The 114,093-nt window shown below is 35.3% G+C and overlaps 8 protein-coding genes and 2 long non-coding RNA genes across 10 annotated transcripts; 7 read left to right on the forward strand and 3 right to left on the reverse strand.

Moving 5' to 3' along the window:
- Nucleotides 1-7,293: 7,293 nt before the first annotated feature.
- Nucleotides 7,294-8,113, reverse strand: LOC123922459 (uncharacterized mitochondrial protein AtMg00810-like). The gene is made up of 2 exons (XM_045975175.1): nucleotides 7,840-8,113; nucleotides 7,294-7,742 (listed from the first exon to the last, which is right to left on the reverse strand). The coding sequence occupies exons 1-2, from the start codon at nucleotides 8,111-8,113 to the stop codon at nucleotides 7,294-7,296; spliced, it is 723 nt and encodes a 240-aa protein (XP_045831131.1).
- A 2,557-nt stretch (nucleotides 8,114-10,670) lies between these two features.
- Nucleotides 10,671-11,160, forward strand: LOC123924398. Its single transcript, XR_006814681.1, has 2 exons — nucleotides 10,671-10,868; nucleotides 10,978-11,160. It is a non-coding gene; the product is annotated as an uncharacterized LOC123924398 (long non-coding RNA).
- A 9,211-nt stretch (nucleotides 11,161-20,371) lies between these two features.
- On the reverse strand, nucleotides 20,372-29,165 carry LOC123922460 (ubiquitin-activating enzyme E1 1-like). Its single transcript, XM_045975176.1, has 8 exons — nucleotides 29,148-29,165; nucleotides 27,992-28,161; nucleotides 27,367-27,764; nucleotides 26,009-26,226; nucleotides 23,740-24,534; nucleotides 21,993-22,861; nucleotides 21,450-21,882; nucleotides 20,372-21,214 (listed from the first exon to the last, which is right to left on the reverse strand). Exons 1-8 carry the CDS (start codon nucleotides 29,163-29,165, stop codon nucleotides 20,618-20,620), a joined length of 3,498 nt encoding a protein of 1,165 aa, XP_045831132.1. The 3' UTR covers nucleotides 20,372-20,617.
- A 20-nt stretch (nucleotides 29,166-29,185) lies between these two features.
- On the forward strand, nucleotides 29,186-42,544 carry LOC123922461. The gene is made up of 7 exons (XM_045975178.1): nucleotides 29,186-29,344; nucleotides 29,443-29,554; nucleotides 29,626-29,709; nucleotides 29,810-29,905; nucleotides 41,780-41,813; nucleotides 41,859-41,946; nucleotides 42,347-42,544. Exons 1-7 carry the CDS (start codon nucleotides 29,186-29,188, stop codon nucleotides 42,542-42,544), a joined length of 771 nt encoding a protein of 256 aa, XP_045831134.1.
- A 958-nt stretch (nucleotides 42,545-43,502) lies between these two features.
- LOC123922462 lies at nucleotides 43,503-44,291 on the forward strand. Its single transcript, XM_045975179.1, has 3 exons — nucleotides 43,503-43,673; nucleotides 43,787-44,054; nucleotides 44,167-44,291. The coding sequence occupies exons 1-3, from the start codon at nucleotides 43,503-43,505 to the stop codon at nucleotides 44,289-44,291; spliced, it is 564 nt and encodes a 187-aa protein (XP_045831135.1).
- A 103-nt stretch (nucleotides 44,292-44,394) lies between these two features.
- On the forward strand, nucleotides 44,395-45,249 carry LOC123921310. Its single transcript, XR_006814016.1, has 4 exons — nucleotides 44,395-44,473; nucleotides 44,578-44,664; nucleotides 44,753-45,037; nucleotides 45,153-45,249. It is a non-coding gene; the product is annotated as an uncharacterized LOC123921310 (long non-coding RNA).
- Nucleotides 45,250-54,560: 9,311 nt separating this feature from the next.
- LOC123922463 (ATP-dependent DNA helicase PIF1-like) lies at nucleotides 54,561-54,989 on the forward strand. Its single transcript, XM_045975180.1, has one exon. It carries the CDS (start codon nucleotides 54,561-54,563, stop codon nucleotides 54,987-54,989), a length of 429 nt encoding a protein of 142 aa, XP_045831136.1.
- A 2,858-nt stretch (nucleotides 54,990-57,847) lies between these two features.
- LOC123921309 (probable serine/threonine-protein kinase roco5) lies at nucleotides 57,848-61,581 on the reverse strand. The gene is made up of 3 exons (XM_045973800.1): nucleotides 60,967-61,581; nucleotides 59,622-60,708; nucleotides 57,848-58,499 (listed from the first exon to the last, which is right to left on the reverse strand). Exons 1-3 carry the CDS (start codon nucleotides 61,383-61,385, stop codon nucleotides 58,209-58,211), a joined length of 1,797 nt encoding a protein of 598 aa, XP_045829756.1. The 5' UTR covers nucleotides 61,386-61,581; the 3' UTR covers nucleotides 57,848-58,208.
- Nucleotides 61,582-75,295: 13,714 nt separating this feature from the next.
- Nucleotides 75,296-76,455, forward strand: LOC123922464 (uncharacterized mitochondrial protein AtMg00810-like). Its single transcript, XM_045975181.1, has 2 exons — nucleotides 75,296-75,530; nucleotides 75,590-76,455. Exons 1-2 carry the CDS (start codon nucleotides 75,296-75,298, stop codon nucleotides 76,453-76,455), a joined length of 1,101 nt encoding a protein of 366 aa, XP_045831137.1.
- A 26,555-nt stretch (nucleotides 76,456-103,010) lies between these two features.
- Nucleotides 103,011-104,652, forward strand: LOC123881394 (protein LIGHT-DEPENDENT SHORT HYPOCOTYLS 5-like). The gene has a single exon (XM_045930077.1). The coding sequence runs from the start codon at nucleotides 103,392-103,394 to the stop codon at nucleotides 104,040-104,042; it is 651 nt and encodes a 216-aa protein (XP_045786033.1). The 5' UTR covers nucleotides 103,011-103,391; the 3' UTR covers nucleotides 104,043-104,652.
- Nucleotides 104,653-114,093: the final 9,441 nt, after the last annotated feature.

The raw sequence follows: 114,093 nt of genomic DNA on the forward strand, positions 1-114,093 counted from the left end.
GTCACAGGTTCAAAATTAAAAATTATTTTGGTAATATGGTTAAAATTTGAGTTTGACTCAAATATTTCATTCATGAAATCGGTTAAATGTGATTTTATTTTTCACATGTGTTTATAAATTGTCATGTTAATTTGTTTCAAAATCTTGATTCCATTCATGTTATAAGAGTTATGCGTGGATGACTAGTCAGAGAGAAAACATGTTGTTTTTGAAACAAATATTTTGGTTTCTGCTCAAAAAAATATTTTGGTTTCTATTTTATTATTGCTAAATAAAGTGTTTTGATTATTTGATAATCATATAAATAAATTTCCTTATATAGGGATACGATTTTATTTGGCAATCAATGTTATTAAATAAATGATTTGATTAGTATCTTCTGGTTTTAATTCAGAATAATACGTCCACTTTTATATGACTTTAACGATAAGAATAAAGATAGAGTTATTATTATTTTATGCCGTGTTAATTAATTAAATTTCAGTTAATTATTTATAAGGTATATAGTTATGGCCTTAGCGTATTTGACGTTTATTGGTTTAAATACGACCTGCGTGTCGTGGTTTATTTAAAATACGGCCTGCGTGTCGTGACAATTTATTTATATTATTTTATTTAAATAATTTGTAAATTGTTCGTGATGACGAGAGACAATGCAAAACAAGGACGCTGGTAGAGAGGCTTGAGAAGTTTGCTCGAGGGTCAAAGAATTGTAATAAAGTAGTTTATTTAATTCTTTCGTTTTAGGAGGCCATAACTATACTACCTAGTCTATTTTATTTTATGTATGTGATGCATGAGATATATGTTTTAATTATATTTGCCATGTATGTTTTATATAATTATTAAACGCATATTTACATGAATGTCATGTAAAGTGAAACGCGTGTATAAGATACACATGTCGGTGAGATCAAATTTAATTAAAAATCCTTCAAGTACTCATAAAGACTAATATTGAAGATGTAGGTCTTGCCAACGCAAGGTGCATTTTCTATACTAGTAAGATGTGTCTATATTAAGTTTTATGCTTTCCAAAGAATAGCACCCTTCAAGATCAATATCGATTAATGTAGGTTTTGCCAACGTAAAGTGCATTGTCAATATTGATAAGTTGCGGTGAGATAACAAGTTTATCCGATTGCTATTTATTGGGTTTAACTTAACTAAAGAAAAATATAATATGATTATATGACTTTAGAAGCAAATGTTGGGTTATTCCATATGATGGATTAAAATAAGTGTTATTCACCCAACGGAAAGGATATGAGAGTTGTATGAGATACAATTGGAAACAGTTTCCTACCTAAATAACTACGTTTTGTGTAATCAGTCCAACGCTGACTTAAAACAAAGTGAAATATGGATCTCATTCCCACTAGAAAATTTTCAACGGGATTTTCCGAATCAAATGTCGAGGGTCATTTGTTTTGAGTAAAATAGTGGGAGCATATTTAATTAAAGACCTAGTTAAATATGTTTTAATCATGATACAAATATTCTTATTTTCGTAATTAGATATATTCGGCATATAATTTATATTTTACTGTAAAAGGTCCTTATGAAGGACATAAAGTTCAGAAAAGAGTTTCTGAATTGGTACATATATATTGAGAATTGTTCTCAAATACGAGAAAAAACTACTAATGATTTTGAAAGAGTTAAAGTTGAAGAAAGAAGTAAGACTTCTTCATTGACCTTATTATAGAAAGTTAAATTATCCACTTTTTATCTTAGGTATATGATACCGGTTGTTAATTTCATATTTGTTGAAATATGAAGTTGTTTTAAAGAAGTGATAATTTGACTATAGATAAAATCAACCTACGATTAGAATGAAATAGTTTCATTGATCGTAGAAGTTGAGTTTGACACGGAACCAAATAATTATTATTAAGTTTGACTTTATGGTAGTTTGGGATTGTACGGTTTATAAGATAATCATAAAAGTACCTAGTTTGACTTTATGGTAGTTTGGGATTGTACGGTTTATAAGATAATCATAATTCCAACTTGGATTAATGTGTATTTGTGGAGGGATCCTAAAGAAACTTAGAAATACTAATTCTACAACACTCTCTAGGACAAAAGTTGTTTTGTTACTAGAATTAAAATATTCCTTTAGAAGGAATGTGTCTCTAGAAGAGATAGTGGGAGTGATGTAGAACTTGAGTAAATTCGAGTACCATAAAACACATGTTTTTAAGAATGGAACATGAATCGGTTCAACAAGAGTTGTTGTTGGATCACCAGTTCGAGTAGCACAAGACCTATATAAGTCGGATATGTCATATCACACAGTTGAGAGTCACGGTTTTACCATGACTCGACAAGGTGGTATATGATGCTCATGGAAGATGCGAATGTGACTTATAAAGAGTCCATGTACACAAAACATATATGGATATTGTTTTGTCATCCAATTGAGTAAGACTCATAGGATAAATATGAGTCTTGTTGTAAAGACTCACATGGATGGTATTGTGAATACATTTAAGGTGTGATTGAATGTGAAAGGTTTCACACAAATCATGATGCAATTATGATGAAACCTTTATTTCAATCATAGTGCTTAAATTCATTTGATTCCACTTGCAATTATTGTATGTTTTACTACGAGTTCTGGCAGATGGATAACGAGGTTGCATTCCTTAATTGGAATGACCTTACATATGTATTTGACATGTGGATAGGGTTTCGTTAATCTAAAGGATGCTAGAAAAGTATATAAATTACAAAATTCATTTATGAATTTGTTCAAATTTCTCAAAGTTGAATTATCAGTTTTATTGATCAAGTTTTATGAAAACTAGGATTAATAAAGGAACTCTTGTGCACACAAGAAAGTCAGTGGGAGTATTTAAATTAATCTGGTATTGTATGTGGATGACATACTGATCATCAAGATAATTTTCATACACTACACATGTAAGACATGATTAGGTAATTGTTTCTTGATGAAATACTTAGGCGAGACTTCCTAAAAGTTAGGAATCAAGATCTATAGAGATAGATTGTTGACATATCTCAACCTTAGCCTATGTACAAATTTGATGAAGTGTACAGACACCTCATGTGCTTAATTTCATTGAAATTATTGCATACGTCACATGATGTATTTTGTCTCAAAGACAATATCCAACCTCATTAGATGAGAAAGGGATGCATGAGGAGTATCCAAATACTTTCGCAATTGGATTTATCATGTACATCATGATATGTACTAGACCAGATGTACTATATGCTATTAGCATAAACAACATGTACCAAATTATTTCTAGTGATTGTCATTAGATCACCATCAAGAATATCCACGGATATCTTAAAAGGATTAAGGATGGCTTCTTGATTGGATCTGGAAAGGATCATTGTAAATGAGTTACAATGATACTGATTTTCCAAATCGAAGAACAGTATACCCAGATTGTAGCCTGGAATAAACTTTATGCTCGGATGTCAACTCTGTAAGCTTACAGGCTTCAGAAGATTGATATATCTATTACAAAGGTCAAATATATGATTTGAATCGTTTGTCTCATAAGATGAGGAAGAAAATTGTTTTCCTTACGTTGCAGATTCCCTTGACCTCATTAAAGATGGTAATGGTTTAATCTTGCAAGCAACGGAAAACCAGATCTCACCAACGATTAAAATACAAGTTTTGACACTTTATTTCCTTTTGATAGAAGATCAAAAGTGTGAATTGGAAGATGTATCGGGTACCAACATAGGAAAGAGTTCCTTATCCACTAATAGAAAATCTTGCATAGAAGATGCTTGATGATGACGCTAGTCCAATAGATGTTGAGTTAATATCTGATTGGCTTTAGTGCTAGTGGGAGATTGTTGGAGTAAGCCCTAAAAGCCAATCTATTTTGATAGAATCGTCTTTTGTATGATGACTTTGATTTATATATTTAATATATATATATAATAAGGCATTTCTTTATTATGTTTATTTGAAACTAATAAAGTCCCTAAAATAGCTAGTCTAATTAATGGAACATTAAGTGTGACTTAATAGTGAGACTCCATTAAACATAATGACACTATTCTTAAAGTATCCATAGTCAAGTTTTACTGTGATGTGGGATAACAGTAAAACATAGAGACTATTATGTGAGTAGACCGATGACTTCATCTCACGAGTCATGGATATGAGATATCAAGTCTTCACATAGATATAAATATTAGGAGTAATATTTATATTGGATTGACCCGTCATGAGAATGCTACATTGTATGTTATGAAAAGTGTCATAAGTTATTCTCATAGTGATAATGGTGTATACCACCCTTCGACCTGAAACCACTATGGACCCTAGATGTGGAGTAGAATACTTAGTTGCCGTTCAAACATTGTCCGTAACAGGATGACTATAAAGTCGGTTGATGGGTACTCTACAAATCATGCTGAGGGACATGAGTGACCTAGATGGAATTTGCCCCTCTTACATAACAGGAGCAATATCTGTAGGCCTCTTGATAGAATATAACTGATAAAATGCGTGGCCACGCCGAACTAAGTCAATATGAGATATTGAGCTTATTCGTTGTTTAGTATATTCTGGGATCAAGAAATAAAATATTGAACCATACAAGGGTGACACGATCTATGCCTTGTGGTCAATATAGAAATAAGGGCAAAGGGGTAATTATACATAAGATCGTTATCATAGAAAGGTTTCGTCAGATCACATGACATTCTCGTCACTTGGGTAGCAGTGATGTGTTGCTAGATACCGCTCACTGTTTATAATATTAAATATGTGATTTAATATTATTGCCAACGTTACGAGAACCTATAGGGTCACACACAAAGAACAGATAGATGAGAGAAATAAATAAGTAAGACTTATTTATAAAATAATAAGTAGGACTTATTAGTAATTAAATAATTAAGTATGACTTATTATTTAATTTATGAAAATAGAGAAATACGGTCCACCGTAAGGTACGGTGCAAGTGCTTGGTTTGATGACCACACAAGTGGTTCTATAAATAGAACCCTTGTGATGAAGTTTTGTAAGCTTAACCTAATTCACAAAGTGAAACCTAGCCGCCGCTCTCTAAACCTTATTCTCTCTGAATCTCTGGTGGAATTGGCTAGCACCGGTCATCGGAGAAGGTCTGTTCGTGTGGACTGAGTAGATGCATCGCTACTTTGCTTTGCTCGTGATCAGAAACAGTTTCTACTTCAAAGGTTCTGCACTTCAAGAGGTAAACACATAAACTTGTGGTTTTGTGTTCTTTGATTTGTGATTAATGGTTTAATCAAGATCCGTTCATCGGGATTGTTCCGCTAAGAGGATTAAATTTTTGAAAAACCCCTCTTAAATCCCTTCAGTTCTTACCTTTGAGTCTCCTTCAAACTCTTGTTGTAGAATAGTCCATGCTTCCTTTGATGTTTTTGCTCTCATAATCCTTGGGAAAATGGATAGAGAGACTCCTCTTTGAATCATCCCGAGAACTCCAGCATCTGTGATCTTCTTCTTCTTCAATTCTTCAAGTCGGGTGCTTGATTCTTCATCCTTTTCATTTGCTTTAGGTGCTGGTACTTCATATCCGTTTTGGACGAACTCCAAAACATCCAAAGAGGTGAATAGAGTCTCCATTTTAACAGCCCAAAAATCATAATTCTCTCCTTCAAACAAAGGAACTTTAACATTGCTATAAACTGCGGAAGGGTTGGTTGTGGAAGCCATATTTTTTGTTGTTTTTGCTGCAGCTGCAAGGATCTGCAGCTCTGATACCACTCTATTGGTGGTATTCTAGAGGTGGTATATATTATAAACTATATTGTTGCATAATTTAGAGTAGGATAGTATTTTTGGGGCTGAATATTCATGTATTTTCCTTATATAAAATGCATCTCATACACATGAATATATATAGCATGAGTAGTGATGGTTACAACTATCAAAGAGTCACCACTACTAGGTGCTTAATCATTGATTAAACACTCCACTAAGCACTAAGTGCTTCCACTAATAACAATGACAATTCACTCATGTAACTCTTCACTTACATTAGATAATTTCCACTACTTTATCATATTCCACTAACATAAAATCAAATCAGCACATTAACTAACAATCACACAAGGAAGCTTGAAATAAATTCCTATGACAACTCTTGACCTTTTACTACTCAAAGTATAAATAGTAGCTAGTCCTGATAGCTCCGGAAGTTTGTGAGAGACTCTCTCTCGACAAAATAAACACCAATATCCTTAAATCTAAAATCCTTGTTGAGTATGCCTTGAAATATCTGAAGTCTGAAAAATATGTTAATGTGACTTCTGCCTGCTGCGCTAGGTGCATGTTTGTTTGTTTTTGTTTGTTCATCAGTGCCTCATGCGCTAGGCGCATGGAGCGCACAAGAGCTTATTTTGTGGAAAAATTAGTTTTCTGAAGTATATCCGACTTGAATTTTGTTTTATTTTAAAGCAGATTTATTTCTACTTTAAAGGCATATATTTTTCTATAAATAGGGTTGTCTATTTTCATATAAAATTAAGAGAGTGAAAAAAAGATGCACAGACAAGGATTAGGGTTTACCACCATACAAATGCTAGAGTTTTACCGAGGAAAAAAGGTTTTTCTCTTGGTACAGCTCTAGGGGTGAGCGAACTATCTTTGTGGTACGCCTTGAGTAGACTATATCAAATTTAGTAATCTGGTCAAATACGTAAAGGTTAGCTCAAAACGATATTGTAAACTAAAATCATAGTCCTTGAGATTCTCCATTCACCTGCTCTACGTAATCTTTCTTACTTTGTGTTAGGACGATGCTTCATGGTCCATGGTGAGAGGCACAACAATATGTTGGTGTAAAGGAGGTCCCTCATATTATTCATTCACACAATGTGCCTTACATAGGCTTGGAGTACAATACAAGAATATTGGGTCTAGCAAGTACACAACACAAGGGCCCAATATACAACACTATCTAACATACCCTCCCTTAAAGTTGAATGTCACACAAGACTTCAACTAAACAAACAAAACATAGAACATAAAAGACTGCAAGCTAAGCTATCCTGCAACATATGCAGCAGATGCTAAAAGAGGCAAACACAATCTCACTATAAGCCATCCAGAAGAAGATCAAAGCAGCTTGAGCATTGATCAATTGAGTAAGTTGGAATCACATATCCCTAACCCCTCCCTTAATTTACAGAAAGTATCAACCTTGAGAGCTTTTGTCATGATATCTTCTATTTGTTTACTGGTTCTGCAATGCTTGAGCTCTATCACACCATCATTATTCAAATCTCTGAGAAAATGATATCTCACATCAATATGTTTTGACCTTCCGTGGATAACTGGATTTTTTGATAGCTTGATTGAGGAGCTATTATCACAATAGATTTTGTACAAGTAACCTGCTCTTGCCTTAGCTGCTTCAACACATTTCTTAACCATATGCCTTGACAAGCACTAGATGCAGCTGCTATGAACTCTGCTTCAGTGGTTGATAAGGTGACAATTGGTTGTTTCTTTGAGGACCAAGATATGGCACTAGTACCTATGCTAAAGACATAGCCAGATGTACTTTTCCTGTCATCATAATCTCCAGCATAGTCAGAGTCAGTCCAACCTACTAGAGTTACATTCTCTCCATCAGTGCTTTTATACAAAATTCCATAGATCATTGTTCCTTTTAGGTATCTCATAATTCTCTTCACTGCAATGACATGCATTTCAGTTGGTTTATCCATGTATCTTGCAGCAAGACACACTGAATATGTCAGATCTGGTCTAGTTTCCAACAAATACATCAGGCACCCAATCATTTGTTTATAGCTAGTAGCATCCGCAGGCTTTCACAAGCTTACACTCTAACACAATTGGAGTGCAGACTGTGTTGCAATCCTGCATTCCAAATCTAGTGAGAATTTCGGATGCATATTTTTGTTGATTTATGAATATTCCTTGTTGAGTTTGATTCACTTCTACTCCAAGGAAGTATTTCATCTTGCCTAAATCAGTCATAGCAAATTTCTTTTTCATTGAACTTTTGAATTCTCCCATCATCTGCTTATCATTTCCTGTATAGATGAGATCATCTACATACAAGCTTACGATCAGAATTTTTCCTTTTTTCACCATATAGAATGTTTTTCTTGTAGTGAATGGACATATTTCCAATTCTATAAAAGAAACCTCATGTTGATTGGTGATGATTGGTTGATGATTGGCGATGATCGTGGACAACTTACAACAATGTGTTGTGACCATGCCTTATGTGTTAAGGTTTTAGATTAAAAAAATAACTTAGGTTTAATAGTTAAGAGTTCTTCTATATTTATGGTAGTTTATGAAGTTTACCTCTCTTCCTGTCAAGTATGGGTGTCCTAGCTAGGAAGCCGCTCAATAACCCAGTCAATGCCACATTCGTATTCTAGATTGGTTTTTCTGAGTTCATAGTGGTGTGGCTAAGATAGTAATTATTTGGCCTAGTTGATAGTTAACATAGCCAAGATCGTGGTCGAGATAATAACCACTAGGCCGAGTTTATAATGGAACGAACCGAGCATGATGAGTTTGATTCGAGATGGATATATTTATAATATTCCACAATCTCCTAAGCATGAGGCCTATAAGGGGGAAATGCTTAAGAAGTAAAAAAAAAATATATTAGTGAAGCTACACAGCCCCCCAAGCCCGATTCAATGTCACATCTGAGGTCTATATTGGTTTTGTCGTTTTCATAGGGGAGTTGTAAAGATCTTAGTCGAGATAGTAGCCATTTGACCGAGTTGATAGCATATGTGGCCGAGATTGTGCCGAGATAATAGCCACATGGCCAAATTGATAGTAAACATGGTCAAGATGAAATGATCTTAAAGTTCGCGTTATTATATTGATTGTAAGGTGAGATAGTTTCGAGAGATGATATTTCGAAGCTGACCTTATTTCAGACATAGTGATGTTTTGAAGTTGTAGCAATAATATTTCGAATATTGTGCATGTCATCATACTCACTTAGAGGATATTTGTTTTTACGGGTCTTGAGTTATTAGTTCAACACTCAGGGAACAACTTTCTCACTTAGGTTTAATTGTAAGAGTTCATCTTTATAAAGGTTTATGAATTTAACCTCTCCCTATCGTGCATGAGTCAACTATCTAGAAAACCGCTCCACATCACAATCAATGCCACATCCGACGTATGGATTGGTTTTTCCGAGTTCATAGGGGAGTGGTCAAGATCATAGCCGAAGATAGTAGCTATTTGGTCAAGTTGATAGTAGATGTAGCCGAGATCATGGCCAATTTGATTGTAAACATGGTCGAGATAGATATATCTATGACAATCTAGTTTTGTTGAACATCCATGAAAAAGAGGAAAGAGAAGAAAGAAAATGTATGTTTTATGATAAAATGATATATATATGGAAAAATTGAATTCACCTTTCCAGAAAAAGCCATGAATACATGAAAAGTTAAATTTAAAATCTTTAATGTGGAGAGTTATTAGATCGTGATGTACATTAGTTAAGTTGTTTGCATGTATTTTACAGGATTGAAAAATCAAGCTAAGGATATTTAGAACAACTTTGCATCTGATATGATCTTCAATCTCAAGTTCATTATATGATGATTTTTCAATAAATTTGGAAGATTTTTTCCGTTGATCATAAACTTATGATTCTTGAGTTTTTCATGTTGGAACCTTTTATCAATCTGAAGTTCAATCTCATGTTCATTCTGAACTTTTTCGCTAAGAATTTCTGTATGATGATCATTCTTATCTTGGTAGAACTGGTGAATTTGATCTTCAATGATTGATCAGACTTTATTTCATGCAATTGAGACATTGAATTGTTTCGATAAAAAATTTGAGTATGAAGTTTGATCTCATCTATCACTGGAGATCAATCACGACGCATAATTGAGATTAGTCTAATGATAATGTGAGAGGCTTTCTCATCTTCAATTTGATGTGGTTTAAGTATATTTTGAACTTGAAACAACCTCTAATATTTGATTTTAATAAAATCTTAAGCCATTGTGAAGTATATTGATGGTCTAGCATAGGTCTAGCCGACACTAGTACTAGTGTCAGTGTCGGGGGGGGGGGGTGTCGACGGTAAACTTTGAAGCTAAAATGTTTTTTAACTTGTGCATTTTGAATATCCTAAGATCACTCAATTAGATTTGTTAGGAAACAAAGCACATCAAAATAAAAAATGTTGTAAGTTTTATTAAGTTTGTTATCATTAAAACATCAACTTCAGTCAAAAAAAAAAAAAAAAAAAAAACCACCAATTTTAGAAGAGATTTTCTGATTTTCCTCAGCAATTTTAAATATCAAATTATTTTGTAATTCAATACGAATTATATAATTTATGTGAATGCTAATGTAGAATAAATTATGCAATTACAAAATTAAATATGCATTCTTTTTTATCAAACGATTTAATTAACAACAAAAATTGATCGTACAATATGTTCTATTTATGCACAAAATACTCACATGAAAGGTTAAAAGTTTAATAAAAAGATTAGTTAAAAATAATTAATTCATATGATTAGCAAGTTTATTATGTGATCTACTGGGTTCGCTAAAGGGACATACACAATCTATTGTTATATTTAAGAGATATTTAATAATGATTATAATTTTGCAATGAGATATTACAACTTCCTAAGTGCTAAAAACTATTTAATTATTTTTAGGAGAGCAAGAACTTTATACACTATAAAATAGATCAAACCATATTTTATTTTTAACATGCAAAAGAGAAAAAATAATATGGCTGAAATTCTCAAGGTTGTTTATGATAATATAGTTCTATGTTTTTTATCATTTATATTCACAACAGAGGCCACTTTTATGATCGCAGGCCATATTTTTAATTGTATGCCATTTTTTCATCTTTTTCAAATTTCTTTATTTGCTTTCTGGTTCGTAGAAAATATTTTATCATGTTTTAGTAACATTATTTTCTTATCTTTTTTTCATTACAGTACCTGCGTGTGTAACAGATGCCGATTGTCCAACATCTGAAGACGTGTATTTTGAAATTAAATGCATTGATCAAATGTGTACATGGATTGGAAAAGTTTTTGAGTAAATTACACTACCCTTCCTTTTTATGTTAAAATATACACTCCCCTCCTCTTTTATACAAAACATCTTGGAGAAAATTACATTCTACTCCCTTGATAGAAGCTTGAATTTCATTCTCCCCCCTTATATTAAAAGCTACATTTTTATACCTTAATAAACACTTCATTTTAATATAATCAAACTTGTAATACATATACTCCCTATCCTGAAATAGCAATAAATAATTGTTCCAATGGAACCTTCTCTTTTATAGACGATTGGCCTTTAAATATATAATCAGGCCATTCATTTAGTTCTAATATTTTTTTTTTAGATCCCATATTATAAGGAAAAAAATCATTTTTTTTTATCCCAAATTATAAGCAAAAGTAACTTACTTTTATCATTTTTAATAGTTACTTTTACTATTATTATGAAATTTAATGCACATTGCATTTAATTGACTCGATCATTTTCAAGATCACTCTCTTCTTTTCCATATAATCAATACACAATAAAAAAATTTTTTACATCTTCCTATAAAGCTTATTTCAAGGAAGTATTTTTCCGGTTATGCTTCAAATTATCATATTATATTTTTCTTAATAAATGTGAGTTTTTTTTTTCGCTTATAATATGCGAGGAAGGGAGTATTTTTCATATTTTTGATTCACATCATTAACATGTAATTTTAAACGTTGTCATAAAATATAAAACTATACACAATATAATTAAATATTTGAATAAATTACTAAAGCCAATTTTAAAGAAATACTTTAAATTGAATTTTATATTCGAAAATCATACAATTAACAATAAAAATTAAAAAATGATGATTAATTTCTTAAATGATGACTCAAAATTATTTTTACATAAAATAGTGATTTAAAGTTAATTTTCATCGCTAAAATATTTATTTTGCTAAAATGTACTAAAGTTTATATTTTAATATAAAAAGGGAGAAGAGTGTAATTCAAAATTCTGCCAAAAGAGGAGAGGGTAATTTATTCATCAGTTTTTTATTATCTCCATATGAGACCCAATATAGTTCAAAAACGCTCTACATGGAAGAATGGGTTATTTTGCTAGAAAATTAAAAGTGTAATATATCTTATCATAAAATATTCCATGAGCTGTTGTTTAATTGTTGTATTGGCCCCCAATAATTTATTTTTTTCCTTAACTTAGTGAAACCTTGATTTTTTATTTATTTTGAAAGGACTATCAAATTCACAATGCAAGTTCTATTTTTGAAAGAAATTAATGCAAGATATTTTATGAACGACATTGTAGGTTGTAGGTTTGATCCTAAATTCCATTGTAAACAAAAGAAAACATTACATTTTCACGAAATCAATTATAATCATTGTCAGCTTCCTCATCGCATTTTACAGGATTGTAAAATCAAGCTAGTTAACCTCTCTTCTTGTCGTGTAGGGTCCTAGCTAGGAAGTCGCTTAATAACACAATCAATTCAACATTCGTATTCTAGACTGATTTTTCCGAATTCATAGTGGTGAGGCCGAGATAGTAGCCATTTGACCAATTTTGATTGCAAACATGGCTGAGATAATAACCACTAGGTCGAGTTGATAGTAAACGTGGTTGAGTTGTGGGTTGTAATAGAGTTTATAACGAATGAACCAAGTATGATGAGTTCAATTTGAGGTAGATATGTGGGGCCGTGTCTGTGTGTGTGTGTGTGGGGGGGGGGGGGGATGCCTAAGAAGTAAAAAAAAAAAAAGTATTAACGCGGCTCCACAGTTTCTCAAGCATGAGGTGCTTGTAAGGGCAATATATATTTATGAAGTAAAAAGTATTTGAGGGTCCACAACCCCCAAAGTTGAAGACAGTTAGAGACTAAAGTGAATTTGTCGAGCTCATTAAGAAATACCATTGCAAAATTTAACCACAATGAAGTCTTATATTCATAATTGATTGGTCGTGATGATCGAAAGCATCAATAGACTAAAGTGTTCATCTCTTGCGAATAATTTTGAGCTTAAGTTAACCACAAGTAAAACTTCTTTTACTAATACCGAGTTCTCTTTTAAAATAAAATATCACTACAAGAAAACCTTGATATATTAGCGGAATTTAGTGGCGGAACAGGTCTGCCAGTAAATTTAGTGGCGGAAAAATCCGTCAGTAAATGCGTCAGAATATATAAGCAATGCTGTAAATGATTATGTTTCCGATATGAAATGATTTTAAAGTTTATGTTATTATATTCATTGTAAGGTGAGATAGTTTTGAGAGATGATATTTTGAAGCTGACCTTATTTAGGAGATAGTAATGTTTCGAAGTTGTAGAAATAATAGGCAAAATTACACTAAAGATCCTTTATCTTATTTTTTTGTAACACTTTGGTCCTTTATCTTTTTTTTGTAACAATTTGGTCCTTTATCTTCTTTTTTTTGTAACACTTTGGTCTTTGTCTTATTTATTTATAAAAAATAAAGGACCACAATGTTACAAAAAGAAAAAGATAAAGGACAAAACTGTTACAAAAAAGGGACTAAAGTGTTATAAATAAAAAAAATAAAGGACTAAAGTGTTACAAATATAAGATAAAGGACCAAAGTGTTACAAAAAAAAAATAAATGACCAAAGTGTTACAAAAAAATAAGATAAATGACCTGTAGTGTAATTTTGCCGAAATAATATGTTGAATATTGTGCATGTCACCATCCTCACATAGAGGGTATTTGTTTTTATGGGTCTCTGGGTTATTAGTTCAACACCGAGACAACAACTTTCTCACTTAGGTTTAACTGTTAAGAGTTTATCTATCTATTTTATAAAAGTTTATGAAATTAACCTCTATCCGTATCGTGTAGGGGTCAACTAGATAGAAAACATTTCCACAATACAATCAATGCCACATCCGAGGTATGGATTGGTTTTTCCGAGTTCATAGGGGTGTGGTCACATCATTAACAAGTATAATAATTGAGGCATCAAAATGTTCAATTTTAAAGAAGAGAGACTATTTTCATGAACATGATAAAATAAGAGATTAAAAATGCAATTAAGTAGCTGTTTCTTAAGCTTAAACAAACGGACCTAGATTGGGTGCAGTCAGCACCCCTAACTACATGCATTCAGTTGAATCAAGATCATTCGATCAAAATCGAATAGTTTAGATTTAACATCAGAATTTTAAATGTTTTAAAAAATCAATACTGCATTTAAATTTGAGCATCTGCTTTTAATCAAACGGCTCTGATGAATTGACTGTACCTTGAATACATGAGAACTGACTGCTTGCAATTCATTTCCTAAACAAACACACTTGTAGAACAATAGTCCAATTGTAAAGAAATATACAAATATGAGTTTTTTGCAAGGTTGCCTCATACCCTTTGTGTGAGAATTTCTTTTGATCCCCTCTATGTTTCTTGCACACCCTGTTAATTTTCATTTTTACCCTTTTGTAACTTGAGTAACAAATGTTATAAAAATAAGAAATTCTCTAGTTAAGTAAGGGACTTAGTTCTTTATTAAAATAGCGCACATGTAAAATCTTGAAATTTTCAGGATTTTACACTCTTATCTACTTAAGTAGAGAATTGCGTTTGTCAAAAAAAAAAAAAAAAGTAGAGAACTGCATTAACTACTTGACTAGCTAACGCCTCATATGGACAAATCAAGTATCCCAAAATTTATTAGATAGCCTCAGACCATGGTATAAGGCATACCATGAGAGGAAATGAAGAAACATACAAAAAAGAGCTCCGGGCAAAAAACAATCAACCACCTGCACACTAAACAACACTAGAGTCTTGTATGTGTGACTTGCCTCCTTATCTAATTCTTCTATACATAAACTCTTCTATACATAAACGATATTTTTAATAACTACTCCATACAATTGTTGTCCAATGTGTGAATTTGTGAAATTATTATCTTTATGGGTATGTCCTTGTTCTGTATTAAATAAAAACATGTGATGAGCTTTATATGTATATCAGTCGTTAGTTAGTCTAGTAGCTAACACATTTATCTACTTAAATAAAGAACAATGAGAGTGTGTGTGTGAGTGTGTCCCTAGCATAACTCTTATAGTAATTTCAATATTTTACACTCTGCTACTTAAATAGAGAACTGAGTCAGCTACTTAAGTAAAGAACTGCATGAGGTGTTAAATTCTCATTTTTATAATGTCCCCTACTTAAGTAGCGGAAGAGTAAAAACAAAAATTACCGGGACATGCACGAAAACTGAGGAGGCAAAAAGAAATTATCCCTTTGTGCAGGGGCGGAGCCAGGATTTAATCATAGGGGGGACCGAGTTTAAAAGGAAGAATTTTTTTTTTGTCTAGTTAAAAGGTATAATTTAGTATATAAAAAAAGTAAATTTTTAAATGCACTACTTCTTCATTATCTCTCTCTTTTCCTCTTAAAAAATGAGGGAATGATTTTTTCTCTAACCAATTTTCAACCTAACAAAAACACAATTTTTTTTTCGTGAGCTTAGCTCAGTTGGTAGGGACATCGTATATATTATGCAGGAGTCAGGTTTCAAACCTCAGACACTCCATTTATTTACCTTAAAAGTGAAATTTCTAATCACTAGACTGCTAGCGAAAAACACAATTTTTCAAATAAATTTAGATAAGACAAATGCAAGCACTTAAGAAACAAGTCTCAACCTAACAATTAACAAATACTAACACAATCTTATGAAAAAATAAAGTTAATCAGGTGCTAATTCTTAAAATAAAAGATGTAGCTCAAAGTGGGATAAAAAAATAAAGTAACAACTTACCAAGACAACAATACAATAAAGAGTATATATATTAAATTTAAATCTACTACTTGGAAAGAAATTGGAGATGAATGGAATTGGAGAAGAAGACAAAATAAGTGGTCCAAAACTTCTTTAGGGTTTTGCAATTTGGAGATCGGGAGGAGAACAATTAAGTTTTACTTCTCAACTTATTCTATTTTATTCTATTATTATTTCTTGTGTACTTTACAATGTTAATAAAAGACTAATAAGAAGTAAGGTCCAATAGCTAGATATGTATAATACTATTAGTACTAGTAAAAAAATTATGAAAAGGCTAAGGGGGACTACAGCCACCCCTTGTCCCCCATGTACCTCCGCCTCTGCCTTTGTGTATGTTAGATTTGAGAATTAAAGATTGAACGATCGGTTGTGCGTGTGTTTGGTTCTGCAGTTGTGAGAATTGAGTTTGATAGAATTGATTTTGAAAGAATTGATTTTGATTAAAAGTGAGTTGAAATAAATTGATTTCTGTTTGGATGCTTTTAGGTGTAATTGATTCTTATCAATTTTATATTGTTTGGATAATTTAGATTAAAATTGCTTTTGGATGTATAATTACCAAAATGAATTTTAAATTGCATTCAAAACTATATTTAATTTTTTTTTTTTTTTGTCAAGTAGCTTAGTGGCTAGAAATTCATATTTGAGTTCATTTTTATTTTAGATAAGTATGTGGCATAAATGCATTTTTTTATTCTCTTATTTTTTAAAAAAAATGAAATTTTGTATAAAGTTTAGTAAAAAAACATTACTGAGTAAAGTGCATATATATATATAGCATAATTTTTTAATACAAATATTTAAATAAAAAAATGTAATTTACAACAATAAATATTCAACGCATAAAGGGGTGTGGTTATGGTGCATAAACCCAAACTTATGCACCATGCATAAACTTGCTTCCTACACCCAGCATATTTGCTTCCTACACCCAAAGTCAGCCCAAGCCCAAAATTAGGCAATCCATTACTCGCGCGCCCCCCATATACTACCTCATTACTTGCGCGACCCCCTTTTGCTTAGTGCACCCCCCAGTTTTGTTTTCCTTTTTCTCCTAGATTTCTTGTGAGCCCCCCAAATTTTTTTTCCTCCCCTAGATTTCTAGCGCGCCCCCAATTTTTTTCCCTCCTCCAAACTTCTAGCGCACCCCCCCAAATTTCTAGCGCGCCTCCCGTTTCCAATTAAATAATAACTTTTGTTCCTTTGAAGTATATATTATGAAAATCCATTTTTAATTAATTTTCGTCATACACCCCCTCGAAGCCCAACATAATAACGAATGGTTCATGTATATATAAAGCATACTTGTCAAACATACAATTTAATTTTAAGTTTTATCAATCATAATCACAATATAAATAAAATCTCATACATTAATTTTATATATATATATATATATATCGATTTTTCTTTACAATAAAAAAATGATCGAATCCAATATCTCATGCATACTATCCAAATTTTTTTCAACTAAACTAACCCTAATTGCTTTATATGATTTTTTGCTTTATGTAGCATGGTTTTGTAAAATGGTTATGTGATGTTTTACTTAATAACAATGGTTTCAGTGTATAACATCTTGGCACTAATGCCCATATGAAACCATTTAACTAAAATAATGGTTTCAGTGTATAACGCTATGAAACCATTTAACTAGACTAATGGTTTCAGTGTATAACATCTTGAAACCAAAAAACAAGACTAATGATTTCAGTGTATAACGCTATGAAATCATTTAACTAGAGTAATGGTTTCAGTGTATAATAGTATGAAACCATTTAACTAGACAAATGGTTTCAGTGTATAACATCTTGAAACCAATTAAAAGGACTAATGGTTTCAGTGTATAACATCTTGGCACTAATGCTCATATAAAACTGTTTAACTATAATAATAGTTTCAGTATCAAACCATTTAACTAGACAAATGGTTTCAGTGTATAACATCTTGAAACCATTTTTGCTGTGAAATGGTTTCAAAGAGTTGTTCTCCAAAAACATATTTAACCCTTAATAAAAATTGTGAAATAAATTTAAATTTTTAAGACGATATAAAACCGGAGAGAGTGAGGTATCCCCAACCGTTCCAAATAATTCAAAATACCCTAAATAAAATTTTGGGAAAATTTTATTAATATCTGATATTTATAAAAGCATATTTACCTAATTTAATTAACTAAAAATAGTTCCAGGTTTCAGAAAAATACCTAACTGGTCCCAAAATTCCCAGAAAATTATTTACTATTTTTCTGTAAAAACAATAAAAATATGGAGTCTCCTTGGCACCGCACGCGCCCCCACGCGCCGCCAGTGAGAGTGGGCGTGGAGGCGCGTCACTGTTCATCATCTTCCTCACCTATTTTATGCAGAAACGGGTGCGACGACCCGGTTCGTCGACCCGATTCATTCTCTCTCAATAATCAACGAAACTCGACGTTCTTTATACCGTTTTGATCGTCGTTCGATTTTATGAATGTTTCCGGTATTAGTTTTCAAAATCGGTGATCGAATCGCATATAAAATGTGGCCGAAATTGAGCAAGCAAAAATAGAAAATTCTTCAGTTATGATTATTACACGTGTAAAATCATCTGATGGCTGTGAATGACTTATGCACCATACATAAGAAAAGACTTATGCATATTAACTATTGCCCACATAAAATATTTCTTTTGGTACATAAAGTTATACAAGTATAAGTATTTAAATAGGTTCAGCACGGAAATCAATTATTATAGAATTAATTAATTGAAAATTTTGTTAAAGTAGTGATATAAAAAACCACAATAAAATGCTAGATGCAATTCTATTCAACGCAAAGCTACCCAATGTAGCTTCAATTTGAATCGCTTCTGGCACTGTAAATCACGTTCAATAATAATCTACCGAACATATTATTTGAGGTTAAAATTGCTTTTGCCATCGTAGACTCACGTTTGGTGCACTCCAATGTGCAACCAAACGAGCACTGTATCATGTTTCCTTCCCGCTTAGATGAAATAGTATGTGTTTGGTTTTGCGGTGAAAATAATTGATTCTGACAGAATTGAGTTTGACAGAATTGATTTTAGTTAAAAGTGAGTTGAATAGAATTGATTTATGTTTGGATACATTCTCTAAAAGTGATTTTTAACATTTGATGTTGTTTGGGTAATTTTAATTAAAATCGCTTTTAAATGTGTAAATTACCAAAAGGGTCTTAACATAATAATGTAATATTATTATAAAAAATCACAACACTTCAAACGTTATTAATTTAAAACGTTATTAATTTAAATTTATATTTTTTGGTGGGTTAATTTAAATTTGTTACTGATTTCAATTTTGTTCTTATTTTAATTTTTTCATAATGTTTCCTATAAAACGTTATTAATTTTTAATTATTAGACTATATGTTATTAATTTAACAAATAAAATAAAATTCATAGAATTATAGAAGCATGGTTCCACTGATTAAAAAAATATAGACGCAAATTTTTTATCAAGTTAAAATGAAAGACACGGTTACAAGTGTAAGACTAAGAAATAAAACAAAGGCACGTATAACAAGGGTATAATTGACATACAAGGATTTTATGCAAAATAAATTTTCAACAAAATAGCAGAATTGATTTTGTTTACCGCAGAAGCTACAAATACCAGCTTCATCCAGAATCAATTTTGGGCACTAGAATCAAGTTGCTTTTTATGAAGCCAAACATAATTATTATGATAGAATTGCTTTTCTTAGCCATAAACGTGCGTTTTGGTGCACTCACCGTGCAACCAAACAGGCACATAGCCTTGGAAAAGGTGAAATAGTGGGGACCTTGTGGAGACAGATTTCCTGCTATTTTCACACTGTTTTATATAACAATCGTCCGAACAAAATCATGTGGTTGGGATCATTTTCAAAGATTTCACAACTACATTGATCAGAACCGACCAATCTACATTTCATGGTTGTGATTTCAAACTGTGTTAAAACTTTGTGGAAACATACTACAGCAAATCACTATTCGGACCTTGTGGAGTGAAGTGGAGAGTCTTGGTTGGTTGTGGAGTGGATCATATGGAGTTTGAAGGGATAGAAAATCTTCAAAACAAAATGACTAAGAGATTTACCAAATTAAACACATGACATCTGAAGTGGAACTAGAAAATCATTAAGAAATCATAGGGTTCACTATTACTAAGAGATTTATTATTGAAGGATTTAAATCTTCTAAAGTGATGTACCTAACACTCATGGTCCACTATGATGTCCCTATTATATCTACCTTTGATTTATTAATTGATGGTCGACATTATTCACCGGATCTATTATTAACAAGAGATTTAAATTTTCGTCAAAAATTAAGAGATTTAAATTGACACTAATTGCCGACCTGGTCCACCGCTAGACCAAGTCCATACTATGGGTTCCTAAAAGTAAGAAAAGATTCAATGAAACTAAGAATGCAATCAAGAGCAATTCAATTAAGCATGTTTCCTACTACCATAAAGTAGGAGACCATAAATACAACTAGAAACGATGAGATGTAGAAGATGACATAACATTGATTCACCATCTCAAGAAACAAGGATCAACTTACCAAATTAGTCAAGAAGCAAACAAATGATACAACATAAATGAAAGTTGCTTTGCAATTCATATATGAACTCTGGGATGGTCAACTGTGTCGCCTTGCCTAAAGGCACTAGGAATATGGAAACATTAAAGTCAAAGACTCTGTCTTTCTAACTAAAAGATAAAGTTTAAGACAACCAATTTCATGAAAACAACTCAGCGGAAATAAATGGATACTTGAGGGATATCAATGTCATTATCATCGTCATCCTCACAAGCCACAACAACGTCTATGTGACGACGGTATGAAGGGATTTCCATCTTGGCTACATCCCTTGCTAAATCCACAACTTTTTTGTCCATCCGATCTTTGTGCCTAGGAAACATGCTATTATAAAGCAGACAACTTCCACAAGAAATACTATAAGCATTCAAACCTTTTTCCCTCAGCCAATCAAGAAGCTCCCTGAGAGTAGGATTGTCTTTTATAATCCATCTGTCCCAAACTGTCCAACTCAAATCTTGGTGCTTGATGACCTTTGCTGGAACTGGCTCAGCTATGGAAAAGAGAGGCAATGCTAAGTTGGCAAATGTGTTTCGGTAGTCCTCTAGTTTGTGCCCTCCATCCAAGGCTTTGTATAACTCCAGACAGACGAGACCAGTGGCCATAGCAGTTGAGGTAGCAATTGCTGGAATGATTCGCCCTGCAATAAACTTGGCCTTCAGCTTATCAACTTCAGGAATGCTATAATTCCGTGCCCTCATGTTGGCAAGCCCAGCTATCACATCCATATGGTAGTTTGTATCATCATCCTGCAATATTTATTTACATAGAAAAACAATTTTTCAGTTCTGATGAAAATAATAAATAAACTGCCAGCAAAAAAGTTGATGTATTGTGAACCCAGAACCTGTTCTAATTTCTAAGCATGTACAAACTTCTGAAATTCCCAATTGAAACCACCAAATACAATTAAGAAAACAGAAACGACTCTACTGAGCATAGCAACATGGTCAAAATTCTTTAGAACAAAAGAGAAAAAGATACCTTCTCAAACTGGATTGGTTTCATCCTGAACCCTGGTTGCAGATTTGCCCGGGATCTCTCTAACTTGACAATTAGATCATCAATAACAACGGCATCATCCATGGAAGCAGTAGAGAGACTGGTGGCCTTCTCATCTGTCACTATTTTCGCATCCTTCTTGGGCTGAAAGTCAGGTACTATCATTCTATCAACAACTTCAGCTAACTTGTTAGGGTTTTTCACCCAGTCAGGGGTAGGGATACCAAATGTTTCTGCTCGTAGTATAGAGGCTGCCATCAGAAACTGGAGATGACTCGGATCAGACGAGGAGAACTGCAGTGGACGAGGAAATCGTTTCGGTGCAGACCAAAAAGGAGCTCCAGTACTAGTTGCAGCATCTTCAGGAAAAGTATAAGCTAACTGCTTCACTCGGTTAGCAAAATAATCTTCAAACCTGTGAATAAAAAACCATGCTTGAGTGTATAACATACAGAAAAAACTAATATGCACCGATATGACATAACATAAATTAAGCATAAAGCATATATTATCAAACAAACATACTTAAGCCTAGCCCAAGTAATACAATCTTCCAAAGTCTCACACTTCTCCTTGTCCAAGCATTCAAGTACACGTTCCAAGTTATCCCTTGCCTGAGCATCACCAGCATTCCTCATTCCATTAGTATATTCAGTTGGGTTAGATAAATATGCATTTACTTCAGCTGGAGTTTTCTCAAGCAAACCCTCAAATTCTGATCGTGCCCATGTCAAGCAATGGTCAATGTTGTGTGGAAATGAGTGCACAGTACACATTGGAGCTTGTTTCTCAGGTGGATCTCTTGAGGCACCATAGTTTTCTGTTAAGTGGGGAATGACCATCTGGGTATTGCATTTAGCTCCAAGTGTTCCAGATTCAAGAAGGGGTTTCTGGAAATACAAGCATCTTTGATCAACATATAGTCTTGCATTCACATTGTCTAGTGCATTAATCACAACACTCAAGTTTTCCCAAAAGGTATCGTGAAACACATTTTCAGTTTCAGTGCCAACACGATTTTGTAGAGCTTCAATATTCAGTCGAGGGTTTATAGATGCAGCGGCTGAAGCAGCAACAGTAGACTTAGCCTGGCCAATATTCCAATCACGAAAGAGGAACTGCCTACTTAAGTTACTCTTCTCTATGACATCATCATCAGTAACTGTCAGCTTCCCCTGACCTCCACAAGAGACTCCCATTAGAGCAAGATTTTTCAAAAATTCACATCCCAGTGCACCAGATCCAACAACAAACACTTGAGCATCTTCAAATTTCTTCTGTAACTTTTGCCCAAAAACTGAAATCTGTGCATCATAACGACTATTTATTGGTTTTAAATCATTAGGATGCAGTGGTTCTGTAGGAAGTGACTCCACGGAGTCGAAGTAGAAAAACTGCAGAGGTCGGAAGAAAAACAGAAGTTAAAATCACAACCAAAAAATAGTAGGACAAGAAATGTATTGTATTATAATCTCCGGTGAGGGGGGCAAAACTCAATAAGGCAAGGAATAAAAAATTAAAACATGATAGTCTCCAATAGACTCAGTATTCTTATAAGCTAAGGAAAACTATATTAATCCCAGTATATCCCGGGACAGTTAGGAAAGACATAGCACCCCCACCCCTTTGTTTTCAAGATAATAGTAGAATATCTAGAATTGAAACCACTGTGTCAATGCACATTTGGTCAAATCTTGGTAAGCATAAACATTCCTATACCAAAACATGAACATTTTGAGATCATGAACACTAATGGCATTGCCTGAAGATATGATTTCCTTTTAGATAGAGATTATTGTACACACCATAGAGAGAGGGAAGAACATTCAATACTTTTTTTTGACAAGAACATTCAATACTTGAAGGCTTGGGAGAACCACAGATATTATAAAAATGATCCATAATCCAAACCACCAAATCATAGTGAACACTGAGGACCAAATTTCATTTATTACAAATATCAGGTTCAACGAATTGCCTTGCTCAAAGGATGGGAAGGTGTTTTTCCTATGATCCAAGAGCAGATAAAGGTTGTCTTTGTTTAAAATATAATTATGCCCAAGAATCATTTCTACAAATGACCAGGGAAAATGTATCGTTCTACTTCTAAGAATATCAACCAAAGCAGCAAACTGAACTTACAAAACTCAAACGGCTGACAAACTCAGGAGCACTATTATGGTAAAGTACTTTCATATGGGCTCACTACATTTGCACCAAACACAATATTTAAAAAATGAGGATATACGGATTAACAAGAAATATTAATTACCTGAAAAAGTGGATGAAATTTCCCAGAGCATGCCTTCACAACCTCTTGTCCTACAATTCCACCAAACATGGCAGCCATAGGGTTCAATACTGCCCTGGCACCAAAGGCAAATTGCTGTAGAAGTTTTGGATTCACATCTTCCAACCTTCCATCACCTAAGTTTCCATTAATATTATTGGCAATAGAAATAAATTTTTGTGCATCATCCTCAGAGCCAGCGACAGGAAAGTGACCTATCTCGGAAATGAACTTGTCCAGAGCCTGGAATGCTAAATGCAGTAGAGGTGGACGGTCAAACTTTGAAAAATCGCTTAGAAGAAATTCACCTGGATCACTGAGTGCTTCCCTTAGTGGTTTGAAGTTCAAAACCTTTGGTTGTTTGACCTGTGTGACAATACCACCTTTTTCATAGGCACCATAGTTTGTGGTGTCTTCTTCAAGAGTGAATGAATATGCCCTAGCATTTTTAATCTTTCTTGGTTTTCCGTCATTCAACTCTTTCATACCATGAACCTCCGAGAATACAACAAGATCTCCATCCTGAAACTCAAGTCTCTCATCATCAACACAAGATACAAGAGCAGGGTTGTCATTACTGACGGATGCAATTATTCCAGTATGGGGTTCCTCTCCATCAACATCAAAAACAGTAAACTCAGGCCCAAAATCACAAAACACAGCACCAAAAAGGCCTCTAACTTCGGTCTTAATAAAAGCAATAGGAGGCTGATGACTGTGGCAGTAATCATTGAACTCAACAGCTTTCTCAAGACTGATTTCGGTAAAAACAACGGCCTACAAAACAGTGGAATAAACAGATGTAAATTTATCCAAATAACTCAGAAACAAACGGATGCATTATACAAGTCCAAAAAAGGATATGATTTACTGTAACAGTCAAGTAAATTCAAACTTGCTCCTCTCACATGACTGGATTAATTGATCTACTATAGAGTGGTGTTATTTCTCTTTACATTTCCACAAATAATATATAAAATACATTGAGCATCAGAGTTATTTTTTGGTGATAAACAGCATGAAACATAACATGTAATATCACAACTTCCATAAACCTTAGATGTTACATACATCTACTTTATTTTGTTTTATATTTAAGAAATAAAACATCTTATTAACTTATTTACAAGAAATGTTATCTACATTATATAGCAACAATTGGCTTAAAACATTAACATGAAATTAAGTAATTAACCATTAAATTATAGAGCCAAAAGACCAAAGAACTAAAATATTGCTCTTTCACTATTGCCAAATTATGACACATACAGTTGTGAGAAGATGCTCAAGTACTAGATTACGGTAGTCCAAGCACAAAGCTAATAAAATAAAATTTACTCCTAATTGCTAATATTATTTCCTAATCACAGCATTCCTAGAAAAAGGAATTAATATTTCCATGATTATTAATAATAGAAGTGAAGATTTTTACTCATTAAAAAATAGGCCCTCATCTTATTATAACTCTTCCCTAATTAGCAACTAACATAGGTATCCCATGAGTTGGTATTTACTGCACTATTGAAGTATTAATCTTACCTATACTTTCCATTATATTGTAAACATTAGAATAGACCCTAGCAACCAAAATACTAGCTACAGTAAGTGTTAATCACATATTACACTTCTTATGTAGCCTGTAGTGTTATTTCCTTTCAAAATTTCAATTCAAATGAATTTCCTTCATTTAATGATTTCTTAAACACACATATTGCAATCTCCTAGCCTCATTCTACATAACTAATACCAAATCTTGCAGTGTTCTAGTTTTGTAGTCAAGAGAACTTTCCCTAGTTAAGATATTATTAGCAAGAGCAAATAAATCACAAATGTAAACTAAATAGAAGTATGTTAGCAATATAGCATGTAAAACATGAAACAAGCACAGCATTAGCAGTAATTGCTTCCATAATACTCTATCATTTTTGTAATGGCATTCTACTATTCGATTTCAATCATTATCAATAACCAGGTTTTGTAGTTGATCTGCATCCATAAAACAAGTAGCATGATAAACTATTTTCTTTTTGATATAATAGCATAAGTAAACTGTGAAACAGACAATATTGGAAGGAAAATAACACCGTTAAATTACAAGTTTTTCATTTCACTGTTATGGCAGGAATAAAGAAAATTATTTCCTACAATTCCATATATAATCACTTGATATATATTCAAGATATACATATAGATGCATTAGGAAAAAAATACTAGGACTACAAAAATAAGTATAGAGCGAAAGTAAAAATACCTGAAAGTTAGAAAGTTGTTCTTTTGTCAGCTTTGTTGTCAAGCTTAGTACAAGCACTGCGTTATTGAGTTCCTGTAACTTACTGACAGAAGCCGCTGCCCTGTTTTTACCAATATCATTTTCTGAAAACACAAAATTGCTGGACAAATCCCATAACTCGACATTCCCTTCATCGTGCAAGGTTACAGATTTTACACCAGCCAGAATAAGATTCTTCGCTGCATGCAGTAAATTTCAATCCAAGTTATTACAAAGCTGACATATTTGAATTTTTATTGTGGAACCATTAATAAATAAAATCACAAGACAAATAAAATGGATAAAATTTCAAACGGAAACCTCTCTTAATTAAACAAACAAACAAACAACAACCAAGCCTTATCCCACTAAGTGTAGTCAGCTACATGGATCAAACGGTCCCATAATGATCTATCATATTAATTAGTTTAAATTGAATGTCGCATAAGTGAGGACCTTCGGCAAGGTTACACTTATTATGTAAACAGAAATGACTCTTTGAACTAGGTCAATAAGCATGCATACATCATACATGTGCATACAGAAACTTAACATCCTAAGTTTAACACTGAATATGAGCAACTGGCAAGGGTTTTATAGTGAAATTTGTTTTAGCAGAAAGAAGACATTAGGACCAAGCACCAAGCTGCCAAACCTACAAACACCAATAAACAATTTTTATATGTGAAGAGAGAACTGAAAGCTCCATAAAGGGCCAGGAACCATTGCAAGCATTTCCCATCCTTGACCACAAAATCAAAATCACTTTAGGATTTCGACATATGCATGATCCATAAACCATACAACTTTCATAAAACACAATGATATCGGGCGTATTTGGTGAATGGTCTTCCATAAACCTTACAATCTTATTTCCGTTCCTCAATATATGTCTTCACAATAATCTAATAGATTTTACAGAGTTTATCCCTCACTTCCGCTTCAATTGTAGAAAAAACTTATGCATAATCTCATCAATAAATTCAAGTTGTCTATCCAAACACCCCGTAAACACTAGTTCAACAATCTATTATAAGGAGTTCAACTATCCTAGGGAGTGTCTCAATGAAAGGCTCATGGGAATATGTATATCATAAATTACTGCTATACGCATACCATGAATAAATACATATGTGACAAGATAAACTCAAATAAGCTTCCAACTTCAAAGAAACAATAAACTGCTCTTCCAAATACCCTCTAATCACACTACTCTCGGATATCACATAAATAACAAGTCTCGAAAAGCAATTAAAAATGAATCATACATACATCCATCCACGCAATAAAAATCAATGATTAAGTTAGTTAAAAAGATTGAGAGTTTAAGACACAATTACCAATCTCAGCACCAAGTCCCCGCATCCCCGAAACAAGAACACTAGAAGCAAAAAGCCTCCTCATAGTTTCACGTCCATACACAGCAAGCTGACGGCTGTGTAGATCCTCATCAATTTCCTGCGGGTTAGAATTTCCAAAAGCCATACTCGACGCTGCAATCAAATTCCCTGAGCTATTACTGTTACAATTATTATTTCCGCCGCTACTGAAGCTTAAGTCACTCTCGTTCACTGTTGATTCACCCGAGCAAGCAGCGATACAACCGATCCGAACCTTCTTAGCAGAACACGCGCTGTTGCTAGTGTTGTTGTTGCTGCTGTTGTTGTTAATCTCTTCTTCTACAACAACTTCTCCTTCACTAGCTCTCTTTCTAGGAAGCATATAGTGCAATAAACTGCTGAACACACGACGACAAATTCGAACCATTGAGATTATCAACACAACAAAACAAAACAGAAAAGATAAGCAATAAAACAAAGTAATCAAGTTAGAATCGAGATCGAAATTATAAAATTGAAAAACCCTAATTAGCATGTGATTTGAGTGATGAAAAATGAAGTGATGAAATTGATGAGTTAGGAAGATGAATCTAGAGAAGAAGTGGAATTGAAGGAAGGAACGTACCGATCGGAACACCGGAGAAGGAAGAAAAGAATGGAATCTGATCGGAAGATGAGAATCGGAGATGAAATGAGAGAGAAAGTTTGGTATTCTTTTTGGTTCGGTTTGGAATTGTGAAGAGTAGTGATAGAGGGTTTGGTTTGGTTTGATTTGGTAATAAAAGAACATAGGGACTTGGGGAAGGGTATTTATGGATTTGCAGAAAAAATGTGTTCAAATTGGAATTTTTTTTTTTTTTTTTGGTTACATTCAAATTGGAATTCTACTTTTGCTTTTCGAACAAGATTTCACACGAACTTAAAAATAAAAGAAGAATAAGTGAATAACAGACAATTACATGTTAATTGTAATAATCGATCTTGATCATTGGTTAAAGATTTAAATGGCTAAAGTTTAATGAATTAAAAAATTAATTTTAAATGATTTCGACCATTGATTTAATTTAAGGGTCTATTTTGTAAAATTAGGTTATAAGTTAGCTTATAGTTGATAGCTGAAAAGCTAGTTGATTTTAAATTAAAGAAAGTATTTGTTAAAATTAGTTTTTCAAATGACTGATAAATATAAAATGACATAAAAGTATATGTATATTTTATTTTATTTTTAAAAAATATATTTATAGTTATACACATTTTTAACTACAATTTAATTTAAATATTTAATTTATTTAAAATTAAAGTTTGAAAATTATAAATGTGATATATGAATTTATATGAGATTTGCTTAACTAAAGGTGTTTAACTTTATTATCAAATTGTTATATTTTTAATGGAAAATTATATCATTTTATTTAACATGGTAAATATGTAAAAGAAAAATAATCTATAAATCTTGACAACAAGAGTCCTTCAAAAGCCACCGTAGGTTCGAAATTTGAAGAATCGTGTTTTTACCATCAATTAATCGGTTATTTTCCTTTAATCATCGGTTAAAATTTCGGCTGTGTGTTGATTTTCTGAGGCGAAACCCTAATCTGAACGAGGCGTTATTCAGGGAAAGTTTATCCAGTGAAGGTAGGTTTTTTGTTTCATTGTTCAGGTATTATCCAGTTTTTCCCTCCAAGGTTTTCGATTCCATTTTTTGAAATTCAAATCGTGATATTATTTTAATAGTATATAGTGGTTATAAATAGGTTTTTTTGCATCAATTGAAAATCAACAAATCTAAACATATTCATAATTTTGTGAGAGTCTTCAAATGGCGAAAGTTTGCAAGACATTCGATAGTGTTGTCGATTTAGTTCCTGGCAAAGATTCAATTCGTATCAAGGTTCGCGTTCTTCGTTTGTGGAAGGTGTCTGCTTTCCTCAATCCATCTGAAACCAGTTCAATTGAGATGGTGTTGGTTGATGAAAAGGTTTTGTTTTTATTTTTGTTTTTTCTTCGATATATTCCATTAATGATGCCTTAATAATTGTTATGTTGATTCTTACATTTGGTTTTCCTTTTTTACAGGGCGGGAAGATACATGCTTCCATTAAGAAGCAGTTCTTATACATGTTCCAGTCTAAGATTGAGGAAGGAGAGGTTTATAAGATGTCTTATTTTTCAGTTAATCCTCAAATTGGTTATTACTGAACCACTCTTCATCCATACAAGCTTTTTTTCCAAATTAAAATTGATGTTTCCTTGTTAAAGATTCGGATATTGGTGAATATGCTCTAAGTCTCATATCATTGGCTGAAGTTCGTAGTCATGTCATTGACTATGAGTTTTTGGTTGGTTAGTGTTCTTAATTACCATAATATTCTATTGTTCTATTGGTTTATTTTTGTATGATTTTTGGCTTTTTGTTTTGACTGGTCTGTGTTTGTATGAACAGATGTCATTGGTTTGTTGACTGGAATTTATGCTGAGAGGGAATATGTGAGGGATGGAAAGATAACTAAGATGGTTGTATTGGAGCTCACTGATGAAGGTGTGAAAACACAAGAAGGGGGGGGGGGTTGAATTGTGTTTTAGCAAAGTTAAAACTTTTTCAAGTTCTTAACTCAACTACGTTAGCAGCGGATAAATAACACAAATAATAACACAAGAGAGAGAGAAAGATCACACAAGCAATTTATACTGGTTTCTCTCACAAAACGAGAGTAGTCCAGTCCCCTTGCACTTCCAAGGGATTTCACTATAATCACACAAGATTACACCTGCTCAAGCACACAAGCAAGAGACTTCTCAACAATGCTCAAGCACACAAGCTTAAGACTTCACACTTAAGCACACAAGCTTAAGTTTTCTCAAGTAATAGAAAAGGTATATGAAAATATATAAATGCTCTTAACAGAACCTAATGAGTGCCAATACAAAGTGTACAGAGTATTAGACTAAAGTGCAAAAACACTTAACAGAGGTTCAGAGCTTGTATATCACAGAGTTCAGAGTTTTGTTCAGTGCAAGTTCAATCCTTGATAATTCTATATATGTTGTAGCTGATTCTTCTAGTATATATACTACTAGAAAAGAGTCGTTGCAAAAGGAGCCGTTGGAGTAGAAAACTTTTGTCTTCAAGCAGCCTGTCTTGATGCAGTTTGGTTGTATCCAAAACTAAGAAAGAGTTTCAGGTACTTTGACTACTGCAGAGAAGACTTTCCTTATTCAGCTAACAAGTCTGAAGACCCACGTTCTCAAAAGAGTACAGACAAACTGAGGGTATCTGAACTGATCAGGCTTGAAAGGTCCTTTTCTTCATTGGTAGAAGAGTTGACTTGAAGAGAGAATCTTCACAGATTTCAAGAAGCTCTTCAGAGTTTGATGAAGTTTGTAGTCAGACAAGAAGTTCTGAAGTCTTCATCCTCTGAATGTTGTAACTTCTGAAGTCGAACATCTTCTGAGCGCGTGAACTTCTGAACATACATCTTCTGAAGGTTTATTCAGAGCATTATATCTGCACACTTAAAATAGATTTTTAGTCCTTCCAATTGTTTATTAATACTTTGTTATCATCAAAACCTTAAGAGGTTTAGGGGCTAACTTTTAAATCAATTTTGTTTCAACAATCTCCCCCTTTTTGATGATGACAAACATCAATATTAATTGACAATTGTTGTTAAATTAACTTATCATGTTTCTCTTAGGTTTATGAGGTTTGCAAGCTCCCCCTAAGATTGATATTCCTTAAAGCCAAAGCTTTAGGTTATATCCATGATATTTTAATTTAGTATAAGATTAAGATAATTTGAAATAAAACAAGTTTCATATCTTTCTTCAGAGTGAGAGGTTTGCAAGCTCTCCCCCTAAGTCTCATAAGGCTAAGTTAAAATTGCACTCTTAACTTATCCTTACTTATGAAATTTATTTTAGTTTCAACTAACTTAGTCTCCGCATTAAAATACGTAAAACAACTTAAAAGTAACAACTTTTAACTTAACGTATAAAAGCGAGATAAAAGTGTGGTTTCAGTTTTCGAACTTATCACTTATCAATTAATGCGTAACTACTCCCCCTTTTGTCATTATCAAAAAGTAAAAAAAATTTATATAACCAAGACAGTCAAAAAAGAAGAGTGGTTGTTACAAAGGTGAATTAATTTCAAAAACAGAAAAAACAACGCGCTTAAAGGGTTATAAAAGGTGAACGAGTTAACATGCCTGCTTCACGGAAAAACAAGAATAAACAGGTAAAACAAGAAAGATTAGGAATAATGAGAAGGTTTAGTACACGCATTGCAGAGTTTAGGAGAAAGAAAGAAAACGAAGAACGCGAAAAAGATGAGAAAGATAAAGAAGACAACAAGAAACCACAAGAAGCTGAGATAATAATCATCTCATCAGATTCTGAAGCTGAAGAGAATGAAGATGATGATGACTATGTTGAGTTCTTGGCTGGCTATGTTCCAGAAGAAGAACAAGAAGAAGAAGAAGAAGAGCAAAACCCAGATCCCATAGAAATTTCATCAGATGATGCTGAGGAGAAATCGGAGATTTCTTCTGAGTATTATTCATCTGATTAGGATTAGGTTGTCTTTTTCTTTTTCTTTTTACCAATGTACACAACATGGTTAGATCATTAATAAAAAATTTCGTTTTAAAAACATCTTGTGTTCTTATGTTCTTATTTATCAAAGAAAATTAGCACAAGCAAAACAAACAAAAAAAAAATATAACAAAAATATAACAAACCACATAATCAAGAAAAACAAACATAGCTTAAAAGAAAATTGTTCAGAGGATAATAAGAAAACAAAAAAAAAACTTAAAACAAGTGCATAGAATCCTAGGATTTCTTAAGGAAAGCTAAGAGTTGGTCAAATTTGTCATTCAGCGATCCCACATTGGAAACTAAACCATCCACCTTGGTTTCCAATGTTTGGTGAGCAGCTCTTTGCCTTTCCAAACCTTCCTGCTGTTCCCTCAGGGCTTCTTGAAAGATCTGCAACTGATTAACCACCACAGGAGCTTGATCTTGAATCAAAGGCGCTTGTTCTTCAACCAAAGGTGCCTTGCCTTTATCAGAGGGTTCACCTTCCTCTGGATAGTCAATCATCAGCACATCTTCTTGATTCTGAAAAGCAAGCACATCATCCTCTGAAATGTCCTCTGGTTGCAACTCATTTGCCAACTGGGCAACTCTTGCAGCAGCTTCTTCTAACCTTTCAGACTCAGACCTCTGAGCTTCAAGACTCTGAAACAGCTTGGAGTCTATCCAGATGACTTTGAAAGCGTTCAGACGTTGTTCAGCAGCAGCAAGTGCATCCAGCTTAGCACGTTCAGACTCAGCATGATTGAAAGTTGTAATCCTCTTCAACTCAGCCCTAGCCAGACTTTTCCTCATGAAGCTTATCACATCCAAGTCTCTTCTTCCAACCACAACCTTAATTTCCTCAGCAGCACCATCCAAAGCATTGCAAATTCTTGCCTTAATGCTTGAAACTTCCAAATCCACATCAGAAGGACAAACTAGAAACCTGTCCTTTAGCAAAGATAATCTAACCAAGTCTTTATGCAATTGAGTGGATAGATTATTGAATGGGTTAGATGATGAAGGTGAAGGATTGGGAATGGTAGAGAGGTTGGTTGATTCATTAGCAGGATTGTCAATAATGACAACTTCTGCCTCTGAAGGCTTGGGGGCACAAGTATGAATACGCTCAGGAGAAGCATATTCAGCACTTGGTTGAGGTTCAGGAATTGTTTCAGGAATTGATTCAGATGATGAGATGTCAGAGGTTGATTTAGGATAAATGTGTTCAGGGGATGGTTCAGGAGATTTATGTTCAGCTGTTGGTTCAGGAGATTTATGTGGAGAGGGTTGTTTTGTGGGAGAGGTTGGTTCAGTGACAGGAATATGTGATTTTGGTTCAGATGATGAAATGGTAGGTGTTTCTTTTTGTGATTGAGTTTGAGGTGAATTCGGTTTGGGAGGTGATGAAGGTTTCTGGGTGAAGGTTTGATTGTTAAGAGGGTCTGGACTAAGATGTTTTTCTAATTCTGATAGGGGGTTATCAGAGTTTGGAGTTTCAGAGGCTGGTAAAACAGTTCTGAGAGGTTTGGTGTAACCTATTCCAATCTCTTTTGCATTAAAGACATACTTAGTAGACTTACCTTTATCTCTGGAAATAGGAGCAGGTCTTCTCTTCAATCTTGAAGCCAGAGTTTCTTCATCAGATTCAGTCTCATCTTCTGACTCAGACTCTTCAGATGAGCTGGATACTTCAACAAAAACAGGCTCTTTCAAAGCTTCTTCAGTAGCCTTGGTAGCAGACTCTTCATGCTTTCTCTTCGTTCTTAGCTCAGCCATGGATTGTTCAACCTTAACTTTCTTTTGAGCCAAAAGATCTGGCTTGGGTAGATCCTCTTGAGTTCCAGCCTTTCTCTTTTGCTTCCTAGAAGGATTATACAAATTTGCAGGAGCAGGAGGAACCATACTCCTATCAACAATGAATCCTTCTTTTCTGAGCATTTCCAAATAGTCTTGAATTACATGCTCAGCATCAGCTTCAGATATAACTGGGTAGCCTTCTATGTACAGACGATCTTCAAGCCTAACAGAGAATTCTTGAGGAGGAGCAACAGGCTTAGATGCAATCAACCGCATCTTGGACAGAAAACTAGCATTCAGAATCTCAGGATAGAACTTCTTCTGAACCAGTTCAGGATGAAACTTCTTAAGGTTATGAACCACATGACCCTGATACAGAAGATCTGATAATAGCCTGGGATAGACTATGGTGGTTTGCCTCTTAGACTTACTTGCAAAGATTGCTTCACAGATCCTTTCAAAGAAGTAATCTCCAAGGTTGACTCTCTTCCTTGTCAGAAGGAAATAAAGCAGATGACGATGCGTCCAGGAGATTGTATCAGTCCCTCCAACTCTTGGACTGATAGCAGCAAGGATTATCTTGAACATCACTCTGCACTCGTCAGTCAATCCTTTGACTTTCCCTTTCAGCTTGAAGTCAGTGCAAATGAGATGCAGAAGATCTTCTCTGAATCTGGTATCCTTTTCAAAAGCATCTAACTCTATCCCAGAGTTAGGTAGACCAAGGAGAGCATTGAAATGAATTGGTGAGAAAGCCATATTCATCCCACAGATGTTAGACCTTATCTGAACACCTGTAAATTCCAATAAGCCCATCTCCTTCCTAGTTTTACCCTTCAGACTAGGATCCCTCTCAATAGCAGCAAGCTCTTCCTTCTTAGCTTCATGCTTGTCAAAAACCCTTGCTTTCATCCAGAATTTCTTAAGCAAGTCTGGGTAGATAGGACCGTTAAGCATGTCGAAGTACTTATCCCATCCTTGTGATGTAAAGTACTGCTTAACTCCAAAGCCGTTAGCAGACAAACTATCAAAGTCCACAATCTTCTCAGACAGAAAGCAGAGTTCAGATTCAGGAAACTCCATTTCGTTCCCAACGATCTGAAGATTCTTGAACATGAATGGTGGAATCTTTGATGAAGAAGATGACGAAGGTCCGGCCATTGTTGGAGATTAGGGTAGGGTTTGGAAAACTAACGAGAGAGAAAGAAAGTGTGTTGGAGGTTTAGAGAGAATATGAAAGTGTAGGTTGTGAAAGTGAATAGTGTGCAAGTGTTTTGTGTAAGTTTATTTAAATAAGACAGTTAACACAAAAATGGCAAATTTGGGAAGTTACGCAAATTGACAGAAAGTTGAATATCAAAAATCATCATTAACCACCCACTACCTGACACACGTAGACCACGTGCAGAAATTTACTCGGTAACTGCTATTTTAATGGACAACTGTTCAGCAGTGAATACTAAACGTTTCCCACTTAAATAGTTCAGAGCCACTGAGATATTTAAAATTCTCTATCAGAGTTAGGTACTTCAGAGCTTGTGTTTCAGATGATCTGAATCATAAGTTCTGATATACATAACCTCTTACACTTTAAAAGCCAAATAAAATTTTCATTCAGAGATTGAAAACATGTTCAGATGTTTCTTTATAAAATCAAATCTTTCAACAGGTAAGGCTTTAGTAAATATGTCAGCCCATTGATTTTCAGTATCAACAAACTTAATATCTATAATGCCTCTCTGAACATAATCTCTGATAAAATGGTGTTTAATTTCAATATGTTTAGCTCTAGAGTGTAGGATAGGATTTTTAGATAAATGAATGGCTGCAGTATTGTCACAATATAAAGGAATATTGTTACTGCTTACCTGATAATCTTCTAACTGAAATTTTAACCAGAGTAGTTGTGTACAACACTTAGCTGCTGAAATGTATTCTGCTTCTGTTGTAGACAAAGCTATAGTAGTTTGTCTCTTACTAGCCCAAGAGATAAGGTTTTCACCAACAAATTGACAATTGCCACTTGTGGATTTTCTTTCAATTTTATCTCCAGCATAGTCAGCATCACAGAATCCATTTAGCACATAATCATTGGATTTCTTATAGAGAAGTCCAAGATTAGTTGTTCCTTTCAGATACCTAAAGATTCTCTTTACAGCTGTAAGATGAGATTCTCTAGGATCTGACTGGAATCTTGCACATAAGCATACACTGAATAAAATATCTGGTCTAGAGGCTGTCAGATAGAGTAAGGAACCAATCATACCTCTGTAGACCTTTTGATCTACTTTTCCTTCATCATCTGACTTGCTCATGTTGGTAGTTGAATGCATAGGAGTGTTCATTATCTTGCAGTCATCTAGATTGAATTTCTTCAGAAGTTCCTTGGTGTACTTTGATTGATGAACATAAGTTCCTTCCTTCTTCTGATTGATTTGAATTCCAAGAAAGAATTTCAATTCTCCCATCATGCTCATTTCAAATTCATCCTGCATTATCTTAGAAAAATTCTTGCACAAGGAAGCATTAGTTGAACCAAAGATAATATCATCAACATAAATTTGAATGATTAAAATGTCTTCTTTGGTTGTTTTCCTAAAGAGTGTGCAGTCAACCTTTCCTTTTTCAAAACCCTTTTCAAGAAGGAAATTACTGAGTCTATCATACCAAGCTCTTGGAGCTTGTTTCAGACCATACAGTGATTTCTTCAATTTAAAAACATGTTCTGGGTTTGAGACATCTTCAAAACCTGGAGGTTGCTTAACATACACTTCTTCAGAAATAAAACCATTTAAGAAGGCACTTTTAACATCCATCTGATACATGGTTATTCCATGATTAACAGCATAAGATAGAAGTAACCTGATTGCTTCAAGTCTAGCAACTGGTGCAAAGGTTTCAGTATAGTCAATCCCCTCTTGTTGACTATAACCTTGTGCAACCAATCTAGCCTTGTTTCTTACCACTTCACCTTGTTCATTCAGCTTGTTTCTGAATACCCATTTTGTTCCAATAATGTTCTTGTGTGAAGGTTTAGGCACTAGAGTCCATACATCATTCCTTTGAAGGTTCCATCATTGAGATAAGACCAACTAATGATTCCTCATTTCTCAGTTGAGATCTTGTCTTCCTTGGACTATCCTTGTTGCCTAATATCAGCTCCTCTGGATGTGATGATTTGTATTTGAAGGTATTTCTTGGGGGCTCATCATCTTCAGACTCATCAACATCAGGTTCAGCAGTTGCTTCAGTTCTTTGTTGTTCAGAGTCTGTAGGAACTGTTGTGTTCAGAGGTTCTTCAGATAATGGATGTTCTGAGTAGTTTGGAATATCTGAATATTGATCCTCTGATACCTGAAATCTAGACAAACCTTCCACAAGCTCTGACACTTGGTCAGGCTCTTTGTCATCAAATTTGACATGCATACTTTCTTCCACAGTGTATGTTTCAGAAATATACAGTCTGTATGCTTTTGAGTGTTCAGAATATCCTATAAAGATACCCTTATAACCTCTAGCATCAAATTTCTTTAGATGGACTTTGTTGTTTAAGATGTAACAAGTACATCCAAACTGATGAAAATAAGAAATATCAGGCTTTCTTCCTTTGAACAATTCATAAGCAGTTTTGTTCAGCTTAGATCTGATATAGATTCTATTCTGAACATAACATGCTGTGTTTACAGCTTCTGCCCATAAAAACTTTGCTACATTTGTTTCATGCATCATCAACAATTACTAATCCATACTTCTTTCCATTGATAGAGGCAGTGTGAACTGGCCCAAAAAGATCAATGTGAAGAAGTTCCAATGGTCTTGAGGTAGAGACAATGTTCTTAGGTTTAAAAGATGATTTTGTAATTTTTCCTTTTTGACAAGAACCACAAAGTGTGTTTGAGTGATATTTGATTTTAGGTAAACCTCTGACAAGGTCAAGCTTGCTAAGCTTGGAGATTAACCTCCAGTTAGCATGGCCTAACCTCTTATGCCAGATCCATTTTTCCTCACTCAAGGTCAAAAGACACATCACTTTTTGTTCATTCAAATCAGAAAGATTAATTTTATAAACATTGTTCTTTCTCAGACCTTTGAATATAATGGAGTTATCAGATTGTTTAGATACAGTACATGATTCCTTATTAAAGACAACTACATAACCATTGTCGCAAAATTGACTTATGCTCAATAGGTTATGTTTGAGTCCATCTACTAACCAAACATCATTAATAGATAGGGAAGAATTACCTACTGTACCTGTACCTATTATCTTTCCTTTTTGATTGCCTCCAAAGCCAACAGATCCTCCTTCTTTCATAGTCAGCTTAGAAAATAGTTGTTTGTCACCAGTCATATGCCTTGAACATCCACTATCCAGATACCATGAGTGTTTCATGATATTTCTTTGAGTGGCAGGCTGTATGAGAAACAACTTTAATCATTGCGATAGAACTCTTCATCGAGGTTAATGATAAAGTCATCCCAATATTCTTCCTCTTCATTTATCAAGTTCTGATTGTTAACTTGAGAACTTGTCAGCCATTGGTCTAGGACATAAGCCCTTCTTCCTTTGCATAGGACTTGTTTCCACACTCTAGGTAGGACATATCCTTTCCTAGTTGGTAAATCTGAATGATACATTATTTCAGCTTTTGGTACCCATCTTCTGGGTCCACGCTTGTTAGTCCATACATGCTTATTATGTTGTCTAGTGTTAGAAAAAGATCTTGGTTTGGAATAATGACCTTTTTGAAACCTTTTCTTTTGAAATCTGTTATTATTCCAGGATTTGGATTGTTTATGATTCCAGGGTTTGTATTTATCACCAATCCCATGTTCTGATTGATTATATCTACTGACTCTAGAATCATAAATAATCTGAGTCATGTACTTCATCTGAGATTTAGAATTTTTTCTTTTAAAAACTTCTGATCTTTTAGATTGACTAGCTTCAGGTACTGAAGTTCCTTTGGATCCAGAATTTAAAGTCTCAGATGTTGAAGCTTTCAGAACTTCTGAACTGATGTTCTCAGGTTCTGAACAACTTCTATCTTCTGAACTTCTTTGTCCAGATCCTGAGGAACTGGGTTCCTCTGAGCTGTCAGCTTCTAAATCACTCAGATCATCTTTGTCATTTTCAACACTACCAGGATTCTTTCCCTCTTCACTTTGTGGAACAACATAATAAACCCAAGATTTTCCAACCTTTTTGGCAGAGGTCTTCAGCTTTGAATATGTTCTACCATATTCATAGCCAAGTCCCTCTCCTCTATGTCTCATGACATTATAAACAAGATTAGCAGCTTTGCTCTTACCAAGGTTAAGATGCACAAACTGTTGAAGAGCTATTTCCTGCTCATCAATAGGTTTGTGACAAACAGCACAACCCTTTTCAAAGTCATTTACTCTATTCAGAGTTTCTTGATATAGACCTTGAAAATGTTCTGCTTGTTCAGTCAGAGTGTTGAGCTTTTCTTGTAAAACTTTTTGTTTACTTAACACTCTGAGATGTTTCTCAATGACCTTGTTAAGTGCAGTTATAAGTTGAGATTTAGAGCAGTCAGAAAATACCTCATCAGTTACTTCTGAATCTGATTCTGATTCATCGTCTGAGTCTGCATCTGAGTCAGTTGAAGCCATCAGGGCTAGATTTGCCTCTTCTTCTTCCTCAACTTCTTCCTCAGATGATAGCTCTTCAAAGGTAGCCATCAGACTCTTTCTCAATTTACTCTTGAATTGTTGCTTCTTTGAGCTGTATCTTTTGCTTTTGTCTTTAGCAGACATTTCTGGACAATCAGCAATAAAGTGTCCTGGCTTCTTACAGTTGAAGCAGTTCTTCTGATCATCCTTTTTGCTGACAAAATTTCTGGAGCTGTTACCTCTGAAATTTCTTTTGTTAAATCTGTTCCATTGCTGAAACTTGGTGAATAAAGCAAACTCATCCTCATTCATCTCATCCTCTTGACCATCAGCAGAAGATTCTTCTTCAATATCAAGAAGCTGAGTCTTAAGAGCCTTAGAAGTAGTCCTAGTTGACTGTAAAGCCACTGACTTGGACTTCTTCTTAGTTTCTGAGTCAGCATCCAGAACCATCTCATGGCTTCTGAGATTGCTTATCAGAGCTTCAAGACTCAGAGTCTTGAGATTTTGAGCTTCCTCTATTGCAGTGACCTTGGGTCTCCAAGCAATAGGAAGACTTCTCAGAATCTTCTGAACATGGTCATAGGTGGAATAACTTCTCTTAAGAGCTTTAAGACCAGATACAAGGATTTGAAACCTTGTATGTTTTCATCTTGTTGCATAGTGAATAGTTCATATTGCCTTATCAAAAGACTAGCTTTAGCCTCTTGAACCTTTTCATTACCATCATAGGTAGCACACATAGAATCAAAGATAGATTTAGCAGTAGACTTGTTCTCTATTCTGACATAATCCTCATGTCTAATAGCACCAACAACAATGTCCTTTACTCTATGATGCTTAGTGTAGGTTTTTAAGTTAGCTGGTGTGAGTAACTTTCTATGCTCAATGGACAACCTTCCATGTTCATTTAAGTTTTCAAAAGTTACTCCCAACTCAACCAAATTCCACAACTCATGATCAATAGCAGTAATATTGCTATACAGTCTCTCTTTCCACCACTCAAATAATGAAGCATCACCATTGAATATAGGGGCTTTTCTGTTGCCACTATGTTCATGTGATTCATTACTTAAGTAGTCAAAACCAAAAGCATTTCTAGGACCACCACCAGCACCACTGGCCTCACCGGCTTCACCGGTTGTTCTAGTACTACTATCATCTCCTCCAGACATAGTGTTCTCACAAGATCTTTACTGTCTCACTGTTAAGTGAAAGTAACAGACCAGGTGCTCTGATACCAATTGAAGGTGTGAAAACACAAGAAGGGGGGGGTTGAATTGTGTTTTAGCAAAGTTAAAACTTTTTCAAGTTCTTAACTCAACTACGTTAGCAGCGGATAAATAACACAAATAATAACACAAGAGAGAGAGAAAGATCACACAAGCAATTTATATTGGTTCCTCTCACAAAACGAGAGTAGTCCAGTCCCCTTGCACTTCCAAGGGATTTCACTATAATCACACAAGATTACACCTGCTCAAGCACACAAGCAAGAGACTTCTCAACAATGCTCAAGCACACAAGCTTAAGACTTCACACTTAAGCACACAAGCTTAAGTTTTCTCAAGTAATAGAAAAGGTATATGAAAATATATAAATGCTCTTAACAGAACCTAATGAGTGCCAATACAAAGAGTACAGAGTATTAGACTAAAGTGCAAAAACACTTAACAGAGGTTCAGAGCTTGTATATCACAGAGTTCAGAGTTTTGTTCAGTGCAAGTTCAATCCTTGATAATTCTATATATGTTGTAGCTGATTCTTCTAGTATATATACTACTAGAAAAGAGTCGTTGCAAAAGGAGCCGTTGGAGTAGAAAACTTTTGTCTTCAAGCAGCCTGTCTTGATGCAGTTTGGTTGTATCCAAAACTAAGAAAGAGTTTCAGGTACTTTGACTACTGCAGAGAAGACTTTCCTTATTCAGCTAACAAGTCTGAAGACCCACGTTCTCAAAAGAGTACAGACAAACTGAGGGTATCTGAACTGATCAGGCTTGAAAGGTCCTTTTCTTCATTGGTAGAAGAGTTGACTTGAAGAGAGAATCTTCACAGATTTCAAGAAGCTCTTCAGAGTTTGATGAAGTTTGTAGTCAGACAAGAAGTTCTGAAGTCTTCATCCTCTGAATGTTGTAACTTCTGAAGTCGAACATCTTCTGAGCGCGTGAACTTCTGAACATACATCTTCTGAAGGTTTATTCAGAGCATTATATCTGCACACTTAAAATAGATTTTTAGTCCTTCCAATTGTTTATTAATACTTTGTTATCATCAAAACCTTAAGAGGTTTAGGGGCTAACTTTTAAATCAATTTTGTTCCAACAACTGATTCGACGTATAATTCTCTTATCTTTCTCCTTTTTTCTGTGATGTTGTCCTGTGTTTGTTTTGTTTCCAGAAAATGTAGTTAGATTTGATTGCTTAGTTTTGAAGTAATTATTTTGATTTCTATTTTTGACATTTAATTTTGATGCTAGGGGTAAGTGTGAGTGTGCTTTGTTTGGTGACTATGCTGATGATATCACTAAGAAATTGGGTAAGGGTCCTGGTGGAATACCTGTTGTGGTGATACAATTTGCAAAAGTTAAGATATTCAGAGATATTGTCATCCTACCTTCTTACCATGTTTTGTATTTTGGTTGTGTTACCTGAAGAATAAATAATTTTTTTTTATTTTTGTAAGACCAAGCTTCAATTCATAATGTCATCAACACTACCAGAATTTTGGTTGATCATGAAATCCCTGAAGTTGAGGTATTCATGAATAGGTTTGCTAAAATGTTTGTTTTATTTTCTTTTATGGGGGTTGTTTGTTTTTTTTCCCTGTTTTAGATGTGTGGCAGTGTTAATTGTTGATTTGAACTTGCAGCATTGCTTTGCATGGTATTGACATGGACACCACTATTCCAATGATTGGGGGACGTGCCAAACCTACAATGGAGACACCACTGAGAAATCTTTGCAGATTGTTCGCACTGCAGCGGAGGATTGTGTTAAAACTATTGAAGAAATTGAAATCAAAGACATTGTTCCTGATCAATGGTTCCTTAAACCCAAGAATGTTGTTAACTATAGGAAGCGCAAGAACAATGTTTCGTATGGTCATTCTGGAAATATGAAACGCAAGAAGCATTCCAAGAATGGAAAAGTTAAATTTATCTAGATTGTAATGGGTTTATATCCTTATTTAAGATTTATAATTTCTGCTGTAATTGTGTTACCACCTGTCTTTGTGATGTGGTTTGATATTAAGAGCCACCGTATTGTTGAATTAAATGGCCATTGCACTGATGTATGGTGTTCTTGTGTGATGGAATTGTATCTGATATTAGTGGTTTGACATTCCTTGTGCCTTCTATATGTATTATTGTCTTTTGCCTTTGATTTTAAAAATAAAAGTTATTCAGTCTATTTTGTGATCACAAGATCTATTGGTTATTAAGTGTCTTTTATTTTTCTATTTGCCACCACAATGTTATTATTAAATTCACATTTTAGAAAAATTTATACATTCATTTCATAATTATAATCTTTTTTTGTTTTTACATTATCACTTTTTTATTTTTGTGTACCGATATTTTTACTTATCATATTTGGTTCATGCAAATTTTTTCTGTGTCAAATTTGTTAAGCGACAAAAGGAGTAACTAAAAAACCATTGTAGGTTTGAAAAACTAGTGGATTGCCTTTTAACCGGAGGAACAAAACATTTTCTTATTATAATGACCGGATGGAGTAGTTACAAATTTTTAAATGATCTGTATCAACAATTTACACTCGACGTGTTGAAACTTGCAATGTGCGAAAACTCTCAGTGCACGCAAATTAAACTACTTTAATATTTTTATTATTATTTGTATTACATATGTAGTAATTATTTTCCAAAGATCTCTCTAATCAAGTTCAGAAATATCTAAACATGAATTGCTTAATTTATTAAGTTTTTCCCTTTTCTTTTTGAAGTGTCGGGAAGCATTATTTGATTATTTTGTGTATATAAGTAGAAGCAAGGAGAAATATATTGCAGTATCCAAAAGCTTCCTCTTTTAAAGTTTTTGTACACTGTTTCTCTTCCTCCTCCAAAAAGGGCCAAGTGACTTTGCCTTATCCATTCTGCAGCGATGACTACGGCTCCAGATGAGACTGTCAAGAAATACCATGAACTGATCCACATTAAGCATGGAATAGATAAAGTTGAGTATCAACTAAGGGTTTTGAAAAAGTGGAATGTTCTTGATGTTAGTAAGCATGGTCGGATTCACTCAGTCGATATGATTTTAATTGACAAAAATGTAAGTATTGTTGTGGATTAATGTATCTCAACGTTTTATTTGTTTATGAATATTGATTTTTGCAAAAGTACAGTTGTTATTAGTGTCTGAAATCGTTTATATTTTGACTTTAGGGTCATAAAATCCAAGCTTCCATTCCTGGTCTTCTTCGTTGTATGTTCGATGAACTCATAGTGGAAGGATATGTGTATGTGATGTCCAATTTCTTTGTCCAATACAACGAGGGTAAGACAATGGCCAGTTACCACAAAAATTTGTTTGTGTTTAATGTTAACATTGAAGTGAAACTGTCATGGAGCTCTAAGGTTCCAAGATTCGGAACCTCTCTAATTGGATCTGAGAATGTTCTTGACCTGTCTGAGAGATTCAAATACTTAGTTGGTAAGATTTATGCTTAGTTTATTATTGTTTTAATTGATTGAGTGTCATTATTGTACGTAATAGTTATATATCATGTAAAACGATTTAACTGTTATGTGTATAATATTTTCAGATGTTATCGGTGTTGTTACCTACATTCGACATGATAAGAACTACTTTGATGACGGTAGCGCCTCAAAGACCGTTGCTTTTAAACTCACAGATCACAGGCTTGTAGTTTTAAGAATTCCATATTAAGATAAGTTGTAGCTTAATGGCGTAGGTTAGTGACAATTTTTAATATGTTTGTTGAATGTAGAAACTCTTATGGCTGTGAGCTATCTGGAGATTTTGTTGATGTCTTTCCTAATATGATAAAAAAATACCTGCTGGGTTACCTATGGTTGTTATCCAGTTTGCTAAAGTCACTAAATCACAAGGTTAGTTTTGTAAAATAAATATTTGTATATTATTGTTTGATACGAAATTTTGTTGAACCTAACCAGTCAAAATCTTATTAATATTTAATCTCATATGTTTTTAGGTAGAAATATTGTGCAAAGTGTTGAAGGAATCAGCAAACTCTTTGTGAACCCGGATTTTCCCAAGGCATTGTGCAGTTTAAATCTGGGTATTGGTTTCCTATTGTTCATTTAAAGCTTTCCTAAGTTATAGAATCTTATATATAGTTTATGTTGTTAACTTTTTTGTCTGTGCAGTCTGGTTCTCGCTCTTGATCGTGTCTGAACCCTGCTTGGCATATGCCTAACCGACAAGTCATTAGAATTCAATTTGAAAAACAACTATGAAGTCAAGACTATCACACAGCTTAGGGAGGATAGTACCAAAGTTGGTTCCTATGTCGTTAATGCTAGGATGGTTGATATGGTGGAGCTTAGCCCATGGTGGTATGCTGTTTGTGGTTGCGATGTTATTGTTGAGAAATATCTTGGTGCATTCTTTTGTGACAAGTGCAATGCTACTGACTTTATTCCGGTTCCAAAGTAAATTCGAAATAAATATTTACATTGATGTAGTTTCATTTGGTATTTTAATTTACTATTAGTTCAATTTATAAACTTTTTATCGATGAAACGTTGTTATATTGTTTTCCATTAGGTATCGCGTCAAGATGGTGATTGAGGATGAAACTGGTGCAGCTTTCCCCGAGGCATATGACCATGTGATGCTTCCTATTGTTGTTGTTGATAAGAAAGATCATATGTGGGTAACATCAGGTTTTGTTGTTATGTAATTCATATTTGCATTGTGACATTATATTTGAATTACAAATTATATGCAGGAATTTGCTAGGACTTACTTCCCCCGTTCCTTTGATGATGTCATGGGAAAGAGTATTATGCTGATTGTTGAAAAAACAAGTCCAAATTTGAACTATCTTGAAGTTGTGTTTGAACTTCACTGTGTTAGTGATGATCATGTTCTTCGTTTCTATGTTGATCAAGGTGTTTGCCTTACTCCTTCCAAGGTAATAAGATTTTTTAAGGATGAAAGTCAGTTAGTGCTGGTTGAATTTGATATATGAGAGGTTGTTTACTAATTAATTGTTATTTTGTAGCCTGTTCCAAGATTGTGTTGGTGTAAGCCCTAGAGGCCAATTATTTATAATTGCATGATACTTGTATTGGATAATTTACTTATTAAATAAAGGCTTTTCTTTATTATGTTTATGTGTTAAATAATAATAGAGTCCCTAGAATAGTAAGTTCATTGAATGGAACGTTAAGTGTGACTTAATCGTGAGAATCCATTACACATGAGAACACTATTCTTAAAACATCCGTAGTCGAGCTTTAATGTGAATTGGGATAACATCAAAACGTAGAGACTATTATGTTGATAGACTGATGATCACATCTCACGGATCATCGATAAAGAGTTATCAAGTCTTCACATAGATATAAATATTAAGAGTAATATTTATATCGGATTGACCCACCATGAGAATATTACATAGTATGTTATGAAATGTCATAAGATATTCTCATAGTGATAAGTGGTGTATTCCACCCTTCGACCTGAAACCACTATGTTCCCTAGGTGTAGGAGTGTAGTACTTTGTCGCCAATCAAAGTTATCCGTAACAGGATGACTATAAGGTTGGTTGATGGGTATTCCACGAATCATGCTGAGGGACATGAGTGACCTAGATGGAATTTACCCCTCCTACATAACGGGAGATATGTCTATGGGCCCAATATTGAACTTAACAAGGGTGACGTACTATGCCTTGTGTTCAATATAGACATAAGGGTAAAAGGGTAATTATACACACGAGTTTTATCACGGAAAGGTTTGTCAGATCACGTGACATTCTTGTGACTTGGGTAGCAGTGATGTGTTGCTAGATACCGCTCACTGTTTATAATATTGAGATTAATATTATTGCCAACGTCATAGGAACCTACAGGGTCACACACATAAGGACAGTTAATGACGGGAGAAATAAGTATGACTTATTAGTGGGGTGCGATTAGTTACAGTAGGTTATTGGGCTTATGAAGTCCAATAACCACTTTGGCCTGAAGACAACATAATAAGCTCTATAAATAGAGCCTTATGTAATTCAGTCATGTGTTACATACATAATCTGAATTTTAGAGTAACCTTAAAATTCTCTAAAACCCTAACCGCACTAAATCTCCCTCTACCGTCGTCTTGAAGCTAGCACTAAGAGGTGAACGGAAACTGTTCGTGTGGACCGGCTAGAGGTACTGCGATCGTGCGGTTCTTGTGATCAATTCAGAATCGAGGAATTGTTCTTCAAAGGTAATAATCGAAACCCTGATCATGTCCATTCGCAAGGATCCACCGAAGGAAAATCTTAAATTTCCGCTGCGTTTTTTACTCTGTTTTAAATGCAATTTTCCTTCAGTGGTATCAGAGCCACTTGTGAAACCATGAATCGGTTTGTTGTTTATTACTGTTTTATTAATATGGTTTTGAATCGGTATTAATAATAACAACAAGGATTAATAAAATTTGATTGATCGGTTTTAAAATATATATGTGATATATATTTCTGATACGGCGCATCGGTGTATGTGATACATTGATCGTGTCATTCATTCGAATGTTTAAGTGATTGGCGTTTAATTTGGATGATTGTGAGCGTGAGCTTCGGAACCGTTTATGGTGAAGCATCATATATCCAATCGTTCATCTAGAACTAGCAGTCCTGAAACGTTTTGATGAATGGCGGTTGTATTAGGGTTTATAACAATACAAGTGTTGTGTTGTTATATATAAACAGAACATATTGTTCATTGAAAGTTTTAAGTGATTGTCGTGAGCATGGATGATTGTGAGCGTGAGCTTCGGAACCGATAACTGGTGAAGCATCATATATCCAATCGTTTATGGTGAACAAAATCCTGAAACGTTTTGATGAATAATTACTGTATTAATTTTGTAAAAGCAGAGTACGGCTAGGGTTTATATCTGAAGCATCAAGTGTTGGTGCGATTAGGATTCAATGATGAAGTGTTCATCAAAATTTAGCTTCCGGGGCTCCGCCCCGGAGGCCCCGCAAGGGGCGCTGCCCCTTTGAACCCCGTCCGCTGAACGGTCAGCGGAACCACCGTCCGCTGACCGGGCAGCGGAACCCCCGGCTAACTCTGCGTAAGGTGATCAATCATGGTGTTTTATCAATTGGACTAATGTAATAATAATAAATTGTGTGTTTATTGTTATTAAAGTTGCATGATGAATGGTTATGGCCTTAGTTCTTCTTCTCGTTTTATTTGGGATTTAAATACGGCCTGCGTGTCGTGCCTTTCTTATATTTTCTTGATGTAATTTCTTTTCTCATCTCACTCCCTCGTATGAACACGAGTTTCTTGTAGTGATGTAATATAAGATTAGCAAATAGGACAGGAAGGACAGCAATGAAGATCTATCTTGGAGAAGTATAGGTTTTTGTTAGATATAGCATAGGTTCTCTCATTGGCTTGAGGGAACAATCACGCTAGGGGCCATAACCATATCATTTTATTATATTATGTATGTTGATGCATGTTATGTATGGAGTGACGTCATTGTATGTAAGCCGTGGTAAGGTGAGATCAAATTAATTATAAAAGCCCTCAAAGGAATTAATATTAAGTTTTATTGCTTTCCAACGAATAGCGCCCTTCAAGATCAATATCGACAAATGTAGGTTTTGCCAACGCGAAGTGCATTGTCAATATTGATAAGTTGCGGTGAGGTAATTTATTTATCCGATCGCTATTTAATGGGTCTAATTTAACTAAAGAGAATATAATAAGATTATATAACTTTAGAAGCAAGTATTGGGTTATTCCATGTGATGGAATAGAATAAGTGTTATTCGCCCAATAGAAAGGATATGAGAGTTGTATGAGATACAATTGGAAAGGAGTTTCCTACCTAAATAACTAAGTTTTGTGTAATCAGCCCAACGCTGACTTAAAACGAAGTGAAATATGGATCTCATTCTCACTAGAAAATCTTCCAACGGGATTTTCCGAATCAAATGTCGAGGGTCATTTGTTTTGAGTAAAATAGTGGGAGCACATGTTTAATTAAAGGCCTAATTAAATGTGTATTAAAATTGTTCAAATACTTATATTTTCACTTTTACAATTGTAGATCACCATGTCAAACACCAATACTTCGAACAACATTTTGCGAAGCATTCTTGACAAAGAGAAATTGTCTGGGACAAATTTTCTTGATTGGCATCGTAACTTGAGGATAGTCCTCATGCACGAGAAAAAGCTGTATGCTATTGAGGAACCCCAACCTAACCCTGAGGATGAACCTGCGGCTAATGCCCCTAAGGCTCAAAGGGATGCTTATCAGAAGCGTCTTGATGATGCCATGGATGCAAAGTGCCTAATGCTGGCTACCATGACCTCTGAGCTTCAGAAGCAACATGAGGACATGAATGCGTTCGATATGATCGAACACTTGAAGACGCTCTATCAAGAGCAAGCCAGGATTGAAAGGTTTGAGGTTTCCAAAGCCCTGTTTTCAGCTAAGCTATCTGAGGGATCTCTAGTAAGTCCACATGTGCTCAAGATGATTGGGTACGTGGGGAACTTAGAAAAATTGGGATTTCCACTTGGAAATGAGCTTGCAACTGATCTGATCCTGCAATCGTTGCCGGAGAGTTTTAATCAGTTTGTTCTGAACTTCACCATGTCGGACATGGAAAAGACTTTGCCACAACTGCTGGGCATGTTGAGGCAGGCTGAGCAGAACATGAAAACAAAAGGGAAATCCAACCATGTTCTTATGATTGGCAATGGAAACAAAGGGAAGGGCAACAAAGGGAAGGGAGGTAAAGGGAAGGGCAAGGAAGTTGCCAAACCCAAACCTACCCCTAAAGCTTTGAAGCCCACTGGGGGAGTTGCAAAGGAGGGTAGGTGCTTCCACTGTAACAAGACTGGACATTGGAAGAGGAACTGCCCAAAATACCTGGAAGATAAAAAGAATGGAGTAGAGAGCTCCAATTCAGCAGGTATCTTTGTTATTGAAATTAATTTATCTACTTCTTCTACATGGGTATTAGATACCGGATGTGGTTCTCACATTTGTACTAATGTGCAGGGGCTGCAAAGGAGTAGAGGATTGGCTAAAGGTGAAGTCGACCTACGAGTGGGAAATGGAGCAAGAGTTGCCGCATTAGCTGTAGGAGTTTTTAATTTAACTTTACCTTCTGGTTTAATAATACAGTTAGAGAACTGTTTTTATGTACCTGCCATTAGCAGGAATATTATTTCTGTTTCTTGTTTGGATAAACTTGGCTTTTCATTTATAATAAAGAACAATTGTTGCTCCATTTATTTAAATGATATCTTTTATGCCACAGCTCAAATGAGTAATGGATTATATATTCTTGATCTTGAAATGCCAATTTATAACATTGATACGAAAAGGATTAAACCTAATGAGTTAAATCCTACATACCTTTGGCACTGTCGTTTAGGCCATATAAATGAGAAACGCATTTCCAAGCTCCATAAAGATGGGCTCTTGGATTCATTTGATTATGAATCTTTTGAAACATGCAGATCTTGCTTATTGGGAAAAATGACAAAGACCCCATTCACTAGTAAAGGTGAAAGGGCAAATGATCTCTTGGCTCTCATACATACTGATGTATGTGGACCATTGAACACACATGCTAGAGGAGGTTTTCAGTACTTCATCACATTCACTGATGACTACAGCAGATATGGGTATGTATACCTAATGAAGCATAAGTCGGAATCCTTTGAAAAGTTCAAAGAATTTAAAAATGAAGTACAAAACCAACTAGGAAAGAAAATCAAAATCCTTCGATCAGATCGAGGAGGTGAGTATTTAAGCCTAGAATTTGATGACTATCTAAAAGAGTGTGGGATCTTATCCCAACTCACTCCTCCTGGAACACCGCAATGGAATGGTGTGTCTGAGAGAAGGAACCGAACCTTGTTGGACATGGTGCGGTCTATGATGAGTCACGCTGATCTTCCAAACTCCTTTTGGGGACATGCTCTATTAACAGCAGCTTATACACTTAACCGTGTTCCTTCTAAAACGGTTGAAAAGACACCATATGAGATATGGAGTGGCAAGAAACCACATATGTCTTACTTAAAGATTTGGGGTTGCGAAGTTTATGTAAAACGTCAAATTTCTACTAAACTTGAACCTAAATCTGACAAGTGCTTCTTTGTGGGATATCCAAAAGAGACAAAAGGATATCACTTCTACAATCCTTCTGAGGGCAAAGTGTTTGTCGCTCGAACAGGAGTATTCCTAGAAAAAGATTTTATTTCCAAAGGAATCAGTGGGAGGAAAGTAGATCTTGAAGAAATTCACGATCCACAAAGTAGTGACACACCAATGGAGGAACAAGAGCAGGATGCACAAGATGTTGTGACAGAGAACCATGCTCATGTAACACAAGAACCACGTAGGTCCAACAGGATACGTCAAGAACCTGAAAGATATGGATATCTCATATCGGAACAAGGTGATGTATTACTCATGGATCAAGATGAGCCTGTGACTTACCAAGAGGCCATTACTGGCCCTGAATCTGAGAAGTGGCTTGAAGCCATGAAATCTGAAATGGATTCCATGTACACAAATCAAGTTTGGAACTTGGTGGAAGCTCCTGATGGGATTAAACCCATAGGATGCAAGTGGGTCTTCAAGAAGAAGACTGACATGGATGGAAAGGTACAGACCTACAAAGCGCGATTGGTTGCTAAAGGTTTCAAACAAATTCATGGGGTAGACTATGATGAAACTTTTTCACCAGTTGCGATGATCAAATCCATTCGGATCTTACTTGCCATCGCTGCATACTATGATTATGAAATCTGGCAGATGGATGTAAAAACTGCCTTCCTCAATGGGAGTCTCCTTGAGGATGTGTATATGACACAACCTGAAGGCTTTTGCATTCCAGGAGAAGCCAAAATGATATGCAAATTACAGCGATCAATCTACGGATTGAAGCAAGCTTCCAGAAGTTGGAATCTTCGTTTTGATGAAACTGTAAAACAGTACGGATTCATTCAAAATGAAGATGAGCCTTGTGTTTACAAGAAGGTTAGTGGGAGCATAGTCGCATTCCTAGTATTATATGTAGATGACATATTACTGATAGGAAACGACATCCCTACCTTGCAACAAATTAAAACTTGGTTAGGGAATTGCTTTTCTATGAAAGATCTGGGTGAAGCAGCCTATATATTAGGAATAAGAATCTATAGAGATAGATCACAAAAACTGCTTGGCCTAAGCCAGAGTACATACATAGATAAAGTGCTAAGACGCTTTAATATGCATGATTCCAAGAAAGGATTCATTCCTATGCAACATGGCCTATGTCTTTCAAAGACACAGTCTCCTTCATCTAAGGAAGAAAGGGACCGCATGAGTAAGATCCCTTATGCATCGGCTATAGGATCCATCATGTATGCCATGATATGTACTCGACCAGATGTTTCATATGCCTTAAGCGCAACAAGCCGTTATCAGTCTGATCCTGGTGAGGCTCATTGGGTGGCTGTCAAGAACATCCTTAAATACTTAAGGAGGACTAAAGACTCATTCCTAATATATGGAGGCCAAGAAGAGCTAAATGTAATTGGTTACACTGATGCTAGCTTCCAAACAGATAGGGATGACTTTAGGTCGCAATCAGGCTATGTGTTTTGCATAAATGGTGGCGCTGTGAGCTGGAAGAGTTCAAAGCAAGATACAGTTGCTGATTCTACAACCGAAGCTGAGTACATCGCTGCATCAAATGCAGCAAAGGAAGCTGTTTGGATAAAGAAGTTCATTACTGAACTTGGCATATTCCCTAGCATTGTGGATCCCATTGAATTATTTTGTGACAACAATGGTGCAATCGCACAAGCTAAGGAGCCTAGATCTCACCAAAAGTCCAAACACATACTCAGGCGCTATCATCTTATTCGAGAGATAATTGATAGAGGAGATGTGAAAATATGCAGAGTACCAACACTTGACAATGCTGCTGATCCACTTACAAAGCCTCTTGCTCAGCCGAAGCATGAGGGCCACACTAGGGGCATAGGTATTAGGAGTATGCCTGATTGGCTCTAGTGCTAGTGGGAGATTGTTGGTGTAAGCCCTAGAGGCCAATTATTTATAATTGCATGATACTTGTATTGGATAATTTACTTATTAAATAAAGGCTTTTCTTTATTATGTTTATGTGTTAAATAATAATAGAGTCCCTAGAATAGTAAGTTCATTGAATGGAACGTTAAGTGTGACTTAATCGTGAGAATCCATTACACATGAGAACACTATTCTTAAAACATCCGTAGTCGAGCTTTAATGTGAATTGGGATAACATCAAAACGTAGAGACTATTATGTTGATAGACTGATGATCACATCTCACGGATCATCGATAAAGAGTTATCAAGTCTTCACATAGATATAAATATTAAGAGTAATATTTATATCGGATTGACCCACCATGAGAATATTACATAGTATGTTATGAAATGTCATAAGATATTCTCATAGTGATAAGTGGTGTATTCCACCCTTCGACCTGAAACCACTATGTTCCCTAGGTGTAGGAGTGTAGTACTTTGTCGCCAATCAAAGTTATCCGTAACAGGATGACTATAAGGTTGGTTGATGGGTATTCCACGAATCATGCTGAGGGACATGAGTGACCTAGATGGAATTTACCCCTCCTACATAACGGGAGATATGTCTATGGGCCCAATATTGAACTTAACAAGGGTGACGTACTATGCCTTGTGTTCAATATAGACATAAGGGTAAAAGGGTAATTATACACACGAGTTTTATCACGGAAAGGTTTGTCAGATCACGTGACATTCTTGTGACTTGGGTAGCAGTGATGTGTTGCTAGATACCGCTCACTGTTTATAATATTGAGATTAATATTATTGCCAACGTCATAGGAACCTACAGGGTCACACACATAAGGACAGTTAATGACGGGAGAAATAAGTATGACTTATTAGTGGGGTGCGATTAGTTACAGTAGGTTATTGGGCTTATGAAGTCCAATAACCACTTTGGCCTGAAGACAACATAATAAGCTCTATAAATAGAGCCTTATGTAATTCAGTCATGTGTTACATACATAATCTGAATTTTAGAGTAACCTTAAAATTCTCTAAAACCCTAACCGCACTAAATCTCCCTCTACCGTCGTCTTGAAGCTAGCACTAAGAGGTGAACGGAAACTGTTCGTGTGGACCGGCTAGAGGTACTGCGATCGTGCGGTTCTTGTGATCAATTCAGAATCGAGGAATTGTTCTTCAAAGGTAATAATCGAAACCCTGATCATGTCCATTCGCAAGGATCCACCGAAGGAAAATCTTAAATTTCCGCTGCGTTTTTTACTCTGTTTTAAATGCAATTTTCCTTCAGATTGGATGATGATAAGTTCGACCCGATGAATACTTTGGTTTACAAATCTCCTGTCACCACTACTGATAAGCTGTTGGATGAATATTTGGGTGCGATTTATCGAAGGTCTCAACCATATAATGATGCAGAGAGTTTGTCTGATGCAGCATCCAGATTGGTTCGTCCCAGGCTTTTTAAACCATATTAGATTATAGATTAGTACTACCTAAGTGTATAATATATGTATTATAATTATGTTTTTGTAAGCTATGCTTTTGATAACCCACATAGTGTTTTTATATCCCATCCATGAAGTTTAGTGGTTTGTTGCTGGATTAGTACTCCCTACCTGGGTATGTAAAAATTGAGTGTGGTGTGAAGATATTCACATTTTATTGTGTAATAGTAAGATGTGAAAATGTTCACATCAGAGAAATTGACCGTTTTTATGTATGTTGCTTAAGACTGGTTGTTCTATCGTGTAATGTTAAGCATGATCATGTTTTATTTTGCTTATGTCGTTGTTGTGTAAGATGTATAATTAGAATGTTGTTGAGTTACTTGTGACCTTCCGTTGTTGATGCAATCGTTGTTAAACACTTAAAATAACGTTGTAATCATGCTTTTGAGGAATGTCAATGTCTCTTCCGGTCTTTGCAATGGTACACTTCTAATAGTTACATACATGGGAAAGAAAGTTATTGGTGCTCAAGTTGTGACGGGAACTAATATCGGTGACATTGTCTTTTTGCCAAGAATGAGTCTATTACCGTCTGATGCTAATGTTTCGATCAATTTTCGGCGGCGTCAATTTCCTGTTTGTGTGTGCTTTGGCATGACAATTAACAAAAGTCAGGGTCATACTTTGTCCCATGTTGGTTTATATCTTCCGAGACAAGTTTTTACGCATGGTCAATTATATGTTGCAGTTTCCCGTGTTAAAATTAGAGCTGGTTTGAAAATTCTAATCACTAATGACAATGATGTGGGAAAAACAAACACGGTTAATGTTGTTTATCTAGAAGTCTTTCAAAGAATTTATATTTGACTTTTTGTATGTACTTTTGATTGTTTTACCATTGCTTTAAGTGTTGTAACTTTTTTAAACTATATTATATTTGAAGTTTATGATTTAAATTCAATATAATTTTGTTTTTACATATAACACAATATACTTTGTGCGCAAAAAAAAATTAAATCCTGCATCGCACGGGTAAAAAACACTAGTAAATATGCAATAGAAAAGGATTCCGTTGAAAAAAATTCAACAAGGGCAAGTGGTTACTGTATGTTTCTATAGTAACTTTGTGATGAATGGTGGTAAATCTATCATTTATTTATAGAAAATGATAAACAGTGTTTCAGGCCTTGTTAAACATATTAATAAGGAAATATGTCAATTTAATACCCTAAAAGTGTAAAAAAATTGTCATTCCAATATTAATTTTATTTTTATTTCCTTTTTAGTATGTTTAACAAGTATTTTGGGCATTGTTTAACATGACCATTTATGTGTTTATTTTTGACAATATACCATAGGTAAGATGTTTTCACGTACGGTTGTTTATATAATAATTAAACTTTGTCGAGAACACTCGTTGAATACATATTATGTTCTTCCTTTGTAACAAAAATTTATCGGTATGTATGAATTAAGGGTAAAATATCTGACTATTTGTATAAGTGGTTAAATTAATCTCTTACCATGTGGACGGATTCTTTGTTGATGACGAACCTATAATCTAATTTAATAATAGAGTGCACCACTTTGATAGTTGGATTAAAAGTATCGTTGGATTAAAAGTGTATATGTTCCGGATTATGCCAAAGGCTCATCCGCAAACTCGACAGGGTTATCCGATCCATAAAGTAATGATATACAAACCATACAATGGACACACTTTGATCACCGCTCAGGAGGGACACGTGGACTGTCTGGCATTGTCATCCTATCATCAAACAACATCTGTCACAACTCACAATCATAGGGGGCAGAAGAATATTCTAGGTCTTTACAACCTTAATTTGTTTTCTTATATAAAGTCTGTCAAAGGCTACTCCATGTATGAAATATCTAACCCTGAATACCTCCCACTTTATGGAGCTTACTAACATGATCGTCAGATTGTGTGCGAGTATCACCCTTCCTTCACAACGGGGGTCAACCACCAAATATATCACTAATCAAAGTCCTATCACAGTGACTGAAGGAAGTCCTTTTCCCTAATTGTGGCCATATTTTGGGGTAATTAACGAATATGAACTATGTTTGGGATTGTATTGCGAAAGTTATTCCAATAAAATATAAAAACAATATCAGCAATATGATATCTGATGCACTCAAAAATGCTGAATGCACAAGTTCAACTACTTTTACAAAACATAGTAAGTTACTCCAAGATAATCCCTTAGACATAGGAATAAAAATCCCATGACAATATTATCAAAACAAGCTAAAAAGGAAATTTCCTTGTTATGTTCATATGGAACTAATGCTTCTATGTACTTTTGGATTATTTATTTTTTACCTTATCATGATACAAGATACCATGGCCATTGTTACCAATATTGAATTGTGGAGAATTCACTTTTTCTAAGTCTCAAACAGCCAAACCAAGATGGAGGAGCCATGACGCTTTACAGTTTTAGGACCTTTCACCTTTTTTATCTGAATTTCACCCTTTTTAGATGCCCACTAATGAAAATTTATATTTCACTTTTTTTGTTTTGAAATGCATAGTGTTGTTGAATTCAGATATGATTGGTTTGATACTCCAATACATTTTGATTTCCCTTATATTTTGCAGAGATGCTTAGATTTATTTATTTATTTATCTTAATCATTCAGTTCTCAAGGCAAAAAAAATTGGAGTTTGATGTGGATAAATAAAGTCTAATCAATAATTATTCCGATCAAAATTGGAACTAATCACTTGAGACCAAAACCACTTGATTGTGGATTTGGATCCCCTCTTCAGCCTTATCTCATTTCAGCCTTCTCTCATTTTCCTAATCCAACAGATAAGGACAGGATGAACAACATGAGAGAAAAGATCGGAGAGATTGTTTAAGGATAATTTTGAAACTTGGTAAGAAGTATGGATTCCCCAAAAAAGAAAATATTTTATAGGGATCTAACTAAATTTGACAACTTTGTAGTGCTATAAGCTATTATTGCAATTGAAGAAAGTAAAGAAATGAAGGAGTCACTGTATAATTTCAATAGTAATAATACTAATATGCATGCATAATATAAATATTTGGTGCAGGTTAATCTAATTAACCACCCCCACCAACCACCAATGAACAAATATTTAAAGAAACACTTGGTCCTTATGCATAAATTAAGCTCAATATGATACAATGGGAGCAGATATATATGTGTAAAATTCGTTGTATCCCACAATAAACAAGAATGTGTCGCTTCGCACCTGAAAATGTTGGATTATTTCCTCACCAAAGAAACATAGAATCAAATGGAACCCACTTTTTGATTTGATTAAGATAGCCGCCAATGAAACAAACAAAAGAAGAACTATCTAATGACCACTTGTTGGCCCCCAAAACGTGTTATGTTTTGGTTTTTCTTTCCCTCACAAAATTATCATTATTCTCAATAGATAATGTTCATGTGTTAGTGTTATCCTTAATAATTGTGAGATAAGAAGTTTCCACACCTCAAATTTCATTTTGGATGTACAAATTCAGAAAAACGTGAATTTTGTACAGTCTGAAAGTATACTTTCAAATAAAATCTATTTTGTTTGGAACGGAATAGATTTGTTGCTGTAATTGCTTGACGCGGTTACAGCTGTAGACCATCTGATATGAATCAACGGATAAGATTATTTAATGGTATATTTAATCTGAACCAACCGATTTAAATTTAATGGCTAAAATTGAAAATTGTGGCAAACTGTGTGGTCCTGCTACAGCAGCCAATCCACATCCGAACATACTACAACTTGAGTTTAAATACTATAGTCCAGTTTACAAGTTTACCCCAACCCCTGAGCAACTAACACACTTATCAGGAAATATGAGTCATCATAAAAAAGGATTTTTAGTAGTCTCGATGGGAATCGAACCCTCATCCCTGGAAAAAGTGAAAGCTAACCTCTAATGAAGGCAACTTCCAAATGTAAAAGTGGAAAATTTATATATCTTCATTTCTGCTATATAAACATGGGGAATTCATCTCTATTTCCAACTTAATAATTTTCTATCAACAAATTAGATTTCACAAATGCTCTCTTTACATAGAAATTTACCTATTGTTGTTGTATGGTTGCAGCAATATGGCTAAAATATCGGAGAACTTAGGACGTTTGGAAGGAGTGTTGTTCCAGCATTTTGTCATAATGTATCTTAGATTAGGTTGACAGTCCTTGGGAATTTCAGGTCTAAGACCACAAGCAGCAATACCAACTGCAGCCTGCACAGGAGAAAGTGTAGAATATGCTGCCTCACCAGTTACCATCTCCCAAATTATCATCCCATAACTATAAATGTTGCTCGAAGATGTCTCTGTCACGCTCTCAGGGTCTCCTGCAATTATCTGTTTTTCAACACAAAAAGGAAGAGGGGAGAAAAAATTAGAATGGGGATAAAGCTATGTTAAGGTCATTCCAAACATTGAAGTCTAAGATATAGAATATATGACCATTTGCTAGTTTTCATTCTTCCAAAGTATGTTTTTTATGTGTTGTCCATTATGTTCTCACTTTTTTTTACTTTGAATGAACAACTTCATATGATAGTTTTCATGTTTTTTTCCTGCACACGAGTTGTGAGGGCTTTCTGAGTAGCTTTATCAATAGCAATAATAACTATAATACTGGGCGAAAGATCATGTAAAAGACTTGAGACATGCGGGTTCCATTGTCAAGTTAATTCTGGTATAATTGCAATTACACAACGCATATTTAGTTCATAATGATAGACACAAGTGGTGATTGTTTAAATAATTGTATGCATGCATTATAAATGGAAAGCAAAATAAGCAATTGTGAAGACATGTTAGGCATGTTCAAACAATGATGCCATGACAAATGACATGACGAATGACATAAAGTTTCTTTTAAATGTACACTAGTTTGACAATGCAACACATACAATGGATCTAAGATTTTTGAGACAATAAAACTCACAGAAGTTTCAGTAAGTTTCTCTCCGCTTCAATTACTAGTATGTCATTATCGCAGAACAAAAAGGTAAAAGAGCTAAAACAGTTTTGTCCTGAACTAGCTATTGTATACAAGGACAAACACAGCAATAGAAAAGAGAAATAAGAAACTTCACATAGCAATTTGGTCATATTCCTAGAAATTTTTGTTTGAAACATTATGTAAGAAGAAGACAATCTGGGCAAAGGCAATTGACAAGAACATAGCTTTTTAAGGAACATGGTATATTGGTAAAGTTCCTCAAGAGAACACCATGTTTGGCTAAATAAGCTTCTCATGCAGAAAAATATTTTTATTTTCCATGTTTGATAGAATTTGATCTTATCATTGCTTTTAATCGGTGAGAATAAGTGTGCATATGCAAAGTTTTGTATGATTGAGAATGCATACTTATAGCAAATCTATGAGCATAAGAGTATTTTCTCACCCCTAGGAAACATATTTGTGTGATACAATCTTTAACATGAAGAGAGTGTGAATGAATAGAAGCAAACCTCAGGAGCTAGCCACCTATAACCATCGGTTTCATACTCCGTTGCTTCACTAACACTCTTGCAGGCAGTGACTACACCCATATCTCCCAAGCAAGCATTCCCATGCCTATCTAATAGAATCCTCTGTGTATTAAGGTCTCTATATGCAACACCATGGTCATTCATAAACTTGATCCCCTCAGCTACATCAACCGCGATTCTAACAACATCCTTAGTCTGAAGCTTCTTGTTCTTTAGCATTAAGTCATGGACCGACCCACGTACCATGAACTTAGTCACCACACATAACCCATGATTATCATCCACACAAATACCACAGAACTGCAGAATGTTTCTATGTCCACAAGTCATCAGTTCTAGAAGATCTCTGTGGAGCTCAAACTCGTAAGAATTTCCTTTTTCACACCCTTTCAGCTTCTCAATTCCAACCCTTTTCCCCATGTAGACTCCTTTATAAGAATTGGGTCCAATCTGTTCTGTGAACTCAACCATATCTGCATTTAACAACCATTTCGCAATCTCATCCCCACCTGACTTTATCGTCTGCCATTCATCTACCGACACAATGAAAGATGAGGTAGGCAAAGGCATTTGAAGCTGAATCTTTTGGCTAGAATTCTCAAACTCCTTTCCGCTACCACTATCTTCTCCAATCTCCCCTAGTTCTCTCCCCTTGAAATTCTCTTCCTGACACCCACAAAGTCCAAATGCAAGCTTCACATTCACAGCATTGTTTTTGGGCTTATTTAAAGCAAACTTCAAAGCATTCTCAACCCGAGTCTTGACCAATTTTTCATGCCCGGACCTAACAACGAGAAGAACAACCCCTAAGGTGAAACATTTCTTCTCAAAGATTTGTGGCCTCTTGCTACAAATGGAGAAACTGTCCAACGCAACCGACATAGCAGGCCATGAAATAAGAGAATTGCAAGCAAAAGTGAGCTTCAATACAGACCCTTGAACCTGAATCTCGCCGTCACCACACTGTTGTTGAATCAAAATCGCAGGCTGATCACTTTCCATTGCCTGATCCATCAACTTGATGTGAAGAAACACATCCTTCATATCAAATTCTGCCTGTGCATAACTATAAAAAAACCATACAAAAACATTTCTTATAAACAAATAAAGAAAATCACCATGACCCATGTTATTTTTGTTCTAGGAGAGCTCATTAACTACTAAGTCCAATCAATTGGTTAGTATATGGTAATTTTGTTCCAATTAAATTTAATCTATCAAAATAAAAATTACAACAACAATAATAGAACTTTCAATAATTGTATTCAATTTGGTTAGTTCCTATCACAATGAAAATGAATAGAAGAGAAGAGAAGAAAAGAACCTGAGAGGAAGAGAATGGTAATGATTACGAATGGTAGATATAAGATTATCAGGTAATTGAGTTCCAGGGTAAAGTTGAGTAAGATTACGAAGAACAGAAGCCCAAGCAAGTTTCTTAGAAGAAGCAAAAGACTCAGTATTGTTATTGTTATTATTGAAATTGAGTGTGTTTTTGAAAGATGTAATTGCATCAGTGAAATTACGACTGAGTTTGTGAAACTTGTTGTTCTTGTGAATTAGAATTGACGAGTCTTTGGAAGGAAGAGAAAGAGAAGTAATGGAAGAAGAAGAAGAAGAAAGTTCGGATCTGTGATGTGTTCTCATGAGAACTTGTTGTTGTTCAACTGTGTCTTCATCGGTGGTGGTTGTTGTGGTGGTAGTGGTGGTGCGGCTTGACCAACACTCTAGTGTTGTTGCCATTGGAAATGGGAGTGTTGGAGTGTGGTGTGGTGGAAAGAGTGAAATATTTGGATTGGGATTTGGAAGGGTAGTTAGGTAGTTTGATGTATGTAGTACTAGGAATGGTGTGTGACCGAGTGAGTGAGTGAGTGATTGGAGGGAAGAAAGGCCAAAAAACAGCGGTGGTTGTTTTGTGGGCTGAGTAATCACTTCATTAGTCACTAGTAATAAATGTGTAATCAATCATATTACTACATTAGTCACTTCACATCAGATCATCTACAATGGAGCTCTCTAAAATTTGAGTACTTAATTGAGTCTCACGTGTACACATCACTTATTTATTATTTTTTAATAATAGTTAGGGCCGGTCCTGAGTATTTGGAGGCCCTGTTTGAAAATTATAAATAGATCTTTAATAAATTTTTTATTTTATTTTTAAAAGTGATTCTCTATTTGAATCGTAAATAACATAAAAAAATAGTCATCATAGTAAATAACATCTAAAAGCGACATATTTTAATCAATACATTAAAATACATCTTCAATCTAATATCATTATCAACTTACGGTTCCTTCAGAAAAAAAACTTTCTTGAAATGTTAGTTTCTTTTTTTTACGATCAACTGCAAGTTACTTATAAAATTAAAAGTGTGTCTATTAATTTTTTTTTAGTACTAAAATATTTTTAGTAGTAACAAAGTCATTATTTTTTTTACATATATAAATTTTTTAATAGACCGATATAAACAATTTGAGGCCCCTAAATATTTGAGGCCCTGTGCGGTGACTCACCTTGCACACCCACCTGGCCGGCCCTGATAATAGTACCTAATAAGTACTCAATCCCTCCAACCCAGCACCTCTTAAAAAGTTCTAAATCGGTCCTACTAATAACTTTATATCTCATCAATAACACTACATCTTTATAAGTAGCTCCCACATAAATATATTATAATGAGGAGAGAGAGATGGTAGCTATTTGAGGAACGGTACCTATTAGGTACTCAATGAGTTTTACTCTAATGGTAGTACCTAATAAGTATCTACATAAGTACCTAATAGGTACTATCATTGGAGATGTTCTTAGTCACTAGTAGTATAAATATTTTTCTAATACGAGGGAATATTAAACTTTGTAAAAAAAATTGTGAGGCATATAAAAAATTGTTTATATTTTGTCACGCAGATAGTATAATAGTCAAAAATATAACATTTAACTATTTGGTCGCATAATTGGATGTTTACCCGCTTCTTGATGTCGGTATGCTCTTAGCTTGTAGAAGAAAATGAAATATTTGGATGATATAATAGTTTGATAATATAAGGGATCCCCGCAAAGTTACTTACGGATAATATAAGAGGTGATTTGATGTTTAGTCTCCATGAGTATAGATGAGTTGACAAAGATATTGTATATAATACGTAAATATTAGAGTTTGAACTCCGGTATTCCTATTTATTCACATCTAAAAAGGTGAATTTTTAGCCACTAAAATACTTAATAGAAAAAATATATTGAAAAATCTCATACTATTTTTTAAAAAAATATAGCACAACTGCCACTCTCAATAAACCTTAATTTCTCATAAATTTTTTTCTTTTTTCATCTATTAAAGAGGGGTGAATTAGAGTCGATTTTAATCCGAAATCACCTCTCTTGATTATTTTTTATTTCATTTTATTTAAATAAGTGATTATCACATTTTTTTTAGGGTTCCTTTGAGTTATATATATATATATATATATATAATAAAAGAGAAAAGGTACAAATCGGGGGGGCCGAACCTTACCCAAAATAAAATTAAAAAGAGCGAAGAAAGGAAAAAGAAAGCAGGCAAAACAACAGAAAGCTAAGTTCTACGAAAATTAGGAGCACCAAATCTATTACAAAAGAAATAGGTGGTTTGATATTTAGTATTCGTCAGCAAAGATATTCCTACTTATTCATTTTAAAAGGTGAATTTTTAGCCATTAGATACTTGAAAAGAAAAATATATGGAAAATCTCACAATAAGCCTTAATTTTAATTTCTCTTAGATTTTTTTCTTGTTCGACTATTAAAGAATTAAAGTCAATTTTAATCTGAAATCACCTCACTTAATTGTTTTTTATTCCATTTTATTAAGTGATTATTACATATTTTTAAGTTTCATTTGAGTGTTTTTCTTCGTGATTTATTTGAGTGTTTTTCTTCGTGATTATTACATACACTAAATCTAGGAATGTTACTTATTTGGAGTTGCGAGTAATGTATAAACTCAGTGGTGGTAGAAAGTGGTTCAGTAGTGTGGAAGTTGCAAGTGTAGTTTGTTAAAGAATTATGAAAAAAAACCTAGGTAGGGATGTAAATGGATATTTGTGGGGTGGATAGTATGATATTCGTCTCCGTTCTGTTGGATAAATATGATATTTGTATTCGCTTCATATTTATGTGGGTATCCACTAAGCGGATAATTCGCAAGTTTTGAGGTATCCGCGGTTATTAACAAAGTTATGCGGAATATACAAGTCTCTTTTATATTTAATAACTAAGGATATTTAAGTAATTTTCTTTTTTATTAGTGTACGGATATCCGCAGGTGCGAATGCCATTAAATCTGCATCAATATCCATTAAGTAATGGGTAGTTGAAATATCCATTTATTTATCTGTGGATATCCATTATGTTATATGCCCCATGTCCATGACGAATTTTATCCGCAGATATTCGCGGGTACGGATATTTTTATCATCCCTATTATTATGTGATAATTGGAAGGTATTTGACAAGCATATTTATAGAGAGACAAATAAAGTAGCCAAATATCTTGCTAATTTGAGTTGTAACTTGGAGAATAGAGTGTGATACTTTGATCAGGCAACTCCTGAAGTTAGGTTTTTGTTATATGGTGATGTGTTGGTAGGTTTGGTTCTACTCTCGGTTTGATTTGTGTGACATTTTTCTTTTTGTCTTTAGACCCATTGCTCAAATAAATAATTAAAATCGTATAGGTTAGAAAGTTTCTCTTAATCCAAGTAATTAAACTTAAGTGGTTTATGATTTCCCTAAAGATGAATTTAGGAGAATCTAACTGAGAAAAACAACTTTTTATTACACTTACCTCCTGACCGAGTTCCAAATTATCATGAGCTATTTTTTTTAGAAACTAGAGAGTTAACACTAAAAAAAAGTTTCCAATATGAACCTGAATTCTCAACTACATGAATTTCACGTAGTTTCATGTTGTAGTAGATTTTAGCCGTTGATTTGAGATTTAGATTTCAACCTCCATTTTACACGATAAAACAATTTCAGCTGTCAATTTAAGATCAAACAACCTATATTAACGTCGTGCTGAAATCGCTGGAAATTCAATTCATAAGGTTATTAACATAAATATGAATAAGCTACAAGATATCACTTTCAAAACTATTTATTCTGGTCATAAACTTTTGCATATTTGTAGTTTGGATTTTAATTTGTTTACAACAATAAAAAAATTGTTTACATCGTATATCAAAATAATCGTTTGATCATTAGAAAAGTTTTTCACTTGTTTAAAGTCATATAAATGATAATTTGCGAATGTGATACCTTGTCATCAACATTATTCTTTCAGGTAGTAGTATAAGTTTATTCACGTGGTACATAATTTGTTTATAAATTATTGTAACTATCATTACTTGGTATAATAGAAATAGACTATCAATTATGTTTTCCGACTTCGTTAAACAAAGATAGTGATGAATCCCTTTCTTAGCAGTATTATTACACACTTTGGTGAAGAAGCAAAAGTAGTGAACCCAAATTCATGATGTAAAAATTGAAAAACGGGGATAGGATGAGGGTGGTAGTACACTGATTAGAGTAGAAGGTGGCAAATTAAATCATGATAAGTGATGCCATTGGTGATTGAATGAAATGGATGGTTGTGTTGCGTGATGAGAAAGCAACACATGGTGGGTTTGGTTGGATACTAAAGTCATTGGAAATTTGGAACCTGGTCTGCCTTGTGACCCACATCATAGAGAAATTAGTCAATAATTGGACATTGTTTTGGCCGTTAATTAGGCCAATCAATTAGTGATAGATTAGTTGCCATTTGTTTTTTGGAGTTAACTTCCCATGATTAGAGCCACTTTGTGAATGGTCGATATTGTTGGCGCAGCAGAAGCAAGAGTTTGCTTGGTTCAGAGGATGCACGGTTCAGAGGTTGTGTTGCCTCTGACTCTGTTGCACTTCAGAGGATGGTTGCAGGCAAGCTCAGCAGGCACGCAGGCTTGACTGTGGGCAAGCTAGCAGTTTTGCAGAAACTGCTATATACAAGATGAACAAGTTTCTTGATGATTTTGGTGAAAACTGATTATGAAAGCTTAGAGAAAAATAGAAATTTTATTCATCCTTAATGGGCCAAAAGTTATGATTACAATTGATACACTAAGGTGTATTTATACTTGTTACTTAAGCTACAAGTAACTACCTTGGCCTAACTAATTCCTAACAACTTTTGGTAGTTAGACTAACCAACTAACTACCTAGGATCAAACAAAACAAACTTCAAGATGAATTAACTGCTTTCTTAACACTCCTCCTTAATTCATGCTTGAATTGCAAACAACCAGTCCTAAGCTCCTCCTCAAAAACTCAAACCTGTCAAGCTTCACAGTCTTTGTAAAACCATCTGCAAGCTGTACTTCAGTTGGACAATACTGCACTTCAATCATTCCATTTGTCACTTGTTCCCTAATGAAATGAAATCTGGTAGCAATGTGCTTGCTCCTGCCATGTGAAATTGGATTTTTAGCAAGACTTATAGCAGACTTGTTATCAATCCTTAGAATTAGAGGCTTCACTGGTTCACACTTGATTTCTATCATCACTGAATTCAACCAAATTGCTTGACATGCTGCAAAGGTGCCTGCTATATACTCAGCTTCACAAGATGAGAGAGCAGTCACAGCTTGTTTCTTTGTACACCAAGAGATTGCAGCATTATTGAACTTGAAAACATACCCTGATGTGCTCCTCCTATCAGTTATGTCTCCACACCAATCACTATCAGAATACCCTATCAAAGTACTCCCTGCACTGTTTGTACCAATAGGGAATAGCAAGCCAATTTCCAAAGTACCTTTGAGATATCTGAGGATTCTCTTAGCAGCTATCATGTGTGACTTCCTTGGATCATGCATAAATCTGCTGATAACACTCACAGCATAGCATATATCAGGCCTACTGTTGCACACATACCTCAATGAGCCAACTATTTGTCTGAACACAGTTGGATCAACCTTCTCTTCATCTGAGCACTCATCAATTTTTGTATTTGTTTCTGATGGATTTGATAATGGATTGCAGCTTTCCATTTCAAATTTTTCAAGCAATTCACCAATATACTTCTGCTGGTGCATTACTATACCATCTCCTCTTCTCATAAATTCCATTCCTAGAAAGAATGAAAGTTCACCAAGATCAGACATTTCAAATTCACTTTTGAGCTTATCTTTCACTTTTGCAATTTCTGCAATTCTACTTCCAGTTATGAGCAAATCATCAACATACAAGCAGATTATGACAATATCTTCATCTTTAGGGCAATGTACATATATACCAAACTCAGCAGCACACTTTTTAAACCCTATCTGAATCAGAAAGTCATCAATCCTTTTGTTCCATTCTCTAGGAGCCTGTTTCAAGCCATATAGTGCCTTATACAGCTTATACACCATTGATTCTTTTCCTTTTATTTCAAAACCTGGAGGCTGTGACACATACACTTCCTCATCAAGTGGACCATTCAGAAATGCTGATTTCACATCCAGATGGTACAGACTCCATTTGTTCTTACAGGCCAATGCTACAACCAACCTCACAGTCTCTATTCTAGCAACTGGTGCAAACACTTCATTGTAGTCAATTCCATGTTTCTGTAAGAATCCTCTAGCAACTAACCTTGCTTTATGCTTTGAAATTGTGCCATCAGGGTTCAATTTCACTTTGAACACCCATTTCACATCAATTTTCTTTTTCTTGTCTGGCAAGTCAACTAGCTTCCAAGTCTGATTTTTCTCAATTGACTTCAGCTCTTCTTCCATTGCCCTCTTCCACACATTACTTTTCAAAGCATCTCTGTAGTTTAATGGTTCAGAATCAGCTAGTAATGCAAAGTGAATGAGATCACCCTCATCATTCACTGCATTGTCTTGAGTAACTTCACAATCATTCAATCTAGCTGGTACACGTTTGGTTCTTTGAGTCCTTGCAATCATATGAATTCTGTCATCATCATCACTTGATAAATTCATATTACCATCATTATCTGTACCTTGATTCTGAATAGTTTCAGCAGCAGGTTCACCTTCATCACCTCCATCAGATTCATCACTTGAACTTGGATAAATGAAGGTTGACTGCAATTCACTATTGTACACTGGTTCCTTCTCCCATTTCCATTTCTCTTCTTCATTCACAATTACATCCCTGCTAATGTGAACCTTCTGAGTAACTGGATTGTATAGCTTGTAGGCACCAGTTGGATGATATCCTATGAGTATCATTATTTCACTTTTATCCTCAAGTTTGGTTCTTCTAGCATCTGGTACATGCTTATAGCATAATGAGCCAAAAACCTTGAGGTGTTTCACACTTGGCTTCCTCCCACACCAAGCTTCCTCTGGCACAACTTTCAGTTTCTTAGTAGGACATTTGTTCAGAATGTAGGCTGCAGTAAGTACTGCTTCACCCCAGAACTTGTGTGGCAAATTCTTCTGCTTAATCATGCTCCTTGCCATATCTAACAATGTTCTGTTTCTTCTTTCAGCTAGTCCATTGTGCTGTGGTGTGTATGGAGCAGTAACTTCATGTGTAATGCCTTGATTAGTACAGAAGTTCTCAAACTCTCTTGAGGTGTACTCTCCACCACCATCTGTTCTCAGAATCTTAATTGATTTCTCACTTTCTTTTTCAATTAAGACTTTAAACTTCTTGAATACTTCTAAAGCTTCACTCTTTAACTTCAAAGTATATAACCAGATCATTCTGCTATATTCATCAACAAATGTGATGAAATACTTGCTTCCCCCTAATGAAGCAGCTTCAAATGGACCACAGATGTCACTATGAATAACTTGCAATACACCACTAGCTCTCTTAGGCATTTCAGCTACAAAAGGTTTTCTACTGTGCTTACTCTTCACACATATCTCACATATGGATTTCTTAGTCTTAAACTTAGGCAGGCCATACACCAATTCCTTAGAATTTAAATCACTGAGGCTTCTATAGTTCAAGTGTCCATACCTTTTGTGCCAAAGTGCTTCAACCTCATCAATCACTGTGGTAGACATGCACATCATATCTACACTTGAGATTCTACACTTGTAGGTTCTGTTGTTTGACAAGCTGCACATCAAGATCAAGTTCTTCATTTTGTCAAACAGCTTCAGTGCATTATCCTCCATACTTACAGAGAACCCTCTTTGCACCAATTGACCTAAACTGAGCAAATTGCAATTCATACTAGGGACAAATAACACTTCAGAGATGATCACTTTACCTCCCTTCTTACTTTTGATCACTATGTTACCAATACCTTCAGCAGCAAGTTTTCTCCCATCTGCTAGTTTTATACTAGACTTTTTGCTTGCATCAAAATTGGTTAGCCATTCTCTATGTGGTGTCATATGATTTGAACACCCTGAATCAAGAAACCATTCTTCATTCTTCTCACACTCATCCCCTATAGTAGCCATCATCAAGACTGACTTTACATCACTTTCTTCTGCAACATTAGCCTCTTGTTGATCTTTCTTGTACCAACACTCATCTGCAAAATGGCCAAGCTTCTCACAATTGTAGCATTTCACCTTGCTTTTATCAAAGTTCTTCTTTTTGTTTTTACCTTTGGCAAAACCTCCTCCTTTAGAGGATTCAGCTTTGTCATCAGTTTTTGAACTCTGATCTTTAAGCCACTTTGGTTTATCTTTGCCTTTCTTTTTGTAGTTCTTGCCATTATCTTCTTTCTTGTTGGTTTGAGCTTGCAAGGCTTGTTGTTCTTTCTTTTCTGAACCTCTACTGAGAACTTTAATCTCATGTGCTTCCAAAGCACTTTGTAATTCTTCAATTTTCATTGTAGCTGTATCTTTCACATACTCTATAGCTATTACCACATTATCAAAGTTTGGAGTTAAGGATCTAAGCACTTTCTCTACTACCATTTCATCAGTGACAGTCTCTCCACAATTTTGCATTTGATGAACAAGTGCAAGAAGTTTTGAGAAGAAATCACTTACTTTTTGATCCTCTTCCATCACCATAGACTCATATTGCCTCCTAAAGGCCTGCAATTTCACCTTCTTGACCTTGGTTCCACCATCGTGGTAACCCTCGAGTATATCCCAAGCTTCTTTGGACTTAGTTGATTTTGAAATCTTTTCAAAATGCTGTGCATCACAATTCTGCTGGATATAGAACAAAGCCTTGCAATCTTTTTTCTTGTTTTCTTTGTAGGTATTTCTCTGATCATTGGTTGGATTTGCTCCCAACTCATCGTATCCATTCACCACTACCTCAAGACACTCTTGTGCTCCAAATAAGGACTTCATCACTGCACTCCATCTATCCCAATTCTTTCCATCAAGAATCAGAATGTTTGTACCAAAACCTTGGGTGTTCATCTTGAATTTTCAAGAAATCAATCTACACAGCTCACTTTGTGTTTCTCCACTTGATTCCTTCACAATTCACTCTTGTTACCTGTGATTGAACCAGGCTCTTGATGCCAATTGTTGGCGCAGCAGAAGCAAGAGTTTGCTTGGTTCAGAGGATGCACGGTTCAGAGGTTGTGTTGCCTCTGACTCTGTTGCACTTCAGAGGATGGTTGCAGGCAAGCTCAGCAGGCACGCAGGCTTGACTGTGGGCAAGCTAGCAGTTTTGCAGAAACTGCTATATACAAGATGAACAAGTTTCTTGATGATTTTGGTGAAAACTGATTATGAAAGCTTAGAGAAAAATAGAAATTTTATTCATCCTTAATGGGCCAAAAGTTATGATTACAATTGATACACTAAGGTGTATTTATACTTGTTACTTAAGCTACAAGTAACTACCTTGGCCTAACTAATTCCTAACAACTTTTGGTAGTTAGACTAACCAACTAACTACCTAGGATCAAACAAAACAAACTTCAAGATGAATTAACTGCTTTCTTAACAGATATTACATACTTGATCGTTCTAATTTTTTCTTAATAGTTTAGTGATTAGAAATTCCCTCAGAAATTCCACCTTACGGGTGACTCATCGTTTTTTTTGGATTACCATGACATTGATACGGAGTTTTTACCGTTGTTAGCGATAACTAATCTCAGCCAGAGAACCTGTGGAGCACATAAGGTGGGTTCTCCACTTCCAACCAAATTTTTTTCATACGCATGAGCTAGAAATCGAACCCCTGACAACATGCTTAAGGGGACCATACTGATTATAAAAGGAACAAAATTAAAGGATAAGAGAATTAAGATGAGGAATATAGGTTAAGTGTTTTTGAATCCCTCCTCTACTTCTGCTTGGTAATTTGGTGTTATATTGCTTACTATTGCTTTTTATTATCTAGCGGATTAATTTCTAGTTATAAGATGTGCTCTCGCATGTCTTACCCTATTGCAAGTGAAGACGCTATTACTAAATCAAGATAAGAGAACTCATGTTGTCACGTATTAACCTTACCATGTTCTCACGTTAAGCTAGCTTTAATTGAACAGCTGTAAACATGCAGAGTTTAAAGATGTAAATCTTAATCCTATGACCTCTAACATCGGTTACTTATACTACCGTTCCCAGTTCTAGCTAGTTATATTATATTTTAGTTCGGGATTAGAAGTGTTGTCACAATATCACCTCTAATAGTTCATGCAATTATATGGCTGGAATTAAGAATAAAGCATTATAATAAAGATAATAAGAGATAATAAACTAAATATTAATTAATATAAACTTATAAGAACCAAATTACTCCCTTCGGTCCTTTTTATAAGGAACACTTAGGGCAAAAAATTTGGTCCTTTTTATAAGAAACTTTGACCAATTTTCAAATGTTTTAAATGTTCAATTTCACTTATGCCCTTATTTATTATGAGAGAGAATTTAAAAATAAGTAAGTTAGTTGAATAAAGAGTAATTAAATAAGGGTATACATGGAAAAAATAAAATTTATAAGAGTATTAAATGAAAATAACTATGTTAAATGTGCTTCATTGGTCTGTGTGATTTTTTGAAAGTGTTTCTTATAATAATAAGGACCGGATGGAGTACATTGTATCAAACATTCATAGAGGAAGTCATCTACTTGACCTAACCTAAAGGTATTTTAGCTACTCATAGGCATATTGGCTACTCATAGGTATTTTAGCTACTCATAGGCATATTAGCTACTCATAGCTACTCATAGGTATTTTAGCTACATAAAAAGAAACCCCGATTCCTTGCAGAAGAAGTCGTGTATCCATATGGTGGGGGAGAGTTGCCTTCCCTTGAGAGCTTCTTAGCCCTCCTTGATTCTCCTCCTTTGCTCCTTAGAGAGTTATACTTCTCTAAATTTCTGATCGAATGAATAATTTTGAAGGATGAGGGTCTATTTATAGTTTTTTTTAGCAAGCTTGAGCTTTTTCATCGTGTCCCATCATGCCACGAAGGCTTCAGGAATTTTCCATTGTGGTACGATAGGCCAGGATTTGTTACCAAAATTTGCAAGAAGGGTTTTTCGCACGGGCCACATTATGTCCGAAATCCGTGTGAAAACAATTTTCCGTCCGAAATTCGTGTGAAAGATGTTTGAATTTCGTCTGAAAATCTGTCCCAAAACAACATTTTTCTAGTAGTGAAAATATATCTCCCGGTATCGTGGCATGATATGCTTCATCGTGGTACAATGGATTCAGCTGATTTCTTCAATTTTTGCTCCTTGTTATGCATTTTCTTCTATTCTTGTTTTTTGGTCAAGTAACTTCGTAATTTTAGGTATTTGCTTGCATTTGGTCTTCAATCTAACTAAAAAGCATTAAAAACTAACATAAATACTACCTAAAAACATCATATAAATTTCTATCATCAAAGCTTAAAGCACAAAATCAATTCGTGATTATGGTAATTCGTGATTATGGTGTCTTTTCACCTTCATCGTTCACTTTCTAATGTTATTTCTTTCGTTTATCAATGACTACCGCTCCTGCACCTGTCAAGTCTCAACCTCTTCACAATTTCTCTTTCCCCTTCTTGAAATGGGGCGGCACCATAAAGAATCACACCAACACCAATAACCCTTAGGTGAAAGTTTTGGGTTTGCAGGATCTGGAAATGATATTGAAAGAAAGAAGAAAACAACGACCGAATTGTTGAAACTTACAACAGATAAGTTGAAAAGTTGAAGAAAGAAAAAGACTATTGCATTTGGAAAGTGATTCAAAGACACACAAACAAGATTCAACTGAGGGTGTTTTTAGATTTGAGATTTGGGATTTAGGGTTTATGTTTTTAGATTTTGGAATGTGTTTTTAGATTTGATGATGATAAGTCATGAATTTGGTGGTGTTGATGATAAAGATAAAATAAGCTTTTTTATTTAATTAATTTTTAATATTTTAATAAAAAATGACATGGAAAATAAATTTTCCAATTCATTAATGCCACCTATGTGCCAAGTGAAAACACCACATCATCAAAAGAGAAAGGAGACTAAAAAAATATGTTGACTTTGTTAATACGAGATAAAAAAGTTGGTTTTGAAAATAAGAAGACCAAATATTCAAAAATATCAAAATAGGGTGACCAAAAATGCATTTAAATCTAGTTTTTAAAATAGAAAACCATATATATGCATGAATAAACGTGAGTCTACATTCTGTTAGAACATTTTGTGTTGGGGGACTGCTGCAAATACTCGAACAAGAAGATGATGAAGACAGACATAATGATGGTGCATATAAATTTCAAAGCGTGTGTGGACACACTAAACTTTAGGTTCTATATTCGCCCCCATCACTTTATGTAAACCAGATGCAAATGGGTTCACCAACGAATCCCCTTCATGATACTTTGGAAACCTTGACATGGATTGCACATACATATCAAGCATATCGATCAATAATATTTTACGGAATAAAGTTCCCTCAAATACTCTCGTGCACTAGAGAAATGATTCAAATGAATAAATGATGTAGGAATATATTTGGTAGAGTTCTGACTCATGAAACTCGTGATTTTTTTTTATGTGTGTTTTCTGCCTCCTAAGTGTCTCTATTTATAAAGAAACTTATGTCAAATGATGAAGGGATGTAATATTTTAAAGGTTTTCAAAAATATAAATTTGAATTTCAAATTCAAGTGGTCAAGTCTTGATATTTTGTGAAACTGAGGTTAACGTTGTCGGTTTGTTCAAAAATTGGAGAAAACGATGTTAGTTAATTACTTCTATTTAATGCAAGTATATATATGAATCAAATTAGTTTGCTCATGCATGTTTTTCTTTTCCGATATTTAAAGGTTGATAGCAAAATTAGTTTTGGTGAGGATGGACGTAGAGTCTTCGTATTATTGAAGAAAACTTTCATGATTCAAGAACTGATAGTCAGGTACACATTTATAATTTTTTTTTTGGTACAATACACATTTATAATATTAAGTCTAATATAATTTAAGCGCAAAAAAAATCTGATTTTACACGAATGTAAGTGTTATGAATACAACTTTTCCTTCGAAAATTGTTCCGTAAAGGTAGGTAGTTCATTTCGAATTTCAGATTTTTCACATATGTATTTTTAAAATAAAAAATAGAAACATTAAAAAAACAATATGTTGGACATATTTTAAATTTTAATACATTGTTATTTTCTAAAAAAAAATTAATAATTTAATAAATAAAATTATATATCATATCATAATTGAGATTTTGAATTAGGAATTTTTTAATTAATTATTTGTAATTAAATAATTTTAATATAAAAATGAATCAAATTTTAAAGCTCGTTTTTTTTTGTACTACTATGATATTGGTATTATTGTATTAAGTTTCCACCGCCGTTAGCGATGACTAATCTCCATCGGGGAACCTGTGGGGCACACAAGGTGGGTTCTTTCCTCTCAGCCAAATTTTCTCCATACGCATAAGCCAAGAATCGCGCGCCTGACCACATGAGCTGTTAGGATGCTCAATTATGTTAGTTGTTTAGTCTAATTGTGTACATAAGTGTTGTTTAGTTGGTTGCTTGGGCCTTAAGAAAAGCTGGCTTGCAGCTGGCCTGCGCGCGCGTGCCTTGGCTTGAGCCTGCGAGCTTGGCTGCTGGCCTGCGTGCCTTGCCTAAAGCCTAAGCCTGTTTTGTATTGTGACATTGCTTATATAAAGGCTTGTATTGTTGTGAGCAATTAATGAGAAGTACTGATTTACTTCAACAATTGGTATCAATATACCTTTTGGAAACGATCCAAACCCATCTTTGTCTAATAACCGAAGTTAGTTACACAAAGAACCAAAGTTAGTTACAAGCAAAACCATAATCTGTTTCAAGAAAGCTCTGATTCAAGCTTCCATGGCTGAATCAAGCAACTATATGCAACCTTCTATACCAAGATTCGATGGCTTCTACGATCATTGGGCCATGCTTATGGAAAATTTGCTGCGTTCTAAGGAGTATTGAGATTTGATCGAGAATGGTGTGATTGTAGCACCTGTAAATGCAACGCAGGAGCAATTGAAGTCAGCAGAGGAAAGTAGATTAAAAGATCTGAAAGCAAAGAACTATCTTTTTCAAGCAATTGATGGAACAATTCTTGAAACCATTCTTTCTAGCGATACAGCTAAAGAAATTTGGGATTCTATGCGATTGAAGTATCAAGGATCAACCAAAGTGAAAAGAGCACAGTTGTAGGCTCTGAGGAAAGAATATGAATCTCTGAATATGAAGATTGGAGAGTCAATTGATGATTACTTCTCACGCACTCTAACCATTGTTAACAAGATGAAGATGCATGATGAAGCCATGACTCAAGGTACAGTAGTTGAAAAGATCTTGCGTTCTTTAACTTCAAGATTCAACTATGTAGCTTGTTCAATTGAAGAATCGAACGATGTCACTACCTGGACCGTGGATCAATTGCAAAGCAGCTTGCTGGTTCATGAACACAGAATGAAAGGTCAAAGAGATGAAGAATCATAGTAGTGAGTCTCTATGTTGATGACTTGATCTTCACAGGCAATGATCAAAAGTTATTTGCTGATTTCAAGAGTTCTATGGAAAGAAATTTTGCAATGACTGATTTAGGTAAGATGAGATACTTCCTTGGTGTGGAAGTAAAGCAAGATGGTAATGGAATATTTTTGTATCAACAAAAATATGCAGTTGAAATCTTGCAGAGATTTGGAATGTATGATTGTAATAGTGTAAGCAACCCTATAGTACCTGGAAGTAAATTGCAGAAAGATGAATCAGGACAAGCCAGCAATGCAACACTCTATAAGCAAATGGTAGGTTGTTTGATGTACTTGCTTGCCACCAGACCTGATCTTGCTTTTTCTGTGTGCTTAGTGGCAAGATATATGGAAAGGCCAACTGAAATCCATATGGCTGCTGTGAAAAGAATACTTAGATACTTGAAAGGAACAACTAGCTATGGTTTATGGTATGAAAGAGGCAAAGGAGAAGAGTTAGTTGGTTGGTCTGATTCTGATTATGCTGGTGATATTGATGACAGAAGAAGCACATTTGGCTATGTGTTTATGATTGGTACCAAGGCAGTTTCATGGTCATCTAAGATGCAACCAATTGTGACATTATCTACCACTGAAGCTGAATTTATTGCTGCAGCTAGTAGTGCCTGTCAAGGAATTTTGCTGTCCAGAATTTTGACTCAAATTGATGCAAGGGAGAAAAGCTGCATTACCATATATTGTGACAATAGCTCATCAATAAAGCTATCTAAGAATCCTGTGATGCATGGAAGAAGCAAGCACATAGATGCGAGGTTTCATTTCTTAAGGGATCTGACTAAGGAAGGTAAAGTTCAGCTAGTTCACTGCACATCCTTTGAGCAAGTTGTAGACATAATGACCAAGCATTGAGTTTCGAAAGCTTCAGCAGGAACAGAGATAAGCTGGGATTGTGCACATTGGAATTGATAAATTGATTTTAAATGATGTTCAACTTAGGGGAGCAAATGTTAGGATGCTCAATTATGTTAGCTGTTTAGTCTAATTGTGTACATAAGTGTTGTTTAGTTGGTTGCTTGGGCCTTAAGAAAAGCTGGCCTGCAGCTGGCCTGCGCGCGTGTGCCTTGGCTTGAGTCTGCGAGCTTGGCTGTTGGCCTGTGTGCCTTGCCTAAAGCCTAAGCCTGTTTTGTATTGTGACATTGCCTATATGAATGCTTGTATTGTTGTGAGCAATTAATGAGAAATACTGATTTACTTCAACATGAGCCAATTCATTGTTTGTATTTTTAAGCTCGGAATTAAATCCGTAAAAATGAACTTTAAAAAAGACACCGTAAAAATGTATGTTTTAAAAAAAGAAAATACAAAACTGTGGATTTCCATCAATTAGTAATTAATAATGTAAAGGGTGTAAGTTACTGCTAGTGCTACTATAAATATGTGCTTAAGAAATTGGTTAGACCGAAAGAAGAAGAAGAGAAAATAGAGAAAACAGAGAAAAGTAGTAGAGGGGGAAAGGTTTACAAAAGTCACACAACCTTGGTATGTCATTTTTGTCTATTTTATATTGTTTGTGTAATTGATTTGTATAGAATAGGATGATGATGATGTTGTTGTTGTTATTCCTTTTTTTTCCCCTCTTAGATAGAATGCATATCAAGGCTAATGTTACGGTGACCACCTTCACAAGTGGTCCACTGTGGACAAGTGATCTACCGAATATGAATTTTACGAAATTCACTTTTGAATTGAAAGTTTATATCGTATAGATCATCCATAAATTTTTTAAATTTTTTTGAAAATCATTTGATATGTTATTGAGAGCCATCAAGATTTACGTTATTTAATAAACCGTTAATTTTAATGTGTCTCAATAACATATCAAATAATTTTCAATTTTTCTAAATTTTTCCATAGATGATCTATTTCATATAAACTTTGAATCCAACAGTAAATTTTGTAAAATTCGTATTCATTATAATGTTATTCATGACTGGTCCACCATGGACCACTTGATGAAGTAGTTCATATTAAAATTTACCTGGAAGTCATCATAGGTTAATTTTTATGTAATTCTAAAAATGAAAATAAGCACATCCATTGTATAAGACCGTGAGATATATATATTTTTGTATGCACCTGTAAATCGGGTAAATGAGAAACTAGAATTAAACATGTTTAGTTTATGTGATTTGTTCCATTTTGGCTGCAATTATAGGGAAAAAGGATGAGATCAGGGATTATGGGCTTAACACTCAAAGCCCGTTTTGTTTTAAAAAATAAAATTACTTTTTCCACCCTACGCCATTTCTCGCGCGCCCTTTAAGTCGTGGATACCCCAAAAATACTATACTTTTAAAACGTCTGCTACTTAAATAGAGGATAATGATAACTCCGTTAGAGTTTAGAGGACATATTCAAGGGAGTTTAGAGGACCTTTTGATGAGATTTTAAGTTTAGAATAAGTGAAATTCATGGTTTTGAAGAGTTGGTTTATGTGGAAGAAATAAGGAAAAACTGTCAAAAAGTGTTGCGGAAAGTCTAAAAAGCTGTCAAAAGTGTTGCTGAAGGCCTTAAGCTGTCAAAAAAGTGTTGTTGTAGGTCTGTCACGCTGGGCGTGGAAGTTTCACGCTGGGCGTAATTAATTGGATTTTTTGTTGGTTTGGCTGCTGGTTTTCACGCTGGGCGTGGTGCTTATCATGCTGGGCGTGATAGATCTGACAAGATGAAAAGTATAAGTTGGAAACTCATTTTTTGGGAGAAGGTTACGAAATTTTGGATCAAAGTGAGTCTTTGGAGCTGAGTTCAAGCAACAAGAAGGTGAATCCAAGCAAGGAATCAAGTGTGGAAACTCATCTAATTCCTCTTGTCATGAAGATTTCAATTCTTTTCATCCATGTAATTTCCTCTTTCACTATGTTTGACTAAATTCTTAGATTTGATTTCTAGGGGATTTTCATTGTTCTTTGTTTGAACCATGTGAACTTGATTGTATGCAATTGGATTATGATCTAGTTTCAATTGATTATTTCTTGCACTTAATGCATCATATAATTTGACGAAATTGTGTGATGAACTTAATAGTTGATTTATCATAAGAATGGAAATTAGATATGGACCTAGGAATGATTGAACAATTGATAATCACTTTAGAGATTTAGGTTTATTGATTGTGATTTAGGAATCAATGCTTGTGAAAACCTCACTTAAACACAAATTCACTCAAGAGATTGGGGAGTTGTGATTAAGTGAGAGGATTATTATCAAGAGATTGGTAATAATCATTTTATTGATTCAATCTTGAAACTAGTTGAGTAGTTTATGAGTATATAATATGATTCACCAAACAAATTACTATGAAATGAACCGAAGAGATCCAATCGCCCGCCAACCGTTCGATAAAATTCCAATATTCGTTTTCAACAAATTCTTATGAACAAAACCCCCAAATATTCTTTTATTTTCTTTTAAAGCATTGGTTTAATTGTTTTGGTTCAAAGTTAAAGACAATCCTCGTGGACACGATATCTTAATTACTACTTGACGATAATTGTATACTTGCAATTTATCTATCAGACAACATTAAAAAAAATTCCAATTTTTATCACGTCTGCTACTTAAGTAGCGGAAGGGTAAAATGGAAAAGATGTAGGGCGCGCGAGTAACTGGTATAGTGGTAAAAGCAAAAAAAACTATAACAAAGGACTTCAAGAATTTCTTTTCGCATCCTACTGGCTTCTCACACGCCTCGTTTTCAATTTTACCCTTTCGTTACTTAAGTAGTCGACTAGTTGGTGGTCAAGTCTCCTGCATCAGTCAAAGGTCTGCCCACTTGTGCAGCCAAAATTGCTACAAATAAAACCATTGAGTTGGTGAGGTCTCACGTGAAATTCTAGCATGCAAGTAACAAATGTCGTGTATGACGTCGAGACACCAGAATCTGGAATGTTAAGAGTAATGCAAGACATCGCAACAACACAAGGCATGATAGAAAAGTTAAAATAAACTGCATGAAGTAAATAACACAAGTTATTTGTTAACTCAGTTCGATTCAACGTCACCTACTCTGGGGGCATCCAAGCCAGGAAGGAAATTCACTATAATAGAATTAGTTTGAAGCCCTATGTAAACAACCTCAGATTTACCGTCTTTGCATCTAACCACTACCCATACTATTTCTACATAGAAACTCCTAGATATGAGACCCCTCTCACTTCCCCTCAATCACACATCCGGTTATTAGAAATAACTTCACACAAGAAGGAGACAACTCCAATAAAACAAACTTAACTCCGTACTTAAAAGCTTAAGAGTGGTTCACAATTACAACTCAATTAAAACAATCCAGCTCTAGTATCATGGTGAATAACATAAACTAAAACTAAATCTATTCAGTTTTAGAAATGAGATCTAAAAGGATGAAGATAAATATAACATACCTTTAACCATTTTTCAAGACATGGATAGAGAGATGGCGTTGGATTGGAGCAGAGTGGCGGATTCGCAGCGGTGACAACAGATTGCGGTCGACATATAGCGGTAATGAAGCAAAGCGAAGAGGTTGAGTGTGGTGGCCGGGAACAGTAATGGCCGGGGCGAGATTTTGGTGTAATGATTTAGCGACTCCGCTATGTATTTTTCTTTTGTTGTATTTTGATTTAGTTGGTGGAGCCGATTAGTATAATGACCGGACCTATATTATATTATTAAAATATAAGTGTATACAGCGGCTCCACTAACTTATATTATATTTAATTTTTTTTTGTCAAATATAATATAAGTTAGTGGAGCCGCTAAGTGTTTACACTTATATTTTAATAATATAATATAGGTCTGGTCATTATACTAATCGGCTCTAACAACAAAATCAAAATACATAGTGGAATCGCTAATATAATATAAGTTAGTGGAGCCGCTAAGTGTGTACACTTATACTTTAATAATATAATATAGGTCCGATCATTATACTAATCGGCTTCAACAACAAAATCTCGCCCCCGCCTCCCTAAATCATCAAACCAAAATCTCGCCCCCGCCGTTACTGTTCCTAGCCACCACACCTAGCCCCTTCGCTTTGCTTCATTACCGCTATATCTTGACCGCAATTTGTTGTCACATCCAACGTCATCTCTCTATCCGTGTCTTGCAAAATGGTTAAAGGTATGTTATATTTCTCTTCATCCTTTTAGATCTTATTTCCAAATCTGAATAGATTTAGTTTTAGTTTATGTTATTCACCAAGAATGTACTATGACATTCTCTAGGTGGTCTTGTTGGGTAGTGACAACCTCAACCAGCATCTCCAAATTGTTTTCTTTTTCAAAATATTCTCTCTTTCTTTTCTGTAATATTGAACCAATTAGTCCAACCAAGGAGATTTACATATATATATATCTGGTTAGGTCATGAGCAGTGTTGATTAGGTCATCAAAATTGTAAACCCTTTCTGGGAGTACTTGTTTTCTTTTTGAGAACTTCTCAAAGCTTTCCAAACAGACTTCATGAATCAAGGGTGTTGATTTATTGAGTTTCTTGATCAGGATATCTTCTTCCTCGGAAGATTCAAATTTTTTGGAGGGTTTTAGTTTGGATTTAGAAGATGAATCTTTCCTAGAGTAACCAACTTCTGAAAGCCAAACTCTAGCAAAACCTAGATCTGCTGAAACTCTAGCTCAATCTAGTTTGAATGATGTTGATGAGAATGCTATTGTGTTACCTACCAAAATGATGCTGAAACTCCGTTGTTAGTTCTCTCAAACCAATAATACTTGAGTCTGATGTTGTGCCGGATGTCTCAACATCCTTGGCCCAAGCTGGTCAAAATGCTGAAACTATGCCAAAAAACCCTGAAGAGGAGTCTGAGTCAGCTTATGAAAATGAAAAATCTCAAACTAAGATAGTGACTGATGAAGAGGAGGAAGTTTCTAGTGATGTTGTTGTGAACTCTCAATCTGGTGAGAGTGAGAAGACTGTTTCTAATAATGAGGAAGAAAATATGTCTGTTGATAAAGTTGAGCTTGTTGTGAAGGTTGTTGTGGATGCGGATGATCTTGATTCCAAAGATCAACCATTGGAGAAAAGTCTAGGTCCAAGCATAGCCAAGAGATTAAGAAACATGAAAGGTTGTGCCATCTACAAGCAAGCCCACTGTGGCATCCAAGAAAACAACTGGTGTTGGTTATGAAGGGTCGGAGCAAGGTTATGCACCCTACTGACAAAGATTGAAAGAAGGTATGAATTGTATCTCTCTTGCACTTATTGGTTAATCAAAGATTGTTTTAACCAAAATTTGCCAAAGAGGGATATTGTTCTCACACCTCTCCAACTATCTTTCTCATGCTTCTTTTCTTTTAATAGTAAAATTCAGTGTGTTTTAGTCAGTTCGTGCGTAAACGGCCGCATATATAGTTCGTCGTCGGCTACTCATACCGCTCTCACCGGTGTTGTTTAGTCATCATGGTTGCAAACAGTATGGTAATCGATTAGAGTCTTATTATGTCCAAATTGAGAAATAGCATGACTAGATGAAACATCTTCTACCAAACTGGATACTAGAGCTTCTCGGATAGAATTTTCCCCGGCACAAATGGGACTATCCTTATCCCATGTTTTAATCTCAATCATTTCTTAGCCATTTATTTTAATCTGATGACTAGTATTTATTCTTACCATTCTCATATGATATATTTACAAAATGATTTACAAAATCTCAATTTTTATGTGAGGTTTTTTCCATAATAACAAAGTTGACATTCATCGAGGGATAATTTATGCAAGAGTGGAGTCTGTCGTGAGTACGTTTGGGTCGCAATTTGTAATTAATGGCCTTTGGACGTAGAAAATTAGGATAATATATCGCTATACGAAAATGAAGAGGATGCTATTTGCACTTTTGCACCCATTTTATCTTAATACAGCCCAAGTGTAAATTCATTTGAAATGTGTCCCAAAATATAAGGAAATTTTTTTCTCTTTTTTGTCCCAAATTATAAGAGAAAAACACAAAATATTTGTTTTTTTAAGATTTCTTTTTGCTTATTCTCATAAAATTAAATATAAATTGCATTTAATTTACTTTCTCTCTTATCTTTTCCATAATCAATATAAATTATTTTTACATCTTCCTATACAACTATTTTCAAGAAAAACACAACTAAAAAAAATATATTTCAAATTATTATGTTTTGGTTTTAAGTTTTTTTTTTCTCTTATAATTTAGCATGGATGAAGTATATCTTAAACTCTTTTTCCCCAACCAAACAATATATTACTACCTCTGTCTCTAATTGTAAAACCTTTTGAGATTTTTCTTTGTCCCTTTTTATAAGACCCCTTTCAAATTTTCAAGGGCATTAAATATTTTTTTGTCAACATATACCCCTAATTATAGTGCATCTTTTTCTACAACCTCTAATAAATATACTACAAAAACATTAACTCATTCTCTCTCACGAAGAATAAAATTGTAAAAGCAATACTAATTATCAACAAATTTAATACCACAATCAACTTTCTTAATCTCTGTGTTTTTCTCAAAAGAATCTTATATTTAGGGATAGAAGTATAGGAGTGGTAGCTTAGTTTAAGCCTATACTTGTATATAAGATAACTATGTTATTAGTTTGTTAAGAGTTTTATGCTGATCTTAAATATAGTCAAGGTTGATAGTATATATTTTATTTCACTAAATATTTGATATACAATTGGTGTGTGTATATATACATAGTACATGATAGAACTAACCTTGATTATATTTAATATTAGCATAAAATTCTTAACAAACTAATAACATAGTTATCTTATATACAAGGATAAACTTAAACTAAGCTATCACTCCTATAAGAGGTACTCTCTCCGTTTTTGTATAAGTGTATAGTTAGAATGATAACACCAAATTAAGAAAGTAGATTTTTGCATCTCATCTTTCTATTATACCCTCATCTAAATTCACCAATAAATTCATATTTTTTTGTACCTAGTACTTATCTTATTAAAATCTTCAATGAACAATTATTATAGGTAACAAATTATGTTTAAATCTGAATATAACAAGGAAGTAACAAATTTTCCTATCGTAAACAAAAAATGAACAAACTTTCTTTTAAAAAAAAACTTTAGTTTTTCAAATATATATATATATATTGAAAAAGATAACAATAATTGACAAAGGGTATAACTGACAAATTGTATTCTTGAAACACAAACTATATAGTTTATTAAAAACGCTGAATATGATAGAACTGTACACTTATACGAAAACGGAGGGAATAGTATTATATTTAATAAGCATAACAATTTTGGTTAATGTAATTAATAACTACAAATCCACTGATTATTCTTGAAAATCTAAAATATGAATGTATTATCATTTTATGTGGATTTTTCCTCTTCGCAGACGAAGTAATAAAAATCACATGAAATTTACGCCCACAACTACAAAATTCTAAACTCGAATCCAAATAAAAATAGTTAGCCTAAAAATATTAACATTACTAGCTGAGTTTTACGGACTCCGTAGATTTTTTTCCTAACAAAAAAATGTCAACAAGCAAAGTTTGTGATTGGAACTTTAATTTTATTTGTTGCTGTGATTTGATAGAGTAGACCGCTTTTTTAATTTTTTTTCCTGTTTTTTGCGATGTATGTTGAAACAAACTACAGATGCATGCATAGAGGCTTCTGTGAATTAATAATTACTTTTCTATGATAAAGTTTTTGACTTTGTGCAATAGCTAGATCAAGTTACTTGTGAATATGGTCACAAATCGTCTGTATTAAAGTACCCCCAACTAGTTACTTGTGAATATAAGATTTATATTATGAATCAAAGATTTATATTATGATTAGATTAGATTAGATTAGATGAATTAATAATGATTATTGTTCTGGGCCGAGCTTAGAGCTCGAGCATCAGAGGGTGTCGAACACACAAACCATCCGAGCACGTCCTAACGGTCAGATACCCTTGCGTATTGTAACGGCCGTAAACCGGAATGATGAGCATTTACTGCACATCAAGGCCTCCAAGCCGTTTTCCGGCAGCCACTTGATGGCCATTAATGCCATCAAGGGCCTTAGCCCAGCGCTGGGGGCTATATATATGCATCTCCACTTCATTTGCAAGGTACGCATTTTATAGCTAAGAAAACCTTACACACATACTGACTTGAGCGTCGGAGTGCCTGCAGGTACACAACCCCCCTCCGCTCCAACAGGGGTCTCAAACGCTCTCAACCACCGCAAACGCCGGCGAAGTCGCATCGTTCTGGTCAACACGATCAGTGGCGCCGTCTGTGGGAACCGTAGTTTCCCTGTTTATTCAAACCAAAAACTAAAAAACTTCCTCAAAACACCCTTTCACGACCAATGGCTGGCGTTAACAACCACCAAATCCCGGAGCACGTGGCGGAGAACCATGGATCACCGATGGACTACGCAGCGTACCACCCAGGGGACGGCCAATTCGCCTCCGTAACGGAAGATGGCCAGGGAGAGCAAAACGCGCATTACGAGCCCTACAACCCAGAAGAACCGCAGATCCCTGTGGCTACCCCGCCACAGGCGACTCCGGCAGCGGCTATCCCTCCGGGCGTTCCCATGCAAGAAATGATGGCTGCGCTGGTCAATGCAATCAACCGCCAGTCGGACTTACTGCTGCAACAGAACCAGCGATTCGAGCAGCAGAATCAAAGGCTCGAGCAACAAAGCCGTCGCATCGACGCAATTGCCGAGTCGAGGATCACGGCGCAAGCTCGCCCAGCTCGCCGTTCACCCACACCAGTGAGGAGCAGAACCTACTCCAGGTCTCGCTCACCACCTCGCCACAGAAGCGAAAGGAGAAACGAGGCTATATCTCGAAACTCCACCCCGCCGAGGAGACATTCCCCTAGAAGGGACAACCCTCCTCGTCGCCAAAGGAACCGATCCCCGGAAGAGAGAGACAATCACCAAGGCCCCCTCTCCCGAAGGATCCGAGAACTCCCCCTACCGGTCGGACTCGAAAAACCACCGGCAATGGATACCTACGATGGCTCGACAGACCCGGACGAGCACATCGAAAATCTTGAAGCTCTCCTCGAGTACAGAAATGTACGAGGCTCTATCAAGTGTAAGCTCTTTCCCACAACTCTGAGGAAAGGCGCTATGGCTTGGTACAAGAGCTTGGCGCCAGGATCCATAGACTCTTGGTCGGACCTGTGCGCCCGCTTCCGGGCTCACTTCACTTCCTCGAGGCGTCACCCGAAAACTGAAGCAACCCTCGAGGCCATCATCCAAGGCGAGAACGAGCCTCTAAGGGCCTACCTCGAACGGTTCAACAAGGCAGCCGTTGAAGTGAAGGTCGACGAGAGCATGAAGCTGTATCTCCTCGACAGGGGATTACATCCAGACAGCGACTTTGCTAAAGCTGTCGGTATCGAAGAGCCGAAAACGCTGGATGCATTCTTCGAAAAAGCGAAGAAGTACATTACCTACGAGGAGAAACAAAGGGCCAAAGATATAAGAAGGCCGAAAAGTCAAGAAAAAACCAGGAACCATGAAAAGGACGAAGCTGGAACCTCGCGAAGAGGTAACGAAAAGCAAAGGGAGGAAAGGATAAAAGATTCCAAACCTCCTCGGGGAAAATTCACAACATATACTCCACTGAATGCGTCAAGAGATCGCATTTTCGCCGAAGTCTCCGCTGCGGACTTCAAAAAGGCTGGGATCCACTTCCCGAGACAGCAGCCCATGAAGGCAAATACTGATAGGACGAAATTTTGTCGCTATCATAAAAGCCATGGACACGTCACTGAGGACTGTGTCCACTTAAAAGATGCCATCGAGATTCTGATACAAAAGGGTTATGCCCGAAGATATGTTCAGAACGACGAACAAGCACAACAACAACAACAACAACAAAGGCGGGAGCCTCAAGAGGTCGCAATGGCCATTGATGTTCCCGAGCAGGAAAACAGAGGCATCGTCCCTCAGGCGCTTGCCATCTCAGCACCTGAAATTCCACTCCCATCCCCGGGGTCAGACGAGGGAGCGCTCCTAAGGCATTTCAACGCCCACCTGAATGGCTCATGGGAAAATTTCCCAAAAGCACTGGTAATAACAGGTGGAGGGCTAAACAAAATCACCCTCGGATCGGTAAAAAGGAAGTTCGAGGAGCTGGAAAACGTTTGCTCGGTGACTCCCATCACCGTCACCAAACCTGAGGGAGATTCCGACCCGCTGGCCTTCTACAAGTCAGAAGTTCCTGGGGGCTCACCAAACTATCAGATACCACTGTTGGTAAGGGCTCGCATGGCAAACTTCGACGTCCACCGCATCCTCGTAGATCAGGGGAGCTCGTGCGACGTAATGTACTCGGGGCTATTCAAAACTCTACAGCTGTCGGAGAAAAACTTGGTTCCATATGTAGGACCCGACCTTCAGGGGTTCAATGGGTCGACTACCAAACCTTGGGGATACGTGGACCTCATCGTCACCTTCGGTGAGGAGAAGGCTATGAAATCCGTGAGGACGCAATTCATGGTCGTCGATTGTCCTTCGCTGTACAACTGCATCATCGGCAGAACTACCTTAGCGGAGCTATTTGCTGTATCGTCCACTGTTCACTTGAAGCTGAAATACTACACGATGGACGGCCAGGTCGCCACCATCAACGGCGACATAGCTGCTGCAAGGAGATGCTTCGAGGCTGCAGCAAAGAATCTGAGCACCGTGGCAACCCCCAAGAAAACTGAAAAGAAAAGTCAGGGGGTAAACACTATTGGAGATTCCGTCGACATCGATGCTCGACTCACAAAAAAGGAGCATCAAGAAGAAAAACAGAAAGATCTCGCCGATGCTGAAAAGAAAATCTACCGCCCCATTCCGGACGGAGATTTCGAACTGGTGCCCTTGGGCGAAGACCCCCTCAAAGGGATCAAGATTGGAACTGGACTCCCCGACTTGGTCAAAAAGCAATTGATCGCCTGCCTTAAGGACAATGCTGAACTGTTCGCCTGGAGCGCTGCAGAGATGCCTGGTATCGACCCTGAGGTCGCTTGTCACCAGTTGACTTTAGATCCTAGGGCTAGTGCCGTTGTCAGCGGCGTAGGAAGCAGTCTCCCGAAAAAGCGGAGGCTGCCGAAAAAGCTGTAAAAGACCTCCTCGAGGCAAATTTCATTTCGGAAGCTAGGTATACCACCTGGCTATCCAATGTTGTACTTGTTAAGAAATCGAATGGAAAGTGGCGCATGTGTGTTGATTATACCGATCTTAATAGGGCTTGCCCTAAAGACGCTTACCCTTTACCTAACATAGACAAATTAGTAGATAATTCATCAGGATTTAAATTACTATCGTTTATGGATGCGTACTCGGGTTATAATCAAATAAAAATGGCTGAAATCGATAAAAAGAAAACAGCGTTTATGACCGAATCCGGTAATTATTATTACAACGTAATGCCTTTCGGGCTTAAAAACGCAGGCGCCACATACCAAAGGATGATGAACAAAGTCTTCAATAATGAAATCGGTGACATGCTCGAAGTCTACATGGATGATATGATCGTCAAATCCGAAGAGGAAGACGATCATACAACCCATCTAAAAAGAGTGTTCGACCAAGCGAGAAAGTATAACATGAGATTCAATCCTGAAAAAGCACGTTCGGCGTAAAAGCTGGGAAATTCCTCGGGTTTTACTTAACCGAAAGAGGAATCGAAGCTAACCCCGATAAATGCAGAGCATTCTTTGAATTCCCTACGCCGGACTCAAAGAAATCAATCCAATCATTAAACGGGATGCTCACAGCCTTATCTCGTTTTGTCGCAAAATCCGCTCAACACGCGCTACCTTTATTCAAATTACTTAGAAAAGAATCCGCATTCGAATGGACAAAGGAATGCGAGGATGCGCTACAACACTTAAAACGAGCATTATCCGAACCCCCAGTCCTAACGCGACCCAACGAAGGGGAAACCTTATATCTTTATCTCGCCGTAGCATCGGAGGCCATCAGCGCCGTTCTCATAAGAGAAACCGAGCAAGGGCAAAAACCTGTCTATTTCGTGAGCAAGGCTCTGCAAGGACCAGAACTCCGGTACTTACAGATTGAAAAAACGGCCTTAGCAGTAGTCATGGCCGCGAGGAAGCTAAGACACTATTTCTTAGCTCACTCCATCGTGGTTCGAACTGATCAACCGATCAAGCAACTCCTTGCGAGGCCGGATATGACAGGACGAATGCTAAAATGGTCGCTCGAGTTGTCCGAATTCGAAATCTTTTTCGAAAGCAGAAAGGCTTTAAAAGCCCAAGTGCTAGCAGACTTCATAGCCGAGATGACCACACCATCTACCCCGGACAAAAACAAATGGACCATCTTCGTAGATGGATCCTCGAATCCACAAGGGAGTGGTGCGGGTATCATACTCGAAAGCGGTGAAGGAGCGCTCATAGAAGTTTCACTCGAGCTCGCCTTTCCAACCACAAACAACCAAGCCGAATACGAAGCTTTCTTGGCAGGATTAAGGTTGGCTCAGGATATGGAAGCTGAGGAAATTAAAATATTCACGGACTCACAGCTCGTCGCATCACAAATAACCGGGGAATACCAAACAAAAGACGAGCGACTCACGGAATATTTAAACTTGATCAAAGAAAAATTAACCAAATTCAGACAAACCGAAATCAAGCACGTTCCTCGCGAACACAATGCAAGAGCAGATATCTTATCAAAGCTCGCAAGCACTAAGAAAAAGAAAGGCGGAAATCAATCACTTATTCAGGAAACGCTATCCAAACCAAGCATAGTAAAACCCACCGAGGTATTCCTGATATGCGAGATCGACGCCAACAGCTGGATGACACCCGTGTTCGAATTTCTGAGCACTGGAAACCTCCCACTTGATAAGAAGGAGGCGGCTAAGGTAAAAAGAAGAGCCTGCGCATACGTAATCCTAAATGGAAAAATGTACCGCCGAGGATTTTCCATCCCTCTACTAAGGTGTGTCGAGGAAAGTGAGATAGCCTCGATCCTCGGCGAGATCCACGAAGGAATAAACGGTCAACACATCGGTGGACGCTCCTTGGCCAGGAAAGCCTTGCGAGCAGGATTCTATTGGCCCACCATGCAAGCAGACGCAAAGGAGCATGTCAAAAAATGCGACAAATGCCAACGTCACGGGGATATGCACTTGGCCCCTCCAAACGAGCTAAAGACGCTATCGTCCCCGTGGCCGTTTTCTTGGTGGGGGATGGACCTCTTAGGACCGTTTCCAACGGCAGCAGGACAAAATAAATACTTAATAGTAGCTGTCGACTACTTCACGAAATGGATCGAAGCCGAACCTCTCGCCCACATCACAACATTCAACGTATTGCGATTCTTCAAACGCAATATACTTGCGAGATTTGGGATCCCTCAAGTTGTCGTTACAGATAACGGGACTCAATTCACGGACAAGAAAGTGCGAGAATTCATGGCAAAAATAGGTACGACCCAACATTTCACCTCTGTCGAACACCCTCAAACGAACGGCCAAGCCGAAGCTGCAAATAGGGTTATACTACGAGGACTCAAAAGAAGGTTGGATGAAGCAAAGGGAAAATGGACAGAAGAACTACACAGCGTACTCTGGTCTTACCGAACCACTCCACATTCTACAACGGGAGAAACGCCCTTCCGACTGACGTACGGAACGGAGGCCGTAATTCCAGTAGAAACCGGAGCATCCTCCTTCCGAACAGAAATACCCCTCGAAGGGGAAGACAACCACGAAATGCTCAGAGAGGAGCTCGACCTCTTGGAAGAGCTCCGAGACGGCGCAGCCCTCCGAGAAGCTACTTTGAAACAAAAAATAGCAAAACAGCATGACAAAAAGGTCATCAAGCGAGAATTTGACGTGGGGACACTAGTACTCCGACGCAACCAAAAAGATTCTCGTGAAGGTAAACTCGCGGCAAATTGGGAGGGACCTTATCGTGTTCGAGCCAAAACCGAAAACGGTGCCTATTATTTGGAAGATCTTTACGGAAAAGAAATTCCTCGACCTTGGAATGCCGAAAAGCTCAAACAATACTACAGTTGAGAGAAGTTCAAAACCGTCCCTCAACGAAGGCTGTGTCTTCGCCCATGAGAAGCACGCCTATACAACGGAGGAGTGCTTAGGTACGGGCATGAATCTTAAAATATAAAACAAAGTCGAGGCGTTTTGAGCTCGATGATGTTGGCGAGGAAAGCTCTAGACCACGGAGCACCATCGTCGTAGTACACGCCCGGTAGAACCCCAGCTCGCGATGGGATGTTCACACCCCGAGGAGGAAAGCTTAACAACAGCCCCTCTCCTCGTTGTTAGTTTGGATTAACATCTCCAAACACTTAGAATGGTTCCCCGCACCTTCTAAGCCCGGCATCTAATGGTACCAGCTACCACAACGATGACCACCATCCAAACACACACTAGCGCGAAGAAACGAATAGTTCGGCGTATAGAATGTTTGGAAAATTACCAAGTCAAAAACCTCAAATTTGGTCGAGCGCAAGCAAACAAAAGCATCAAGCATACAGGTCGTCATAACGAAAATATAATCAAAGCACGAGCCTAAAAGCGTTGAGCATACAAACGATCGATTCGACATTCGGAGGAAATTAAAAACATCGCCATACAAACCCTAAATCTAGACGAGATAAAGGTAAAAGAGCAGGTGAATAAATTAAAGTACTGATAGTTAAAAACCCCGAGGGGCCATAATTGTCAATTACATCAGAAGGGCAAACGCCCGGACAAAATAAAAGAAGAAAAACAAATTTACACTTCATCATCATCAGGAGGGGTGACAATGGCTCCATCTCTCACCTCCTTCTCCTCATCTAAACCCTCCTCGTTCAAACCGGGGTTGAGAATCCTAAGCTGAGCCACTGCGTTGTTAAAGCTAAAAGCTGCAGCAGCCACCATGTTCGACTCAAGCTCCTGGATCTTGGCGAGCAGATCAGCACGAGAGGAGGAAGCATACTCCCCTTGAGGATCGAGCTCCTTCTCCCGATCTTCAACAACCCCGGTGACTTGGAGCCTCTCCAACTTCCCTTCCAGCTCGCCAATCAAACCCTTCTGCTCATCAACCTTCTGCACGGCACTATCCCTCTCCTCGGACACCGTCTTGAGCCTATCCTCCGCTTCCTTGAGATTGGCCGAGAGGGTCTTGCGCTCCTCCCTGAACACCATGCAGGAGGCCTCGGATTCTGCCAACTTCCGCTGCAGCAAAGGCAACTCCTTTCGAGCTTCATCCCTTTCCTCCAGATACTTGCATTCCCGGCCATTCAAAAAAGTCGCCACCCCGACTAATTTGAGCAGAGCCATGGACTGGGCGGCTATTTCAGTTCGGAGACCCTCGGGACCCATATCCGAGAGGATGGCCTCATCTGCTGGATCAACCTTCACTTTGGTCTCTCCGGACAGCAGTCTCTCATGAGCATAGAGTGGAGGAAGGACGAAATTCTCGGCAGGGACACCAGCGGACAACCTGTGAGGACCAGGGCGAGGAGGATCATCCTGGCCAGAAAGATCCACCACCTCACGCTCCGGTTGGGAAGAGGTTTCTTCCTCCAGTCGCATCCTCTTCGAGCGGTCCACGTTAGAAGCTGTGGGCGACTGAGGGGCAGAAGAAGTTGTAGCAGCACTGCTCGCCTCCCTCTTGTTCTTGGCAGCACGAGCTTTACGGAGAGCAGCAGATCCACTGGTCATTGTACCTACACAAATCAGAGCATCAGTTAGCAAAACAGAAGGCGAGCAAATAAAAGAAGCGAAAACAGTTGGTAAGAAATAAATAAAAGAAAGCTACGAGCATACTCCAAAAAACGGTCAATTCCTCCGAAGTGTCGCAAGCGAGCAACTCTTTCGTAGCGATCACCTTCGGGCAGGTCAACCTTCGACCATCTTCCCCAAGCAAAGGCTCGCCATTCGAGTCACTCAGAAGGAACGGAGGCAAGCCCTCCACAAACTCTAATAATTTTTTATAATCAGCTCTCTCCTCAGCTGATAACGCTCCCAGCGTAAACACAAATTTCTTGGTCAACATGGAATAATGATCCCTGCGCCAATAGAACGGGAATCTAGCAAAATCCTCCTCTATAGGGAGACCCTGCTCATCAAGCACTTCCTGCCCAAGCTCATCAATTCGAGGCCCCCTACGAACGAAATTGTTCCAACCTTTCGTCGTGATTGGCCTAACTCCATAGAACACGGACTTAAACCCCCGAACCGACTCGTCGAACATATCAAAGAGGCGTTTCCGTTGCCTCAAAGAAACCCATCCATGCTTGGTGCCCGGTACTGGGGCTCCCTTTGCAAGCTTCCCTTTCGCCTGTTCCCCCCGAGGACAGCTCCGTTGAAGGCCAAAATGGTAAAAGAATAAAGGCAAGGTGGGGCCCAGACCCAAATACTCTGCAGTTTTTTCGAAAGCCTTGATAAAGGCCAACGAGTTCGGATGAAGTTGAGAAGGGGCCAAATGAAGATGGCGAAAGATGGACACCTCCAGATCTGTGAAGGGCAACCGAATTCCCAGATGCTTAAAGGCAATCTCGTACATGGGAATCGTCCCCCAAGCCCAGTTGCCGCAGATCCGGTGGCGAGCAGTGGGAATCCGCACCTCGAAATCTTCGGTGGGAGGAGTTTGTATATCCGTGCACATCGTCTCCGGGATGTCACTCTCGCAGTCTTGATAAACTGACGCCGTCTCTCGAGGTTCATCCGCCACCCACGAAACGTCGGCTCGGATACGAATTGATGAGGAAGGCTGTTGATCTATGAACGTGAATTGACTTTGAGATCCCTCAGCCATTTAAAAAACCTGAAAAAGCAGAGGAAGGAAAAATGAATTCGACATTCAAATCCACCCTTCCACCGCCAAATCAAGTGAAAGGGCGAGGATCTCAAACAAAACACTACACGGAAACTAAAGGTGACAAAACAATTTCTCCGAACGCTAAGTTCATCGAACTACCGAGCACGAAACGCATGTGGTGCTCGACACTGTTCTAAGCCAAAACCCAACCGTCAGTTGGTAAAAACAGCGATTTCTCGCCTATAAACCGCGAAAAACCCTTAGTTTGGGGGGAAAAGGGTGCTAATCACCACCTACAACCTTCAAAAGGACTACCCAGGCTACACAGGAAACAAAACCACAAACCCCTACCACGCAACTAACTACCTAATCAAAGTAAAATCCAAAGCAAAATCTTCAAAGATTAAAAAGGATAAAACACTTACTTGTTGATTAAAGGAAGATGGGAGTGAGGAGTTTGTAGTACAAGAGCAAAAGAAGAGCAAAACCACCAGAGAAAGCTTGAACCGGAAAGGCAAAATGATGGAGAAAGTAGGTGAGAAACTGTAAAGTTTCAAACGAAAAACCTTCCCTCCTATTTATAGACCAACGCGACCGTACAGGAAAACCGCGCCGCTCCCATCTGAACCACAGGATCGATCCAACGGTCCGGATCAATCACGATCAAGTGGCTCAGATTTAATCTCAGGATAAACGAAAAGGCGCGAGGATCCAACGGTTCAAGACGACCTCGAGATTCAAATCTCAGCTATAGCCACTCAAGTGCTATGTGAACAGTCTTTACACGTGGCGAAAGGAAACGAAGCGACTCGTCCTTTCAAGTCACATCCGTCTGCTCGCGCAAATCTCGCGAAATCCAAGACACCACATCCCGAGAAAATTGCGACCAAATAAGGAAATGCAAGATCCTCGGAATCCATTCCCCTTATTTCTTTGCTAAAAATACGGGGAAGGCCGCAGCAACCGAATGAGAATACCGCGCTCCTCGACAAATTCATAAAATCGAAAACATGCTCGAAAAAGAAGTCCGGTTTTCGATCGAAAAGTCCGCTCGGAATCATTCGGAAAATCCGCAACATTATTAAATTAAGAGCATACATAAAGCATGAGTGCAAATAAATTATGCTCGGGGGAATCAAAAGAGAATTATTTTATTAATGATAGTCCATTACAAAGGGAAAAGAATTACAAAGGGAACCGAGCACCTAATCCTCGTGCTCGGAACCTGAGCTAATCGCGGAATCCGAATCAGTCCACAGCACCTCCTCTGGCCATATCTTAGCCTCTTTCCCAACCTGGGACCCTCCTCCACCAGAGGCAGGGCCAGGAGGATAGAGGTGGGGAGATTGATGAGCCCTCAGGAACTCCTCGATTGCCCCAATGAAATCCGCCGATTCGTCGGAGCTTGAGGTATCAGAAGTATCCGAGGAAGGGAACATCACCTTGGCTTCTTTCCCCTTTTGAGAACGAGCCGGTGCAGGCTTAGGAACTTCCACTCTCTTTTTCCCTCTTCGAGACTCAGAGCCATCAGCAACAACCTTCTTGGAATCCCTATTATCCATCGCTAGCCTTCAAACTCAGGATATGGGAGGCCAAAGGATAAGCAAGTATTTATAGCAAAACTTGCCGCCCAAAGGACCAGTCACCACACCTGACATCCCATAAATGCGAGAGGCGGCTGCAGAAACCTAGGATTGACCACTTGGAATAAACGATTTTCCCTTTCCAAAGCTTGACTTTGACCATAGGGACACTGCGAAAATTCAGCTGCCCAACTCGGATCTGTTACGGCAAATCGAGATGAATCGATAAAGCTTCAAGTCATTACCCTCGCCTATGAGCATAACGACTTGGGGGGCTCCTGTTCTGGGCCGAGCTTAGAGCTCGAGCATCAGAGGGTGTCGAACACACAAACCATCCGAGCACGTCCTAACGGTCAGATACCCTTGCGTATTGTAACGGCCGTAAACCGGAATGATGAGCATTTACTGCACATCAAGGCCTCCAAGCCGTTTTCCGGCAGCCACTTGATGGCCATTAATGCCATCAAGGGCCTTAGCCCAGCGCTGGGGGCTATATATATGCATCTCCACTTCATTTGCAAGGTACGCATTTTATAGCTAAGAAAACCTTACACACATACTGACTTGAGCGTCGGAGTGCCTGCAGGTACACAACCCCCCTCCGCTCCAACAGGGGTCTCAAACGCTCTCAACCACCGCAAACGCCGGCGAAGTCGCATCATTCTGGTCAACGCGATCAATTATTATTATGCAAGTAGGCATCAATAAACCAATGATTTGACAAAACCAAATGGATTCCAGATGAGAGTATATCACTACATTTGCTTAATCTAATACATGATCTAACAAACAAGGGTAAATAGGGTTTTATCCCCCTGCAAAATAAACCAATTTTGCATTACCCCTGCAAAAAAAAACTTGGGATTACCCCCCTGCAATATTAAGATTCTTTCTTTTTACCCCCTGCTTAACAACTTGGCATAGAATCTTTATTTTTTATGAGGTGGCATGTATATGTGCCATTTAATTTTTTTTTTAATTTTTTTTTAATTTGTACATGTCATTTTTATTATTAAATAAACTAAAAATTAAAAAAAAATAATAAATTCTTTTCTAATTTCCCCTTCATCCCTACCACAATAACTTTCATCATTCAACAAGAATAACAACATCAACACCACCAAGAACAACAACAACATCAACAAAATCATCAACACCACCAAGAACAACAATCCAAAAAGAACCCAATTTTTTTTCTTCCAAAAATCAATCTCGGTAAACCCAAAAACATAATCATAAATTTCTTTTGTTCTTCTATTCTTCATCCCTTTGCAACAACCCAATTTCTTCCTAACCCAAAAACATAATTCTTCTTCCCAATTCTTCATCCCATCAATTCAATCCCTAACCCATAAATTCAAAAACCCAGTTTCTGCCTTTATAGGAAATCCGGTTCCTAGTTCCTGCCTTTGTTCTTCATCAATCATTTGTTTCGACGAATTCGGCGGAGTGATTCGGCGGATTTCTAGGTTTTATTTTAGAGAAAAAGGATTATGGGATTCTAAGTTTGTGTTAGAGAAAAAATAAGTTTGGGTTTTGAGAAGAAGAATGAGAAAGAGAAAGATTTGTGTTATGTTACAGGAAAAGATTGTGAGTTTTTTTTTTTTTTTTTTTGTTAGAAACAATGGATTAACATATCTTTTTGAATTAACATATTTTATTTTTAATAATTTTTTTTTGACACAATATTTTTTATTTTTTTAAAAACTAATTAAGTGGAATTTTTAAAATTTTTGTCACCAATTTATTTAATAATAAAAATGACATGTGCAAATTAAAAAAATAAAAAAGAAATAAATGCCACATATGTATGTCACCTCATAAAAAATAAAGATTCTATGCCAAGTTGTCAAGCAGGGGGTAAAAAGAGAGAATCTTCATATTGCAGGGGGTAATCCCAAGTTTTTTTTTTTGCAGGGGGTAATGCAAAATTGGCTTATTTTGCAGGGGGTAAAACCCTATTTACCCAACAAACAAATATCAAGATGCTAAGAATTTTTTAGACTCATTTATCAACATGCTAAGAAATTTTTGCCATACTCCCTCGGTTGTTTTTTAAGTATCTTTTTAGAATAGTAAAATCAAATTAATAAAGTGTATTTTTGCACTTTATCTTTTTATTATATCCTTATTTTAATCTACCAATAAATTCTTATTTTTTGCATCGCATTTTCTCTTTCCAATAAATTTAATATATTATGTAAAAAAAATAAATATTTAATATGTTATGTATAAAAAAATTAAAAAAAAACAAACTTTTTTTTAAGAACTTTAGTTTTTCAAATATAGAAATAATTAGTTTTAATGAAAAAGATAAGAGTAATTGACAATGAGTATAATTGAGAAATCATATCCTTAAAATACCAAAAATACAGTTAAATAGGAATGCTAAATCCGACATCAAAAGAAACATAAAAATGAACGAGTGGAGTTTTTTTTTTTTAACGGTCAAAATTAATAATTAATTATTAATGTTAGTATTATTTTTTTTCATTGAGTTATCCATTCAACCCCTTAGACTCATACATTATATATATTAAAAAAAATGAAAAAATAAATTATATTTGAATTAAGACTCTACATATTAACCTCTCTGCGATTACCAACTGAGTTATAGATCAACATGCACATGACTCTAGCAGTGACAACTCCCAATCAGATAATTAGCAAAATCCAACACAGCCAACAAACTGCCATCATAGGCGATACCCTCTCTCAATCACGCCAAGAATAACATAATTGTCCTCCACCACGAGGAAATGACAATAACGGAGGCAACAAAGGTGTGGTGCTAGTAATGGAGGAAATGGAAGTGGAGGAGGACCCCATCCACATGACTCTAGCAATGTAAAGAACAGCAAGACCAAGATGGTTCAAGTGCAAACTGTTTGTCTTCCTCTTGAAAAGGGTCGACAATGACTTGGTTTAAAGGCCTACCAGACGGCTCGATCAAATCCTGGAGAAAACTTTATGAAGAATTCACTTCTCACTTCACACTTCACTATGCGAAGACGCCAACCCAAGACTTTCACGTCCCTCAACACCGTCGTCCAATGGAAGGACGAGACCCTTCGTATTTACATTGAGTGTTTCACAAGGGAAGCTGTAGAGAAATTAATGAATCGTCGAGGACGGATAGAATGAAGTACTATAGATTCCATATGAGTTTATCGTACCTGGATCAGGGATGACCTCGACAGTGGTGCTCCGACGCTCAAGTCAGTAAACTGCGTGAAGCAGAGATTTTTAGAAAGGAATAGAATATGTACCTTACTCCATTGTATGAGTGGAGTATATATATTCTCAGCGCTGGGCCAAGGCCTTTGATGGTCATTAATGTCATCAATGGTTATCGGAAAACGACTGGAGAGCCATGATGACCAGTTAATGCTCATCATTCTGGTGGTCGACCGTTACAATATGTGTAGATATTGTGATGTTGACTTGAGTTTGGTCTTTGTGGGCAGCTCCACAATTGGGCCCTACTTGACGGTTCAGGAGAGGATTTCCTCAACGATTGGGCTTTAGGCCCAATCCAGAACAAAGAGTCACTGAAGCGACACCGAGGAATGCATACAACTGGAGGATGTCATTGAGAATTTATTCAAAATGGGAAAGTTGAATATGCTTACAAAGGCTATCGTGCTGGGGACAGAAGTAGGAAGAGGGACTCACCTAAGAGTTAGTCACGGCGGTACGAGTCACCTCAAGCTCAAAGTTCACCACGAAGAGAATCACCACGAAGGGAAGTTAACTTCGTAAAAAGAAAAGGAACCTGAAAGTAGTGAAGAAGAAAATGATAGAGTAAAAATGTCATTTGTGGCGTCAATAATATGGGGATTTTTCAACATCAACGTGATCGAATTCATCCTCTGAGGAAGAAGATTTTGATAAAGGAATTATGAAAATGGGCAAAACAGCTAACTGGCCAATAGCCTCCATCATTGGAGGATTACCGTTGTCTCAGGAGCCATCACGTGGAACCATATGAAGAGAATGATAGAGGATATGTGATCCGTTGAAGTATGTATCAGACCTTTATCCCGTAGAAGGACTGACATACCAATCTTGGGGTTCCGTGATGAAGAATACATTTGAGGGATCCCAAACGAGGTTTTTCCAATAATCATTGTTGCCACCATGGCAAAACATGATGTCTCAAGAATCTATGAAGCGTTGTTTACCAAGTTGGGGCTCCAAAAGAAGGACTTAGTTCTGTATAAAGGTACATACCTCCAAGGCTTCAATGGATCTACTACTCGCCCTTGGGGCTTCTTGGATGTACCTGTCACCTTCTGGGACGGGAAGAAGAAAGACTAAAAACGGACCATCAACGTCCAATTTTTTGTGGTATCACGTAGATCTGTTTACAATTGTATCTTGGGAAAACCCACTTTTGCAACACTAGGCACAATACCATCAACGGTGCACTTGAAAATGAAATATACCAACGCCAAGAATGAAGTGGTGACCATCGATGCAGACTTGGAAGGAGCACAAAAAGTGCACAAAAACATTCAGAGGATGATTAATATTGCAGCTATAAGGGCGAATGAATCAAGAGCCAACTAGTAGAGAGATTCTCTTGGTGAACCACAAAGTCTACCTCAATGAAATCCTCCTTTAACTATGTAAGAAGGTGTCAGGGTGCCCACTGAACGTCTTGCTAAATAGATAAGTCCATGTTCGTCCTCCCGAAGATATTACCGTCTGACTTTTAAGTTAATTTTATTACAAGTTTTAATTTATATTATGCAAACCCACTTCTAAGGCAATTTGTTATGTCATTCATTACCTTCTATCGTTTCCGTTATGTTTCTTGAACCATGAATGAATAAAACGAGATGTTCACTACGAATCTGTATTTGCAATGTGTAAACAGGAACCTACAAAACATTAATCTCAAGTCAAATGTCTAACCTGAACGAAAAGGAAGGGCCAAGACAAATATTTTTCAAGACATCAAGATGAACATGACGGATTCAGCTTAAGACATTATTCCCTGGTCATAGAAACATGTAGAGCCAACAAATCCTCCAAAATAGGTAACACGACAGCCGTGAAATCCTAATGGAGTGGGTAAAGCGCTAGCCGTTAACACCTATCTGGAGCAGGTCATACAGAAATAACCCCAAATAACTAACTCATAGTTGAAAAATTTATCACTTTCCCACGCTAAATGTCACCAACTAATTGTATCATCATAATCACATTTATCTCTTTGATTCTAAAGTATATTTTAATTGTAGAGTTAATTCTATAATACAAAAGTACATTATAGAGTATTTTTTGGTTGTAAAAAAAGTAAAATATAGAGAACATTTTGTATCATCTACTTATATTATTTTGATTTTTTTAAAAACAAAATTTATATTATTTTAATTAGATATGAATTAGATACAATGAGACTTATCAATCTAATAATTAAAACACGTTTGTATATTTTATAAGACAATTTTAATTGTGTACGTTAGATAAAACTTGAAGTAGTATCCTATAATTTTTTGTCTAGTAGTTTAGTAACTAAAAATTACATTCTTAAAATAAGTGTGTTGTCTGATATTTGAATTCTGACGTATATATAAAATGCGACTCTTTTTTTTTTGACGAAAAATATGACGTTATTATTAACTAAGCTAAATTAACTAGAATGTAGTCATGTATAACTTTAATATTTAATTCATGAAAATATTCTAAGGTGGTAACATGACCAAAATATTATATTTGGTCACAACCAATCAAAATATGAGAAGACATAAAAAGTAATTATAATAATATAATAAAAAAATTAACTCCACCTTAATTAAATGAATGTGTGACTAAATATAATTTTTTGGTTTAAAAACCATGTAAGAATATCTCTAATTCATGATTAGCTATCAAATACCCTTATTCTTTCTTCTTTTTTTTTTAAGGAAAAATACCATTATTCTTCCTTATTTCATGAACAACTCTGCTTTATTATTATATATATAAATCAAACATCAGTGTCACATTTTTTATAATTTAATTAATTAGATTATTAGATTGCCTAATTATTTTTTAATAACCCGCTAATTTGCTCTCTATTCTTTAGTCGCTCTCAAACACATCATTTTTTCCTTTTAAATTATTCAATTTAATATATTTTATCCAAACCATTTTTTTAATCAAGTTATCCAAGCCATTTTATCACTCCACCACATGGATGTTAGAAAATAGGTATTTCCTTTCGTAAAATGAAAGCAATTACAAGAGCCAATATAAAATCGAACTAAATAGACATCAAACTATTGAAATCTTTGAGTTATAATTCAATTGCATTTAGCTTGTGTTTAATCTACTAAAAACTGGGACCGAAAACAACTTCAACAATATTATGTTTGATTTTAAAATTATTTCTGGGATTGGACAATCTGAGTGCCAAAGGACTGGACAAAAGCGGAAATTCTTGTCATCCACTTAATCATGGGACAACTTTTTGTCATCTGCACATAGTGTCTAAAATTCAAAATAACATTTTATCTACCAAACATCGCACAAGACAAATTTTGTTCAATACCTTAAATGTTGTCCTATGTTGTTATGTCTTGTAATGTCATATAAAGCACTTTTCAATTCGGTACTTATATTTTGCGTATCAAATAGACTCTGAATTGCTCTAATTAATATGAAATTGTGATCAAACTACTCAAATATTTCATACATCGTTGATGCATTGTTTAATGGTTAAACCATCTGGTTCAAATTGATTTTAAAAATTTAGGTTGAAATAAATTATGATTCACTATAAGATAATATATAAACTTACATAATTTAACTATATCCTTTCTAATAAATGATCAAATGGTTCAAATTTAAAATATTAATATCATCTTTAGTGGACCAACATTATAGGTGATCTAACTTTAATGGTTTAGTCTAGTGGTTAAAAGATAAATCTTGAATTTGAGAGGTTCTGTGTTCGAGCCCCATTAGTGTCTTTCGGAGGAGATAAATGTAATTATCTTTGTAAGTGTTTTTTGAAAACATTATGTAAATGTAATTACCTTTGTAGGTGCTTTTTGAAAACATTATAGGTGATCTACTAAAGACTTTTGTAAACTTAAATAAATATTATAGCTCAGTGTTATTGAGATCATCATGCCGGTGATCAACACTATTTTGGAGTTGAGGCATTATGTGTAAACATAAATAAATTAAAGCACAGTGTTGTCTGGATCACTTGGCCGGTGATCAACACTATTTTGGAGCTGAGGTATTATGGTATCTTAAGTACCATATAATTTTTCTGGCTTTAAGGCATTTGAGAAAAATTGAGGACTGACGAAGAAAATAATAGTATGGTTATTGGATCACAGACATATCATTTTCTCGCTACACTCTACACGAATGACTAGTCGACCGAGTTTTGTGGTATTTGTAACCATGGAAAGTGTTGTGCCAATAAGGATATAGTTACCGCCATGATTCGATATCATTTAACTTTTGTTGGATGAAGTATTAATTAGATGTTTCATATTGGATCATCGTGGCCACGTTAATAAATATGTTATCAACCTGAGAGTCGTTTACAAAATGTTTTCTTCAAATTAAATATATACAATTGATTTTGCCCAAGTCGGAGAATGTTAGAATATTTCCTAATATTTTATGGCTACAATCAATTGTGGGTTTTGGTTTTAATAAAAATGGGTTGATGTTATTGTGATTCATTTGATGATGTTTAAGTCTGATAATTGTGATCAAGAACAATGAGCTTTGAACACTAATTCTGATTTGTACAGAAACAAAGTATAGGTCTAACATCTAGTGTACATGATGGGTAGTATGACTAGGGTTGTTATATTATAAATAGATAAACTAGGTCTCGTTTGTCGTCAAGTGAACAATAAGTCGTCATTCTGGTTGTATGCTCGTTTGTGGTTTGCCTCATTGAGAAACTCAATTGAGGAAGAGGAAGACCTTAGTTAATGTTTTCGATATCGATGCTTTCGGTAATAATGATAAAGTTAATCATAATTCTTAAGTAAATGTGTACTTATTTCATATAATATAATATTGATTTCTAATTTAATTCTTACATTTATAAGTCAATATATTCAATGAGAAACTTCGAACACATAATCTTCACATTAAAATGTTGAAATAAAATTGTCTTACTATAGAAGTAAATGTAAATACTAAATAGTGATTTCAAAGCTGTCACATCAAGATGACCCAGTGTGTATGAATACTGTTTCAACACTCACTCCACAACTCCAATCTCGTCCCCACCACCACCACTATACTCATTCATTCATTCAATTCAATTCATTCATCCAAACTATTTTACGTCCCATCACTCAATCTCCCCTTCTCTCTCTCTCTCCACAATACCCATCCTCTAAAATCACCTTCTCTTTCGCATATCGCAAAACCCAAAATAATTTAATTTTTTTTTTTAAAAAAAAAGTCATTATCGTTGAAAATGGAAGCTACATCGGCGGGAGGAGAATCTCAACCTCCGGCACCACAACCACAATCACAACCATCATCACCGCCAACAGCAACACCGAGCCGTTACGAGTCACAAAAGCGACGAGACTGGAACACGTTTCAACAATATCTTCGAAATCACAAACCGCCATTAACACTAGCACGTTGTAGCGGAGCGCACGTGATCGAGTTTATGAAGTATCTCGATCAATTCGGGAAAACGAAGGTGCACGTGACTGAGTGTCCTTATTTTGGACAACCAAATCCTCCTTCACCATGTGCTTGTCCGTTAAAACAGGCGTGGGGAAGTCTCGACGCTCTCGTCGGACGTCTTAGAGCCGCTTTCGAGGAAAACGGCGGTAAACCGGAGAGTAATCCGTTTGGAACTCGGGCGGTTAGGATTTATCTCAGGGAAGTTAGAGAAGGTCATGCCAAAGCGAGAGGGATTCCTTATGAAAAGAAGAAGAGAAAGAGATCCACTGTCACAGCAGCTGCTATAGTATCAACCGCGGCAGCAACTGTGAATAGTAGTGGACCCAGTGACGGTGGTGATAACGATGATAACACTAACAGAATTGGAGCTGGTGTTACAACCGTTAACATGGCCACCGTCACCCCTAGTATTAGTACCGCTGCTATATAGCAGAGTATTTATTTTTCAATTATTATATATTTGCTCTTTTATAATGCTGTTACAGTATTATCTGTTTTTATTTTTAGGGGAATTAATCATGATTATGGTTTTAAACATAATTATGGAGATTTTTAATCATGGTTACATATCTATGGTAAATTTTTAGATTGAATTGTAGTCCATCAAAGTGGTGCTTAGGTTTTGATCAAGATCAAACGTTGATCCACATATTAAGACGAGGTTCACGTGTTTGACTTATGTCCTCAAAGAGGTGTTTTGGGTGCAATGTTAGACTTTTAGCAAAGAAGTTTTGGGCGTCGGTTCACACGTATTTTTCTTCTATTAACTAGCATAAAGTGGTTTCAGCCATCTCCTGATCGTAGTTGCGGGGATCGAACCGTGATCCTCTCTACCAAGTTCAGCGTCAATTACTATTGTACCAACTAACGATTGGTTAGCTACATGTTACTAACTATAAAATGTAAACTCAATTATGTTTCCTTGATATGGCAATTCCTTACTAGGTTTCTATCTTCTCACTTGATTTTTTTTTTCTTTCACTCTTTTTTGTTTGTTTTAGGTTATTAATATGATTCATTGGTAAAAAGAACTTGATGAACTAGTATCCCTTGTTTTTCTTTGGCTTGGAGAAAAATTCAGAAAATTCCAATGTCTTTCATTTTCTAGTTAATTAAATTAATCAGTGTGATGTGAGGTTAAACTTTATTTTTGTTACATTATATATTCACACTGGGTGGCATATTTCTATGATGATGCCATTAAGGAAACCAGCAAAGCACATACTATAGTTTATTTTCTTTCATTATGACATTTCCACTTTTATCATGACCTACTAGTGATGAAATACCAATCAGTGATGTGCAGTTGGAAAACAATTTTGTGAAAGTTTGAAAAATGAGAAAAAAAAAAGGCCAGAAACAGTGTATAGTTTGGAATGAAATAAAGGAATTGACCCTTCCATTATGTTTACAATCATGTTAGCGTTGATTTTAAACCAAAAATATCTTCTGCGCACATATGTAGAGATTAATTCCCCGATCCTTAAAATTAAAGTTTAAAAAATGTGTGTACATTAGTATCTTTGAAACCACTTTGTAATAGGAAAAATTAGGGTACTACATTAAAAACTTAAAGTTCGATTTCAGATGGGAATAATCTTTAGTCAGACTTAACTTATCTTGCAGTCGAACTCTGAATTATCGAGCTCTCTTTTCCTGAGAACTAGAGGGTCAAAAACCAAGGACAAAATTGTCACAAATCTAACCATATTACACACATATTTGGTGAATACATTAAAACACAATAGTTTATACTAATGAATATTTTCATTTTCATTTTTCTTTCTTGTCATGTTTTGGATAATGAACAGCAACATAGAAGAGTCAATAGGTCTAATTCTTCTTCATATATAAAGATTATACTAAATTCAGTAGCAACACTGCAACACTATTGAACTGGTCCCGGGGATCTGAGATTTTCTGTGCTCAATTTATCTACAATCACACGTGCACTTATCATTCTTTGCTCATATTTCTCTTCTTCTGTTTCAGGTGTCCCTTTGCAATATGTTGATCTAAAATTTTGTGTTTTCATCTTTCTATTATGTTTTGTATCATTTGAAGTAGCCACATCATACAAAATCTTTAGTAAGTAGTAGAGTAAATGAATTTAAATTTAATATTTAATAAAATGGAAAATAAAAAATTATTATTAATTAAAGTAGCATCGGTACCAATTAATCGTTAGTTGGTTCAGTGGTGATTGACGCTAAACTTAATAGGGAGAACCATGATTCGATCCCCGCAACTACGATCGGGATGAAGCTGAAACCACTTATAATACCAGAACTGACTCCCGAACCAGATTAGTCTGGTGGTGAAAATCAAACGTAGCACCGGTAACAACTATATACAACTGTAGCCGAGTGTATTTGAACGCTGTCTTTTAAAATTATAAGCTTAAACTCTTTAACACTAAGCACGAATTGAAATTGAATAAGAATTTTGAATTACACTTCTAAAATTTGATGACTTCCCAACTGTTGCAATGTGCTAGCTAGCTAGTTAAAATATAAATGCAATTATTTTTTTGCTGAGGTAAGTTTTTGACATTTTTCTCTATTATTATTTAGCTTCTCTCAACCATTTCTTCACGCTTTACCTTTCCTAATTAATTGACGTTTTTTTCTTTGATTTATTAACTCCAAAATAATGTATATACTATATAGGGGCTGAAAGAATATGAAATTAATAAAAGGAAATAGATGACCCCTACTCCCCTAGCTTGTGATTGCTGCTCATATTTTATTTGAGAGTAGCCACCACCTACGTGGGAAAACGACCACCAGCCAACTGTTCCTTACATTCTAGATAGTAGATATATAATTTAATTATGTTTTGTTAGACCCACCAGCCACTTCCAAACAAAACCAAAATTTAGAATTTTAATTTGGATCATATGGACATGGACCCATATCTCTACTCTACTGATTACTTTTTTTTTAAAAAAATAAAATAATCTGCAAACAAATATATATCTTTCAAATTAACCGTATAAAATGATAAAATATTTATAAATAGTATAGCAAAATTGGTGAGGTCTACTCTATTTCTTGATGAGTTTAATTGTTGTGCAAGTATTTATCAAACAACTAATAAGAGCAAATTACATAAGTAAATTTACATGTGATAAATAAATTTTATTTTACATATATATAATTTTTTTTCATTGGTTGATATAAATACCCCGAAATCATCAAAGGGTAAATTAGAAAAAACAAATAAAGTTTTTTTTGAAGAAGCTAAATTAGCCCACTCAAATTGGCGCCAAAGAGAATCGAACCTCAGACCTCAAGAGGAACACACTCACAGATCTCAAGTCAATACCTATGCACCAACCCAAGTGAGACGTGAATTTATGTTTTCTCTCCAAATCAAAACTACTTTTGCGGTGAATGAAGAAGAGAAAACTTGTTTTCTCTCCATGCATAAATAAATATGCATTCGTACGATCTGCATTTATGAAGGAACTTTCCCTTTCTGGCCTTTTGTAGAACCACGCAATTTCTAGGCCACATTATTTTTCACTCTTTTCGGCTTTTTCCTTTGTTGTGTACACTTTAAACCATTTAGATTTCAAAAAAGTCAAAAAGAAAAACAATCATTTAACAAAGAAATATTCTTTTTCAAAATTATACATTCAATTTTTTAAAAGTTAAATTGTTAAATTTTTCAATACAACTAACATGACACCCGTGCGTCCGCACGGGAGTCGCGGCGTTGCCGCTCCTCATTTGGTAAGATGAAATTTACTGGAAAGTAGATTAAAATATTTAAAAAAAAAATAGAAGGGATATAATATTTGGTAAAAAAAATAGAAAAAGAACAATGGTAAAATCATCACCAAAAAATCTTAGGTCTCCACTCCATATTAATATAGGAATATAAATATAGATAATGTCAAAATTATGAAAAAAATAGGCTACCTTATTAATATATTAGTAAAAACATAGGTCTTGTAAAAGTCACCAAAAAACTTATGTCAATGTATTAATATATGAGTATAATACGTAAAAATTATTTAAAAATAGGCAATCGTACGTGAAAATATAGGTCTCACAACAATAATCAAAACAATTAGATCATTGTATTAAATATTAGTATAACCTGTAAAATTGTAAAAAAAAATAAAAATAGACAACTTAATTTTTATTTTATTTTTGTTACAAACAACTTAATTAATATATAATTAAAAGTATAAGTCCCGTAGAAACCACGCAAACAAAAAAGTTTTCATATTAATATATGAGTATAAGTCCCGTAGAAACCACGCAAACAAAAAAGTTTTCATATTAATATATAGGTCCCGCAAATGTTATAAAAGATGGGCAAGCTTATTAATATGAGTAAAACACATATGTCCCCATGTACCAAAAAAAAAAAACACATAGGTTCCCAGAAATCACACAAAAGATTAGGTTCTCGTATTAATATATGATTATAAATATAGCTCTAAAAAAATAGTAAAAAATTGAAAACTAAAATTTATTTGAAAAAGTGCAAAAAAATAGGAATTTATTGGTGAATTAAGATGAGGGTATAATAGGAAGATAGTGTGCAAAAATCCACTTTCTTAATTTAGTGTTATCATTATAACTGAACACTTATAAAAAAATGGAAGGAGTAAAATATTAAAATGGAATTAACCACCTCAAGAAAAATTTTAAAATATTGAAATTATTTACTAACTTTCAAATATGACACAAAATACCCATGAAAGTGATGATGTGTCAAATTATTAAGTAGGGGTAACATGAGATTTTCACATGTATCTTATTTTCGTAGGTCCTTGTAATAAATATATATATGTGAGTATGAATATAGTCCCGTAAAAATTATTAAAAAATAGGCAATCTTATTAATATGTTAGTGAAAATATAAGTCTCACAACAATCATCAAAATAATTAGGTCACCGTATTAAATATGAGTATAAATTTAGGTTCTACATAAATTATTAAAGATCAGGAAACCTTATTAATAAGAGGATAAATATAGGTCCCGTATAATTCACACAAAAAATTATGTCCCCATATAAATATATGAGTATAACTCGTAAAATTATAAAAAAAACAAACAACTTTATTAATATGAGTAAAAATATAAGACCTGTAGATATAACAAAAAAAAAAGGTTCTTGTATTAATATGAATATAGCCCGTAAAGTTATTAAAAAAAATAGACAACATAATATATTAGTAAAAACACAAGTTCTTTGAGAATCACAAAAAATAGTAGATTTTCGTATTAATATATGAGTAACAATATAGGTCTCACAAAAAATAGTAAAAAACTGAAAACTTCATTAATAAGAGTAAAAACATAGGCCTCGCAGAAATCCCACAAAAAATTAGATCATTGTATTAATATATGGGTATAAATATATGCAATGTAGAAATTATGAAGAATGAACAACTTTATTAATGTATGATTAAAAATATAAATCTCGTAAAAATCAGAAAAACAATAGGTTCTTCCATTAATATCTGAGTATAAATTTAGGTCCTACATAAATTATGAAAGATCAGGAAACCACCTCAAGAAAATATTAAAATATTAAAATACTGAAATTCTTATTAATATATCTGACCAATGTATTGCTGACATAAAATATTAAAATATTAAAATGGAAGTAACCACCTAAAGAAAAATATTAAAATATTGAAATTAGTTATTAACTTTTAAATATGACACAAAATACTCTTGAAAATGATTATGTGTCAAAAAATGAAAAAGGGGAAAATTGGTGATTTCATATGTATCTTCTTTTTTCCTTAAAAAAAATGTATCTTCTTTTCATATATTGTAGATGTGTCATTATATTCATTCGTCGGTCATAATTATTAATTTTATGTGGATTTCTATATGTTATTTATTTTATTTTTTTGTAAGGTAAAAAAACGTTTTAAATTGAGTAATTAAAACAAAATTAATACCGCCTATATTAATTCGCTTATATAGTAGATTGTATAGGATATATCAATGCCAGTTAATTGATTTTTTCTTAATAAAAAAATTGAATTTGTATAAAGTGAGGTAATTTGAATTTGGGTTACATACAAAAAATTGGAGTTTTAGATAAAAAGAAAAAAATCGTGGGAGAAGTAACAAATAAAGTGGAGTTTTGTGGTTACAATTGGACATTTAACTCATATTGGTTCCAAAAATCTACAATATATGAAAAGAAGATACATATGAAATCACCCTTGAAAATGATTATGTCTCAAAAAATCAAAAAGGGGCAAATTGGTGATTTCATATGTATCTTCTTTTCATATATCGTAGATATAAAGTGAGGTAATTTAATTTGAATTTGTGTTACATACAAAAAATAAAGTGGAGTTTTGTGGTTACAATTGGGCATTTAACTTATATTGGTTCCAAAAATATAACAAATTAATTCATATGGCTTAGTGGTAAATATAATAAGAAGTGTAGTTAAAAGGTTAAGAGCTCGAATTCTACCTAGAAATGTTTTAGCATTTTTCTACAAACTTTTTTTAATAAAGACACAAAATACTCTTAAAAATGATTATGTGTCAAAAAAATGAAATATGGGCAAATTGGTGATTTCATATGTATCTTCTTTTCATATATTGTAGATTATTTTACTTTTAAATTTTTTAATATGTGTCTTTTTTTGGTAAGTTTAACATATATCTTTAGAGTTCCGTCAATAACAAACATATATCTTTAGTAAATATTAGTAAGATCCATAAATTTAAATCGAAATAAAAGGTGAATTCACATTTTTCTTCTTCCCCCTCTTGTGTAATTATCTCCTTTATGAGATTTTTTTTTTGACGTAACATACCCTTTTAGCCGGAGGTACATATATTTTAGATTAAATTATTTATGTAAAATATATATATATATATATATATATATATATATATATATATATATATATATATATATATATATATATATATATCTTAATGGATTGGAATATTGTACAAAAAATTTATATTTGGATGTAAATGCATGATCTTTCTTTTTTTTACTCAAATGTAAATGCTTGTTATTTTTTTAGAGACAAATATAATATCATATGTGTAAAAAAAATGTCACAAATATAAAGATAGCGAAAGTACATACAATTAAAAATTCAACACCTAAATAAGACAAAACACAAATAGTTACAAAAATCAAACATTACAAAAACTACACTAGAAAATAAAACAGGCATACCGACTCCAAAAACAAAAACATCCCAACACCTCAACTATGAGAAGACTCGACTCTCCTCGAAGAGAAGAAGGGATGAACCAGAAAGCCAAGACAAACAATAATTACTAGTATAATAAATAAATTCTATCAACAATAAATAAATATGTTTAGATAGTAAGAATGTTGAGTCACTTAAGCAAATAGTCAGAAATTTGATGTTTAACACTCCACATGATACAATCAGTTTGAGAGGATAATCTATTTTGGGTATTCCATTAATTTCTCGAGAGAAATTAATTAATCATCTAACAGTAAAAAAATTGTACTAATATTATAGGCTTAATTAGTCTATTGGTCCCTTAAAGATATTTTAGGTTTCACAATGGTCCCTTAAAGAAAAAAATGTCTGGATTGGTCCCTTAAAGACATATATGTTTGCCATATCCTTTCCGTTAAATTTTAACTCCAAATATAACAAAAAATTTCAATGGTTAAAATTTTAAAAATTAATAAGGTTTTTGGTAAACCACTTACATTTAATGACATCCACAATCCAGTCAACTAATACTAACGTTTTTTGTAAAAAATTGACGGAAATGACCAATTGAGAAACGGATGTGTCTTTAAGGGATCAATCCGGACCTTTTTTTCTTTAAGGGATCATTGTGAAACCTAAAATATCTTTAAGGACCAAAAGACTAATTAACCCAATATTATAGTACCTCAAAAAATAAATTTGTGTAGGAAATGGGGGATACGTAGACGGAGTATCCAACTTAACTTCTGTTCTATGTCACCATATACTTAAATGAATAGCATCCATAACTCATATAATTAATGTTCTATATCCCTATCCGTAGACTTCATTCATATTTCATAGGGTAGTTGGGAAGGATAGAGTTTTCTGATGGGAGTCTTTTGGCGCAGGGATGTATGAAAGAGTTCAGTCCCTCCATTTAAGTTATCTTATTTCCACCATCTCATTTCATAATATAAAAGGTAATTTTAATAAGAAGTTAATTTGCAAACATTAATTTTATATTTTATTTTTATTTTTAGTATACTAGTAATTAACAAATATTTCGAGAGTACCGTTTAGCATGACCCTTAAAATATTTAAATAAATAAAGATTGCTTAACATTTTTCTTCATTATTAGGATTACACGTCCTCCAAAAAGACACTAAAATGCACACTCTAAAAAGAAACTTAAACATTTAGTTCTGAGTTCGATTCTCGATTAGTATATATGGAAAAATAATTATTAAGAGTGATCAACCTTTTTAAATTAATCTCAATTATCTGCAATTGCTTAAGGAAACCTAACCATACATTTCAAATTGCATATAATGTATGACCGTACCATGTACCAAAAATAAATATATAATGTATGACTGTACCTTATCTGTAAATTAAACTTAAACAAAATTGTTAGTTGATTGTTATAATTGGAGTTTGAACTTCAACTCCTTAATTTATGTGTAAATTTATAATTGACTATTGTCATTTCATCTAGTTATAAAAAAAAATAATGTAAACATGCTGAAAAAATAACTGATGCCTTTTTTTAGTGAGTGTCGTTTAAAGAGATCTTAGGAAAGGTGAATTCAATTTTTCCATATATATGACATAGAGAGAGATTAAGAAATGTGGGTGTTTAGTTAAGAAGAAAAAGGTTAAATTTAGGTAAAATTGTAGTTTTGGTCCCTTAAATTAATTTTAAGTTTCACTTTGATTTCTTAAGTTTTTTTTTATTTTTATTTTGATCTCTTAAAATAAATTTAAGGGACCAAAACTACAATTTTGGGTTTTTGGTAATAGTCAATGGTCAAGGATGATGACCAATTTTGATTGGCCACCAGTGACAACTGATACTTTGTTTCGGCCGATGAAATTCAACTAAAAAAATCTAAAAATTGGAACATTTTCTTTGCATTTCTTCTCATTCTCATTTCTTCTCACATACTCTCTTAGTTTAGTTTTTTTTCCATTATTTCAGGTATAAACGGCGACCTCATTGTCTGTCGTCGATTAGTCATAACGATCTCATCCATTTTTTTTATGACGGCAATTGAGATCGTTATGCTAATCGACGTGGGACTTTTTTAGGCTTATTATTGTTATGACTAATCGAAAGGGATCCGCCAAAATTTACTTTTACTCCTAGAGGACTGATTGTGGGGGTCCCCCAAAAGTTTCCTTTTATCCCCAAAAGACCGATTGTTGTGACTAATCGAATGTATTTTTTCTTTAAAAAATGTAATTTTCTTCATTTGTTTTAAGTTATAATAATCATTAGTGAATGTAATGAAATCAATAAAATTATTCCTACTCCACAATATATGTTTCTTTTACGGAACTATTAATGTTTTAATGTACTCCCTCCGTCCCAAAATATAAACAAAAGTTGGTCAACAAAAATGGATGTATTTAGTCCAAATCTTTAACCAAATATACATCAAGTTTATTTGACCCACTTTTGCTTATATTTTGAGACGGAGGAAGTAATGTAAATTGCCTATTAAACGTAATTATGTCTGTTTTTCTGTAAAATAGATGCCTGTTACATAAATAACGAATGTCAAAAATTGTAAAATTTCTCAGAGGATTTATCGGGGGCGTGAAATGGATCGCTTGCTCTATTGCAAATTATGTGGCCCTTGGGTAAAACTTTTTACTAAGCTTGTATTTTAAAGTTGAAGGAACATGTGGTCCTTTTTTTTAAAAAAAAATATATATATTCTTTTTTGTCAAGTAGCCTAGTGACTAGAAAATACATATTAAAGGTGAATAAGTGAAGTGTCTCGGGTTGGAACTCGATCTCCTGCACATATAGTGCAATGTCCCTACCAATTGAGTTAAGCTCACATGAAAAAAATATATCTTTATATTCATGTGATTTAGAGCTATGGACCTAGTCAAACCAAAAAAATTGCAAACTTGAACTTAATTGATATGTGCTTCAAAAGATATAATCTCAGAACTTGCGATTTGTTTTTTCTAATTTAAACTTGGAACATCTAGAAGAAGAAATCAATAACTTCACTTCTGCATCTTGTATATATTTTTTCTTGAAATTTGACAATATAGAGAGGAAAATAAGACAACACTAATTTATCTAAACAAAAAAGATAGGGCAGAGATAGATAGGCCCTTTGAGATGGCAATAGTAAATAAAGTTTAATTTATTTTTTTTTAGATAGATAAAATTGCAAGTAATTAAAAATTTACACACACAACTGATCGAAGTAATTGGAGTTTAATTAAGCCACAATTATTATTGTGTCCAACCTAACAATTTTAATATTTTTAGC

Source organism: Trifolium pratense, linkage group LG4, assembly GCF_020283565.1.
Source record: "Trifolium pratense cultivar HEN17-A07 linkage group LG4, ARS_RC_1.1, whole genome shotgun sequence".
Taxonomy (NCBI): domain Eukaryota; kingdom Viridiplantae; phylum Streptophyta; class Magnoliopsida; order Fabales; family Fabaceae; genus Trifolium; species Trifolium pratense.

What these genes read in the sequence shown, in the direction of transcription:
- LOC123922459 (XM_045975175.1), bottom strand. Translation starts at nt 8,113, where the DNA reads ATGGTGAAAAAAGGAAAAATTCTGATCGTAAGCTTGTATGTAGATGAT. An exon ending in CACTCCAATTGTGTTAGAGT is followed by an intron (nt 7,743 to 7,839) that starts GTAAGCTTGTGA and finishes TGACATATTCAG; the next exon opens with TGTGTCTTGCTGCAAGATAC.
- LOC123922460 (XM_045975176.1), bottom strand. An exon ending in AACAACTTTCTAACTTTCAG is followed by an intron (nt 24,535 to 26,008) that starts GTATTTTTACTT and finishes ACTGTTTTGTAG; the next exon opens with GCCGTTGTTTTTACCGAAAT. An exon ending in ATTACTTGGGCTAGGCTTAA is followed by an intron (nt 21,883 to 21,992) that starts GTATGTTTGTTT and finishes TTTTATTCACAG; the next exon opens with GTTTGAAGATTATTTTGCTA.
- LOC123922461 (XM_045975178.1), top strand. Translation starts at nt 29,186, where the DNA reads ATGGCGAAAGTTTGCAAGACATTCGATAGTGTTGTCGATTTAGTTCCT. An exon ending in TTCAGTTAATCCTCAAATTG is followed by an intron (nt 29,555 to 29,625) that starts GTTATTACTGAA and finishes TCCTTGTTAAAG; the next exon opens with ATTCGGATATTGGTGAATAT. An exon ending in TGACTATGAGTTTTTGGTTG is followed by an intron (nt 29,710 to 29,809) that starts GTTAGTGTTCTT and finishes TTGTATGAACAG; the next exon opens with ATGTCATTGGTTTGTTGACT.
- LOC123922462 (XM_045975179.1), top strand. Translation starts at nt 43,503, where the DNA reads ATGACTACGGCTCCAGATGAGACTGTCAAGAAATACCATGAACTGATC. An exon ending in TGATTTTAATTGACAAAAAT is followed by an intron (nt 43,674 to 43,786) that starts GTAAGTATTGTT and finishes TTTTGACTTTAG; the next exon opens with GGTCATAAAATCCAAGCTTC. An exon ending in GAGATTCAAATACTTAGTTG is followed by an intron (nt 44,055 to 44,166) that starts GTAAGATTTATG and finishes TAATATTTTCAG; the next exon opens with ATGTTATCGGTGTTGTTACC.
- LOC123922463 (XM_045975180.1), top strand. Translation starts at nt 54,561, where the DNA reads ATGCTTTTGAGGAATGTCAATGTCTCTTCCGGTCTTTGCAATGGTACA.
- LOC123921309 (XM_045973800.1), bottom strand. Translation starts at nt 61,385, where the DNA reads ATGGCAACAACACTAGAGTGTTGGTCAAGCCGCACCACCACTACCACC. An exon ending in TACCATTCTCTTCCTCTCAG is followed by an intron (nt 60,709 to 60,966) that starts GTTCTTTTCTTC and finishes GTTTTTTTATAG; the next exon opens with TTATGCACAGGCAGAATTTG. An exon ending in ATAGGTGGCTAGCTCCTGAG is followed by an intron (nt 58,500 to 59,621) that starts GTTTGCTTCTAT and finishes GTTGAAAAACAG; the next exon opens with ATAATTGCAGGAGACCCTGA.
- LOC123922464 (XM_045975181.1), top strand. Translation starts at nt 75,296, where the DNA reads ATGAAGATTGGAGAGTCAATTGATGATTACTTCTCACGCACTCTAACC. An exon ending in TCATGAACACAGAATGAAAG is followed by an intron (nt 75,531 to 75,589) that starts GTCAAAGAGATG and finishes TGATCTTCACAG; the next exon opens with GCAATGATCAAAAGTTATTT.
- LOC123881394 (XM_045930077.1), top strand. Translation starts at nt 103,392, where the DNA reads ATGGAAGCTACATCGGCGGGAGGAGAATCTCAACCTCCGGCACCACAA.